The sequence below is a fragment of the Myodes glareolus genome, chromosome 6, assembly GCF_982192425.1.
Source record: "Myodes glareolus chromosome 6, mMyoGla1.1, whole genome shotgun sequence".
NCBI lineage: Eukaryota > Metazoa > Chordata > Mammalia > Rodentia > Cricetidae > Myodes > Myodes glareolus.
Window position 1 is genome coordinate 111,704,190 of NC_142031.1, and position 137,283 is coordinate 111,841,472.

At 42.3% G+C, this 137,283-nt stretch overlaps 4 protein-coding genes, 2 long non-coding RNA genes and 1 other non-coding gene across 10 annotated transcripts in view; 2 read left to right on the plus strand and 5 right to left on the minus strand.

Moving 5' to 3' along the window:
• The window catches only part of Stk31 (serine/threonine kinase 31), a 65,119-nt gene extending 49,516 nt beyond the window's left edge, over positions 1 to 15,603 (minus strand). Inside the window, 5 exon segments of the mRNA XM_048440313.3 lie at positions 1,450 to 1,524; positions 7,577 to 7,675; positions 13,089 to 13,141; positions 13,232 to 13,278; positions 15,497 to 15,603. Coding sequence (XP_048296270.2) covers positions 1,450 to 1,524; positions 7,577 to 7,675; positions 13,089 to 13,141; positions 13,232 to 13,278; positions 15,497 to 15,555 — 333 coding nt within the window. The 5' untranslated portion in view covers positions 15,556 to 15,603.
• Positions 15,604 to 22,594: 6,991 nt separating this feature from the next.
• Positions 22,595 to 50,485, minus strand: Fam221a (family with sequence similarity 221 member A). 3 transcript variants are annotated; one of them, XM_048440310.3, is made up of 7 exons: positions 50,313 to 50,485; positions 42,556 to 42,729; positions 38,385 to 38,575; positions 36,367 to 36,573; positions 32,358 to 32,474; positions 30,765 to 30,844; positions 22,595 to 23,195 (listed from the first exon to the last, which is right to left on the minus strand). In XM_048440310.3, the coding sequence occupies exons 1-7, from the start codon at positions 50,375 to 50,377 to the stop codon at positions 23,127 to 23,129; spliced, it is 903 nt and encodes a 300-aa protein (XP_048296267.3). In that variant the 5' UTR covers positions 50,378 to 50,485; the 3' UTR covers positions 22,595 to 23,126. The 3 variants fall into 3 exon arrangements, with proteins under 3 accessions (XP_048296267.3, XP_048296266.3, XP_048296268.3); XM_048440309.3 differs by having other exon boundaries at positions 30,765 to 30,847; positions 50,313 to 50,483; XM_048440311.3 differs by lacking the exon at positions 30,765 to 30,844 and having other exon boundaries at positions 50,313 to 50,484.
• LOC125404424 (ras-related protein Rab-9A) lies at positions 25,645 to 26,562 on the plus strand. Its single transcript, XM_085691178.2, has one exon. It carries the CDS (start codon positions 25,843 to 25,845, stop codon positions 26,446 to 26,448), a length of 606 nt encoding a protein of 201 aa, XP_085547304.2. The 5' UTR covers positions 25,645 to 25,842; the 3' UTR covers positions 26,449 to 26,562.
• Positions 50,486 to 67,589: 17,104 nt separating the features above from the next.
• LOC125404308 (uncharacterized) lies at positions 67,590 to 69,063 on the minus strand. The gene is made up of 3 exons (XR_015002484.2): positions 68,931 to 69,063; positions 68,265 to 68,391; positions 67,590 to 68,073 (listed from the first exon to the last, which is right to left on the minus strand). It is a non-coding gene; the product is annotated as an uncharacterized LOC125404308 (long non-coding RNA).
• Positions 69,064 to 79,892: 10,829 nt separating this feature from the next.
• Trnat-agu (transfer RNA threonine (anticodon AGU)) lies at positions 79,893 to 79,966 on the minus strand. The gene has a single exon. It is a non-coding gene; the product is annotated as a tRNA-Thr (tRNA).
• Positions 79,967 to 80,851: 885 nt separating this feature from the next.
• Positions 80,852 to 106,740, minus strand: Ccdc126 (coiled-coil domain containing 126). 2 transcript variants are annotated; one of them, XM_048440308.3, is made up of 3 exons: positions 106,569 to 106,740; positions 92,803 to 93,161; positions 80,852 to 82,693 (listed from the first exon to the last, which is right to left on the minus strand). In XM_048440308.3, the coding sequence occupies exons 2-3, from the start codon at positions 93,038 to 93,040 to the stop codon at positions 82,509 to 82,511; spliced, it is 423 nt and encodes a 140-aa protein (XP_048296265.1). In that variant the 5' UTR covers positions 93,041 to 93,161; positions 106,569 to 106,740; the 3' UTR covers positions 80,852 to 82,508. The 2 variants fall into 2 exon arrangements, with proteins under 2 accessions (XP_048296265.1, XP_085547303.1); XM_085691177.2 differs by lacking the exon at positions 106,569 to 106,740 and adding an exon at positions 99,509 to 99,533.
• A 158-nt stretch (positions 106,741 to 106,898) lies between these two features.
• Positions 106,899 to 119,122, plus strand: LOC146894421 (uncharacterized). Its single transcript, XR_015002483.2, has 3 exons — positions 106,899 to 107,068; positions 116,537 to 116,645; positions 117,743 to 119,122. It is a non-coding gene; the product is annotated as an uncharacterized LOC146894421 (long non-coding RNA).
• The last annotated feature ends 18,161 nt before the right edge of the window (positions 119,123 to 137,283 follow it).

Below are 137,283 nucleotides of genomic sequence, written 5' to 3' on the forward strand. Positions count from 1 at the left end.
GGATGAGTATTATCAAAGTAGAATTTTAAATATGCAAGAAATTGTGAAATAAAAAATATACAAATAAATCTTCCACAAGCTTTCAATGTAAGAAATAAAACAGCTTGACACAGAAGAATTTATCACATTTAGCTTAAGGATTACAAGTGGAAAACCAATCTTTATTGTTAATAATATTTGACACCAAATACAAAATACATCTAACTTCAAGATCAAATAAATGGTTTTTTTCTATTCATCAATGTTAATAGGATGAACTTTAAAAGTTATTTACTGGTGTAGGAGGGTCTTCTTTCTATGTGTTGCTTTCATTGGTTAAATAAAAGAAACTGCCTTGGCCTTTTGATAGGACAGCAGCTTAGATAGGTGGAGTAGACAGAACAGAATGCTGGGAGAAAGGAGGCAGAGACAGAGAGTCGCCCGCCATGAAGCTGTCAGGTCAGACATGCTGAATCTTTCCCGGTAAGCCACGAGCTCGTGGTGACACAGAGATTATTAGAAATGGGTTGAATCAAGATGTGAGAGTTAGCCAATAAGAGGCTAGAACTAATGGGCCAGGAAGTGTTTAAATGAATACAATTTGTGGTTGTTATTTCGGGTGTAAAGCTAGCCAGGAGCCGGGCAGCGGGAATGCAGCCCACCGCACCGATTACAACAGACCAATTACAACAATTTACAATTAACCATTAAGAGCAGGACTTAAAGAGCCAACTAATCTGCAAAAATAACCCACAAACTTTAACTTCTATTTTTTAATTTTCTTATTTTATTACTATTTATATATATGGGTATTTTGTTGGCATGTATTTATGTGTACCATGTGTGTACATGTTACCTAAGGGGGCCAGACAAGGGCACTGTCCTAGAACTGAGTTTACAGATGGTTGTAAGTCCATCATGTGAGTGCTATAAATTGAACCCAGATCTTCAGGACAATCAGCCAGTGCCTTTAACCACTGTACCGTCTCTCCAGCCCTATATTACCTGTTTTTAGACAATCTGATGGTTGTATAGAAACTTAAATTCAGAAGAATAATCCTGAATCTTATCTAATTTAAGAAATTAATTTTTCATATTAGCAGGAAATTTTTTCATAAATTTTAAGTTTACTAAACTAGACATTATCACTATGAATAAGCAATAATAGACTCAATAAGCAGCAAGTTTCAGAATCAAGGGCCAGCAAGATGGCTTAGTAGGTGAGGATGCTTGCTGTTAAAGCTGATGACCTGAGCTCAATCTCAGGACCCAAATGGTGGTAGGAGAGAACCAACTCCTCATGTTGCCCTCAGGCCACACAAATGCTGTTCACTGTGACACTCTTGTGCCCACATACATATGTGTGTGCATACAAAAATAAATAATTTTAAAACTACATATTTTAAAAAGTTTGGGAACCAAAATAAACTTAAAACCTTAAGCCCAAAAACATAAATACATATTTCCTGCCTTATCATCACTGATGGTTTTTAGCACTTTGCATCTGTACCAACACTTATCTTCAGAAAACAATCCACCATAAATCTGTAGAAGAAAAAGAAACATTTGTCATTTTAATTAAAAGTACACTAAGTAGGTCAGGATATAAATTAGCACTGTGCACTGCTGTGTGTAATAAACACAGTAACCTGTCTAATCCTCTTGTGAAGCAGGTACTTTGTTTATACCACTATGTATCCAAAGTCATAGCATCCTGTTTAGCAGAACCAAGAGTCAAACTTCTGATTCTCGAGTCCATTATACTAGTCTACCTCTTAGAAAGTGAATTTTAAAAAAGACCAAGACCACCTTCTGGTCTTCTGGGAGAGGACAAAACTCAGCTATCACAATCATGTACTTGCACAACCACACACGGATCCATCAACAGCCAGGCATACATTAAGGAGAGGCCCAGGGAAGCCTATACCATTACTCTGGCTCTATCAAGGAATAGTCACTGACTTTCAGTTGTGTACCTACTAGTGATCCCACTGGGCTCCAATGCTCACACATACTTCCCTGGTTAAACTAACTGGGTCATAAACAATACCAAAAATCATAAATGTGGAAAGGACCAGGTGAGGAATAGGATGGTATAGGGCTGGTATGGAGAGAAAGTAACCAGAATGCATTATATATGAATGAATGAAATTATCAAAGAACTAAATTAAATTTTAGGGCAACCTTCAGGACAAGAAAAATGCTATCCGATTACTCAGAAAGTTAGGAACCTTCCTCAAGACCCAGTAATACCACTTTTGGGTATATATCCAAATGATGCTCAATCATGCCACAGAACATGTGCTCAACTACATTCACAGCAGCTTTGTTTGTCATAGCCAGAACCTGGAAACAACCTAAATGCCCCTCAACCGAAGAACGGACAAGAAAAATGTGGGACATTTACACAATGAAGTACCACACAGCAGAAAAAAAAAAAAAACAAACAAAAAACGACAGCTTGAGATTTGCAGGAAAATGAATAGAACTAGAAAACATTATTTTGAGTGAGGTAACCCAGACCCAAAAAGACAATTATCACGTGTACTCACTCATAGGTGGTTTTTAAACATAAAGCAAAGAAAGCCAGCCTACAAACTACAATCCCAGAGAACTTAGACAACAATGCGAAAACTAAGAGTGACTTACATAGATCTAATCCACATGGGAAGTAGAAAGTAAGCATGAAGACAGAAAATCTAGTTCTAAAGGCACAGAAAACAGTTTTAAGAAACCTAACAGGAACTTTTCCAGAATTAAGAAAAGAAGTGTCAATCCAGATACAATAGGCATTTACACTAAAACCAGAAAAGAACTTCACGTTGTCAAATTAATTAAAACTCCAAATATACAGGGCAAAAAAAGTATACTAAAAGCTGTAAGAGAGAAACACCACACCATAAATAAAGGCAGGCCCATCAAAGTAACAACAGATTATTCAATGGAACCTTAAAAGCCAGGAGGACCTGAACAGGTTTATTTCAAATTCTGAAAAACTGCCAACTCATACTACTATACCCAACAAAGCTACCTATGATAATTCAAGGAAAATATAATCTTCCCATAATAAAAACAGGCTAAAGGAATTTATGACCACCATGCTAGCTCTATAGAAAATATTTTGAGAAATTCTTTGAACTGCAGAGAAAAAAAATTCATGAAGCCACAGGAAAAGCTAAATTATGTTATGAAATAACACACTGTTGAAAAACAACTGGGTCTTTGAAGAAATAAAGACGTGAAAAAAAAATAAATTACTGGAATCAAATGAAAATGAAAACACAACATGCCAAAACCTGGAATATAATGAAAGCAATCCTAAGAGGGAACTGCATAGCTCTAAGTGCCTACATAAGAAACCAGAGAAATCTCAAATAAGTCAATTATTCACCTTAGAACCTGGACAAAGAACAACACATCAAATCACAATTCAATAGGTGAAAAGAAATCTTTAGGGCAGAAAATAGTGAAATGAGGAAAAAATAAAAAAATAATTTGTTCTTTAAAAAGATAATAAAACTGACAAACCCTTAGCCAAACTAACCAAAAGAAAAAGAAAGATGCCAATTGATAAAGTAAGTGACCAAATAGAAGTCATTACAGCAGCTACCAATGAGAACGGAAAATCATTAGGTCTTACCTTGAAAATATACATTCACAAAATTAGAAATACTAAAAGAAACTCATAAGTTCCTAGATGCAAATAACATAACAAACTAAGCCAAAGTGAGATGAACAATGTAAACAGATCTGTAACAGGGAGTCTGAAGCAGTAATTTGAATTTTCCTAACTAAAACAATTTCAGGCCCAGATTCACTGGTGAATTTTCCCAAACCTTCAAGGAAGAACCACCACTACTTCTTCACAGACCTTACCATAAAGAAAGAAGTAACATCACCCATTTCTTTTTACTAAGCTACTGGTACCCTGATACCAAAAGCAAATAAAGACACAATAACAAGAAAAAGAAAATCAGAGATGCCTGTGATGAAATTACACACACACACACACACACACACACAAAATTCTCAACAAAATATTTGCACATTGAATTTAAGAACACATCCAAAAGATCACCCACCATGACCAAGTTGTCTTTACTCCAGAGATGAAGGGTTAGCTTAATATACATAAATCAACTCCCTATGACTAATTGGTCAAGGAAGTCCCAAAAAAGCAGAGGCTCATCATTGTAACTAGATGGTAAAACTCTATTGCCACAGACCCAACATACTTTGGTTGTAGGACACAGAGAAACCACAACTTCTCTGAAAACTTGTCCCTGCTTGGTATCTTTCATAGTGCCATAGTGTGCTATACAGGCCACTGGGGAAGAAAAGTCATTCAAGGTACTACCCAGAAATAAATCCTGAACACTATAATATGGCTCGACCAGGCAACATGCAACAGTGGTAATAACCAACCACTTTCTGATTGAATTTGAGGCCTGCTCCATAGGAGGGAACTCATGCCTGGTACCATTAACCTGGTCAAAAACCCATAGCTTGGAAGGCCATAGGGGAGAACCTATTACTGCTGTTTTGTTAAATAGACATGTTGTCAAACTGCCTCTAAATATGTATCAAGTTTTTGTCAACCTGATACAAGCCAGAGTCATTCTGGAAGAGGGAACCTCAATTAAGAAAATGTCCCCACAAGATTGGCCTGTGGACAAACCTGTGGGACATTTTCTTGACTGATGGTTGATGTGGGAGGGCCCAGCTCACTGTAGGTGGTGTCACCCCTCTGCAGGTGGTCCTGAGATGTGTAAGTAGGTTGAGCAAGCCAGAAAGCAGTGCTCCTTCAAGGTCTCTGCTTCTAGGTTCCTGCCTTGAGTTTCTGTCCTGACTTTACTTGATGTGATGGACTACAATTTGCCAGATGACCTAAACTTTCCTTCTCAAGATGCTTTTGGTCATGGTATTTGACACAGCAATGGAAAGAAAACTAAGACAACTTACGTTTATAAAGACAGATTAGTGCTGCTTTCAACCTTGGCTAGAGAAGCTGTTTTCTGTAATGGGCAGCATTTGATGCAGCAACTCTATTAGTCCAAGTGCTAAGAATACGTGATTACTGAGTACTCTGCTCTAGATGGAAAATCTCCATCAACCTCTAGGCAGAGAACATCATGGAAGAGAGGGGAGAAAGACTCTAGGAGCTAGAGAATGGAGACAAGAGCTTGGAAATGATTCTCCTGGATATAACATGGCCCGTACACTCACAAACTCACTCCAGCAGTTACCCACATCAGACTTAGCCATGATCAGTCAACATTCTAGAAGGGGGCACTAACTGGGCTCAGTGGGTTGCAAAAAGAAAGACTTAAAGGGGGAAAGTATAAAAATGAAAGGGGAACACACCACAGGGTGTCTGGGAGGAGTGGGTAAAGGAATTTGGGGCTAGATAGGATCAAGAGGTATTATACACATATATGTAATTGTCAAAGAATAAACAGATATTTCAAAAGGGAAATAAAAAAATAAGTTAAAAAATAATTTTTAAAAAGAAAAAAGGAATAAAAATATAAAAAACAATGTTTTAAAAGCATCTTACTGTTTTAAAAGCATCTTACTGCTTTAATATCTGAAAGAAAACAGGTAAAATATTTTTATACTTAAACATGCCAAGATTATTCTATTTAAGTCTAATATTGAACCTGGTGGAATCCATAATTCCTGTGAGTAAAGAATGATTTTTATGCCTTTTACTTTACATAAGGACATTAAAAGTATTTTTGCCAAGAAAACAAAATAAAACTCTCTCGTTTCTGTGTTCTTAACTAACTTCAAAGACACTAACAATTTTGGAAGTCAATGCACTATCAGTTTGTTGTACATTTGCCTCTGTTGTGTGAGTATAAAAAGCAGTCACTTGTCACAGAGTTGAAGGTAACTTTTGATGAAAGCACTGATTCCCCATTGGGCCTACAGATGTCTAATTTGTGACTAGAACCAGAATGAAAGGCTTGGCATTTCTGTCTGTGTTCTTTAAGACTTTAACCTTTTGGTTATATGTGAAAATACCAGACCACAAAAGACACAGAAAAACATAGCACCCAAGTTCTTCAAAGATGTGTGCCTATTCACAGAAAAGACGCATACTTCTTCCTGGTTTCCCGTCCTCATTCTTCCTATACTGTAACTCCTTAGCTCCCTGGAGTGGAAAGGCTGAACTGTAAGCACATACTCCACTTCTCCATTTTTTGGCCAATAAAGTTCTCTTTTCATTACTGTCTCTTGAATCATTGTTTAATCAAGCAACAATAAAATCAAATGCTTTCTGCTGCAAGGTTAACTGAATAAAATTAGACAATACTATTAATACTAAATTTAGACTTTAGTTTAATGATGTTTAATAAAACAAAAAATTATAGTATGAATTTTGATCCAGCCTCAGCTCTACTGACATTTGTGACTGGATGGTTCTTTATTTGGAGGTGAAGAGCAGTACGGGATGCTTGCCATCACTCCCTTTGGCATCACCCAATAGATATCAGTAGCACCACTTCCAGTTGAGACAACCAAAAGCAATCTTCCATTATCAAATGTCTCCTACAAGTGGAAGTGGAAGATACAAAACTCATTCCAGGATGATAACCACTTAAAAACATACATTCTCAGCTGAGATAATATTGTCTCCATGGAAACAAAAAGTAGATTCGGAAAAAATACAGTACAAGAAAAATCTTAGTTATTACAATTGTTCACGACCCTCCTAAATTCCACCCTACATGACAACATATACAATTTATCAATAGTATGATATTATAATGTATTGTTGGAGAAATCCCACTAAGAAAAGATTAGTCAAAGATGTTTCTTAGGAGGAAATAATGAAAAAAGTCAGAAAGCTTAGCTAAAACAATTGAGCCCCAGCTTCAGTGACAGACCCTGTCTCAAAAAAAGTAAAATGGAGAGCAATAGAAAAAGACACCCAATCTCTGGTCTCTAAACAAGCACAGGCGCTCGCTCGTGCTCTCTCTCTCTTCTCTCTTCTTTCTTCTCTCCTCTCTCCTCTTCCCCTCTCTCCCCCCTCTCCCCCTCTCTCCCCCTCCCTCTCTCTCCCCCCCTCTCCTCTCTGTATCCCCCTTGCCTTTCCCTCTCACTTTGATCCCCTTCTCCTCCCTCTCCTCTTCTCCCCCATCCTTCCTCCCCCATCTTTCTGTAAGTGAAGAGTTGAAGTAGGAAAGAGAAATCATATAATAAAAAAGAAAATCCTAATATAGATCAGATTTCAAGTGATATCCAGAAGGTAATCAAGTTAGGCACAGATTAGGAGCAAGTATTAGCCACACACATCTAAGACAAGAGTCTCACATCAACAGAGAGGGCTGAAGACGCAGCTCTGGTGGGAGAGGGCTCACCTGACATGCACTAGACCCCACACTTGATCAAGAGTCATCCAGGTTGTAGCTTATATCAGAATTCTTGACCATAGTTATTTTTAATTAAATAAATTTACTATTATTGTAGTTTTTGGAAATTCTTAAAAATTCTAAAAAATCTGTCTTTTCAAATTCCAAAATCTGTAATTCTAGAATGTAGAAAAGCAGACATATAAGATGAAATTGCTATATGCAGGAATAAAGCTTACCTTCTTAGGATCAAGATTCCCAAAAACTGAATTAGCATGAGGACAAACTTCAGATAGTGAGCAACCAATCTTCATAATATCCTTATTTTTACTAACATTCTAAGAAGAAAACAGACAAAGTATTAGATTCAATAAATTTTGTTGGTATTATATATAAATGAGGATTCGACTAAGCATAACACTTAAAGGACTTTAGAGCACTGGGAATTCTTGTGCTATCATTTTATAATTCAAATGAATTCTTAGAAGAAATGATATTAAGTTACATGAAGTTTAATACCAAGAAGCTCAGGTCACATAGATAAAATTCAAATAAAGTTTTGTAGAGACACAAGAATAAAATATTCAATGAAATCGGGCAGTGGTGGTACACACTTTTAATCCCGACACTTTGGAGACAGAGACAGGCAGATCTCTGTGAGTTTGAGGCCAGCCTGGTCTACAAAACCTACTTCCAGGACAGGCTCCAAAGCTACAGAGAAACCCTATCTCAAAAAAACAACAACAACAACAAAAAAAAAAACCCATTCAATGAGCTCATAATATCTGGTGATCAAAAACCTCTCAAAGAGTAGTTCGAAATCATCATGATGAATGTCGCTGTCATCATTCAAAAAAAATGGAAACTAGGAGCTTTGGTAATAGAACAGGTGGTAGAACATCTGCCTAGTATGCATGAGGTCCTGGGTTCGGTCCCAGCACAAAAAAAAAAAAAAAAAAGAAAAGAAAGAAACTAAATTTAACTGACCCCAGGAAGCATTAGAATCAGTTCTTGGAATCTGTAAATAAAGTTCGGAGTATATCAAAATATTCCTGTCATTCACTATCAATACACAGACTACATAAATGGAAGGTCCTTTCAAAGAAAGAAACAAATAGATGTGGGGAATGAATTAACACACCGTTAATCCCAGTACTCAGAGGCAGAGAGTCAGACAATCTACACAGTGAGTTCCAGGCCAGCCAGCACTATACAGTGAGACTCATCTCAACAATACACACACACATTCACACATTTGGGGGGCGGGGACAAAAAAACTAAGAAAGAAAGGAAGGAAGGAAGGAGGGGACGGGAGACGGGAGGGGAGGGGAGGGGAGGGAGGAAGGAGTTGTCATTCATCTGACTAAGAACACCAACAATCCTTAAGTATTCTCTTTCAAGTGATTTATCTGGCAGAAATCAGGCAGGGGAAGCAAACAACAACAGATCTTCACCCTGGCTTACCTCTGTTTCCAAATCTCTTTATGTCTCTGATCTCATCTCACCCCTAACATCAAAAAGGTTTATGATTTGCATTTTGGGAGTCTCAAGTTGATGGTTGGAATAAGAAGTAGGTAAATTATACCAACCTGTTTTGATGAACAAAGTTTATTGAGTGACAACTACATACCTTCTTTCAATATGCTGTCTATGGCAACTTTTATACACAATGGTAGGGCTAACAGAGATGAATAGCTACAACAGAGAATGTATGACCCATTAATCGTGTAATATTTACTAGCTGGTCATTTACAGAAGTTCTGACTCCCAGTTTAGATCATAGCTCTATTTTTAATTTTTTTAATTTATTTTATTCATGTGTATGTGTCTCTGTGTCTGTCAGTGTTAGCAAGAGCCTGATTTGATCTCCTAAAGCTGGAGTTACAGGCAATTGTGAGCTGCCTGACATGGTGCTAGGATTTGAACTAGCATCCTCTAGAAAAGCAGTAAGAGTAATAATTTTAAACACCAGTCATCTCTCCAGCCCAAATTTATTTTCATTTTATGGGTGTGAGTGTTTTGCCTTCATGTATCTATGTGCAAAACATGTGTTTGGTGCCAAGGAGGGCAAAATTTGATAGTCAAAAGAAGGCACCAAATCCCCGGAACTGGAATTACAGAGGGTGTGAGTTGTCACTTAGGTGCTGGGAACAGACCATGGGTTCTTTGGAAGAACAACAAGTGCTCTTAGCCTCTAAGCCATCTCTCTAGTCCCCATAACCTGAAATTTAAACAACTAATGACAAAGATAAATGGAAATCAAAGTCTGGAAATACACTAACAAATACAAATAAAAAAGATGCAATATAAGAAGAGGAAGACAAATATCTTGCTCATATTTTATTATATTTGTCAATTGTGTAAGTGCACTTTCTTTTAGCATTGGAAAATGGAAGCCATAGCCTCCCTCACACATACTAGGCACATACTGTACAACTAAACCACATCCCCAGTCTTATTTTATTGAACAGGGTATGATTAAATATTTCAAGATAGCCGCAAACTCAAGGTCCTCTTGGTTCAACCCCACAAGTACCTGAGATTACCATGTCCAGTTTGCTGATTAGATTTTGAAACAATATTTTGGATATATTATGTTAAATAAAAATATGTATTAAAATGAATTTATCTATTCATTTTACTTACTCCAATATGGCTACAAAACCTAGGTTTAATTACTCACAGGACTCACATTGTATTTCTAAAGTGATAGCACTAATCTAGGAAGAATTATTTTAGTACATATATATAGTTACTATATAATGAACTTAAATGTATAATTTGTCTATCAGCATAGGGCACCATTAAGGGGCACATTTGCTATTAATACACAACACAGACCCAGACCCACAACATGTGAGCACCATTTTTAAAGTATGTGCACAGCTGGAAAGATGGCTCAGCTGTTAAGAACTCTTGTTGCTTTTCCAAAGGGATCAATTCAATTCCTAGCATCTACAGGGCAACTCACAATTGTCTATAACTCCAGTTTCAGGGGATCCAATGTTCTCTTCTGACTCCATGAATACCAGACACACAAGTTGTGGACAGACATAAAGAGTCAAAACACACATACACAACTTAAAAAATAATAAAAATAAGTGCCGGGTGGTGGTGGTGCACACCTTTAATCCCAGAACACAGGAGGCAAAAAGAGGCAGGCAGATCTCTGAGAGTTTGAGGCCATGGCCTTCAAGAGGTAGTTCCAAGACAGCTAGAACTATTACACAGAGAAACCTTGTCTTTAAAAATCAAAAATAAGGCCGGGCAGTGGTGGCGCATGCCTTTAATCCCAGCACTAGGGAGACAGAGGTAGGTGGATCTCTGTGAGTTCGAGGCCAGCCTGGTCTACAAGAGTTAGTTCTAGGACAGCCTCTAAACCTACAGAGAAACCCTGTCTTGAAGAACAAACAAACAAAAAACAAAAAAAAATCAAAAATAAGGGCTGGAGAGATGGCTCAGTGGTTAAGAGCACTGTTTGTTCTTCCAAAGGTCCTGAGTTCAATTCCCAGCAACCACACGGTGGCTCACAACCATCTGTAATGAGATCTGGTGCCCTCTACTGGCCTGTAGGCATACATGCAGAATACTAAGAATACTATATACATAATAAATAACTCTTTAAAAAAAATCAAAAATAAAAATTATAGTACTTAAGTATAACTTACCACAAATTCTAAATATTCTTAGGCTTTTAAGAACTTTTTGATGTTGTTAAAGATTTATTTATATATACAGTGGTCTATCTGCATGTATGCCTGCACATCAGAAGAGGGCACCAGATCTCATTATAGATAGTTGTGAGCCACCCTGTGGTTGCTGGGAGTTGAACTTAGGACCTCTGGAAAGACAGTCACTGCTCTTAGCCTCTGAGTCATCTCCCCAGCCCAGTTTTTAAGAACTTTTAATCATATTCTTCTGTAGCTCCTATAACTTCTATTTACACACTGTACACTTAGTCCCATCAAAAAGGAGTTCCCAAGCCATGGCAAGTGTAGATAAATGCAACTTTCTTCCCTCCCTTACCATGTACAGTTTGCAAAACCAAAAATCCATTGGTGGGGTATATTAGAAAGACTCGCCTCTTAAAATCTGAAACCCAAGAACTTTGGTGCTTAATTTTGCTTTGTTGTTGTTTTCTTGTTTTGTTGAGAAAAAATCTATGTCAGTCTTGCTGTCCATGACTCAGAAATCTACCTGCCTCTGCCTCTCAAATGCTGGGATAAAAGGGATGTACTACCACACACATTTAACTTTGTATTTAAAACTGAATATACTTATCTGATTTTCAATCTGTCATTGACATCAGAAATATTTTATTAATTCTCCAAATTTCATAATTACATAAATATTTATCCTACATTAAAATTTATGCCATTAGAAGAAATGAACAGGGTTTTCTTTTTCATTTCCCAGTGTCTTGAGTATGGAGCTTTTTCTCTCCCTATCTTTATTCCTTTTACAATCTACCACCTTCTGATATGCTAGAAACTTTCAAGAAATGTCTTTGAAATGGCACAGGAGTATTCAGAATGGTTCCATGTTTGACATATTATCTGATCTCCCCCACAATATAACTTCTAACAAAACTGTGCTATCCCAAATCCCAGGATGGAAGAGGGAAAGTGAAAATGAAAACCCCACACCTAGCAAAGAAGCTACTCAAAACTGATAGCTTCTGGGAAAATCAGCATTTTTAATGGAATGATACTGGATATATTAATCACATTCCTGAGCAGGAGTAGTCAACCAACACAAATTGAATACCATGGGTTTTGCTCTGTTTTTAAGGGAGAAAGAGCATGAAGGTGTGTGGGTAGGGAGGTGGGTGAGGATCTACGAGTTAGGGAATAACAATATCAAAATATAATGTACGAAATTCTCAAAAAATAAAAAAATTTAAAAATTAAACAGGAAAAGTATGTTAAAATGTTATTTTATAGAGATATAAATGGTACATGTAACCAAATTCAGACATTAAATATAATTAATGTTATTTTTAAAACTAGGCTGTCCAACCCTCCAGCAATGGAACTCTTCACCAAGAAATACCAAAAAAATTGGGAAAACACAAAATTTCTGAGTGTGCCTTACACCTAGGCCAACTGGGAAAGTGCTGTTGTGTGCCTTCTGAGGCCACCTGCTGATGCATCTACAACTCCTGCAATGTCAGCTGATCTGCTAGTCCCTGTGTATCAAACTGGTCCATGACAGGATCAAGAACGAAACTTTATTTTGAATAGAGGTGTGGGTATGATGACAACATGTTTAATAAAATTCTCAAAGATTAAAAATGAGAAAAATATTGTCAATGTGTTAAAGGCACAAAAAAAAACCCACACACAGGTCAGAAAGCTAAAATCTTTTTAATCAACTTTTCTTTAATAATAAAAAAAGTTTGTTTTCAGGAAACAGTCTTACAAAAGACCGCTAGATGGGGCTATAACTTCATAAATACAACAGTATGTGGTTTCCTGACCCTGCTGACTATAATTTTGAAGTCCCAATCGTGATAATTTTCTTATTTAATTCAGCTGTATTACAAGCATATTACTCATCTTAGGAAAACTGCAAGTTGGGGTCATTTTGTCTTCTAAGTATGTCTTGTGCTATATGAGTTCATCAAGAGTGGTACTGATAATGAAAACAAAAAATACATTTAGTCTTAACTTTTTACTATGTTTTTGTTGGGAAAGGCATGGGCTAGAAACGGGAAGGTAGAAAAGAGAAATCAACCACACTTCTATTTACCTGGGCCCAAAACGTCACTGCATCTTCTACATGACTTCCAACAACATCTTCAACTAAAATAAAATCACAATGCAAAACAAATCAGAACTTCATCATATCATCTAGCTCTTCCCCCACACCCAAATAATATTTAATGCCAGTACCTTTATTGTAATGTGTATCTTCATCCATTTGGACAAGTTCTGAAAAACTAACAATTCAATACTTTGAATTAGATTTTAGTATCTACTAATAATGAAAAACTCTAAACCACCTATATTCAAATTCTTAAAAGTGTTTGTCCCTTATGGGGTCATCAAAACTCAAGCTCTATACTAAAAATTGCCTTACACATATTTTCTCATGATTCTTATATTTGTTATGAATATATTGCAGTTTTTAATGTAAAAAATGTATCATTTTTATCCCTATCATTATCGTTAACCAAATTTTTATAGATTTACATGTAAGATAATTCACTCCCAGTTTTATCACTTATTTAAATCAACGAACAACATGGATACTCTTATGTGTGTGTGCGTTCAAGTGTTGGGGGGGGGGATGTTTTGTCTGCCTGTATGTCTGTGGATCCCGTGCCAGCAGTACATGCTGAGGCCAGAAGCAGGCTTCAGATTCACTGGAACTGGAGTTCAGTCGGTTGTAAACTGCCATGTTAGTGACTCTGGAGGACTAAGGGCCAACTTCTAACAAACCATACTGGCCCAAGTCTCAGCCTGGAGGAGGGGAAGTGAACCCCAGGCCTCTGGAAAAGCAAAAAACCTCTCAAATAATTCCACAACAAAACAAAGAGAAATGCTACAACTGTCTATGAGACAGGCTATTTGGTTTGTTTTTTTTTTAAATACCCTGGAATTAAAAACTGAAATACATCAAATTTTGTCTATTAAAAAATCATTTCATTACAATATTTTAACTGAAAAACATTTCAAAAGAAGTGTTTACTACTTTACAATTTTATTCTAAACACACCAGAAATCACATTTTCTACTCATGAATCTTAAAATGATACAAATACGTAATGCATTTCACTATTCAATTCCAACTGATTTTATTTCGTTCTCAAAAAAGGCACAGAAGGTATATGTCACCAGTGTCCACCCTTCCAAGCTGAGGGGTTTCGGGGACCAGGGAGGTAAGAGGATTAGTTTGTCATCCAGCTTTAAGGTAAATATTCTACACACTACAATACACGGGAAAAAATAATTTTTTGCAAAATTGCGTTTAAAGCATAGAGTACATGTCATGTTTTAAAACACATTTTTGTGAGCGTTTAAATTATTCAAGAACATCTACATCAAAGTTTCAAATGCTCTCAACTATGAAAAGAAAAATTAACTCATGAAAGAAAATAACAGGGCTTATCTATAAAGATTTAAAACTTTCGATTTTTGTTTAGCTTAAGTATTTTTGTTTTGTTTTGTTTTCCAAATAGTATCACAGAAACATCTTCAAATCAGGATCCTTTACTACAGATCAAAAGGCAGTTTTAAAATTCAACTGTCTAAGAAGCTGTAAAACAAAGTTAGAATCTGTTTAGAGGAATAATTTCTCTGGAAAATACTCCTGCGTTTTGTTTTGCTTGTTTTTTGAGACAGGGGCTCTCCGTGTAGCCCTCACTGTCCTGGAACTCCCTCTGTAGACCAGGCTGGCTGCGAACTCAGAGATCCACCTGCCTCTGCCTCCCAAGCGCTGGGATTAAAGACACGCAACACCCCTAGCTGGCCACTGCCAGGTTCTTAGTTTTTTGTTGTTGTTGTTTGTTTGTTTTTTTAAAAAAAAAAGAAAAGAAAAGGTTGACTTTGGAAAGAAATCATGCCACTTGTTTACAATGTTTTCTAGAATTACTTTAAGTCATTTTTAAAAGACTTGCCACGGTAGTTTTTAGAAGCCGGAATGGCTGTAAGCAGACGTGGACGACCCGAATAGTGGGTCTAAATCTCACCCTGAAACAGACTAGGGAAAAAGCAGAAGGAAGCCCCTCCACACTTGCTTTCTGGGTGCTCCTCCCCAGCCCCCCGCCCTCCGGTCCTGGAAGGTGAAACCACCGAGTTTGCCAGAAGGGGAAGAAATTGTCCACACACTGGGTCTACTGGCACTCCACAGGAAAGCTGGGGTGCCATCGAGCTCCAGCGGCAGGCGGCCCAAGGGCAGCGGGAGGCCCGGTGGGGGGGGTGGAGTGGGGGCGGGGATAGGCCTCATCCTCGACCGCGAACCCTAAAACTGCGACAGCGTGGACAACACCGCCCTGGAAATGGCCCCCATCACCCTCACCACCAGGACTACGACTAACCTCACACTTTCCGCCTCGGCCGGCCCAGCAAAGAGCCGCTGGCCCCACATGCCAGGCGCTCCACCCGCCTGCCCGCCCGCCTCGCAGGCCAGCCCTCGGCGCGCTTGCAGACGCTTACCGCTCGAGCTTCCGCGCCTTGGGGTCCGCACTGCGCTTGCGCACCTGGTGCTGTGCCATGGCCGCTAGAGCACGGCGGCAGTCACGTGGACGGGCCTCCGCTAGGCCTCGAGCGCGGCGAAGCTGGCCAGGCTGCATACGGCCACGCACGCGGGTCCGAAAGCCGCCTGCGCCTGTGCGCTGGGAATTTATAGGGCGGCGCCCCCGCACCTACCGGCCAATGGCCGCTTCCTCTCACCAGGCGTCAGTGACGTAAGACCATGGCGTGGGTTTGCGTGGATTTTCCCATTTTTGTTCGTGGGGATTTAAACTACAAAAAGAAAAAAAAAGAAGAAGAAGAGAAAAAAAGAAAAATGAAAGAGGGGAGGGAGGGGGAGAAAAGGAAGGAGGAAGGAAGGAACCAAAATTGGGAGAAAGGAGATATTCTTCTCCGAAGGTGGAAAAGAGAATAACTTACTAATTGACAGTGTCTTTTCGTCGTCGATCAATAAATTTACACACATTTGTCCCTGAACCTTTGCAGCCACGGCTAAGGTTGAAGGGGGGGGGGGTGTCTTTTTTTCAAAGGCCTTTAAGAGGGGAAGGGAACTAATGTGACTGAGCTATCGGGTTACGGGCAAGTAGTACACGTGGCCCAAATATTGCACAGCTGAAAACCGTCTTTAGTTGATTTATTTTGCAAAGCTGGGAAGGAAACCCAAATCCTCCTGCAAGGGCAAACCACTGAGCTACACCCAGCCCTCCAGTTAATTTCTAAAGCTTGAAGTATAATTTGCATACATTGCAGATAACAATATTTAATATGTTAATATTTTTGTGTGCCATGGAAGTCATCCTCCCAATAAAAATTACCGTTAACTTCAAAAGTTTTCTCATGTCCATTTACAACATGGCTCTCCTTTCTTTTTCTTAATACTGAACATCAATTTTCACTTTCTGAAAGTGTTAACCGGGTATAAGGAATCCTTTAAACTCATGTTTCTCTGTAATTTACCCAACATTATTGGAATTCTTCTTAAAGATTCCACATGGAGGACTCATTTCCCTGTTCCACTATTAATAAAAACCCAGAGACAGAAGCTAGGGTTCAACCTGAAGGTCAGAAAAGCAAAAGAGCCAACCACCTCTACCTCAGTCAGAAATGGCTATCCTGCCCCCAGGAATCTCAGAATGAGACTATGTGAGAGCAGTCTCCTCCCATTTTATATTCCTCTCTAGGTCTGGGATTAAGGGCATGCACCACTACTGCCCAGTTTCTATGGCAAACTAGTGTGGCTCCTGGGATTAAAGGTGTGTGTCACCACAGCCTGGTCTGTAAGGCTGGTCATTGTGACTGTTTTACTCTGAACTTCAGGCAAGCTTTCTTTATTAAAATACAAATGAAATATCACTACATTCCCCCCCTCAGTGTTTTCCAAAGGATTTGTCTGTTTGCATTAGCAAAATAAAGGGAGGTGAGTCATGGAATTACTTACGTTTTTAGTAAGTATAGACTCTATGGCAATGACAAAAGTTATAGTCCTAAAATTCATAATTTGGGTCATCATCCCCGATCCCAGTCACACCCACTGATCAGTCACGGCACGAGTTTACTGGCCTCAAAGGAAAAAATTCATCTGTATTGACTTCCTCTCATGTCTTCCTGCTTGTTTCAATTTATGATCTAATCTTTATCGTTTCCTCTTTACTATTTATTTTTACTCATTGTTATTTAACGCCATAGAATAATGGGTCTCATTGCAACATTTCCATGCATGCACATAATTGCCTTGATCCGGTTAACTCCGCATTGCCCTTGCTTACTTCATCCATCCCTGATCCTCTTCCTCTTCCCTGACAGTCCTACTTTCATGTCTTTCTCTAGATTGTACACAAGAAACCTGTGTTTGTCTCTGTGAGTCCACCTTCTTTCACTTAAAATGGTGATTTCCTGTTCTATTCATCTTTCTACAAATGACAATTCTCAAACTGAATAGTACTTCACGGCATAAAATGAGGCATAATTCTTCACCCATCCCCTCACTTATGGACATCTAGACTGAGTCCGTACCATCCATTGTGAAGAGCGTCATGGCATACGTTGGTATGCAGGTATCTTCTACAATACAGTAACTGATTCTTTGGGGGTATCAAAGAATACCCCCAATATACTCAGTGGAATAGCTGAGTCAAACGGTAGTTCTATTTTTAGCTTTTGAAACACCTCCAAACAGATTTCCAAAATGACTGTATCAGTTTGCATTCCCGCCAACAGTGTATCCCATCACATTCTCACCAACGTTTGTTGTCCTTTGCTTTCTTGATGATGCCCATTCGACGAGAACTATTGCAATTGTGTTTCTCTCGAGACTGAAAGTGTTGGACGTCTGTCATGTGTTCTTCTTTGCCGGTTGGCATCCCCTCACTCATTTTCCACGTACTGACTGGATTGCTTATCTTTCTATATTTTTCTACTTTCATAACATAATGTCTGGACCTGCTCATTTGAGAGTGTCCTTCTTTGCTGATTTAAATATTTGGTGTCCTAAGTTTTCCTATAAATGTTACTTTAGCTACAACCCAGGAGTACTGTTTTCATGGTCAGTTATTTTTAAGCACCCTTTTTTGAATGACTAAACTTGAGACAAAGTATTGAATTCAAGTAATGAACACAGTTATGAAAGGATATAAAGCTAATTCTTTGTCCAGTTCTAACTCAACTATGTTTTTTTTCATTTTTTATTGGTAGGCAAGTGCATAAAGATATACTTGAGAGTGAATGTATAATATCAGATATGATGTGTCACAGCTACAGCTTGAGTGGCTACTATAACCATATAGAAGTTCATCGAGTTCTGTAGTCTTTGAATCTAGTTAATTTTGGTAATAATTTTTTATTTGTAGTTTTTTATAACTAAGTGTAGAACATTTTTAAATGCCCCATTTATTTATGTATATATTTATATAAATGTATGCTGAGAAACCCAACGGTGGCCTTCAGCATGCTTGAGAACCTGCCAGCTACTCGGCCCACAAAGCTAGATGCCTCAGCAGTCCCAGGCAAGGTGCAAAAGGCCTGGAAGATTCCTGGACAGATGCTGATGTCCAGGCCACATTAATAGGCCAGAGAAGCTTGTGTATGGTATCAGTCAAGGATGGAAGCAGAGCAACACACGCACTCAGCAGCAAGGAAGGAAAGCAAGTAGGCTACACTTTTCCCTTAGGTCTCTTGACCATTGCAAGGTACTGCCCACTTTGAGGAAGGGTCCTCTTCCCTCAGTTAATCCCTTCTGGAAATGCCCTCATAGACTCGTCCAGAGGCAAGTCTCTCAGCTGATCCCAAATACCACCAAGATGACGATCAAGAGCAACCATTGCACCTGGCCACCAAAACAAACTCCCCAGCTTTAAAAACAAAAATTTTAAAAAAGAAAGGAAGGAAGAAATAGGAGTTGGGAAGGACCTACTGAGGAGGTAGCTCACTCAATCAAATAGGAGAGCGTGAATTTGATCTCCAGCACCCCCCAAAACAAACAAAAGAAGCCAGGCACAACAGGACATGCTGGAATCCCAGTGCTAGAGGGGCAGAGCCTGGAGGATCACTGGGGCTGTGACCCTATCTCTAAGACCAAGGCTGCTGAGGAATGACACCCTCAGGTGACCTCTGTCCTCCATGCACATGGGTTGGCATTCCTACATATGCATTCCTGCATATACAAAACTTTTTATTAAAAAAAACTCTTAACCAGTGGGCCAGAATATTTTTGGTCCTTTTGAATCTATTAATGCACATCCTGTGCCTTTGTGTCCTTGATTGAAAATGTATTAACCTTTATCCACTGAATAGTTGCTCTAGTAAATATCTTCTCCAGAAAGATTTTCAGAGGATAGTAAGGATCCTTCCTGCATTGGTTGATTCTGTGTGGGTGTCAGCTTGACACAAGCTAGAGTCATCGGAGGAAGGAGCCTCAGCTGAGGAAATGCCGCCATGAGATCCAGCTGGAAGGCATTTTCTCATCTAGTGATTGATGAGGGAGGGTCCAGCCCATGGCGGGTGGTACCATCCCTGGGCAGGTGGTCCTGAGTTCTATAAGAAAGCAGGCTGAGATAAAATGAAAAATGGGTCAAGACCATGATGGGGAAACTCACAGAAACAGCTGACCTGAGCCAATGGGAGCTCACTGACTCTGGACTGACAGTAGGGGGACCTGCATAGGACCAAACTAGGCCCTCTGAATGTGGGTGACTGTTGTGTAGCTTGAGCAGTTTGTGGGGTCACTGGCAGTGGGACCAGGATTTATCCCCAGTGCATGAACTGGCTTTTTGGAGCCCATTCCCTTTGGAAGGATACCTTGCTCAGCCTAGATACAGGGGTAAGGGCCTTGGTCTTGCCTCAACGTGATGTGACAGACTTTGTTGACTCCCCATGGGAGACCTCACCCTCTCTAAGGAGTAAATGGGTGGTGGGATGGAGGGAAGGTAGGGTGTGTAGGAAGAGGGGAGGGAGGGGGAACTGGGATTGGTATATAAAATATTGTTTAAAAAAATGAAATAAAACAGCCTGAGCAAACCAGGGAAGCGAGCCAGTAAGCAGCAACCCCCATGTGCTCTGCATCAGCTCCTGCCTCCAGGTTCCTCCCGTTTGAGTTCCTGTCCTGACTTCCTTCATTATGAACAGCAATGCTGAAGAGTAAGCCTAATAAACTCTTTCCTCCCCAACTTGCTGTATGGTCCTGGTGTTTTGTCGCAGCAATAAAAACCCTACCTAAGACACTTCCTAAAGGGATCTAGAATCTCCCTTCCTCCTAGAACCAGGACTGAACTGCTTTGGAACTGGTAAGTAGGTAAGAAATTGTGGAGTTTGGTTGGTTTTGTTTTTTCTGTATTCATTACCAGAACTTACATGAGCCTTCTGCTTGCCAGTTACCAGTCTGGGATTTTGGTTTGTTGTATTTGAGAGATGAAGCAGGAGTAGCTATACACTGCAAATATCTTAACCTCTTTCCCTTTGTATCGTGAACTTATTTAATCAAACTCATGCCTTATTACCCATTTAGTTACATTAAGCCTCTGACAGTCAGATTCCCCAACTTGATATTCCATTATCGATCTGCTCTGACAGAGTCCAGGATAACGGCAGTATCTTCCACTAATTCTAAATTGTATTGGTTAGCCCTGCTGAGTTGTTTCCAGGACATTCTCAGCTATTGCATAAGACCATAGTGGTAAGTATCATCCAGGCCTTCCTAGAGAAGATTCAGACTATAGCTTCTCCAGGTTACTTTTCCAACATAATATTTTTGATTTTGGAATTTCACATAATACACCATAATAACACTCTTTTCCCAGCCCCCCCCCAGGTCCACCCTCTCACCATTGGACCCTCCCCAATAAAAGAAAAAATACACCAAGTCCAATCTGTGTAGCCCATATATTCATTGAAGCACGGTCAAACTCCCAGTAGGCAGCCCCTTACTGAGTCCACTGGGTGGTGATGGCACAAGCCTTTAATTAATCTCAGCACTTGGGAAGCAGAGGCAGGCAGATCTCTGAGTTGAGACAAAGTGAGTTTCAGGACAGCCTGGAAACTCTATACATACACACAACTGAGTCCTTCCCCAGCCCTACCCCACCCCTACAGAAGTCATCAAGTGTAATTTCAGAATCCCTTTGACAATTTTTAAGGACTCTCTTCAATGACTTCCTGTCTAGACTGGGTTTGTTGTTATTGTTTTTGGTGGGTGGGTTATCACAGGAGCCTTCAATGTCTCACTCTCAGTCATTCTGCAGTCAATCAGCCACTGCAAAAGAAGCTTTCTTGCACATAGCAGCCAGCAGCAGCACAGATCATGGACTGCCACATGGTTTCCAGCAGCAGCAAGGATCATGGGCATCAACATGGCCTGAGACAACAACATGGACCACAGACAACTCGGTCCCTGGCAGCAGCACAGACCACGGAGGTCTTTCGAGGAGGCCCAATCCAGAAATGAATCATTCTCCATCTCGGACATCCTGCCATTGCTCAGAGCCAAGGAAATGGTGCAACTGGGCAGCGCTTGCCCGAGCTCCAAACTGTTGCACACCACCCTGCCAGCAACAAGACACCACGTTCCCACACTTGTCACCACTGCTGTGTCTGTAGTTCTGCCTATTCCCGCCTGGCATGTGACTCCATTCTGCCATCTTTCCCGTCTCTCCATCGCACATGTATTCATTGACGTGTAATTGCAAACTTCAGAGTAATTGCAAACTTCAGTGTGTCACTGTGTGTGTGTGTGTGTGTGTTTGCCCAAACAGCTTTACATGCAAATTCTTATGACGAGTCATTGGTCTAGTACAAGGTTCCTGGTTTCTGAAGCACCATAAATACTGAACTGCCACTGAGACTCATCTCAGATACCCTGTTCTTGCCCAGAACCAGGGTGACCTTGAGGCCCGTTGGTCCTTGCCTCCTGGCAGGCAGAGCACCAGCCCTACTTGGCAGTGACAAGTTCTTTATCCACTACAGCCACGCTGCTTCTCTGTTTTCAACACTCTCACACCCTTGCATTTCTGACCCCTTTATCCAGAATTATGTCAAACAACTTCTGAATTCCATATGGACATTCCATATCTTCTGTGCACCGTCCCTACAGTCTCTTAGGGCCAACTGCAGACCTTTGTCAAAGTCCAAATGGCATATCATTATGAGTGCTTCCGCATCATCCTTTCCTACCTTACTTCACATTCTCTTTTCATCCCGCTCTTTATCCAGCATATTCTCAAGATCTGCTCTCAGACATGTTTCCGGGGTTCCAGCCAACACCCTTAGACCAGAATCTGCAGTCCCATTCAGGACATACCATTCTCCTCAAGGAAAGACTACTCCCCAACGGGGTGCAGTAAGACCTGACCCTGATTATTAATCTGGAGTCAGTAAAAGGTAGCAGGAGTGCGTTGTGAGAAGACAAGTGTCATTTGTCATACAACTGCCTTAGGATATTTTTTAATTAAATTTTTACTACATACAGGGGTGTGTGTGTGTGTGTGTGCGTGCGTGCGCACGTGCGCGCACATGCGTGCTATACTGCAGGTGTACAATACACTTATACCCAATGGACAAATTTGTAAGACAATGTAAAAAATCAAGTGATTTTATTAGAAAGAGGCTTGTAATTTTAAAATATTTTTAACTAAAAACATAAGTTAACATTCCAAAGCTTAACAAGTAAAAAACCTAATGGTTCTAACTTTCCATTTTGAATGAAAAACTGACCCATATTTATTTGTTTAAAACCTTTAATAATATCCTTAATTTTCTAGATAGCCTACAAAAGTTAAATATAATAAGCTAAAAATATTTACCTACTTTCAGGGTTCTAATAATTTGAAAATAACATATATAACTCACTGAGAGAGAGAAAGCATACGTGTGCTGAGGCAGGAGTACCGTGACTTCAGCACCAGCCTGGGCTACACAGTAAACCATATTTAAAAAGCATAGAAAGTGCTAAGTCATGAATTCTGACAAAAATAATTTCATTTCACTTGTTTCAATAAGATAAACAAAATTCAAAAGGACATTTATACAATAAGAACATACACAGATAGAGAGGTAATAAACTTGAATAAATAGAGATGCGTCCGGAAGGCGGCTTGTCCGACAGACTTCAAGAAGGTTTTGCACCTGGTGACAGCAGAGCTTTTCCTTTCTTCTTAGCAGACTTTTCCATTTTTATCTGTAAATTTAAAACATTTATTGATAAAATCTTTAAATTATCCTAAATAAAGGCTATACATATCATATCTTGTTAGTCATACCTTATTTAGCATAGTCATGCCAGAGTTATTAACTGTTGAACACTAACACCAAAATCTGATCATTAAAGGGGCATCACGGCATTCTTTAAATGACTGGCTTTAGCTTTTCAGAAATTTGATAAGAAGAATATATAAACTAATATTGCCTTAGATAAAAATAAATCTGAAATGTTCCTGGAGTATTTCTAAATGCTTAAAATCCTGACAGTGCACCTGGCCTGTCTGTTTGCTGCAGTTACAGAATAAACCTAATTCAGCAGGATCATCTGTGATGCGCCGGCACCGTTCAGGGTGAGTTCCTAGGACCCCAGAGTGGGGACCATAAGTGGCAGCTGCCTAACTGAGAAACATGAACCTTCCCATGACAGCGGGAACTCCCTATAACACAGGCACATCTGCTTCTTCGTCATCACCACTCAGGACAACTCCCAGGCACACCATCACTGCCTCAAACTTCAAGGGGACTAACAAAAATAAAGGGCCCAAAAGTGGAAACAGGACCTTTGAGCTTACGTGACAGCATAATACCAAGAAACCAAGGGGAAATGGAACAGGGATTGAATATGACCCAAATAAATTATATACATGTATGAAATTCTCAAAAAAAATAAAAAATGTATTTTTAAAAAGAAACCAAAAAAAAAAAAAAAAGTCAGGAGGACAGTATAGCTCAGTGGCAGAACACTTGCCTAGCAAGTACCAAAATTTAGGTCTGATTTCCAGCAGAAAGGGAATGAGAAAGGACAGGACAGAACAGGAGGAAACAGAAGAGGAGAGACCAGAAGAGACTAAAGGAGCAAGGGAGAACCAGAACCTGGTAAAAACCAGTTTATCCTATCTGTCAAATTACAAGTGACAAATTTCCAGTAATAAAATCCAAGTAATCTATCTATCTTCCCCATTTTCCCTTTCCTCCTCTTTGGTTGGCACCTCCCTCAGTCACCATGCCTCCTATCACTCACACACTGCCAGTCAGGCCATGTGAGGGGCTCTAAAGGACACCCCATTCAAAGGCAGCATTGTAGGACCTTTTCATTAGTCTTTTTATGGGGTATGGGGGGATTGATTTGGTTTTCATTTTTCAAGACAGGGTTTCTCTGTGTAACCCTGGCTGTCCTGTCCTAGAACTCACTCTGTAGACCAGGCTTGCTGAGAACTCAGAGCACCTACCTCTGCCTCCCAAATGCTGGAATTAAAGGCTAGTTTTTGTTTGTTTGTTTTTAATTATCATGTAAAGACATAGGTTTCATAATGGTATTTGCATATTTATTTTGTTTATCCTTCTCCCCATCCCCACCTCCCCTCCTGCTGGTCCTGTCTAGGACATTTAGAAATGTGGTAATACAAGTTAGAATACAAAACAAATTCAGTACAACGTTTTGGAATCACCAAAATAGGATAGATAATGGAGTATTTTCTCTGAATTTGTCAAATGCTAATGGACTAGACATTGTTAATGTAATTATTGCCGTATATATTATATATAGTTATTGTACTTATTGTATGTAGTTTTTATATTAGTTATAACTTTCTTTTTTATTTTAGACAAAAAGGAGGAAATGTGATATTTTCTTTGTGATCTAACAAATAAAGCTTGCCTGAAGATCAGAGTGCTGAGCTAGCCACACTAGTCAGCCATAGAAGCCAAGCAGTGGTGGCACACACCTTTAATCCCAGCACTCGGGAGACAGAGGCAGATGAATTTCTGGGACTTGAAGGCTACCCTGAGCTACTCATGATTGATCCAGTCTAAAGAGAAACAGAGCCAAGCAGTGGTGGCTCTCACCTTTAATCAATCCCAGTACTTAGGAGTCACACACCTTTAATCCCAGCATTAGGGAAGTAGAGACAGAAAAGGATATGGCTGGTCAGAGAGAGGAATATAAGGCAGAAGGAGACAGGAGCTCACCGTATTCAGTCTGAGGACTTGTAGACACAGGATACCCCAGTTGGCCTGAGGATTTTGTAGATGTAAGAACTGGCTGCTCTGCTTTTCTAATCTTTCGGATTTTACCCCCTAATATCTGACTCTGGGCTTTTATTATTAAGACCAATTAGAAATCACACTATAAGAACTGTAAGCCCAATTACTTTCTTTTAAAATGCCTTGGTCATGATGTTTTATCACAGAAATAAAAAATTAATTAATACATTAGGCATGTGGCCTATGTATTGCAATTTCAGCATTTGGGAAATGGAGGCAGGAGGATCAGAAGTTCAAAGTCAGTCTCTCGAACATATTGAGTGATGACACACTGAGCTACCTAATACCCTGTTCCCCCAACCCTCCCCGAAAATCAATCTCTAGATGAGTGCTCAACAAATCCTACTCCTTTTTTCATCTCATTTAAGACTAAGTGGCCTTCTGCCCAAGTCGCTAGCTGTTGGAGCTCGGGCTGATTAGCGCTCTCTACCCTTCCGTGTCTCTGACTCTCTTTCTTCTCTGGTTGCACCCAGGCGGGCTGGCCAACAGCTCCCGGGGCGTCTTGTGTGTGGCTGGAAGATAATAATGATGCTTGAACTGAACTACTAAGGATTCTGAAGTCAAAATTCATACTATTAATAATGGCAGGAAAATCGTCCCTTTTTAAAGTAATTCTTCTTGGAGATGGTGGAGTTGGCAAGAGTTCTCTTATGAACAGATATGTAACCAATAAATTTGATGCCCAGCTCTTTCACACAATAGGTGTGGAATTTTTAAATAAAGATTTGGAGGTGGATGGCCATTTTGTTACCATGCAGATTTGGGACACGGCTGGTCAAGAGCGATTCCGAAGCCTGAGGACACCATTTTACAGAGGTTCTGACTGTTGCCTGCTTACTTTTAGCGTTGATGATTCACAAAGCTTCCAGAATTTGAGCAACTGGAAGAAAGAATTCATATATTATGCAGATGTGAAAGAGCCTGAAAGCTTTCCTTTTGTGATTTTGGGCAACAAGATTGATATAAATGAACGGCAAGTGTCTATGGAAGAAGCCCAAGCCAGGTGCAGGGACAACGGCGACTATCCTTACTTTGAAACGAGTGCAAAAGATTCCACCAATGTTGCAGCTGCCTTTGAGGAGGCAGTTCGAAGAGTTCTGGCTACAGAAGATAGGTCAGATCACCTGATTCAGACAGACACAGTCAATCTGCACCGAAAGCCCAAGCCAAACTCATCTTGCTGTTGATGGCATTAAAGAGATGGTCGTTGCATTCTCACACACACACACACACACACACACACACACACACACACACACACGAGAGGAGGGTTCATCTACTAATAAAATTCAACTAACGAATATTGATTGCTGCCTCATTAGTTGGTGGGAAAAGGGACACATTCACTCTGGAGGAAATCTATTTACTCGGTAATGGCACCTTACCTTTATAAATTGTAATGGTTGTCTGTTTGGTTTAAAATTAGTGCTAATAAGATGACTAAGAATTGAACTGTAATTCAAACAAAAGCCTTGAATATTCTAGAAGTTACACTTAGGTTGTTTTCCCCACAAGAAAATGGAAAATTACTTTTATATGTGTATATTTTTATGTAATTAGCATTCTATTCTTGGTCCAGGGAAGTAAATTCCTATAACAATACTATTAAAGATCAAAATCTAATGCAAAAAAAAAGACTAAGTGTTAGTTCTTAGTAATATGAGAAGGAGGGGAAAATGCAAAAGGTATGCCAAACAAAAGCAAAAGGCCAAAGTAGCCACTGCTCATTTGAAATAGTATTTCGCAAAGCCAGGCAAAGTGGCACACACTGAACCACCAACATGCTAGAGGCTGAGGCCAAATGATGGTAAATTCAAGGTATTCGCATATAACAAGACCCTGCTCAAGAAAAAAAAGAAAGACAATTATTAAAAGACAAACAGTACTTATCAAATATCCATTCAGCAAGCTAAAAGGCAAGCTGTCTCTTTCCCAGACCCTGTCCTGCTTTTATAAATGTCCCAACACAAACAACACATCTTGCCCTAGTGAGTGCTTGATACTAGTTTCATAAATAAAATTCTGCATTCTTGGGTAAAGAAGACCAAGTCTTATCATAGCAGAAGGAAACAACTTAACTTGACACATAAAGTAAAAACCTTACCAATAATCTCTGAACGCAGAGAGTAAACCAAGTTAGCACAAAAGCTCCACCTGTCAATGCCAACTCCCACTAACCATTAAGAGGCCCCATACCAGTGTTTCAAATAATTAGCAAAGGACAGAGGCAACACATAGGGCTCTTGAACAAAGCCCTGAAACATCCAACACAGCTTCCTACTCATCCCTTTGCTCAGTGGTTTTAGAGTAAGCGCCAGCTCAAGAAAAAGCACTTCAGTGTGGACTTCTTACTTTAACATTCCATTAACTACACGACAAGGAGTATGAAAACCATCTCAGGGAACAACTCATCACCCGGGCTGGAAAGTTTTAAACTGCATCTCATACATTCACTAATGCAGGTTTACTTATAAGTAAGAAAACATTCATAAATACGAGTTCCACTCTACCTGCCGGCAAACAAATGCCACTGCCATGCTTTCAACACAGCCAACACTATCCAGGCCCATTCAGGGAGAGACGGGAGTTTTGAACCCCCCAAAAAAACTATAATTAACCTGTAAGTATGTGTCCCAAGAATGAAGATTGATTGGATTATAAATCCTGCCCCTAGTAGTGCTATAAAAACAGCCTTTTAACTCCAACTCGCCTTGCAGGCTTTCAGTGATGTGTTTCCCTTAGCTATGCCCCCAGTGTTTGTACCCCTGCCAAACTCTTATGTTGACAGATGACAGTAGGAGGTGTGAACTTTCAGTAGTAGGTCTGCTATGAAGGCAAGCACTCAGGAGTGCAGCCGGTGTCAATGAAAAAGATGCCAGATCAACATGTAGAAGAATGAAAATAGACCCATATCTATCACCATGCACAAAACTCAAGTCCAAATGGATCAAAGACCTCAACAAAAGGCCAGCCACACTGAACCCCATAGAAGAGAAAGTGGGAAGTACACTTGAACGCATTGGCACAGGAGACCACTTCCTAAATATAACACCAGTAGCACAGACACTGAGAGAAACAATTAATAAATAGAGCCTCCTGAAACTGGAAAGTTTCTGTAAAGCAAAGGACATGGTCAACAAGATAAAACAATAGCCTACAGAATGGGAAAAGATCTTTACCAACCCCACATCAAACAGAGGTCTGATCTCTAAAATATACAAAGAACTCAGGGAATTGGCCATCAAAAGAACAAATAATCCAATTAAAAAAATGGAGTACAGACCTAAACAGAGAACTCTCAACAGAGGAATCTAAAATGGTTGAAAGACACTTAAGGAAATGCTCAACATCCTTAGTCATCAGAGAAACACAAATCAAAACAACTCTGAGATTCCATCTTACACCTGTAAGAATGGCCAAGATCAAAAACACTGATGACAACTTATGCTGGAGAGGATGTGGGGTAAAGGGAACACTTCTACATTGCTGGTGGGAATGCAAGCTGGTACAACCCCTTTGATGTCAGTGTAGCGATTTCTCAGAAAATTAGGAAACAACCTTCCTCAAGACCCAGCAATATCACTTTTGGGTATATATCCAAAGGATGCTCAATTGTGCCACAAGGACATGTGCTCAACTATGTTCATAGCAGCTTTGTTTGTCATAGCCAGAACCTGGAAACAACCTAAATGCCCTTCGACTGAAGAATGGATAAGGAAAATGTTGTACATTTACACAATGGAGTACTACACAGCAGAAAAAAAATAACGACATCTTAAATTTTGCAGGCAAATGGATGAAGTTAGAAAACATCATTTTGAGTGAGATAACCCAGACACAGAAAGACAATTATCACATGTTCTCACTCATAAGTGACTTTTAAACATAAAGCAAAGAAAACCAGCCTATAAATCACAATCCCAGAGAACCTAGACAACAATGAGGACCCTATAAGAGAAATACATAAATTTAATCCACATGGGAAGCAGAAAAAGACAAGATCTCCTGAGTAAATTGGGAGCATGGGGACCTTAAGGGGAGGGGAAAAGCAGGGAAGGGAGCAGAGAAAAATGTAGAGATCAATAAAAATCAATTTAAAAAAAAAAAGAAAAAAGATGGGGGTTGGAGAGATGGCTCAGAGGTTAAGAATACTGACTGCTTTTCCAGAGGTCCTGAGTTCAATTCCCGGCAACCACATGGTGGCTCACAACCATCTGTAATGAGATCTGGTGCCCTCTTCTGGTGTGCAGGAAAACATGTTGTATATAACCAATAAATAAATCTTAAAAAAAAAAGATGCCAGAGAGCTAGCATAGCCTTACCTCGTTCACAATCACACACCAAGAAGGTACCAAATATGGACCGGAAGACAACCCTCACAGGACACCAAATCTGCAAATATCTTTACTTAAGACTTCCTGGCCTCAAAAATTTGGTAAGCTTCTATTGTTTATAAGCTACTTAGCTTTGCTATTTTGTTAAAGTAATCCCGACAGAGCTCCAAAAGAACTCTGCAGTGGTGGAAAGGAGGTGTATCTTTGCTGTCTCCGTGGGAGCTGCTAGACACTGTGGCTATGAAGAACTTAAGCCATGGCTAGCGTAGCTAAGGAAAATTGGTTCATTTTTAATTTTATTTAAATTTAGACTTAAACAGTCACAAATGATAAGTGATTATAGCAGATAGATAGTTTCTCTATGCAAAATGGTCTGCCATTTATCTCTGGCCTAAATTGTGTCCAGGATGCCCCTTCCCAAATTCAGAACCTGCCCGCAACTTCAGGATTCCTCATGGAGGCAGGTGAGATAACCTTGTTTTCTTTTCACCTTCTGTGCTCTTGCATGGAATTTATTTAATATTCTACTTCTAGATCCTCCATTTCATGGTGAGCTCAGCTAGGTATCATGTGGGGGACAACATAAAGTAAAAGGAGAGTCTTATCTATGTGCAGTTTTTAGTTAATTATGTATACTGATGAGGTACAATGCGGTTCAATATCAGCATAAAACGTCTAATTCCACTAAGGTAGTTGGCATATCTATTACCTCGAACATATACCACTTCTTTGTTTTAAGCCATTCAAATCCTCTCTGCTAGCCACTCTGAAGTACAGTCATTGCACCCTGGTATGCTACAGAACATTAGAATGTGTTCCTCCTACCCAGCCTCTCCCCTGACAATTACTTATTTTAAAAAAATTTAAATCATGTATAAAAAAATTCAACACACATAATTTACAAATATGCAGTTAGTTGATGTTTATTTTATTTCTGTACTTAATCACTATATTTATGAGTTTCATAAATCAGCTGGTAGAAGAGTCCATTTACTCACTGGTGCTATTTCTATCTGAATTGTTCTAAGGAAGCTTTAAAGCCCAATACCAGCTGTGAGTTAACCCTTTACAAACCATTTTCAGTGATGCTGTACATACTCGACTGAATCTTCAGTGGTGTCTGTGTTTCAAGTAAAACCTTATGCAAGTAGATTTCCACAAACGCTTACCCTTTCCTGGTATTGCCTTTCAAAGTAAGCCATATCATCCTCTTCAGGTTTCCTTAAGGAAGAAATCTGAGTGCTTGGACCTACTAACGTGAGAGAAAAATCCAGGTTGTGTATTTATAACATTACGTGCCCCCCCCAAAAGAAGATGGAGAGGACGTAGAACTCCTTTATACCAAGGAATAATAGTTTAATATTCAAACTGGAAATTGCCTAGTGGTCCTCATATTAAATTCTTTCTCAGCAAGAATTCCATCACAAGGGGCTGGAGAGATGGCTCAGTGGTTAAGAGCACTGGCTGCTCTTCCAGAGGTCCCGAGTTCAATTCCCAGCAACCACATGGTGGCTCGCAACCATCTGTAATGAGATCTGGCGCCCTCTTCTGGCGTGCCAGAATGGAGGCAGAATGTTGTATACATAATAAATAAATAAATCTTTAAAAAAAAAAAAAGAGTTCCATCACAAAAGTGATTTTCCATGGCAAACATTCTCTAAATATTCAATTGGTTCCTATTAAACAACATCATATGGCTATTCCATTTGAGTGACCTAGAACTAGGCACAGAGCTTATACCTAAATCCCAGTCACTGAGGGAGGCAGGAAGAGTTCAAATGGGCGCCAGCCTGGGCTACCGACATAGCAATCCAAGCTAGTGTAGGCTACAACACTGGATCAGAAAGTAAAAGAGAGAAACAACAGATGGTTTGATGGGTAAAAGTACTTGTCACCAACGTAAGCTGAGCTCACAGGACACATGTGTTGGAAGGAAATCACAACTTCAGCAAGTTGTCCTCAGAACTCCACACCCACACCAACCCACCTACACACAGCGAGTAGTCCTTGACCTTCACATGCACACTCACCACACACACACACACACACACACACACACACACTTATTTTCCAACTATTTTTAGGATGTAACTAGAATCCACATTATACCTTATGAGATAATATAAAATATTGTACACTATTGAGGCTGTCTATAGGCAACCATAGAAATGATACTAACTGCTTTGACAGTTCCAGAACTAAAATAGTTTAACCATCTTTCATAGTGTTCATTTTGTAAAAATTAACCAATAGTTGGTTTAGTGTTCTGAAAGGAATTTAAAATCGTTTTTCATGTGTGTCTGTGTGAGTGCGGTTGGACTCAATGCATAGACCCAGGTTCCTGGGAATTGCAACATTCATTCCAAATTGAAACATTGCCTGCAGGAGCAGGGAGGAGGCTTTTCCTTTACAGCCTCACAGGGAAATAGGAGGTAAACAAAAGGTCACCACTGGAGAAAAAAGGAGAATTCCCAAGATTCTCCCAGCTGTGAAAAACAGGAGTAAACAGCTGCTCTGGGCAGAGAGAGCCAAACAGTGGAAGAGATCCCCAACTGTGGGTTGTCCTGAGCTGGGGTCTTTCCTGTAAAGCAGTTGCTTTTGAGCTATCCCTGCTCCTCACCAGGCTCCTGTTAGTAACCCCAGGAAAAACTCACTGGCTCACTAAATTAGACACTGGTGCAGTCCTTACCCTGGTCTGTCGCCTGGGAAGCAAATCAAAGCTCTATATTGTTATATTGTACACCCAAAAGTACTTCTCTTACCTTCATTACCACCTGTTAGTGTCTGTGCAGCAGAAGTAGATGGCATTTGCAAGGCTCTTAGGAATGGGTGGTCCACGGCTGAAACTGGGGAGTCCAAAACTGCAACCGAGGGTGCACCTGGAAACAAGATACAGAGGATGGAAATCAATCTCTATCCTTAAAGATAGACGCAATTCATCATTTCTATAGATCAGAACATCAGCAGAACTGCTAGGAAGAAGTCCTGTGAATGGTAGCTGCCGAAGTAGTCCATGTCTATAATCCCATACTTAGGAAGTGAGACGTTAGGCCAGTTTAAAGAGTACAGTGAGACCCCAACTCAAAAGAATAAACACAAAATCAAAAAACAACGACAAGCACAAGTAAACAAACAGGAATTTTTATTTTAAATTATTTTTATTTTCTGTGTATGAGTGTGTTGCCTGCATGTATGTCTGTGTAATGTGTATGCCTGGTGCCCAGGTGTTAAATCCCCTAGAAACGGAGTTACAGACAGTTGAGAACTGCCATGTTAATTCTGGGAATCAAACCCAGGTCCTCTGCAAGAGCAGCAAGTGCTTGTAACCACTCAGCCATCTCTCCAGCCCAAGGAATTTTTATTTTAAATTCTTATCTACCACACAAAGAAAAAATCGCTTTAAAAGAGTATTTTGCATTTCTCATAAACGTTTTCACCAAAGGAAAAAATATTATATATGTATGTCCAGAAATAGGTATCAGATCTAATATAGTTATAAAACACTAAAACAGCATTCAGTATGAGGCAAACTGAACTTCTAATCCACTCCTTACTAGGAAACTAGTGATCTGCAGTGTTCGTCAACTAGACACAAACTAGAGTCATCTGAGAAGAGGAGCATCTTCTGAGGAATACCTCTATCAGATTGTCCTGACAGCATGTCTCTGCACTTCCTAATTAGAAATGACTGATGGGGCTAGAGGGATGGCTCAGTAAGAGCATCACTCTTCCAGAGGATGTGAGTTCAATCCCCAGAATCCACATTAGGTAGTTCATAAACACCTGTATCGCCAGCGCCAGGGAATCCAACGCCCTCCCCTGGCCTCCAAAGGCACCTGTATACATGCAGCTTACACACACACACACACACACACACACACACACACACACACCCCCCAAAATAAAAATAAATACATTAAAAAAAAAGAAATAATTGGCTGGGTGGTGGTGTCATTCACCTTTAATTTCTGCACTTGGGAAGGAGAGACAGGCGGATCTCTGAGTTCAAGACGAGCTTGGTCTACAGAGCAAGTTTCAGGGATACACAGAGAAACCCTAATTTAAAAAAAAAAAAAGATTGGTGTAGGAGAGCCCAGTCCACTGTGGGTGGTGTCATCCTTGGGCAAGTGATCCTGGGCTGGTTATATATTTAGAGTTTTTGTTTTGTTTTGTTTTGTTTTGTTTTGTTAGATGGGGTCTATGTAGAACAGGCTAGCCTCAAACTCACAGAGTTCCCCTGCATCTACCTCCTTAGTTCTGGGATTAAAGGCATGCATCCTACCCTAAGATCTTAGGTTATATAAAGTAGAGCAAGCCATGGGAAGCAAGCCATGGGAAGCAAGCCAGTAAGAAGCATTCTTCCATAGTCTGTTTCATGTTTCACTTCCTGCCTCCAGGTTCCTGTATGGTCTCACTCAATGACAGATTATCACTTGTAACCCTTTCCTCTCCGAGTTGTTTGGAGGCAGTTTTATAACAGTCAACAGAAAAGCAAACTAGAACAACCAAGTATGAAAAATGAAGGAAGTTCTTTCTTCAGTGAACAAGAAACATACACTGCCCCAAACTACAAAAACCAACTGCTAAAGGCATTAACTCTCTTGAACCAAAAAGAAGGAAGCTACAGAGAAACAGATCAAACCATCCTTCCTCACAAAACCACCTCCTTGGAAATGAACTTTCAGTCTAACTGGCTGACAAGCTAGTCTTAGCTCCTAAAGTACACAGCTCAGAAAAACCACTCATTCTTCCAATCCCTAACCCTGCCCACCTCCACCATGCCCTCCTGTGACGGTAGGGACATGGGAGGCTCAGTCCAAGTGTGCCTGTACAGCCTCACTTGCTGCATGAGTTCCTGGTCTCCAGTGGTAAGAGCTGGCATAAGACAGGGCGTCATGGGCTCCCATTTGCTCTCACTGCAAGTGCAGACTCTACCAGGCTCCAATGCCTGTCATTCCCATATCAAATCTTCCAGTGATGGGGACCCACCTTCAGCTATGCTCTGGGGTCACCTTAGCCCCACTACAGTAGACTACATGGCAGACCCATCATCTCACAGCTCAGCTGTCTGTCAAACTCTCCTGAAAGCTGAGAATTATGGACTGCTTCTACATGGCTGCGAGCAGAAGCCTCACCAGCCCTGGGTGGTCCTTCAACAGGACAGAAACTTCTGGATCTCCTCTCCTCACCCACTTTCCCTTACCACCCCTCCCTCATGGGTTTTGGTGGTTGAATAAGAATGGCCAATAGGCTCATGTTTGAATGTGTTCCCAATTGATGAAACTGCCTAAGAAATATTGAGAGGTATGACCTTGTTGGAAGAGCTGTGTCACTGGGGTTGGGCTTTGAGGTTTCAAATGACCATGCCATCTCCCGTTAGCTCTCTGCCTCCTAGTTGTGGCTCAAGATGTAAGCTCTCAGCTATTCCTATCGTCAGGCCTTCATTCCCCCACCATGGACTCTAACCCTCTGGAACCATAAGCCCAAATTAAACACTTTCTTTTCTAAGTTGCCTAGGAAATGGTGTCTTATCACAGAAACAGAAAAGGAATACGAGGGCCAAGACGAAAGGTTTTCTTTCTTTACACTGCAGTGACTTGAGAGACAAATATTAGATAAATATTAAATAATTAGATAATTAAATAAATATTAGACAAATATTCACCACCACTATTCAGGACAGCTGTAAAACTATTAATAAAAGGATTTGGAAGCACCTGGGGAGAAGCAATAATATCATTATTTGCAAACTGCACTGAAAATCTATCTAAAACTCCCAAGATTGAGGTTCCACATGATAGAAGAACTCCAAAAAGTTGTTGTCTGGGCTCCATATGTGTTCTCATGCAGGTACATGTGTGCCTACACCTACATACACACAAACGTAATTTTTAAAATTTTTAAAGATTAAATATAAATAAGAATTGTGTGAGCTTTCTAGAAAAATAATTTCAGAATTCTACTTGTCTGCACAGAAGAGCACAAATCAATGAAGATAAAGCATTATAAACTATCAGTTCTTTCTATATTAATCTGCATATTCAATGTGCTTTTAATTAACATATTGTGATGTTTTTATAAAAAAATTAGGCCAAATTTCTGAAAAATTTTAAAAATAGGTCAAGAATATTCTGAAGTAGTAAAATTAAATCGTAAGTTAATTCATTTATTTACTGTGAGCCCACAGTAATGAAAATAATATGGTGCCTATACAGAAACAGACAAGATTTCTTGAACACAAACAGGAAGAATAGGTCAATAAGAAAAGATGAAAAAGAAAGAAAAGGAAAACTGAGGAGGGAGGAGAACGAGCAGGAACATAACAATAGCCCTAGCATATCAACGAAAGTGTCATCCAGCTTCTTCAATAAACAGAAACATGGATGGACTCAGGTTTGGGTTAAGTACTGCAGACGGAATAATCTTTTGTGTTTTGTATGTTTTCTATAACAATACATTGTATAGTACAGCAATTTTTATAAAATACAAATCAAATAAGGAAAATTTTCTGGAAAAAAAATATGACAATAAAATGCTAAATAAGGCCAAGTGGTGATGACGCACGCCTTTAATCCCAGCACTAGGGAGGTGGAGGCAGGTGATGGATCTCTGTGAGTTCAAGGCCAGCCTGGTCTACAATGTGAGTTAGCTCCAGGACAGCCAGGGAGGGCTACACAGAGAAACCCCTGTCTCAGGAAAGAAAAAAAAAGTAAGGATTCATTACTGTTAGTGCACCTGTGCCAAGCTCACACTTCAGATGCTTTCACTTACCAATGCCACTGTCATCTAAGCGCATGTAGCCTTCTGCCAATGAGCTGAAACCAGTCAAACCTCCCATGGCCGCATAAGGAACATCCCGTCCTACGGGTTTGCCCTGAGCCAACCTTTCTTGCTGTGTTTCCACCACTGTGTCGTGGGCGTATGCCGGCTGGCCACAGGCACAAGTGAAGCAGCTGTGGAAGCCGGAACACCTGGAGCCTGAATGAAGACACAAAGGGTAAACCGTTAGGGATAAATGCTAAGCTGCCCACCCTGAGACATGCATCAGCTACGGTAGGTCCTTTAAGCCTGCATCTCTTATCTCCAGTCACTACCACTCTCCAGATGCTGGAGTGGCTAAGGGGTACACACTGACGGGGGAAATGTTTCAAACACCAACTGGGCCCAAAGGACCCTGAGTTAAAAACGTGAGTGCAGAAAATGCAGACCCTCTTCCTCAAAAGCTACCCTAAAGCTGAGCACTGTGGTGAACTCTGGAAGCTCAGCACTTGGAAGGCTGAGACAGGAGGATCACAACTCTCGGGTCAGACTAGTTTACACAGCAAAACCCTATCTCTAAAAAATGAAATAAATAAAGGCTGGAGATGGTTCAGTGGGTTAAAAGCAGGCACTGTTCTTCAGTTCTCAGCACCTACATGGTGGCTCACTACTGTCTCTAACTCCAGCCCCGGGGGTCTAATGCTCTCTTCTGGCTTTTGCTAGCACCAGATGCATGCATGCAAACACAAACACACACACACACACACATACCCTTTTAAAGTAGTCATAGTGGAATGGAGACCAGAACATATAATGTAAAATCTTTACCTGCTCACACCACTTATACCTGTGTATGGGAACCAAAGCTCCTAAATTTTATGCAACTAATTCCATTCTTAGCATATGAAACACATTTACTGCTGCTATTGTCAGTAAAAATGTGTCTTCGGTTGAGTATCCTTTATCCAGAATATTGGAAGTCAGAAATGCTTCAGATCTGTTCTGGATTTGGAACTGTTTGCTACATGTAGAATTTACTGGCTGAGCACCCGTAATCAGAAAATATAAAATGTCTGTCAGGTTGTTGCATCTTCTTTACCCATAAAATTCCACTTTTAAAAGTCTATAAAGAATTAATTTAGCTCAGTGGTAGAGGGCTTGCCTAGCATTCATGAGATCTTGGGATCAATCCCCAACACCAACCCCCACAGCAAAAAGGAACCAGGTTGACTAAACTCTCATTATTAAAAACATTTTTTGTTATGTTTTAGGTTTATTTACACTAATGTATATGAGTGTTTTTCCTGTATGTATGAATGTTCACAATGTTCTGTAAGCCACCCTTGGTGCTGGAACTGAACCTGGGTCCTCTACAAAAAAGTGTTTTCTACTGCAGTGCCATCTCTCCTGTTACTGACAACTTTTAATCAGAACTGGAAAGATTCTTCTAGAGGACCCGGGTTTAATTCCCAGCACCCACACGGCAGCTCGCAACCATCTATATGTCCAGGGATATGACACCCTTTTCTGGCCTCCACATACACCAAGTACACATGTGGTGCAGACATGCATGTAGACAAAGCACCCAAACACATTAAATTTAATTTAAAAAACTTTTAATAAAGTGGTATCTAGTAATTCTTTAAAATCTATTCCTATTACTTAAATCATTTAAATTGTATAACACTGAAGTTTATTATTATAAATCATACTAGGAACTGAGTATCTATCCATTGAATTTTGCTTTGTAACCAAATAAATTGTTACAAAAATTCATCATCGGGTGGTGGTGGCACACACCTTTAATCCCAGCACTAGGGAAGCAGAGACAGGCAGATAGATCTCTGAGTTCGAGGCCAGTCTGGTCTACAAAAGCTAGTTCCAGGACAGGCTCCAAAGCTACAGAGAAACCCTGTCTCTAAAAACAAATAACAAAAAAACAAAAGAGAGGGGAGGGGAGGGGAAGGGAGGGGAGGGAAGGGAAAAAGAAACTAAAAACAGTCTGCAAATGTGCATAAAATGGAACTTACAGGAATTGCATGGGAAGCCAAGTGCAGCACTGTGCTGGTCAGCAAAGTGTTTGCACCTGCAGCGAACAGGCTGGGTACCATTCAGAGGAACATAGTGGTAAGCCTTGCACTGGCACCCAGTCACTCGGCAAGGCAGCTCAATGGGGCGCTGCTGTGGAACTGTTTCAAAGTCAGTTTTATGCTGTTTATACCTTTTAAAAATAGAAACACAAACACAATTTGGATATTGTCAAACATTACAATTTACTGTCTATTAAATGCATATATAATTATCTTGATTCTGTTTTTATCTTTTGTTGTTCATATTAATAATGTAAAAGCAACCACGCCCACATTCAGTATTTCTATCAGCTTTGGTCAGTCAGTAGTCTTCACTTTTTCAGATTTTAATCTTTGGTTACTTAAGTAGTCTTACAATTGTATAAAGAAATATAATTCCCTTACAATACTCGTCATTGCAGTTCTTCAGTATGGATGCATATCCTCAAGGGATGAAAAGGCTCCTCTTATAGGGACTATACTGGAAATCAAACCCAAGCATTAAGTATACTCAGCCAATGGACCATGACTAAAATATAACCAGCCATACAAAATAGCGCCTTACAAAAAAATATGCTTTCTATCAAGACAGGTGCAGTGGTATTCAGAAAGTGGAGGCAGGAGGATCATGAGTTTAAGGCCAGCCTGAGCTATACAAGACCCCATCAAAAACCTAAGGTGCGAGGGAAGTGGTGAGATGGCTCAGAGGGGAAAGGCGTTTGCTGCCGCGACTATGACTTTTGATATCTAAAAGCTCCATGGTGGGAGGAGGGAGCCGCTCCCCTCAGGCTGTCCTCTACACATCCACACTGTGCCGTAGTATGTCTGTATCTCACACACACACACACACACACTCTCTCTCTCTCTCTCTCTCTCTCTATCTCTCTCTCTCACTCTCTCGCCTCTCTCTCTCTCCCCCCACACACACACTCTCTCTCACACACACACATTCTCTCTCCCCCACACACACACACACTCTCTCTCTCTCTCTCACACACACACACACACTCTCTCTCTCTCTCACTCTCTCTCTCTCTCTCTCACACACACACACTCTCTCTCACACACACACACTCTGATCACACACACACACACACTCTCTCACACACACACTCTCACTCTCTCTCCTCTCTCTCTCCCACACACACACACACACACACTTTCTCTCTCTCACACACACATACTCTCTCTCACACACACACACACTCTCACACACACACTCTCTCTCACACACACACACTCTCTCACACACACTCTCTCTCACACTCTCTTTCTCTCTCTCTGTCTCTCTCTCTCTCACACACACACACTCTCATACACTCTCACACACACATACACACACACACACTCTCACACACACACTCTCTCTCACACACACACACTCTCTCACACACACACTCTCTCTCTCACACTCTCTCTCTCTTTCTCTCTCTCTGTCTCTCTCTCTCTCACACACACACACACACACTCTCATACTCTCTCTCTCTCTCTCTCTCTCTCTCTCTCTCTCTCTCACACACACACACACATATACAGAGTAAAATTATATGAAATTTGTAAGGTTAGGTAGGTAGAGCACTTGTGTGCTATGTACAAGACAATGAGTGTCCTAGCACACCAAGAAACTAAGAGGGCCTGAGAGATGCCTCAGTGGGTAAAGGGACTTGTTGCAAAGCCTACTGTCCTGAGTTTGTTCTTCTGGACCCACTGACCTCACGCATGTACACACATACACACATACACACATACACAATGAATGAATTAATATAAATGTAAGGTTTTTAAAAAAGAATTGTTTTCATCAAAGTGCATCACTTAAATTTATTTTTATGCTTTGCTATCTAAACCTAAAACAAATTTAATAAAATATTAATGATATTTACTTAATTATAATTTAATTTTTAACTTTCAACATCAAAATGAAGTAATGGTATTGATAAAGTATTTTAAGTTGTGTGGTTTTGGTTTTGCATACACATAAAACAATAAAAAAATAAATTTTTCAAGTTTTTGAAAAGAGATTATTATAAAACAACCAGTTCTATTTGATGTTTCAAGAAATTTTAAAAATTCCAACCTTTTACCCTGGAAATTAATTTTGGAAAACACACCTCAAGTAAATAATTTCGTATATAGATAAGGGTTTCACATAAAGGCAATGTTGGCAATAGTACACATACTAGTAGATATTTATGTATAATTGGCAAAAAGGGAATGAAAAAATCCATTACTAGAAAGCAGTTTTTTTTTAATCTAAAGAGAGTGAAACCCTCTCTTTAGACAAAAGAAAACCAGAGACTCACAATACTATAAATAAAATATTTAGAATTTAGATTGGTAAAAGCCAAGGGAAGAACAGCAATTGGAGTCCCCACTCCTGTAACCTGCTCTTTCTGCCTGGTACCCCCGGAGTCTCACAGTTTGGAGAACAACAGTGAACTAGCTGAGACATGGACTAATTATTAGAGACCTGCCTTGAGATTGCTAATAGCCGCATGCATGAACATTTCCTGTGATTCGATCGTGAAAAGACAGTGTTGTTTTATAAATGCACAAAATACAACTAAGTGAACACTGCAAAGAGAAATTATACAGGCAAAATGGGAAGTGCTGACAGCAGCAGGCTTCTGGTGGTGAGTGTTCTACTTTCTATATATGCTGTTTCTCTTAATAACCATGTTTCACTTTTATAAACAGAAAAACATGTGTGAGATAGGAATTTCATTAAGTGAGGAATACCACAGAGAAATTTCTTCGTCGCCGTTGGGTTGGATTTTGAGGGTCATTTCCAGACTGCACAAATTCCACACGGAAACTGGCACTAGACACTCACAAGCATAAATCATAAGACTACCACACATTTGCCCAAGCCCTTCAGTTTTGACAGATATCAACATGTACCCATCATCCTCCATCCCTCCACAGTGCTTTTGGTTATGGTTTCTAGGTAAGCCAATCTACACACATTACTCATCCTAGCAACTGCCTAACAACTTCTGGCAAACTACAACTCTGTAAATAGCAACTAGACAAAGAGTCTCTCAGAAAGAGCCTCGCAAGTTGCTGTTGAAGCAGGGCGGTTCCCCTTCGATGGATTCCTTAGAACAAAAAGTTAAACCTGGTCCCTAAGAAAAAGTACTAGGTTCGGTGGATTTTTAATTTTGTACTTTTTACAACACACTTTGGTTATTTTGCTATGTACAATTGTGATATGATAGAAAAATCTGAAGGAATGTATTGCACAACAATCCAAACAACACACATTATGACTGACCCCTCACGTCTCTTCTCTCAGTGATGTTCTTGAACACAACCATTTGAAGTCAAAAGAATTTGTATTTTTTGTCTGTTCAAGGTGGGGGCCAGGTATGGTGGCTGCACTGTCATCCCAGCAGCCTGCAGACGGGAGACGCATGAGTTTGAGGCCACCTGGAATTATTGCACAGCAAGTTCCAGGCCAGCCTGGACTGCATACTGGGACCCTCTCACAAAGAACTGAGCCAACAAATAGAGTGGAAAACACCAACCCAGCTCCCCGCGGATGTAAAGAGTGATTCGTAATCCTGAGAAGTGGGTCTATTGGTGGATGTGTAGTCTGACCCACATCCTATCTTTCTAACAATGGAACCAGTAGGTGCTACCTTCACACCGAAAGACCTCTGGATAAACACCATCCTCTGGTTTTGCCAATGGCAAGACAAGAGTTGCTCATGGTGACAGACCCTATGATGAGTTTTAACACAGTACATGAGTTTATTATACGTTTAAAAACCTTTACATAATCCTAGTGTATTATGGAAATGCTGGTATCAAATGTTTCTCAATCATCGCACTGTTATTTATAGGAGGAAGACATGTTTTTGCTGTAACTTTCGTTTTCCAGCCATCAGAAAACGAGCTAAAGTGGGCGGAGAGACGGCTCATCAGTCGTGTGCCCACTGTTCCTGCAGAATCCTGTAGTTCCTGCACCTCTCTCAGGTGGCTCACAACCATCTGGAACCCCAGCCCCAGGCAGATCTGATGCCTCTGGCATCAAAGGCACCTGCACTCATGTGCACATATCCACCAGAGACACACACATATACATAAGTAAAAATAAAATTTTTAAAAAATAAATGGTGCAATATCTTACCTATGTGTACAAAAGCACAGTGTCTCTGGGCCAATCAGTTTACAGTCCACTCCTGTTGGTGACCGCCAGCTCACAAACAACCTGTGCTGTAAGCGCACGGGTAAGACTTTTTTCTTGTACTCTTCATATTCTTCAGGAGTAAACAGTTTCCCTCCATCGTCCTCACCAACAATTCTACAACAACAAGTATTGTTTTTAACCCTGAGAATTTTCCAGGCCCAAAATATTAAACTCTAAAATTAAATTATTCTTGTATATGTAAATGAAAAGTAGCTTTGACTTTGGATTTTTCCTTTCAACACAAATACATAGTCAGACTGCTAACAGTAACAATAAAACTTCTGCTTCTGATGGAGTTCAGGATGTACCACACCTCTCCCCACACTTGGCAAGCACCTTCTTGAGCAAATAGCCAAAGCAGGACTGCTACTCCCCCCTTCCCAAATATTCTTCCCTGAAATGGGTCCTACCCTTGTTCCAGGAGGAGCCCCCTTCTACCTACATACTTACAGATGAATCTAGACAAACGGGCCTTGCTAAGTTCCCCAGTTCACTGCCATTAGGTCATACCCTGCTGTCCTTGGGTCATGTTTCTCTCTGGCTGGTCCCCATTCCACAAACCTAAGCATAAAGGTACAGTATTTCCTGTGTGTTTACTTTTTTTCACTCCTATGCCACATAAACTTGACTCTGTAAGCATTTCCCTTGTCAAGCTTCCTTTTATTTTAGGTACTTTAGCCATGAACCCAGGGATGTCTGAAGAAAGAAATCTTTTCTCCATTCTCTTCCCATATAAAAGATTGTAGGTAACAATTTTTAAACATGAATTCACTGATGTGGTGGTCTGAGAAATGTCCCCATAGGTTCTTGTATCTGAACACTTGGTCCCCAGTTGGTGGGGACTGTTTGATGAGGACATGGAACCTTTAGGGGTGCAGTCATGCTGGAGGAAGTGCATTGCTCAAAGCCAGCATTGAGAGACTATAGCTTTTCTCCACTTCCTGTTCTGTCTGTCTCTGCTTCCTGTGGGCAGACAAAAAAATGATCAGCCACCTTCCTTTTCTTGTCACCATGCCATGATTCCCGCCATAATGGACTCTAGCCCCTCTGGAACCATAAGCCCAAACAAATCCTTCCTTCTTTAACTTCTCTTGCTCATGGCATGCATCACAGCAACAGAAAGGTGACTATACACTGATCAAGGTCTATCAGTGGTTATCACTACTCATCTCAGTCTCTCCTTAATTCTGAAACATTCATTCATTGAAAGCTAGATCCAAAACCAGATGTGGTGTCCTCCCGAAATCCCATCTAAAATGGCTAAGGCAGGAAGATGAATCAGAGGCCAGCCTGAAATACACAGCAAGGCCTTGTCTCGAGAAAATAAAAATCTTGAGCTTAAACCGCTAAAAGTTATGTTTTCACCATTTTAAAACAGTACCTTAATTCACACCTTTAATCCCAGCACTCGGGAGGCAGAGGCAGGCAGATCTCTGTGAGTTCAAGGATACCCTGGTCTACAGAGCAAGTTCCAGGATAGCCAGGGCTACATAGAGAAACCCTGTCTCAAAAAATCAAAGCAAACAAACGAAATAGTACCTAAAATTAAAGCTCTGTCAGTGCAGAAGTCAACACAACATTTTGGCCTACCTGACCTCTGGACAGAAGCTGAAAGTCATGTGAGCTCTGAAAACCTTGAAATGCTTTGATTTACACAAGCTCAAAGTCATGGTGTATAATGGGTGATCAGATGTTTTGAAGTTTCATAAGATTCCAAAAATCTTATGAAAAAGAAAACTATTTCTACAGGGGAAAGTTGCTTTGCTAGAAGAAAGAAAAAAATACAATTAAAAAAATTTTTCAGTTGTTCAAAGTGGAAGAAATTTCTCTTTGAAAATCTCTCCCTTTGATTTCTTTATTAAATAAATTTATTTATTTACTTATTTCACATTTTGGCTGAAGTGTTATTTATAGAACGTTTATGTGATTTTTTTTGGTAAATTACATACTTCTCCATGCTTTGAAATAACTGGTTGCAGTAGAAAATTGAAACCCAAATGCTCTTAAACACAGCAGTCAAGAGGCAGAGGCAGGTGGCAGAATCGGAGTTCAAAGCCAGCCTGATCTACAAAGCAAGTTCCAGTACAGCCTGAGCTACACTGAAAAACCCTGTCTTGAAAAACAAAAAACAAAAAAAGGAAAGAAGAAGAGAAAACAGAAACCCAATTTATAAGCTGTACAATCAACACAATCTTCTTTTTTTAATAAACTTGCAAATAAAATTTCACACACTGAAATTAACCAGCTCCAAAGCTACAATGTTAGAATGCCCTTTCGGAAGCTGTGAGCTTCACATTAGATTTTATCCTTACAGCATGGAATATATCTCTATACACTTTATCTGCCAAGAAAACAGAAAGTCTATCACAGAGTTTGGACTAGAAAAGCAGTTTTGTGCAATCATCCTCTTTCACTGCTGAGTCCACTGCCTGTGCTCAGTCCCTCCTCTTCTCAAATGCTCACCCTTCTGGCTCTCTCCTTTATTCTCTTTGATTTTTCTCTTCTTTGCTTAAACGTTCTAGACACACACAATAGTTTTAAAAAATGAACTTGTGAGATAAGGTTTTACTATAGCCATTGAAGAATATCAACAGTACCAGAAAGATCTTAAGTCAAATGCAGACCTTTAAAGAGAATGCTGGCGTTCACATTTCCAACCTGAGCACTCAGACTTTACTGTGCATCCATCGTCTCCAGCGCGTCTTGTTCACTGCTGAACTCAGTCACTGGGTCTGAGTAAGCCCCGGGTGAGGCGGGATGCCAGTGGATCCACCTTCTGACATTTTGAGTAGAAAGACTGTATACTACCTCCAGACGCCTCCCACTCAAGATAAGTCAAAGTTAAAGAAAACTGCGAAGAAGCCTTCGTTTGGTATTTTTTCTGTGTTTGCAGAACCCAGGCCTCCCAAGTGCTAGGCGATGGTTCTACCACTGAGCTACATTTCAGTCCTTAGTTTTTCAGCAGATTCTCCAAACACGGTTTAGACTGTCCTTGAACTCACAGCCCTCCTACAAATTTCCTCAGGGATGAATTGCAGGCCTGGGCCACTGACCATTGGAAAGTTTATTTCTGATGGAGATCATTTTCGGGAGCCGCCCCCATACAGCCCTTTTATACCTAGGAGCCCAAGTTCTCATGTTTCTCAAAGTTTGTTGATGGCTAAAAAACAAGATAACCTCTCTTAAAGGGACATGCCCCATGATACTTACACTTGCACAAATCAGTCTCCATGAGCCTGTCTCTAGCATTTTCTGGACAAGAGACAAGTGAAAGTCCAATCCATATTTGTAAATATGTAAATCTTCATTCAGTCAGCCTCAGGATCAAGTGACTTTGATGGAGGAGGGTTATCTGTCTATTGTGTTATTTTCATTGGTCAATAAAGAGACTGCCTTGGCCCCTTGATAGGACAGAAAATTAGGTAGGCGGAGTAAACAGAACAAAATGCTGGGAAGAGGGCTATGAGCCAGAAGCCATGGAGCCAGCCACCAGGTCAGACATACTGAATCTTTCCCGGTAAGCCACACCTCATGGTGTGATACAGATTATTAGAAATGGGTTAATATCAAGATATGAGAGTTAGTCAGTAACTAACTCTCTAGAGATAATGGGCCAGGCAGTGCTTAAATGAATACAATTTGTGTGTTGTTATTTCTGGGACTAAGCTAGCCATGCAGGAGCCGGGCGGGATGAAAAGCAGGCCTGCCCGTAGCTCCTTTCTACAGATGGCGCCAACGTGGATAACTGAATCCACAGAAAGCTTGAGAAAGCTTGGGAACGAATAGAGTAAAGCATGGTTTCTTGGTAGCAGCAATTTCTCAGGTCTGCTCTGCTTGCTAGAGCAAGCAAGCACTCTTATCTAAGGGAGGCTTCCTGACTCAGCTTTAGCTGCAAAACTTTGTAGCTCATTAAGAGGTCCTGCCACGAAACACTTAAACGGTGTTGGTGAAAAACTGAACGCATGCTTTTTGGTTTTCAGCCGTAGCAGGAAAAAAAGCTGCGCTGTTTTAAAATGCTGGCTTTCTGGGCCGTCCTGCCAGGGCAATCTGTGACTCTTTCAGGCAGGCAGTCCGACTGAGTGTGGTCTGTGAGCAGAATGCTTCAGCTTGCTTGCTAGCAAGGACCTTGAAACGCCATAGAGTTGTGGCAGTGAACACAGCTCTGGCTGGTATCTCAGCCGTGAGGCTGGAAAGCTAAAAAATGAGCTGGATCTAGCCGTCAAAGCCACGGCTCTCCATATTGCTCAGTAAATTAAAGGCTTATGAAGTCAGAAAAAGAGAGATACAGTAAAGAGAGATTCAAAGATAAAAAAACCTCTAAATGGTTTACTATGTGTTAAAAATATATGCAGGCTAAAGGTTAAAGGCATTAAAAATAAAAAATAAAGAAAGGGAGAAATAGGGTGTGGTGGTACACACCTTTAATCCCAATGCCTGGGAGGCAGAGGCATATTGACCTCTGTGACTTCAAGGGACAGAGGTAGAGATTGACCTCTGTGACTTCAAGGTGTGGTAGTACACGCCTTTAATCCCAATACCTGGGAGGCAGAGACAGACAGATCTCTGTGAGTTCAAGGTGTGGTAGCACACACCTTTAATCCCAGCACTGGGGAGGTAGAGACAGGCAGACCTCTGTGAGTTCAAGGACAGCCTGGTCTACAGAGTTATTCCAGGACAAAGATATACAGAGAACCTGTCTCAAAAAGTAAAAGTAAAAATAAAAGAAATAGAGGTTAAAATAAAGATGGAAAATAAACAGAGAATTTTGATACTGTATGCTATTATGCTCTCTTTGAATTGTTTAAATGCTGAGGAAGGAGCAACAGCTGCTAAAAGACTTTTGTTTATAAATGCTGCTGAACTAATCCAAGATAGATATTTTAAAAATACCTTGATTTCAGAATTTGGGTCTAAGAATATGATGCTTTGGAAAGGAGGTTCTTCTTTTGTTTTCACAGAGGATGAGACCCTGTGGATTGCTTCTATCCCAATATGGTATGATAGACCACGCCCTCCTGAAAGGTTTCTGTGAACACCCTCAAAAAATTTCTTCACTCAACTGCTGACTGAGATGAACTTGGCAGACAGGTTATACCATGAAAGACCTGATTAACAGCGCCCCTATACAGCAGGAAGAAGTTTGGAGAGAAATAACTACGTCCATATTCCCAAATATTGTTTATAAATGTTCTTTTACATTTAAAGGGGGATATGATATAGATATGAATAATTTTATTTGTTATGGATTTTAAGGTCAATTTTGTTATATGTATATATGTTTCTGATCTTGATTGAGGTATTGTGATTGTGTAGTTTATTTAAAAATGCAATGTATAATTAAAAATATAGGTTGTTAATGGTAATACTAGCTTGTAGTAATGTTAGTCTGATTTTCTAGAAGTGCATAGATATATTTCAGATAGACATTCATATCTTTCAAAGACTACAGAACATGGCATTTAATGTTTTAATAACGTAGGACTTTTCATGACAATGAGGCACGTCTGCTCCTGGCAGCACCAATCTACTTCAAGAGGAAGAAGGGCATCGAAGAGGCTCCTTATGGAGTTGGTTAGCCATTTGGGCAAGAAACTGTTCTTGCCTGGACTGTTGTATAAACTGGACACAGAGAACCCACAGAGAGAGGACTGCTGAACTTGCCTAAAGGTGAGATGATCTTTCGGGGTTCCTGATTCATGAAGGAGTCTGCGAGACATTCTGCAGGACACAGCAGATAGTGACTGAACTGTCTTTAAAAGTTCCTGCTTCATGGAAATGTCTGCTGGATATTATGGGCCTGAAGGCCGAAAATGGATGCCCCAACGATACAGAGGAACTTTGGTCACTGTCCAGGCAGCGAGATGTCTCTGTCATTTCTAGAGTTTTGGAAGTTGCTTACTTCTTGTTTACTTAGGTAATATTATATCCTTCTGGAGTCTTTGATGGAGTTAAAGAATGGATAGTCATAGTTATAGTTTTCCATTATTATGATAAAGATAGTTATAAATATTGTGACTGTAATTCTTGCTTGATAACTGTTTTGTTATGTGTAATTTTACTATGTTAAAATGAAAGCCTTTCTTTTTTGTTTAAACAGAAAAAGGGGAAATGATGGAGGAGGGTTATCTGTCTATTGTGTTATTTTCATTGGTCAATAAAGAGACTGCCTTGGCCCCTTGATAGGACAGAAAATTAGGTAGGCGGAGTAAACAGAACAAAATGCTGGGAAGAGGGCTATGAGCCAGAAGCCATGGAGCCAGCCACCAGGTCAGACATACTGAATCTTTCCCGGTAAGCCACACCTCATGGTGTGATACAGATTATTAGAAATGGGTTAATATCAAGATATGAGAGTTAGTCAGTAACTAACTCTCTAGAGATAATGGGCCAGGCAGTGCTTAAATGAATACAATTTGTGTGTTGTTATTTCTGGGACTAAGCTAGCCATGCAGGAGCCGGGCGGGATGAAAAGCAGGCCTGCCCATAGCTCCTTTCTACATGACTTCCTCCAGGGGAAGCCAGAGGGCCAAAAGGAATGATGCCAGCCCTGCTACTGGTAAGAGGGTACATATGTGATGGGTAAACCTGCCATGAAGACTGTGTGCTTGCTAGTTTTATGCCAACTTGAGAGTCATATAGAAATAAAAAATCTCAATTGGGAAAATAGCCCCAACTAGATTGGCCTGTGAGCAAGCCTGTAGTTTGATTGCTGATTGATGTAAAAAAGGCCAAGTTCACTGTGCGCAGTACCACTCCTAGGCGGTGTCTAGGGTACCATAAAATAAAATAGGATGAAAAATTTTTAAAAAGCAGGCTGAGCAAGCCCTGAGCTGCAAAGCAAGCATCACCCCTTCATGGGCACTGCATTAGCTCCTGCCTTGAATTCCCCAGATGAGGGACTTCAAGCTGGAAATGGAATCAACCCCTTCCTCCTCAAGATGCTTTCGATTGTGTTTTATCATAGCATTAGAAACCTGACAAACAGAATGACCAAACTATTACATCTCAAATTTCCTGTTGAAAATCTTCAGAAAGTTCTAAACGTTACCCAAAACCCAACTGCCTAGATGCCCCCAAATGACTTAGGGGAAGCTCCACACTTCTGGCCTTTCCTTGTTCGCACACATATTCCTGACAAGTTGTCTGTAACCCCCATTTTTCCAGTTTCCCAACTGCCAAAATGAAACTTAGGAGATAGGAACTTGGAGGCTGATGTATCAGCCTTAGTGCAACCTTGAGCCAAAGGAGCTGTGCCCCCTGCTTCGGAGAGAAATCTCCGAAATCAAGTCCTAAAACCATCTCCCTAGTGTTGGAAGTGCATTCATCAGTTCACGCCTTACCCATCACTGAGTTAAATGTGCAAACTGATGTCTACTAACTTTTATAGGTCCCGACTGCTTCAACTGTCACTAAGAGAAACAAAAAAGGACCCACTATAAAAGTAGTTAATCATCCCTCTTGTCAAGTGAGACTCAAGAGATCTCAGAAGAGACTCATTACAGAATAGAACCGTCTGTCTGAATATTTAATTACAGAAGAGAAAATGTGAAATTAATTCAGGTCTCCTGAACAGCCTAGGAACGGACTCCCGGAGCCCTAAAGCTCTTGTCGGATCCCCGTTCGCCCTACTGTGCTCCAACGACGAGAGACCCAGCCGGGAATGGAGTCCGCCCCGGGAAACAGAGTTAAGGCCTCACCTCCGGTACTCCAGGTACTCGTCTACCGCCGCAGCGCCGCCGGGAGGCAACGTCAGCCGCTCCATGGCCCCGGGAAGCGAAAGAAGCCCTGGCCTCGAGCCCTGCGGCCGCCCTGCAGTTGCCAAGCAAGATTCGCCCGACCTGCGCGCGAATACCAGCCTTTCCGCCCTAAAAGATTGGGCCCCGCCCCGCTGAGCTCCGCCCTCGCCCGACCCCGCCCCTACCCCCGCGTGCTAAGCTCCGTCCCTTAGCCCCGCCCTCATCCCCGCAGCTCCTCCCACTTAGCCCCGCGCTCTCCCTCACAGCCCCTCCCCTATTAGCCTCGCCCTCGCCCCGGGCTCCGCCCCACTTAGCTCCGCCCTCACCTTCCCCAGAGATATATCCCTCCCTAGCGCCACGCCCGCCCATGCACCCCGCACGTCCTAGCGCCACGCCCCTTCCTTATACCACGCCCTTCATAGCCACGCCCACTCTGACCCATCTCTGGATTGATCAAGCCAAACCTCTCCACCAGCCCTCTGGATTGCGTGGTCCACTTCACTACCTGGAGGACCTCTTTGGTCCTTGAGCCTAACTTAGCTTGAGCATCACCGCCCTACCTGAGCCCTACAAGCTGGCTTCTCCTGCATAGGCGCAGGCTGCAAAAGAGATGGGGTTTGCCCCCTTCCTCAAACATTATGGTTGTCATTGCTCCATTCTCAGAGACTCCTCAAGAACAAGGAAGTTCAATGCCTGGATACAATGGGTTCACAAAAAAGGGCTTTGTGCACCTCTCTTCATTTCATCCATCTCTTGAAATATAAGTGGTCTTGGAGAGATGGCCACTTGGAGCAGTTAGAGTACTTGTTGAGCAATCCTAAGCAGTGCAGTTCAGAACCCAGCACCCACATAACAAACCAGGCATCTCACAGATGTCTTATACTCCAGTTTCGAGGTGGGCGGGGACAAGAAAATCAAGGAGGCTTGCCTGCTTTCAACCTCGCCAAGAAAACTCCAACCCTGGGCTCGGGAAGTGACTACCTAAAAGGACTAGATGGAAAGTGCGGAGGAAAACACCAAACACCCTCCTCTCTGTCCTCAGTACAGGTGAAGAGAAAAAAAAAATTGTCTGAAGAAAGTAAATCACAGGTCTAAGGAAGAACAAATAGAAGGAATTCAGCCAAGTTCTTGCCAACTGGGTCGGAACCCAGAGTCTCTGAGGTGCAACGGAAGCCCTGTACCGCCAAACTATACACCTGGCTCCAAGCTAAGTCTGTTCAACATTTTAAAAGAATCTCCACACGTTTTATATAAAGACGGAATTATCATCCACTAGTAATTTAGCCATAAGTTGTTTTGGCAAGCTGGAAATGGGTAAGAAATCCGCCGTTACTCAGGACAAGAGAATGCTTGAATAGTGAAGCTCTCTGGCGACCAGGTTTAAGCATCCTTTGTTAATCATCTTCCTTAAGAGATAATTGCATTTTTACAGATTCAAGATTCACAGCAACACGCACGTACCAGGTCGATTGTGGCTGTCTCCCAACAGGGTGTCTCCACTTCAGAGTATATCAGCTGACCTGTGTCCCCTGGTCAAGATGATGAGAATTTGGAGAGGTCGCACTATGATATCCCAGATGACTTGAAACTCCATATGCTGTCTGGGTTGGTTCACACTTATGATCCTCCTGCCTCTGCTTCCCAGGTGCTAGGAATGAATGGAGATGTTCTTAGTATTAAACTTCTTAATGTTGCTAGCCTTTCATTCAAAACCCTTTTTAAAATTATTTTTTAATTAATATGCGACATATTGGATTTCCATAAGGCTTTTACATACATCACTAGTTTTATTAACTCACCCTTCCCCTTCCCTACCCTCAACCCTACTGAAGCCTTTAAATCCCTGTATTCTCCCTCTGCTTTCAAATCACATGGTCTACCATCCCCTCCCCATACTGAGGCCTCTTTCCCTCCCCCTCCTACAAGAACTTTCTGGTCACTGACATCTACAGATACTCCATATAAGTACATATATATAAATTTGAAACTCACATCCATGTGGCACGTGTCCTTCTGGGCCTGGGTTACCTCACTTAGCACAATATTTCAGTGTTCATTTTCCTGCAAATTTTATTTTTCTTTCCAGATGAATAAAATCCCGTTGTGTACATAGACTACATTTTCATTGCCCATGCAACAATTGGTGGATGTCATCTATGGCCTCTGATTCCATGTCCTAGCTGCTTTACATTGAACCACAGTAAATGTGGGTGAGCAAGTGTGTCTCTAGCAGGATATGAACCCTTAGGAAATATGCCGGGAAGTCGTATGACTGGGTCATACAGTAGTTCCATTTCCAGCTTTAGAGAAACTTCCACACAACTTCCATAGTGCCTGCGCCAGTTTACACTCCCTTCAACAGCGGGGAAAGGGTTCCTCCTTTCCCACACCCTTGCCAGTATTTGTATTTTGTTTTCTTGATAAACAGCAATTCTGAATGGGGTGAAATGGAATCTCAAAGTGGTTTTAATGTTCATTTCCCTGGTGTCTAAGGACATTTGTGGGGTTTGTTGTTGTTGTTGTCATTGTTTGATTTTTTTGTTTACTTATTTGTTTTTATTTGGTTTGGTTTTTCAAGACAGGATTTCTCTGCGTAGCCCTCACCGTCCAGGAACTTGCTCTGTAGACCAGACCTGACCTCGAATTCAAAGATTCACCTGCCTCTGCTTTCAGAGATTCACCTGCCTCTGCTTCCGGAGTGCTGGGATTAAAGTTAGTCTGACTCCATTTGTGTTTCTTGAGAATTCTCTGTAGTCCATGTAGATTGAACTGTGTGTTTTCTTTATGTTTAGTTTATTGAGTTCTTTGTATATTCCAGATATTAATCCTCTGTCAAATCTATAGCTTACAAAGATTTTCTCCCAATCTATATGCAGTATTTTAATTTGATTGTCAATTTCCTCTGCTCCTGCTTTTAATCTCATGATATTGCATGTTTCCTAGTTGGCCTTCCTGGGCCATCAGAGTCCTGTTCAGGAAGTTCTTCCCTGTGCCTCTATCCTGAAAGGTGCTCCCTGCTTTCCCAGCTATGTGGGTCAGCGTTTCAGGAAGGAGTTCGAGGTCCTTGATCCATATTAGTTGTTTTATGCAGAAAGAAAATAAAGACCTAGTTCTATTCTTTTGCATGTAGACATCCATTTTTCTAAGCACCATTGTTGAAGAGGCTGTCTTTTCTCCAATGTAAATTTTTCTTGCATCTTTGTGAGAAATCAGGTAGCTCTTAGTCACATGGCCTTGTTTCTGGGCTCTCGATAGGGCAAGAGTTCTGGGCCCACCTCTGGGTGTGGGCATGAAATCCCACCAATCCCTGGGCTTGGCTTGAAATCTCACTAATCACTATCCTGAAAACTTCTACCCTGGAAAACTCTTCCCCCGAAAAACCTTATATAAGCCTGCCTCCTGTTAAGTTCTTTGCTGCTTCTCTCCCAAGCAGAGGCAGCCACTCTCGTGTCTTTCCCAATAAATGCCCTGTGTGAGGTTTGTTGTGTGGTGTGACTTTGTGGTATTCCTTGGTCCCTGACTGCCAAGATACCTTTTCAGAGCTGTAACACACAAGAGAGACCTCTCCTCTCAGAGTTGTGACACTTCCATTGGGGAAGTCTTTCCCCTCAGAGCTGCAACGTGTGCATTGGGGATTTCCCCTCAGAGCTGCAATACTTGTATTGAGGAAAACATTGCCCTCAGAGCTTTAACACCGACATTTTCTATTTTATTCCTTTTTTTTTTTTTTTGGTCACTTTAGATATCCAATATTTTTTTGGTCACTTTAGACATAGCTGAAGGAGGGAAGTATTTATGAGAAGGTCCCGAACTACAGCTGTCCCAAGTTCCCTGTGATTACAGAGCAGTCCGGATGACTGTGGAGAGGGTTACAAAGAGTGCCTGCACTGCTCCTGCAGAGGATCCAGGTTTGTTTCCCAGAACCCAAGCCAGCTCATAATCACTGGTAACTCCAGCTCCAGGGGCTCTGACACCCTTTCTGGCATCTGTGGGTGCCTGCATTCATGTGCATGTGTGTATGCGTGTGTGTGTGCGTGTGTGTGTGCGTGTGTGTGCGCGTGTGTGTGCGCGTGTGTGTGCGCGTGTGTGCGCGTGTGTGTGCGCGTGTGTGTGCGTGTGTGTGCGCGCGTGTGTGTGTGTGCGTGTGTGTGTGCGCACACACACACACACAAATCTTTACAAAATAAATTAAACTTCACAAGCCTATACTCATCTGGAACTGTAACAAAATATCACTAGTGAATATATCTTAACCAGGTGTTAGGGTACTATTTCTTTTGGATCCCCATCTCCAACACTCTTGTTAGACAATGGTCTGTCATAGATTTGGATCCATGGAGGAACAAATAGGAATTTATGTAACACACAAGTATTCCAGGCTCTGTGTATGCATGTGTAATTCCAGAAGGAGGCTCCAGAGAAGCTAAGTACCATCATCTACTATACAAACCGAATGCAATGGAAACCCCAAACCCAAACACCTTTATTCATGTTGGAACATCAAATCCGGAACATGGAAAATTAAACTGTAAACAAACAAATGCATCCAGTCCCTGATGCAGTGAACTCCAACTCCTATTGGAATCAGCTTTGGCAACCTTTAAGACAATGTAACAGCTTGAAGGAGGAATTAGGACAGTATCCACATTGTTTCTCTGTTTAAAAATTACATAAACCATATAAAATACAACTACAGGAACCAGGGGCCTCTTACAACATGCCTCTTGTGTTTTCTCTAGTAGTATCCTTCCCCCTCCAGAATGTTTTGAATATTTGAAGTACTAATCTGGTATAGAATCATCTAGGTAGAGAAGGGCAGGGTATGCAGCCCCATGGATGATGGAAGAAGTCTGCTTGGGCAGTTCTTGTTGAGAGGAGATATTCCGTTATTCTACATGTCTGTTTTGTGCCAGTAGCATGATGCCTTTATTACTACGTCTATACAGTATAACTTGAAATCAGGCATAGTATAGGGGTACTTCTAATGGCATTCTTTTAGCTCAGAATTTCTTTGGCAATCTAGTGCTTTATTCCCATATAAATTTTAATATTTTTTTTCTATTTCTGTCAAGACCATCACTGGAATTTTGAATGGTATCACATTAAATCTGTAGATTGCTTTTTATAGAAAGCCATTTTTACAATGTTAATCCTACTAATTCATGAGCATAAGAGGTCTTTCTAGTGTCTTCCTCAATTTCCTTAATACAATTTCTGTGTATTAAGGCTTGCATTCTAGATAAAGTTATTCCAAAGCGGTTGGTTTGGTTTAGTTTGAGACTCTTGTGAATGGGGTTGCTTCCCTGACTTCTTTCTCAGTATATTCGTCTTTGGTATATAAAAAGGATAATGATTTTTACAGCATTAAATTTGTATCCCATCACTCTGCTGTAAGTATTTATCAGTCCTGTTTCCTGGCAAAGTCTTTAAGGGTCCTTGTGTATGAGATCATGATGTGCACATGGAGATGCTTTGACTTCTTCCTTCCAGATTTATATCACTTCTATTTGCATCTCATGTCTTACTATGCTAGCTAAGCCTTCTAGCACTATATTGAAAAAGAGTGGAGATAGTGTACATCTTTGTCTACTTCCTGGTGTTAGTAGTAATGCTTTGAGGTTTTCTTCCATCATAATGTTGACTATGAATTTGTCATATATAGTCTTTATCGTTCTGAGTAATTTCTTTCTATTCTGAATTTCTTCAGGACTTTTTAACATGAAAGGATGTTGAATTTTGTCAAAATCCTTTTATACATCGATAGAGGTGACCATGTGATTTCTGTCCTTGAATCTATTGTTTAATTTATAACATTTATCGATTTTTATCTATTGAACATCACAAACTTGCTCAGTCAGGCTATCAACATCAAGGCAAAACTTCCACCAGCAAAAATATCGTCACCTTTTGAAGTCAGAAATGATAGTTAACAAGTTCTTGGTAATAGATTATTTTAACTGAGACATGTGCACTATTATTTAAGACACAATGCTGTTGTTCATACAACACAAAGCGTAACTTGTTTATGTACCGGAAACCAAAACAAGTTGTGACTTGCTTTGCTTCAGTATACACGTCTCAACAGAATGGTCTGGAACTGAGCCTGAAGTATCTCTGAGGTATGCTTTTTCATGGTATCTGGGAGAGACCATAGGCGCACAGTAAGAAAAGAATCCACTAAATTTCAATATTTAGTTGAAAGTACTTTCTAGGCTGAGGAGACAGCTTGGGTGGTAAAGAGCTTGCCACACAATCATGAGAACCCTAATTTGATGCCCAGAATCCCATGTTAAAAGCTGGAGTGAGGGAGAACATGCTTTCAATCCCCATGCTGAGGCGGCAAAGACAGATGGCCAGCCAAACTAGCCTATCTGGAAAACCCCAGGTCTGATGTGGGAGGTCCTTCTGTCTATGTGTTGCTTTTCTAGGTTAATGAATAAAGAAACTGGCTTGGCCTGATAGGACAGAATAAAACTAGGTGGGGAAAACTAAATGGATTGCTGGAAGAAAGAAGGCAGAGTCAGAGAGAAGCCATGTAGCCCCACCAGAGATAGATGCCGGAACTTTGCCGGGTAAGTCACAGTCTCGTGGCAATACACAGATTAATAGAAATGGGTTGAATTAAGATGTAAGAGTTAACCAATAAGAGGCTAGAGCTAATGGGCCAAGCAGTGATTTAATTGATACAGTTTCTGTGTGATTATTTTGGGAGTCTGGGTGGCCAGGAAACAAACAACTGGCCTTCCTTACAACTCAGGTCCCACTGAGGCCCTATCTTGGAAAAAAAGATGGATAATATCTAAGGAATGGCACACAAACACATCCACCCACAATACACACATAACCACATACACAAACTCATACATGCATTATGTGGATATATGCATATATAAAATAAAAGTGCTTTCTACATATTTTAAGTCCAAAAAAATATTATATGGACAAAGTGAATCCCCACCCCTTGCTGTAGAGGCAGATTCAAGTCCCATTTAACTTCTTCTCTTTTTATTAACTACTTTCTACTACATTGTCATAACTCAGCCATATATTAGCTAGCTTAGAAGCCTGTCAGGCACACAGGCATTTTTATAGAGACCATTTAAGACCAAAAATAATTCAACTATCAGATAAATGGGCGATTCTAGGATCAAGTTCACATGTAGGGGAAGGGTCTCCACGTGGGTCTCTTCAGTCATACCTGTTTGCTGATGCCAGTCTTACACTTTGTGAGCACCCAGCTCTGCTTTAGGCAGCAGCTAAATTAACAAAGACAAATAGCAGAAAAAGCCAGGTTCTGTGAGCTGGTAGAACCCTGGCAGGGGAGTGTCTGGGTAGGCAAAAAGTGTTTAATGAATCCAGAGGGAGATAATTAAACAGGCTCAGCACAGTTATGCACGCTCCAGGAAGATGTCGGAGCAGTGACTTTTCTACAGAAAGACAGCCACAAACTAGGCAGCATGGCAAACTGGCGTTTGAGGCCAACCAGAAAATGTAACACTGACTCTGTCATGTAAAATTAACACTTTGCTAATCAGAACACTTCATTTGGCTGTGGCCAGTCAGACAAGATCCAACTACAGTTTCCTCCTAAAACATAGCTAATTTGATCCAGTAGGTAGGGTGGACAGAGAGCTATGAAAATTGCCTATACAAGTAACTGTTAGATGTTTTGTGCACTTTGAAACATTATGAAGTGAAAACCATCTGTAATTTCCAAGGACAAATACATTAGGAATGCTCTCTCTCTCTGAAAAGAACGGAAACATCCAACTAGCAGCCTCTTAAGCATAAATTTTGACAAAAGTGTTTTTCTTATTACTCTGCAGAAGTAGTAGCAACTGCTGGCATTGGTTAAGGCATTTCTCCATGGTTGCAAGAAGAGTCAATGGCTCCAGAAATTATTCCCACATTCGAAAACGAGAAAAGGAGAGTCACTAACATCAACTACCGCCGTTTTGCCAAGTTAGGGGTTCCTAGAAACCTCCCTGGAAAGGGGTTTGCTACAGAGTTTGGGAACCCTGGGAAAAGAGCAAAGACTTAAAAGATGTATTGATTAGCTGCTAGCGGGATGAACAATCTCTAAGCCAAATTTGAGATTGCCTTGAGAAGGGGGTTGAGGGAAGGACTTTTAAAGAGAAAAATCACAAGAGGACCTTCAGTAGCTACACAAGCAAGCAAAAAATAGCCTGTTCTGCCAAGCTAGGTGGTTAAAGCCGCTCAAAACAACCTTTGGGTATCTGGATAAGCAAGTCACAGAAGTAAAAAAACATAGCCATATCATAACAAGTAGATAGTTACAGCCGTACATTTTGGGTGGGGGTCAGTGACTCAAGATTCCTAGGAATTTACCCTCCAGGAACTGGAGTCAGAGACGAATGGCTGGAGAGTACCAAGATGGATGCCTAGCATAAAACAGAGCTTCTTGGCCATAACAGTTCTCACTGTGTCACTCACTAGAACAGTGTCCTGTTTCCTCCTCTAAACACAAAGAAGGCTGAGCAAGCACTTAGGTTTCCAGGAGATGCTCACAAATGCGTGTTAGTTTAAAGCCAAGAGGTCCAATCCACAGGGCCTGTCACGGTTCACCACTGAACTGTGTATACTCGAGCACACGAAGTCTCCCCATGTAGCTTCTCACACGGAAAGGATTCACAGACCACCGAGGCAGCAGCTCTAAGCCTCGGCCGGGCACTGCACCCTGCTCAGTCTAGCGTCTGCGATCTGCTCTACAACTCATTCCCTTTGCTCCTTCTGCTTCTCCTTTTTCTCCTTTTCAGTGCTGGGGATCAACCTGGGGACTCACACCTGGGGACTGCCTTGGCAGTAACCTATCACTGAGTCACAGCCCTGCACAGAATCTGTTAAACCACAATGCTGTTGATCACAGGACCTGTCCTTGAAGCTGCTGCAAAGGCACGCTAGGACACGGAGCTCTAATCACTGTACGGGCGGGAATGAGCCCCGGTAGTACTGCAGTGTCCTCTGCCGTGCCTCAACCCCATCACTGCTTGCCTGAGCCTTTACGTGAGAAAATACAAAACGTGCGCCACATGATAAATGACCTAGGAGCTTATAGGAAAGTTTTCACTCACACTCCGGCCATCTCAGATTTCAGCGTCTTCGTGCATCCTGGCAATATTTACCACCCTCAGCTAGGTGTGGTGCTGCACACCTTTAATGCCAGCACATGGAAGGATCTCTGTGAGTTCAAGACCAACCTGGTCAACATAGTTCCAGGTGAGTTCAGCCGGGGCTACAGAGTGAGATCCTGTTTAATATATAGAAATAAAGATAGAGATAGATAGAGATATAAATTCCACCCTGAATATTCTCTCCCTCTGAAATCTGGGCAAGCATCCTGTTTTCCTAAACCCTTTTCCTAACTGCCACACTGTGAACAGCTCCAGGCTCTTCTGGAGCCCTTGGCCTGTGATGTGTACTGTTGCTCTCATTCCTGTAGGTGGCGAACTTCTTGGAAGAATTCTTTGGGAGCTTCTGTCTCCCTACTTGCACAGCAAAGCACTTGCCTGCCTCCTGAGCTCTCAAAGAAGGACGGCTACTGGATAAGTTTGCTTCCACAATCCTGGGTGGTGACTAGAGTTGACACACAACTTATATCTATAAAAATGTGATAAATGAGTATAAGTTGAAATTTTTTAAAAAGTCCCATTGGAAATATACTTTAAATGCCTGACATTAGGCCTCGAATATAGTGTTAGCCCTAATTTGTCAATATTACCTACTGACATTTTGAAATCTGAATTGTCACAGGTATTCATGTTGTCTTTGTTTTGAAGGTAATGTTATGTTCAAGACTACATAAAATTTACACAGAAAGAGTGAATATATTGCAAGAAGAAAGAGTTCTTGTTTTTAACTTCTTTCATACATGTAAACATCTTACATTATTAAATTTACAAATTAAATTAAAATCAAAAGCTAAAAATAGCTATTTTCCCTTTTCTTTCTCTGGTTCTTTTTCTTGCTTCATAGTCTTGGGGCTGAATGGGAAGATGGGAAAGAGTTAGGAGGTAGGGCACTAGGAAGGTAGCTCCATCAATAAAGTTGGATCTGAGTCCAATCGCGGGCACTCAATATAAAAATCTGGGCACTGTGGAGTGTGCCTGCAATCCCAGTGTAACGGGGGCAGAGACGGGAGGACTCCGAAGTTTACTGGACTGCCAGTCCAGCCCCAACAGTGAGGCCCAGGCCAATGAGAAACAAATGAGGTTTAGAGCAGGGAGTGGGATTAAGAGTAGCACAGGCATTCATCCCGCCTCGGGAGAGGAAAGGGCAGGTGTGTCTCTGAATTCAAGGCCAGCCAGGGCTACACTGTAAGACCCTGTTTTTAAATTTAAAAAAAAAAATCCATCTGGGTTTGGAGAGATGGCTCAGAGGTCAGATGCTCACACTGCTCTTGCAGAGAACCCAAGTTTGGTTTCCCGGACCCAACATGTGGCAGCTCCCAACTGCCTGTAACTTCAGCTCCAGGGGATCCAACACCCTCTTCTAACCTCAAAGGACATTGCACAAATATGCCCAAACATACACACATAATAAAAATAAAAATAAAAATCATTTTAATTTGTTTTAAAAAAAAAATAAGCTGGACCTAGTAACACAGGTCTTTAACACCAGAGCTAGAGAGACAGAGACATGCATATCTCTGTGGGGTTTAGGACCTGTCTAGTTTGTATAATGAATTCTAGGCCAATCAGAGATACATAAGACATAAGACACACAGTCTAGTCACACAAAAAAAATCTTAATAACTAAAACAAGGGGGAACTCAGCTGCACAAGCTTAAGGACCTGAGTTCAAATCTCCAGAACACATGTAAAAAGCCTGGTGTGGTCACCAGTGCTGCTAACTCCAGCACTATCAAGGAGCAGAGTAGGCAAGCAGTGGGGCTTGTGCTCTGTGTCACGGCAAAAAGGCAGATTGTGATAGAGGACACTCAGTATCCTCCTCCGGCCTCCACACACCAGTGCCCCTGAGCACTTACACATACACACCACACACATCACCACACTGCCACACATGCACACACACACACTGAAGGAAGGCAATAGCCACCACGGTGGATGGCTACTGAACAAAGACACCCGACGTTGACCTATAGTCCCCGTACACAAACCATGCACTCTCAAATGTGACACACCAAAAGACTTGAGGGCACATACTAAAGGAAGGAGCCCCTCATCTCATCGCTGGGACCTGACATAATCGCTCACAGCCCGATGGCAGAGGCACCTGGTACGTGTCTCTCCTCTCACCTGCAGCCGATCCTCTCCAAGTGCATCTTCCCTGTTGTGAATCAGGCTTTACTCTGATTGCCCCTGGCATTCTTTCTTCCAGTCCCAAGCTGTGCTCCCAGTTACAACACACACAGAGGTTCCAAGCCATGAACCTAGCCGCACACGCACAGAGGCCTGAGGCTCTGCAGCTCTGGATTCCTCCTGGTTTCCCAGCTGCCTAGCGATCAACCTTCCCTGTTTCCCATGACCTGTGAATGACAAACAATCGCCTTCAAAGATTAGTTCATAGCAGATCAAGTTTTGTTATAATTATCAGCATCACAAAAGTTTCAGTGTGTCAAAAAAGAAAAAAACTTCTCAGCTCAATAACATGCCCCAATCAACTGAGTTTCTATGACTACAGTGTTTTTAAAAAATGCTAAGACAAGAGAATTTGGAAATTTCAAATTTTCAAATTTCCTTTGAGAAATAAGATTTTATTTGTGATATAAAAGACATTACCAATTCTCAAGTTAAACATAATCCAAGGGGTCAGGAATGGGTCATGTCTAGTGGAATCGTTGGCCAAAGGAGCCCCATGGAAACCCCCAACAACCCAGGCTATTCCCAAGGATATTGGTCTCTCCTGGCAAACTGACAGTGAGGCCCTGCTGCTGAAGACAGCACTTAGATACCTCATCGAACACAGAGAAGTAAAGCCGGTGCCCAGCCAGAGCCTTCCCACTAGTGTCCAATGTACTACATGGCACCCTGCATGCTACCAGAGGAGAAAGGTAACCAGCGCAGTGGCAAACCCTGTGGTCTACAAAGGTGATCTGCCTGTGTGATATGATGGTACAATAGTGGGAACAGCCAACTGCCAACTGCTTGGGACTAAGGCCCACTCCACAGATGAAATCCTTCACGACACTGCTAGGGTGCAAGAAGCTGAGACTGGGCACGACAGGGGCCTAGGGGAAACCGATTACTATTGTTCTGCTAAAGCAACATAGCAATAAAATGGCTCCTAAGGATAGTCTGCTACACCATAGATCAGTGCACCGCTCAGCCATGCAATAGATGGCAACTAACACAGAGACCTACAACTGGAATTTTCAGAACACTCAGTTCTAAGCGGGATCTCTTCATCACACCCCTCCCATCAGGGCTCAGGGATGTATGCAGAAAAGTAGGCAGAACGGTTGTAAGAGCCAGAGGGTGACTCCACGGAAACAGTGTCTTCCAGACACAACAGGACCGATGCACTTATGAACTCACAGAGACTGTGACAGCATGCACGGGGCCTGCACAGGCCCAAGCTAGACGGGGTCCCAGTGCTGAGAGGGGAAGTGGACAGAAGCCCCCATCCCTAACCAAGGAGCTATCTCCAATTGACTCGCATTTGCAAAGAAGTAGTAGTTCTCTCCAATGGCGTCTCATTGGGAATATTAACCATTCCCAGCACAAAACAAATTCAAAGGCATGTTTGTAGACTTTTTATCTCGTATTGCTTTGTTTGGGTATTTTTTTTCTTACTGGACTTTTGTTTGTATATTATGGTTTCTGATTTTGTATTTTTTATGAATTTTGTGTGTATGTGTGTGTGTCTTGTGTTTTTCCTTCATTTTATTTTTATTATGTTTTTGGGGTTTTTGTTTTTGTTGTTGCTGTTTACCTGTTTCCTAAAAAGAGAGAGAAAGAAAGGGTATGTGGAGCAGATCCGGGAGGGGTTGGGGGACAGAAAACTGTGATCAGAATGTATTGTCTAAAAATTTTTCTTCAATAGCAAAAAGAACCTTAATCTGTATTTTATCAACTTTCTTCAACTCTTGTTTTTTTATTTATTTATTTACTTTGTGGGTTTGGGTATTTTGTCCATATGTATGTCTATGAACCGTGTATATCTATGATGCAGGAGGAGGCCAGAAGAGAGTGTTGGGTTCCCTGGAACTGAAGTTATGGGTGGTTGTGAACCACCATGTGGGTGCTAGGAACTGAACCTGCGTCATCTGAAAGAGCAGCCAGCGCTCCTAACTGCTGAACCGTCTTCTCCAGTTCCATTTTCTTTAACTCTTTGCATCTCTAAAATCCTATCTTATTAATTATACAAACATAGCAAAATTGAATAATGTCATTTATTTTACTTTAATTTCTTTTAAAGGAATAAAACCTATATGTATAACATATTAGAGTGCACCTATTTTCTTGTGAAAAGTATTTTATGTATTGTAATTTTTCTTGTTTTAGCAATCTTTTCTTATTATAGGTTTAGGGAAACTGAATAATCAGTATTGAATTTGAAATCATTATTTCTCCATCCAACAAATGTCACCATATACCTGTTTTGGATCCTCAACTATCGTCTCCCCTGGACTGTCCCCCCATGCTCAGACAATAAGATGTCTGTGCTGTTACACAAAGGAGCAAGCCAAACACATCCCCACTCCAGCTTCCTGTCTTGCTCTAAGCGCTTCCTGTCACATAAGCTCCTCCCACGAAACCATACGTCATGGCGTGGTACAAGTCAAAGGAGCCCTCACCAGAGATTGTAGATGTCAGCCCTTGAACCTCCAAACTAAATCTCTCTCTCTCTCTCTCTCTCTCTCTCTCTCTCTCTCTCTCTCTCTCTCTCTCTCTCTCTCTCTCTCTCTCTCTCTCTCTCTCTCTCCTCCAAGACAGGGTTTCTCTGTAGCTTTGGAGCCTGTCCTGGAACTAGCTCTTGTAGCCCAGGCTGGCCTCGAACTCACAGAGATTCACCTGCCTCTGCCTCCCGAGTGCTGGGATTAAAGGCGTGCGCCACCACCACCCGGCTAAATAAATGTTTCTTTATGAAGTGCCAGCCTCAAGTATTCCACTACAGCAACAGAAACTGGACTGCTACAGTAGAGATACGTACTACAGCTAGGGAAGCCGGCGCAGGGGAATAAGAGGGACGTGATCGAGTGTCAAGGTCACGTAAGTACCGCTAATGAGGCAGAAGCTTGAGTAGACCCCTGGAAGAAGGAAGAGGAGGAGCCTCCCAATCACCTAATCGATAGGGCTTCCTCTGGGAGACTGGCAGGTGCCAGTGCCCTGAGGCAGATCTTTGGCCTATTCTAAACAATGAGGTCATTGTTTTTGGAATGGGTGTGAACAAAGAGACCTCTAGACAATGACATCAGTGGGAAAGCAGAGCAGATCACAGGGCCTGGCCGGGCCAGCAGAAACATAGCATAAATTGCAGATGTCATTTTAAAATTTCAAGCAGCCATACTTGAAGACTAAAAAGAAACAAGTGCAACTTTAATGACATATTTTGTTCCAGCCAAGATATTATCATATTAACAAGGAACAACTGTATTACACTACAAAACAAGTTACAAATGTGATGGTTTACATTCTTGGCTTTCTTACTAAGTCTTAAAGTTTAGTATAGATTTTAAACTCACAGCACAGCTAAATTCAGTCTTGCAACGTTTCTGAGAGGGCCAGCCATGATAATCTAAGTCTGGGCAGAAAGTTCTTTACTGTCTCCAACCATTATCACCTGGGACTCTGGCCATTGATAAATTTAAATGGAGTCTAGTTTACCCTGAGACAATGCCTGACAGGCTGAGATTACCTGATCCCCACCCAAGAGCAGACCATTCAAAGGAAATTTTTGGCATTCCAAGCACTGTAAATAGAAACACCTGCCAGGACACCCCTAGACAAATGTCAGCCAATCAGGGATCCTGAACCTCAGAAACCCATCACCCCCACCTTTACTACTATAAAAATCCAATTCTAATTGAGCTCGGGGCTCTCCAGTTATTCCAATACGTTGGACATGCGGAGAGACTGAGTTTGCAAACTTGATTAAAATAAAGGCTCTTTGCTTTTACATATGGGACTCAGTCTCCTTTGTTGGCTTTTGTGGGGACCCACAGATTTGGGCATAACAATTTCCAGGTACACATTACTCACAAATGGCTACTAGCTACCCTAACTGATCAGGCAGTTAAACAAAAATTGTGAAGCTTTTAAAGGGTTTTGGTTTTGTTTTCTTTTTATATACCTATAACATTATTAATTATTCATTTTATTATTTAATATTTGATATTTTTATTACTAATTTATATTATATATAATTTAAGTGATAAAACCTAGCAATATGAGAAAAAATGAACTATTATGAATTCATGTTTCCATCACACACTTTAAACAGCAGTGTCTGGTCAAGCTCCTCTCTCTCTCTGTCTCTCTCTCTCTGTGTGTGTGTGTGTGTGTGTGTGCGCATGCACACGCCTCTGTGTGACTGTGTCTGTGTGTGACTGTGACTCTGTGTGTGTAATGTGTCAGATCATCAGGGTCATTCTACAAGGACTTTCTCTCTAGCCAGTGTGGTCAGTGTTGATTCATCTATATTAGCCAAAATCCAAGCTATTCTAAAGAAATATACTGGCAAGTTTGGAACAGAGGAGAACCTTATCAAAGCCCATTCCACTGCCTAGTGGGAAGAAATTCTGAAGGGCAAACATGGAGGGAATTGTTATAATCTGCTGGTCTGGTCTATCACCTGTGTACACTAGCCTTTAAGAGACAAGCCCCGCCCTCTCCCAACCCCTCCTCCTTCTGCCTAGGGAAGCTGAATTTCCTTCAGCCTACACTCTCTCTTTCCCTCTCTCTCCTGAAGAGGTAACTTCTGCTCCCTCTCTCTCTCCTCTCTCCTGCTCTTTCTCTCTCCCTCTTCCCCTTCCCCTTCCCTTCCATAACCCACTAAATAAACTATACCCACTTTCTCTGCATGGTGCGTATATCAGCTTCTCACGCACCGAGGGCCACCCGCAGTGGCTCCTCATGGGACCAGCCGGTGATCAGTGGCCTAGGACTCTCACCTGCCTCCTCCCACCTACCTGGGACCCACAGAGGCCTCGGTGGTGGTACCAGCTTTCCCCTTGTGGCCTGCCACTGGCCCTTGGGAAACTGCGCCATTTTATTTAAAGCATTGTGCCTAACCTCCCATCTTTTTAATATAAAAAAGAGATGGGAATGTAATGGTCTATCCAGTCCCTTTAAGAAGTAAGCCCTGCCCGCTCCTTCCCCTTCCAGCTTGAGCTTCTTCTTTTCTTTCTCTCTCCCAAAGAGGTAGTTTCTTCTCCCCCATTTTTCTTTCCCTCTCTCTCTCTCTGCCTCTCTCTACTCTAGCCCTTTCTCCTCTTCCCCCTTTCCCTCCATAACCACAAAGTAAATAAATACTTCCTTTGCATAAGCCTGTCTCCCACCTATCTGCTCCTCCTTGTGGGACCTGCTGACCCGCCAAGGTCTCTCTCATCTGCTGCTTAGTTCCCTGCTTGGGATCTGCTGCCCCTCGTGGCCCACTGCCTACTGCATTAAAGGAATAGCCAGACAAACTGGCAGCTGTGTATCTGGGGTGGTGGCTGTTTGTCAGGGTGGTGACTGTCGGGGTGGTGGCTGTTGGTTGGGTGGTGGCTGTCAGGTGAGACTAGACTGGGCTGACTGGATCCCTGACAGCAGAAGCTGACCGCAGATACTGATGGATTTATTAAACATGGGAGAGAACCGGCAACTGCTGAACAACAGAGAGTTTGTTTAAATTTAACACATTAAATTCAAGCCACCCATCCACTACCAAAGTGGGGACAGTAAATTAAAAAGTTGGATATGTAGGGCTGCAGCTCGGAAAAGAAGTGGCAGCAGGAGATACAAATTTGGGAATACAGGCAGCAGAGGAAACCCTGGCCACCTGTTATCTATTGCGTAAGAGAGAGGAAGATTTTAAGTTCTAGACCAGTTTAGGATATATTCTTATGTCAAATGGCAGGGGAGGGCGGGGAAGGCAGGCAGGTGTGTTTAGGGGGAAATTTATGGAATTGAGAGGAACAGAGAGAGGGTTGGTGACCCCCCTCCATGTTCATGGCGGGAAGAGGAAACACAGAAGCCCCAAGTGAAGAAAAATATAAGTAAGAAAAGAAGCCCCAAGTAAGAAAAATATAAAAATAAAACACAAAGGAAAGCAATGTCACTAAAGATAAGAAAAAGAAATATTTCAGGAAGGGGAAAAATTAATTCACAAAATTAGAAAATAAACTGAAACAAACCAGCAATCAACATTTGTTTGGTGACAAAATCCAGACAAAGGGTTATTATTCTACCAGACCTGGAAGCAAAATTTTGTCGCTCCACATCTCTGCACAGTACTTTCTTGGATGGAAAAAAGAAAAAAAAAAAAAAAACAAGCAGGGGAACAGGCTTCAGGCTTCAGAATTCTTCTTTCTTCTGCAGTCTCATTGTTAACAGTATCACAGGTATTTTGAAGCAGGGTATTTTATTATATTGCTACAAATAAACACTGTTAAAGACAGCAAGCCAGAACATTCACCATAAAAAGATTTGCAAACATTTGAGATCTCATACTGGCATCTGGGTGAGGGATTTCACACCTATAATCCCAGCGAAGGAGACTGAAACAGGAAGACAGTGACTATATAGCAGGAATCTGTATCCTAAAAAAGAGAGAGGAGAACAAAAATATAAAAATCTCCTGTTGTAGATATGTATTGTAGATAGAATCCTAATGTAAAAAAATTTTAATTTTAAAAGTTACATATTTTATCTGTCTATGCCAACAATGCTTCCACGGGGAATGCTCCTAAAATTCATGGGACTTTCTGGGAGAAATATGGCAGTCACCTACCCTCCAAAGTCACACAGCACAAGGATCGGCTGCGGGGCCCGGGAAAGCAGCATCGTGGCAGGAGCCTGCGAAGACGGACGCGCTGAGGCTGGAGTGAATGGAGCTCAGACACAGGCTAAGAAGACCTCTGCAGGACATAAGAGAAAAGGCCAATGGTCCGGTTCTCAGCTAGGCAATAGTGGCACATACCTTTAATTCCAGCAATTGGGAGGCAGAGGCAAGTGAGTCTCTGTTAGTTAGAGGCTAACTTGGTCTACAAGAGTTAGTTCCAGGACAGCCAGAGCTGTTACTCAGAGAAACCTTGTCTCAAAAAACAAAAACAAAAAAAAAGAGAGAAGAATATAAATTTGCACAGCCACTATAAGAATCAATATATAGTTTCCAAAAACATTAATAATAGAAATTACCATGCAATTCTACTCCTGGGTTTATATCCCAAGGAAGTAAAATCAACATATTACATATCTGTGTTCGCATGTTCATTGTCACAACAGCCTAAGACAAAGAATTAATCTTAAGTGCCTATCAGTGGATAAACTGATAAAGAAATTATGGTATAAATATAAAATGGAGTAATATTCAGCCCCTGAAAAAAAGAAAAACCCTGTAATATGCAATAATATAGGCAAACCTAGAGAGGAAAACATGTAATTGGGACTGGCTTACAGGTTCAGAGGTTTAGTCCATTGTCATCATGGCATGAAGTAGGGCAGCATGCAGACAGACGTGGTGCTGGAGAAGAAGCAGAGATGGCTGGCAGCAAGAAGAGAGAGAGAGAGAGAGAGAGAGAGAGAGAGAGAGAGAGGGCCTGGCTTGAGTATCTGAAACCTCAAAGCCCTCCCCCAGTGACACATTCCTCCAACAAGACCACACCTACTCCAAGAAGGCCACACCTACTCCAACAAGGCAAGTCTCCTAATAGCGCCATTCTCTATGTGCCCCTGCAGGCCATTTCCATTCAAACCACCACAAAAGGTAAGGAAACCAAACAGGCAAAACAAAGTTTCAACACAAATTCACTAACAAGTACAGCCTAAAAAAAAAAAAAAAAAAAAAAAAAAAAAAAAAAAATCAAGCCTGTAGAAGAAAAGAACATGGTAAGACGGGGGTGTAGACTGGGTAGGGACTAGCTAGAGAAACGTTGCTGAAAGGGTGCCACCTCCATCCACGAGAACTTCCTTCCTGCTTTTCATTCAGCTGCTTTGGTCAAGGTGGCCAGAGGCTTCATGCTGCCAAACCCAGCAGCCAATTGTCTGCCACTGGCAACCTTGACCAAAGCAGTGAATGGGCTCAGGGATGGAAAGAAGGGAGGGAGGGAGTGTTCATGGATAGAGGGAGGATGTGGCTGCGCAGGCCCTTAGGCCATCTGTAAGTCTTCCCTTCCACTGTGCTCCGACTTCCTGTGTCCACAGCCTTGAAGAATTATTCTCTTACAGGCCAAGAGCATGGTGACATTTAGATGTCACTTTCAGGATCAGACTGTAAAAGACTGACCTCTGCCCAGGCAATGGTGGAACACACCTTTAATTCCAGTACAGGCAGACAGATCTCTTTGAGTCTAAGGTCAGCCTGGTCTACAGAACGAATTCCGGGGCAGCTAGGGCTACACAGAAAGACCTTGTCTCCAAAGAAAGACTTACTTCTGCCTGTCGGTCTGCCTGTTAGCAGATTTCTCAATTTGATGAAGCAGCAAGCTGCCGTGTCAGGAGACCTGCATGCATGAAGCAGCCTAGGAACCAAAGTCCTCCCAGTCCAAGAGGCCAGAGTGTACAGCCTGCTCTGGAGAAGAGCTGCCAGTCCTGGCAAGCACCTTGATGCCACTTTGTTTGGATGGTAAAATGTCGCGTACCAGCCTCGACAAAAATACCTTTCTCCAGGGTAGAGGCATGGTAATTTAGAAACACAGTAAAGAATATGAAGACGTAAATGAAAATAATAAAATGCAGAGACATAGGATAGTATCGGGAGGGAATTTCTTAATTCCCAATTGCTTAAAATACCCCTGACCCCAAAAGGTAGGAGTCAGACAAAAGACTGTATTAACATGATACAAGGAAATCAACACACGAATTGAAGGTCGTGAACTATGTCCACAGTTAAACATTTTGTTGCTAGAACTCTAAAAGCAAGTCACGCACATACCTTGGACCAAAACATTCTGTAGGCAAACCACTCCCTGGGTGGAATCCCAAGTTCTCTCCATAAAGGAAGATCATAGATCCTTAGACTCTTGTTTGCAGTAGAAACATCTACTTCTTTATTCCTGGAGTACAGGGCTGGCTATTAGCCACACCTGCTGGCAATAACTCTCTGAGCTACTTCTAGGTGGGACCTTTGTTTGAGGTTGAAGCACAATTACACAATAACCTTGAAGGAAGGTAAGTTCCAACTCTCTGACCTTTGGTCAACAATGGAAATAGGCTCCTATTTTCAGGCTCATATTTCATATATTTCCACATTAAGAGGAGGCCCAGCTAACTGGTGCCTGTACACCCGATCAAACACAGACTAGGAGAACAAGTAACTTTAAAGTGGTCAATTCTTTGGTGAAAACGGTTACAGGTAACGAATATAGGGCTGCAGTCAAAGTGGGTGGGGAGGCTGTTTGTTTTGTTGTTGTTTGGTTTTTCTCAACACAGGGTTTCTCAGGTTTCAAGACAGAGCCATGGCTGTCCTGGAACTCACTCTGTAGACCAGCTCATCTGTCTGCCTCTGCCTCCCAAGTGCTGGGAGTGCAGGCGCCGCCCCCCCCCCCACTCCCCCATCCCCTCCACCCCCCATCCCCACCCCACCCCCCACCCCCGGCTCTATTCTGGCTTTTTTGAATGAGGTAACCCAGGCTGGTATTGATTCCCAGTTGTCCTGACTCAATTTAATGTGAGTGGACTGGGATGGAATGGGAGGTTACACCAATCGGAAAGCAAGCACTGCTTATAAGGTCACATAAGACCAGAGACTGAAGCTGATGATACCCTTTCAAGAACAGGGCAGGGGATGTCTCTAAGAGCAGATGACAGAAAAAAAGCCAGTTTGCCTCAAACCAAAACTCTGGGGAAAGAAAGGATATCTTTATTTTTGTTTATTTTTGTACATAAGATTTGTGTGTGTGTGTGTGTGTGTGTGTGTGTGTGTGTGTGTGTGTGTGTGCAGGTCGGAAAAGGTATCAGATCCCCTGGAGCTAGAGTCACCTTTTTGCTGCCATGATAAAACACCATGGCCAAGGCAAGTATAAAAGAAAAGCATTTAATTAGATTTATGGTTCCTGAGGGTTAGAGTCCATGAAGGCAGGATTGGCTGAGAGCTCACTTCTCAGAGGGCAGAGAGCACACGGCATGGTGGAAGGATTGTAAAACCTCAAGCCCACTCCTAGTGACACACCTCCTATAACAGGACCACATCTCCTAGTCCTTCCCAAACAGCCAACAACTGGGGGGCCAAGTATTCAAATATATGAACCTGGAGTGGGGGAGGGGCATTCTCATTCAAACCACTACAGTTGGAGATACATACAGGTAGTTAGGAGCGGCTGTTGTAAATGCTGGGAGCCAAACTCAGCTTTCACAAAAGCAGCAATGCTTTTAACCACTGAGCTTCTTTCCAGATCCTGCCCTGACTACTGTAAGCACAACTCTGCCCTCACGGGGTTTCATGGTAACTGCTTGGTCCTTTCAGTCCTAAAGCAAAAGACAGGTCTGTCTCAGGTTATCTGCAGTGTTCCAGAGATTCCCAGCAGAAAGCAAACACAAAATCAATGTCAGGAGAGTATTATCTCAGTTCAGGCCAGACAGGATTTCCACCACAAAACCACACTGATCATGAGACAATTCAACATTACATGACAAAAACAATCTGTCATGGATGACAATCAGTATTGACTAGAAACTATCAAATTAGACCCACAAAGAACTTGATTTCACATAATAGAATTTGATTATCCATGCCTGGAGCCACAGGCCTATAACTTCAGCTACTCTGGAGATTAGAACAGGATAATCGTATGTTCCAGATTTGCCTGGGCAATGTAGTGAAACGCTCTTTCAAAATTTGAGAAAAGTATTGAGAAGGTTGGTATATTGGTTACTTTCCTGTTGCTGTGATAAACACCACAGTCAAGACAATTTACAAAAAAGGTTTACTTTGGGCTTACAGCTCCAGAGGGCTAAGAGTCCATCACCATCAGATCAGGGAAGGGTGGCAGCAAGCACCAGGCTTGGTGATAGGGGCTAGGGTTGAGAGCTCACATCTCTAACAACAAACAGGAAGCGCAGAGAGGGCAAATCATGACGGTGGGAGTCTCCAAGCAGCAATCTTTGTCCAGCAAGGCCACACCTCCTATTCCTTTCCAAACACCACCAATAGTGGACCAAGTGTTCAGATGCTAGAGAATGGCAACATTTATCATCCAAATACTGCAAGAGCCAGAGTTACATTTTAAGTCTTAATTATTGTACCTAAGAGATCCGTGAAACAACAGTGTCTCTAACCTCTGAGCCCCTTGCCAAGGACAGACAGTTCTCGAGGTTGTTTGTGGAAGATGGATAACAAGCCACAAGTGTTCCAGCCCCGGAACGGGCTTGTCTGAGCCTTTGGCACCAGATGTGCTTGATAACCTGTAGGTGGGAGAGGTGCAGGGCAGGAAGTGTGTCAAGATGCATACTTGCCCTAACTGAACCTAATAGGAAATAGAGTGGCCTATGGGTGTGTCTTTATAAGTCTCAGCAAATGTGAGTCGTCACCATTTCTCAGGAACCCTGAATGGACCTCGCCAAAGTCCACCAACCTGGCCAGTATTTAAATAAAACTTGCTTCAAATTTGGCTTTATATTGTGGTAGTAGTCATCTTATTCTCAACCGGTGGGATTAACACCAATACAATTGGAAAAAGACCTCAGAGGTAAAAGCAGAAAGAAGGGAGGTAGGGAGGAAAGAGGAAGAATGGGGTTTTATCAAAGACCATTTGTTTTTAATGTTTAAAAAGAGAGGGTTTGTTTGGTGGTGGGGATGAAACCCAGGGCCTTGTGTACACACACTCCTACTGATATACATCACCCAAATTCTCACATTAAAATAATAATAATAATTAAACCAGGTGGTGGTGGTGAGGTACGCCTTTAATCCCAGCACTCGAGAGGTGGAGGTAGGTGGATTTCTGTGAGTCTGGCGCCAGCCTGGTCTACAGCGTGAGTTCCTGGACAGCTAAGGCTACACAGAAATCCTGTCTCAAGCAAAACAAAACAACAACAACAACAAAAAGTGTGTATTTGAAAAGAAGATGCCCATTCTCAGCCAAGATGACAGAACAGAAACTGCATTTGCTCCTGTGGTTGGAAATCAACAAGCCCCAAATCACTGGAATCTGTGGGGCAAAAGAGACGCTGCAGACTAGGGATCCTGAGATGGGGAGACTGTCCCCGATACCCGAGGGCACTGACACTGAGTGTCACTAACAGTGTCTGTGCAGGAAGGAGGCAGAGGGCGACTGACGCACTGCACTGCTAGCTCGGGAATGGAAAGGAGGGCTGCACGCCAGAAAGGAAGGAAGCCCTAGGAGTCCTACGAGGCAGGGAATGCATTTTTCTGCCAGGAGCCTCTGGAGGGAGCACGTCCTGCCAACACCTTGATCTCAGCCAGGATAACCAAGATCTCAGCCAGATTTCTGAACTCCAGAACCATAATGGAATAACTGTTTTCACCCACCAAATTTGTGATTATTTTTATGACATCATAGAAAAATAACATACTACTCCCCCTTAAAACAAAATCAAAGGGCCAAATATATAGAACAGGTTTTCAGGCATGGCACAACAGGAAGCACAAAATGCTGGTGCCCAGGAGAAGGAAGGAAATGAGCACATGCATGTACACAGCACATACATGTACACACACACACACACAGCATTGCTCTCAGCTTACACTATTAATTTCAAAGCTTTAGCACAGGGAACATGAACCCACATCAGCCAGGTGTTCTCCTTTTTAAGATAAAAAGTTGAGAATTTAGAAAGGCTGATGCAGCTAGCATTGAAAAAGCAGAGACAGTATTGCCCGAGACAGAGCCACACCGACAACGTGCCACAAGGCACGAGACGTACAGAACTGTCCCACGTACACCTGAGTTTAGGTGTGCTGCTCCGTGATTAATTAGAATCTCAGTGGCTGCTCCTCTGGAGGCTGCATTTCCTCCTTTGCCAAGCATTTTAAATTCTAAGGAGCTGCACTTTAGTGACTAAATTAAGCTGCAGATAACATCGGAATGTGTAGCGCCCTTATTCTTTAGTTCCACAGAAGGCTTATAAATTATCAAGAGGTCAAATTTCCTGAAAAAATACAGGGATGTTCATGCCTGACTGTAATTTGAACACTGAGGAAGGACAGGAGGATTGCCGTAAGTTCAAGACTAGCCAAGGCTACACAGTCAAATTCTAGTTCACTATACAAATTGAAAGGGAGAATGTGGGGTTTTTTTTGGGGGGGGGGTCCTTTTTTCATTAAAATAAACTGCAGGAGCAGACCGAGGAGGTAGAGTTCAATTATAATGTCCCATTCCAGAGAAGGAGAGAAAAGCATTACCTGAATGACGAGTCCCCTAGGCAGAATCTTTTCCCCTGAGACTACTTTCCCTCTTCAGAAACACCTTTGCAGCCAGGCCGTGGTGGTGCAAGCCTTTAATCCCAGCACTTGGGAAGCAGAGGCAGGAGGATATCTGAGTTCAAGGTCAGCCTGGTCTACAGAGAGTTCCAGGACAGCCAGAGCTGTTACACAAGGAAACTCTATCTCAGGGGGAAAAAAAAAATACCTTTGCACACCCAAGTGCTTTAAGATGGAGCTTTGAGAAAAACAATTTATCATTTTCTCAGAACAATGACCCTTGAATAAATTTGATTTTTGTTCTTCCTTCTCCCATTTCCCAAGTATTGGCTCTGAGAATTGACCAACTAGACCTGGGCATGGGAACAATAAGCAGAGTCACATCTTTGTACAGGACATGTCCATCAGCACTGGTGCTCTTCACACATTATTGTTGGAAATGTGAAATGGTACGGCCACTCTGGAAAACCTTTATTGAACTAGAAACAGCACGGACACCTATTAACTAAGGAATGGACTAGTAAATGTTATAGCTACAATGAAATCTCAGCAATGAGAAACTCCTGGTCCACGCTGTAACACGGACACAGCTTGAGAGCCTTATTCAAACCACAGAAAGCTAAACACATAGAAACTTACATGAGGGGTTTGGAAGGTAACTCAGCTGGTAGTGCTTGCAAAGCAAACACAAGAACATGAGTTTCATCATCAGAACTCATATTTTTAAAAACGGGTATGATGATGCCTATTTGTGATTGCTGCACTGAGAAGATTGAAGACAGGAGGATCCATGGGTCTCATTGGCCAGCCAGCATCACCTACTTGGAGAGAGGTCCAGGCTCGTAAGATACCCTGTCTCAAAAAAGTGAGGGGGATGATGTCTTTGGCCTGACTGGGGAGGCCAGGGAATGAAGAAATAACAGGTACATAGACAAGCTGGGCTTAGCTGGACCAGGCTCACTGATGGGCAAATCTCTGCACCCCAGAAGCTCAGTGTATTTATTCCATACAGCTGAACAAGGGGGGGTTACAGACAAACAAGGAGGCAGGATTAGCTGATCTCAGTAGGAGTGGCTATCAGATTCTACTGCTGTGAAGAGGCACCATGATCACAGCAACTCTTACAGGGAAAGCATTTAATTGGGGTGGCTTACAATTTCAGAGGTTTAGGTGTGCAGGAAGATATAATACTAGAGAAGTAGCCCAGTATCCTATTTCGGCTAGCAGGCAACAGGAAGTGGTCTGTCTCACTGGGCGTGCCTTGAGCATATGAGACCTCAAAGCCTGCCTCCACAGTGACCCAATTCCTCTAATATGGCCATACCTACTCTAACAAGGCCACAACACTCCTGATGGTACCATTGCCTTTGGAGCCATTTTCTTTCAAACTACAAGGAGTAAAAATCTCTGTAAACAATGTCTTTAGGCTGTATACACCCAGGGAAAGAAGGACCAGGGGAAGGCTTTGTCATCCCTCTGAGTCTACCTGAGAGGAAGACTTTTGTCGTTTTCCCTTGGGCTGAGGATTGGAGTTCTTTGGTGTCGAAGGTCCTTCTGTGTATGTGTTGTTTTTATTGGTTAATGAATAAAGAAGCTGCTTGGGCCTATGGCAGGGCAGAATAGAGCTAGGCAGGAAAACTAAATTGAATGCTGGGAGAAAGAAGGCAGAGTCAGAGAGAAGACATGTAGCTGCCAAAGGAGACAGATGCCCAGGAACCTTACAGGTAAACCACGAGCCTCGTGGTAGATTATAAAATAATAGAAATGGGTTAATTTAAGGTGGAAGAGCTAACTAGAAATACACTTAAGCTATTGGTCAAACAGTATTGCAATTACTATAGTTTCAGTGTGATTTTTTTGATGTCTGTGTGAATGTTAGTTATTAGCACACATGCACATTCACTCCAGGTTTCTCCCACCCTCAATTTTCTCGGCACTAGAGTGGCCTTCACCAAGGCTTTATGCTAGGAACGTGAGAGCAATCTAACACTTCTGTAAAAACTAAAAGGTGGCCCATCAGGTAGTGCACACCTTTAAACCCAGCAGAGGCAGAGGCAAGTGGATCTCTGTGAGTTTAAGGCTAGCCTGGTCTATAGAGCAAGTTCCGGGACAGTCAGGGGTACACAGAAAAACTCTGCCTCAATAAACAAAAACAAACAAAGTACAAAACAAAAAAAAGGTATTAGTTATATCATGCATACTTGGCAAAACCCTGGCACAGTCATATATCGCAGAGACTACTGGCTTTTGGAATTAGTAGCTCTTATCATTTTTTCCTGTTGCTGTGATAAAATGCCACAATCAAGGCAGCTTCCAGAGAACGGAGTTGATTTTCGCTTCTGTTCCATGGTAGGAAGCAAGGCAGCAAGAGCAGAGAGAGTACATCTTTTACTGCGAGCACAAAGCCGGGGGAGTGGACTGGAAGTGGAGCAAGGCCATACAACCTCCAAGCCTCCCCAGTGATCTGCACCCTAAATCTCCAAGGCAGCACCACCAACTGGGACCAAGTGTTCAAATACCTGAGCCCATGGGGACACTTCCTGTGCAAACTAACATAGAGACATCGAGTTAAAAAGTACTCGATGGTATTTACTAATGCCATGCTGCTAACATATCAGAAATTAAAAATATACATTAAGCATTCTTTGAAGGAGTCTGATAATATTAATATTATTATCATTATTACTGGGACAAAACAGCTAGCAAACAAAAGTTAAGGAAGAATGGGTTTCTTTACAGAGTACAGAGTACAGAGTGCAGAGTACAGAGTACAGAGTACAGAGTACAGAGTACAGAGTACAGAGTACAGAGTGCAGCCCAACATGGTGGCGGCAGCGGGAGGCATCTGGTCACATAGTGTCTGCACTCGGGAAGTGGAGAGGTAGGAATGCGGGTGTTCAGCTCATTTCTCTTTTTTTATCCAGTCCACGACTGCCCAGGCCAAGGATTGGTGCCATACATTGAGTCGTCCACACCCCGTCAAAGAGAGGTATGTTCCCTTACTGATTTTAAAACCAGTCAAACTGACAACTGTGGCAGTTTGAATGAGATGTCCCCCATAAACCTCAGGCATTTGAATATTTGCTTCCCAGTTGGTGCCTGGGAAGAATTAGAAGGTGTGACCTTACTGGAGGAAGTGTGTCACTGGAGGTAAACTTTGATATTTCAAAAGTTACACCATTTGAAATTAGCCTTCTGTATTTCCTGATTGTGGATCAAGATGTGAGCTCTCAGCTGCTGCTCCAGCACCAAGCCTGCCATGCTCCTTGCCATGATGGACTCTTATCCCCCTGGAACCATAAGCTCAAACAAACTCTCCCTTGAGCTGCCTTGGTCATGGTATTTTACCGCAGCAATAGAAACATATAACTAAGAGGGCAGTGAAATCAGCTATCACACGGGGGAGGCAGCACTGGAGGGGCCACCATCTCACTTACCTGGTAAGCGCAACAGCAAATCTCACATGCAAATGAAGGTTTGCATTTACACCAGTAACAGAAAACCTTAGTGGCTTCTATTTGTACCAATCACAGCAGTCCCTCTGTGTGACTCCTCTGACCTGTGTGGAAATGGCTTCAGTCATCTAAAGTTCTGTGCGGTTTGTGACAACAAATTGTCTGGTACAATCTGAAACAGTCTTGGCTCATGTTGGACCATCTCACCCTGTCATTTTAGATGCTGGAGGGAACCCAGCAAAGCTTGTCAAATACACCTAAAGATGGCAATCACTGTGTAGTTTATCAGGTTATCAGTGGGGTGTTCAAAGGCTCATATTAGTAGACAGGCAATCCAGCTGATTGTGTGAGGGACAGTTCTTTTGCTCCCAGCAGCCAGAGCAGCAAGGGCGAGCTTTAGAGTCTCTAGGCAGCACCTACGGGATTGAGGTCATGCTGTGATGGACACACACATGAACATGTACATTCGCATACATACACACAATTATATAGGATGGAGACACAGTTCAGGAGTACAGTGTCTGCCTACCATTCAAGACCTTAGATTCAATCCTCGACACTACAGAACAAGTCTAGAATAGGGTACTGACCTGATATTTTAAATAGGCTATCAGATACCCGTTCAATGCCAAAGTGCTGTGGATGCCCATGTCATATTAGTGAACCAAATGAAGTCCTCACCTCTAAGATGCATCAGAGAAAATTAGACAATTAATACACTATTTAATGTCGGGTATATCAAACCCATGGAGAAAAATAGTACTAGAAGATCCCTTACAAACCAATATTGATTTAACACATCCATGATGTCTTCAAGGGAATTATGAAAATCTAGGTATCTAGGGCTGGAAATTGCAGAGGAATATCTAATCTGAGATTGCAAGGGCAACCCCATGCTTGGAATGCTCTCTCTAGCAAGGGAAAGATGCATCTGGAACAGGTAGAGAGCAGAATGGCGAGAGGGATCACGTCAGGAAGACTCAGGTGAGATACGCAGCCTGCACAAATCATAGGTCTGATTATTTTTAGTGTCTTGTGTATCCCACTCTAGCCTTAAACTTACTATGTAGCTGAGGAGATCTTAAATTTATAGTGCTAGTCTCTTAATTTATCCAGTGTGCTAGCTAATTTTATGTCAACTTGGCATAGCTAGATGAATCTGACAGGAGGTAACCCCAAACTGAGAACGCTTCCAAAAGATTGGGCTGTAAGCAAGCCTGTGGGGCATTTTCTTACTTAGTGATTGATGGGGGAGGGCCCAGTCCAGCCCATTGTGGATAGTGCCATCCCTGGGCTCGTGGTCCTCAGTTCTATAAGAAAGCAGGCTCAGCCATCCATGAGGTGTGTATCTCACGAGTACACAGCAGCCCTCGACAGCCTCTGCATCAGCTCCTCCTCCAGGTCACTGCCCTGTTAGAGTACCTGGCCTGATTTCCTTTTATGATGAACTATGATGTAGGAAAGCAAGACAAATCAACCCTTTCCTTCCGAGGTTGCTTTGGTCACAGTGTTTCATCACAGCACCAGTGGCCCTAAGTAGGACACCCACTGCTGGGATTAGAGGCATGTGCCCCATGCCTGGTTTATGTGGTGCTGGGAATTGAACCCAGGACTTCATGCGTACTAGGCAAGTACTCTACCAACTGAGCTACATCCCCAGCCCAAGTTAGGCATTTAAAAGTGACATAATAATGCTACATTTTAAGTGTAGTCCTGGAAATAGAACTTGAGGTTAAAGGACTCACCCACCATGCAGAAAGGCTGTGGATTTGATGCATGCCCAGCATTAGGGGGGAAAATTCTGGACTTGAAGGGTCTGAACTTAACCAGGGTCTCTATTGCTGCAAACACCATGGTCGAAAGCAAGCTGGGGAGGAAAGGGCTCATCTGGCTCACACTTCCACATCACTGTCCATCACTGAAGGAAGTCAGGGTGGAACTCAGACAGGGCAGAAACCTAGAAGCAGGACTGATGCGGAGACCATGGAGAGGAGAGCTGCTTACTGGTTGGCTCCCCATAACTTGATCAGTCTGCTTTCTTATAGAACGTATGACCCTGACCATCACCTAACCAATGTTCTTAAGACTCAGTCACTCATGGCTGAGATTACAGGCATGCACCAACACACTGGTCTGTGGGGATGGGGATGGAACCAGGACTTCAAGCAGACTAGGTAATCACACTACCAACTAGCCACATCTCCAGCCCCTTGAATTTTCCTGTTGCTTTATAATTTTTTGTAAAAGTTATTTGAAGTTAAAATAAAGCCCAAACTTATATTAAGATTATCTTTCATCAGCTGGGCGGTGGTGGTGCACAACTTTAATCCCAGCACTTAGGAGGCAGAGGCAGGTGGATCTCTGTGAGTTCAGGGCCAAGCCTGGTCTACAAAGCAAGTTCCAGGACAGATAGAGCTGTTACAAAGAGAAATCCTGTCACAAAAAAAAAAAAAAGAAAGAAAGAAAGAAAGATTATTTTTAGTCATTAAGGGCTGGGAGTGAAACGGCCGCTATTAAAAAAAAAAAAAAAAGCACATGGAACAATTGTAAATACAAACAATATATTTTATTTCATCCCTGAAAATAATGACAAAACCAGAAATGTTCACAACTCCTCGAGACTGAACAAGTGCTTCAGATTTCACCTAGTGGACAATAATTTCTTCACATAAAGGTACAGGGAAGACATTTCCGAAAGCTATCTGTCATGAAACAATATATTCTTAGACTTATTTTAACAAAATAATCACCGCTACTGTTCGTGGTGGCATATTATAACAATGAACAATATCGAAAACTAAGTTCAATTTAGTCTAAATCTAGAGGCTAGCTGCAGTTCAGCAGTCATAATATAGAATAAATACTACAAAATATAGAATACTATATAGCAATTGGATTTGCTACAAAAGATATTTAAATAAAGACATGTTTTGTTCTATATTAGAGTTAACCAAATTAAGATTTCTTGTGCTGTATACAGTAGCTGTTTTCCTAAAAAGATAATCAATCTTCATAATTTATACTTTAATGCTCTTAATTTTGCAAAGGGGTCATTTATATAAAATGAGTAGCTAATCTGGCATCTCCTAGCGCAGGATACTCTTACATAACATCAACTAACATTAACATTTCCAAGCAGCTTTGTGCAGCACAAATGTTTATTATATACATCTGACTAAAGTCCTCAATCTCTTCCTTCTCCCACCAGTATAACCAAAGCAACATTTCCCACCACATGGAAACAATGTACTTTCCTAAAAGCAGAAACAGTCAATGGACTAAATATTTCCCTTTCTTTATTTTAGACAGGGTCTGCTCTTGTCCAGGATGGCAGTGAGCTTGCCAGTCCCCTGCCTCAGCCACCTGAGTATCCATGACTACAAGCATATGACATTGGAATTTACTTTCAAATCAACAATCATGATTGTGAAAAATCATGCACATTTTATTTTCCATCATAAAAAATATGTATTATTATGCAGAATATATGTAAGAATTTTTTTAAGTATGAGATTAGAGATTACTCTCATCTCTATAAAACAGTCCCCAATGGTTACGCTATGGACAGTGGCTGCTACCCATTTCAAAATTATACTCTTACAAATGCTATTTTTAAAAATATACAATTAACCTTCAGTCATTTTGAAGGATAGTGCAAATGAAAACATTCTTTGGGTCTATTTTAAAACATGATTTTCAACGTGACACTTCCTTTTCCTGCTCATAATCTGAGTAACAAAATATACATTGGAACTAAGCATGTTTTCTACTCACAGGGACATCATGAGGGCAGATGACAGAATGAGTCAGTAACTTTATCGTCCGCTTATCTGAAAAACATGTTATATACTTAAATAAATATTTTATAGAAAGGATTCCATGTCTTTCTAGTGTTTTTGTTTCTTCCTGATCTCAAATACCAAAGATGTATACAAGGATGGCCTCCCTGCTTACCACATCAACTGTGTTACCAAACTCCCATTAAATATACAGAACAGCATCGAAGAGCTCTGCGGGAAAGCCAACTAATAGCGCCTGTGCATCTATATACAGAAGTAGCGTCCTATGAGCCCAGCGAGCTCCTTGGAAATGTGTGGAGCTTTTATGGTCAAGTATTACTCTGTCCTAGGCAGCAGTGGAAGAGGTGTCCTGCGATGGATGTATCCCACAGTGGTGTCAGCCCTGCAAGGTGGCTTCACTGCTATCTGACACTGCCGGATGCACTCGTCCTTTTGTTGGCGGTTACCGGCACCAAGTTCCCACTGGTGCCATTGGTAGTATTGGCTGCTGAGCCATTCACAACAATATAGTCAACCTTGTTCTCCAGCTTCACCAAGCGCTGCAAAATGTCATCTAAGAGGACTGCGATCGTTCTCTTCAGATCCGCTAAGGGGAAAAATGGGAATAAATCATATTAAATAGCAATAGAACACTTGATATCTGTGTCTTCACAGTTTAAGGGAAAGAGGTAAACAATTATCAGGACATCTGAAAGAAAATGTGCTCCAGAGAACACACGCAGACCCCAGACAGGGAAAGCCAGCAAGAGAGCTAAAACACACCAGAACTCACCTCTCTGAGAGCAGATTGAAAGTCAGGCTCAAGACATCAGGAACATTTAGACTGTCTCTCTTTTTTTCTGTGTATGCATGCTTTATTTGAATGTATGTCTATGCACCATGTGTTGGAATCCATGGACTGGGGTTAAAGATAGTTGTGCACCCCTATGTGGGTGCTTCCAGGACCTCTGGAAGAGAAGCCAGTGTTCTCATTGGCTGAGCCACCTCTTGACACACTATGCTGAGTTCCTTGAGCAGTGTATACAGAAGGCTTGGTCCAGGCAGGTAAAGTACTGGTAAAGGCAGATAAAGAGAGCTATGGAAGCAAATCAACCACATGCGAGCAAGACACCCGAACCCTCAGACTGGAAAAAGAATGGGGAACCAGGACACAGGGTAACCTGCTCTAAGGACTGTTCTGATCTAAGTTATTCTAGACTTTGATACAGTGACTTCCAGGTTCCCCTGGGTGACTCCAGGTCACCAAGCAGTCCTTGACTCCATCAAGAGAATCTTGTTTGTGTGTAGATACTACAACCTGGCCATCACTAACCAGAAGGCATTGACCATTAACTTCTCCATATGAGCAAAAAGGTACACACTAATCAAACAAGTGGAAGACTTGTATGATAAAAACTTCAAACTCTACTACCGAGCTACAGTACTGAAAACAGCCTGGTATTGGCATAAAAACAGACAAGAGGACCAATGGAACTGAATCAAAGACCTGGATATTAATCCACACCCTTTCGAACATCTGATCTTTGACAAAGAAGCAAAAAATATCAAATGGAAAAAAGAAACCATATTTAACAAATGGTGCTGGCATAACTGGATATCAACATGCAGAAGAATGAAAATAGACCCATATCTATTACCATGCACAAAACTCTAGTCCAAATGGATCAAAGACCTCAACATAAAGCCAGTCACACTGAACCTCATAGAAGAGAAAGTAGGATGTACACTTGAACATATTGGCACAGGAGACCACTTCCTGAATAGAACCCCAGCAGCACAGACTCTGAGAGAAACAATTAATAAATGGAACCTCCTGAAACTGAAAAGCTTCTGTAAAGCAAAGGTCAACAAGACAAAATGACAGCTTACAGAATGGGAAAAAGATCTTCACTAACCCCACATCAGACAGAGGTCTGATCTCTAAAATATACAAAGAACTCAAGAAATTGGTCATCAAAAGAACACATAATCCAATTAAAAAAAAAAATGGAGTACAGACCTAAACAGAGAACTCTCAACAGAGGAATCTAAAATGGCTGAAAGACACTTAAGGAAATGTTCAACATCCTTAGTCATCAGAGAAATCCAAATCAAAACAACTCTGAGATTCCATCTTACACCTGTAAGAACGGCCAAGATCAAAAACACTGATGACAACTTATGCTGGAGAGGATGTAGGATAAAGGGAACATTTCTGCATTGCTGGTGGGAATGGAAGCTGGTACAACCCCTTTGGATGTCAGTGTGGCGATTTCTCAGAAAATTAGGAAACAACTGCTCAAGACCCAGTAATAGCACTTTTGGGTATATATCCAAAGGATGCTCAATCATGCCACAAAGACATGTGCTCAACTATGTTCATAGCAGTTTTGTTTGTCATAGCCAGAACCTGGAAACAACCTAAATGTCCTTTGACCGAAGAATGGATAAGGAAAATGTGGTACATTTACACAATGGAGTACCACACAGCAGAAAAACATAACGACATCTTGAAATTTGCAGGCAAATGGATGAAGCTAAAAACATCATATTGAGTGAGGTAACCCAGACCCAGAAAGGCATGTACTCACTCATAAGTGGTTTTTAAACATAAAGCAAAGAAAGCCAGTCTACAAATTACAATCCCAGAGAACCTGGACAACAATGAGGACCATAAGAGAGACATACATGGATCTGATCTACATAGGAAGTAGAAAAAGACAAGATCTCCTGAGTAAACTGAGAGCATAGGGACCTTGGGAGAAGGTTGAAGCGGAGTGGAGAGAGAGGCAGGGAAGGGAACAGAGGAAAAATGCAGAGCTCAATAAAAATCAATAAAAAAAAAATATTGGCTGCTCTTCCACAGCATCGGGGTTCAATTCCCAGCACCCATATGGCAGCTCCCAACTGTCTATAACTCCAGTTCCAGAGGATCTGACACCCTCATACAGATAGACTTGCAGGTGAAACACCAACCACTGCTTATAAAATAAAAATTAAAAATTATTTTTAAAAAAGAGAGAGAGAGGGGCTGGAGAGATGGCTCAGAGGTTAAGAGCACTGCCTGCTCTTCCAGAGGTCCTGAGTTCAATTCCCAGCAACCACATGGTGGCTCACAACCATCTGTAATGAGATCTGGTGCCCTCTTCTGGCCAGCAAGCATACAGAGAGACAGAACACTGTATGCATAACAAATGAATAAATAAATAAATAAATAAATAAATAAAAGAGAGAGAGAAAGAAAGAAAAAGAGACATCTAACATTGAGATGATGATGAGGGGCCACCACCTGTCCTCCAACACCCACATATGCACCAAGACAAGACAAAGGACTCCAAACTGAACCCAGCAATTTAAGTCACAAGGTTCCCCACTGCTTGAGAAGGCCCAGTCAAACTGTTGTCCTGATCCATCTAGAACCATCTGCACTTGGACTGGATGGTCCCCGTCCTATGGGCTTAGCCTCAGGCTCTCGGCTCCTACTCCAGCTCTTCCTTGGCAAGTTTCTCTGCAGCTCCTCCTACTGAGATGCTGAGAACCCTGTGTACTTTCAGGGACTGATTTCTATTAGCTCTCACCTCAGCCTTAGTGAGGCCTCTCTGAACTCTGTGCCGCCAACCTTTTTCGGTTGTTCTGTGTGTGTGTGTGTGTGTGTGTGTATGTGTGTGTGAGCACGCGCGTGCCCGTGTGCACACACGCACAGCATACATATCTCAGAGTTATTAGCAATTAAGATTGGAATAAAAGATCTCACATCTTCACTGTAAGGACAACTAGAACCATCTGGAAAACTGCAGTCAATGACACCAACAAAGCTTGTGAATTTACTGTCACTGCATGAATTCTGACCTTGTGGAAAGGCACACTGTGTCCACTGCTGACACCGCACATTCAGGAGACCTAGCCAGGGTGGCAAGCCACATAGTTCTAACTTGAATTTTTGAAGTTGCTGGTGGCTGTGCTACTACCAGAAAAAGTATGAGACATAACAACAACAACAACAAAAAAAGTGTATGCTGGACTTTATAAAAACTAAAACCTTGGGGCTGGAGAGATAGCTCAGTGGTTAAGAACTCTGACTGTTCTTCCAGAGGACCCAGGTTCAATTCCCAGCAACTACATGGCAGCTTACAACTGTCTGAAAATCCAGTTCCAGGGAATCAGACACCTTCACACCAATTCACATAAAATAAAGTTATATAAGTCATTTAAAAAAAAAAACCCACATCATCTCATGGGGATTCACAGTTATTAAAAAAAAATTTTTTTAAAAAACTAAAACCTTGCCAAGCAGTGGTGGCACACACCTTTAATCCCAGTACTCAGGAGGCAGAGGCAGGCAGATTTCGGTGAGTTCGAGGCCAGCCTGGGCTACAAGAGCTAGTTCCTAGACAGGCTCCAAAGCTACAGAGAAACCCTGTCTCAAAAAATCAAAAAAAACAAACCAAACAAACAAACAAACAAAAAACTAAAACCTTTGGAGCACCAAAGGATGCAGGGTCAGCGAGATGGTTCAGCAGGTGAAGGCAGTTGCTACCAAACAATTCAAGCCTGACAACCTGAGGTTGATCCCTGGAATACACGCAAAGGCAGAACCAGTGAAATGACTCCACGGATTTGTCCTCTGACCTCCACATATGTGCCTGCTGTAGCACATACCATCCACCCCCTCAAAAAATAAAAAATAAAAAGCAAAAAGATGTAGGATCTCAGGTACTCCTCGAGCACCACTTCTGCCTGCATGCCGCCATGCTCCCCACCATGATAATGGACTAAACCTCTGAACTATAAGTCAGTCCCAATGAAATGTTTTACTCATAAGAGTTGCTATGGCCATGGTGTCTCTTCACAGTATTAAAAACCCTAAGACAGAAGTAGGAACCAGGGACTGAGGTATTATTGTGATACTCCTGACCATGTTTTTGTTTGGAGGAATTTGGACTTTGGTACTTTGGATTAGGAAAGCAGGGGATGTTTAAGCACTGCTTAATGGGACACACTAGTAGGAACATGGAAGACAGAGGTGCTAAGAGTTATTTGAAGTGATGGGGGCTCGCTCAAGAGGTTTCAGAGAAGAAGAATTTTAGTATGTTGCCTAGAGATCATTTTTGTGATATTTTAGTGAAGAAAGTGGCTTGTCTGAAGGGCTGCATGAGGCTAAAGTGAAGAGTTTTAGATTAATTCCATTGGCAGAGAAAAATCTCAAAACAACCTAGTATGGACTCATGTGGTTACTAGTGTTCCTGCTTATAAAGATTTATAATAAAAATACAAAATGTAAGCTTTGAAGAGAAAAAGAGCACAAAGAAGTGGAATAGAGCTAAGTCCTGTGTTCAAAGAGATAAAGTGAGTGCTAGCCTCAGGGTAAGATCCCACCCAGCCAAGTTTCCCACTTGTGGAAAGAAACAAAGAAAAACTTAAGAGTCAGGTGTGGTAGGACACACCTTGAAACTAAGCATTGTGAAGTCAGAGGCTACCAGATCTCTGAGTTTGAGGCCAACCTGGTCTACAGGGCAAATTTCAAGACAGCCAAGCTTAGGCAGTGAAAGACAGAAAGCTGGTGAAGATGTAACTGAATGAGGGGCCATGTTCTAGCCCCAGGAAGCAGAACTTGGCAGCTTCAACCATGTGGTTCTGGCTTTGGAGTTAAGGATAGAAGAAATGGCTTATGGAATGTCCCTCAGTGCCTAAAGAAAGTTGCTGACGCAGTGTCAGGGGTGTCTCTGAATGGAGGCCTAGTAGAGAGGCCATTGTGTGAAGCTGTGAAATTGAAGCCTGGATTGCCTTGGAGAACCCAAGATGAGAGAGAGGCCAGAGCTGTGGGATACCTGCCGAGGAGAGCTGCTAACAGGAAGTGGAATCAGCTCAGCCCAAGAGAAAGAAGTGTGTTGCAGTCAACAACACTGAATGCAGTTGGAGAACTAACGAGTGTTTCTACATCAGACATGGAGATGAAGAGTTTGGAGTTTTCCCAGCTCGTTTTTGGTCTTATTTTGGTCCAGTATTTCCTCACTATGCCCCCTTCCCTACGTTTTAAAAAGGCAATATATATACTGTGCCATTGTATGTTGGAAGTATATAATCTCTTTTTTTTATTTTGATTTTACAGGGGGTTGCAGTTAAGAGACTGCATGAATTTCAGAAGAGACTTTGAACTTTGAACTTTTAAACACTGTTAAGACTGTGATAGACTATGGGGACTTTTGAACCTGGACTTAAAGAAAAAATGCCTGAATACTACCAAAGGAGGGGTAAATACAAACCCAGATACAAACCCTTTGATCTACAATGGTGACCTGGCTGCAGGATGTGCTCGTGCAATGGTGGCACAAGCTTGTGGGAGTAACCAACTATTATCTGATCTGACTTAAGGCCCACTCCATGGAATAGAGTCCATCCCTGACGCTGCTTGGGTGACCAAGAACTTGAGACTAGACAGGCCAGAGACCTAGGGGAAAACCAAATACCAATTGTTCTACAAAAGGAATATACAAATAAAATTACTCTTAACAATATTCTGCTATACTCATAGATCAGTGCCTTGTTCAGCCATCATCAGAGAAGTTTCCTCCTGCAGCAGATGGGAACAAATACAAGACCCACAGCCAGACACTGCAGAGAGACCTCGGAACACTCAACCCTAAACAGTTTACTTCCATCAAATCCCTCCCGCCACAGCTCAGGGATCCCTGCAGAAGAGGAGGAGAAAGAGTTAAGAGCGAGAGGGGATGGATGAAATCAAGGAATCAAAACCCAAACACAGCAGGACCAATGCCCATAAGAACTCACAGAGACTGGGGTAGCATGCCCGGGGCCTGCATGGGTCTACACCAGTTGGGGTCCTAGAACACACACGCCCCCATCCCTTACCCAGAAGCCATCTCCAACTGAGAGCCACTTGCAAATTAATTTTTCTCCAAGGGAGCCTCACTGGGGAATACTACGTTTTACTTTTCTTTTCTTTTTTATTTTTCTAGACAGGATTTCTCTGTGTAGCCCTGGCTGTCCTGGAACTCACTTTGTAGACCAGAGTGGCCTCTAACTCACACCTGCCTCTGCCTTCCAAGCAAACTACTCTTAAAAGTAGGCCCCATGTCCAGCATAGATAGCCAACAGAAAGCAAACTCAACAGAGCCTTTGGAGGTTCCATGTCTTATAATGTTAAGTCAGGTCAGTTTTTAACTCACAAGTCCTTTGTAAACATATTATGGCTTCTGGTTTTGTTGGGGGATCAGGGTCACTATGTTTTGTTTTGTTCCAGACAGGGTCTCACTATGTAGCTGTCCTGGAACTCATTATGTAGACGAGGCCGGCTTTGAATTTACAAAGATCCATCTGCCTCTGTCTCCCAAGTTGCTGAGTTTAAAGGCGTGCGGCACTATGCTCAGTTTGTGTTGTTTCTATAGGATTCCTGTGTGTGCAGATGTGTATGTGTCTATATATATTTCTTGAGCTTTTTTCTTTTGCTCTTCTTCTTGTTTGGTTGTTTTGTCATATTCTGTTTTGTTTGTTCTTGATTTATCATATTTTATGAGAGAAAGCGTGTGGATCTGAATTGAGTGGAGAGTATGAAGGAACTGGGAGAAGCAGGGGGAGAGAAAACCATAGTAATATATTGCTTGAAAAAAAAATCTACGTTTGGATGGTCTGAGTAAGAATGGCCCCCACAGACTCATATTTGAACGCTTACGAAATGAAATGGTAATAGGAAGCAAGGCTTTGTTGGAGTGGCCAAGGCCTTGATGGAGGAGGCGCGGCCTTGATGGAGGAGGCATGGCCTTGTTGGAAGGAGTGTGTCACTGCAGGGTGGTGCTTTGGGTTTCAAACACCCAAGCCAGGCCCAGTAGCACTCTCTTCCTGCTGTCTGCAGATCCAGATATGGAACTTTTTTTTTAACTGATATTTATGGAGCTCTACATTTTTCTCTACTCCCCTCCTTGCCTCTCCCCTCTCTTCTTCAACTCTCCCTCAAGGTCCCCAAGCCCCCAATTTACTCAGGAGATCGTGTCTTTTTCTACTTCCCATGTAGATTAGATAGATCTATGTAAGTCTCTCTTAGTGTCCTCATTGTTGTCTAGGTTCTTTGGGATTGTGGTTTGTAGCCTGGCTTTCTTTGCTTTATGTTTAAAACCACCTATAAGTGAGTACAAGTGATAATTGTCTTTCTGGGTCTGGGTTATCTCACTCAAAATAATGTTTTCTAGCTCCATCCATTTGCCTGCAAATTTCAAGATGTCGTTATTTTTTTCTGCTGTGTAGTACTCCATTGTGTAAATGTACCACATTTTCCTTATCCATTCTTCGGTCGAGGAGCATTTAGGTTATTTCCAGGTTCTGGTTATGATAAACAAAGCTACTATGAACATAGTTGAGCACATGTCCTTGTGGCACGAATGAGCATCCTTTGCATACATACCCAAAAGTGGTATTACTGGGTCTTGAGGAAGGTTGTTTCCTAATTTTCTGAGAAATTGCCACACTGACACCCAAATGGGCTGTACCAGCTTGCACTCCCACCAGCAAGGCAGGAGTGTTCCCTTTACCCCACAACCTCTCCAGCATAAGTTGTCATCAGTGTTTTTGATCTTGGCCATTCTTACAGGTGTAAGATGGAATTTCAGAGTTGTTTTGATTTGCATTTCTCTGATGACTAAGGTTGTTGAACTTTTCCTTAAGTGTCTTTCAGCCATTTTAGATTCCTCTGTTAAGAGTTCTCTGTTTAGGTCTGTACTCCATTTTTTTTTATTGGATTTTATGTTCTTTTAGTGTCCAATTTCTTGAGTTCTTTGTGTATTTTAGAGATCAGACCTTTGTCTGATGTGGGGTTAGTGAAGATCTTTTCCCATTCTGTATCCAGATGTGGAACTCTTAGCTCTTCCTCCGGCACTGTGTGCCACCATGCTTCCTGCCATAATGACAATGGACTAAACCTTTGAAACTGTAAGCCAGCCCAAACTAAATGCTTTCCTTTTTCCTTTATATGGTGTCTCTTCACAGTAATAAAACTCTAAGACAATTTTCAAAAAAGGCAATCAATATTAGCTCCCCAGAAAAGAATATATATATATTTGTACAGGGATAAATAAAGCTGGACACTGGGATACATGCCTATAATCTCAGCACTTGGGAAGTTGAGGCAGAAGGATCTTGAGTTAAAGGCTAGCTTGAGCTACAAAGCAAAACCTTGTCTTAAAAGACCAAAGGAATAGGGGGCTAGAGATGCCCAATTCATGTCTGACCAATTCGACAGTCACTTATTCTCAACCTTTGCTTATTTTTGAGACAGAGTCTCACACCGTACCTAGAATCTGCCAATCCAGTTAGACTGACTGGCCAGCAGGCCCCAGGGATCCTCTTGATTCCACCTTCCTAATGCTGGGGTTACAGGTGTGCTCTGCCATTGTTGGCCTTTTGTTTTTCATGTGGGGACCATAAACAGGGTATCTACATATTCTTCAAGGCTCAGGAAATCCCACAGCAGGGCAGAGAGAACGTGAGAGTGGCCTGGGAATGACAAGCTATTGTACATAGCAGTTATGACCCTGATATGAGCAAGGCCTCTCCTCAAGACTGGAAATACTTGTGCTGGAGGAAGACAGGCGGCTTGCACAGAAAGCGACACACACACAACAAACTTACTACAGATGCCTAATCCCAAGGCACACAAGAGGCAGGAAAAGGTTCAAGGTCAGCCTAATTGACAAAGCAAGAACCTATCTCAAAAATAGAGTTGAGCACATAACTCAGGTAATAAAGTGCTCACCCAGCGAGCAAAACCTTAAGTCTGATAACACACACACCAAGAATTGTGGCACGGACCTGCAGTCCAGTACTAAGGGGACAGAGAAAGGAAGATCAGAAATCTAAGGCCATATTCAACTACATCATAAGTTCAAGATCAACCTGGGATACATGAGACCCTGCCTCAAAATAAATGATTAATTAAATAAAGCAGGCTAGGGCTATCGCTTGGTTTATAGTGCTTGACTAGCATTATTGAGGGCCCTGGGTTTGAGTCCTAGCACTGACTGAGCAGGCTTCATTCAGACTCATGACTCTCCCCGTCTCAGCCTTCTGGTAATTTCTCACTCCCCATCTCATCTAAAAGGAAGAACAAGCTGGGCTGTGGAAGCACACACCACTAATCCCAGCACAGGGGAGGTAGAGGCAGGTGAATCTCTGTAGTTCAAGAACAGCCACATAGAGAGGTCCTGCCTCAAAAAACAAAGCAAAGCAAAACTTAAATCAATCGGAACCTAGGCTCTGAAAGGGAGACTGCTTAATAAACAATGCTGGAACTACAGGAAATTCTGTTTCTTGAGACTTAATAAATATTGTCCACTTTGTCCACTGATGTTTTATATTGAGAAATCAAAAAGAAAAATCAAGAAAAAATATATATATATATAAAACAATTACACTGTATTACATATTCATTTTTAAATACACATAATACACTTTATACATATATATTTTAAAGAGGTGAATATAGTAGTGAAATGCCACAATTTCTATAACTTACTTAGAATATAAATAAATATGAAATATTAATAACAAATCTGGGTGAGGAATATGAGTACTATATGCCTACTTTACACTCAAAAATATACACCTGTAGTTTTTTTTAAAAAATCAATTTATAAAAAGCACACACAGATGCTGAGCTCACACGGAAGCGGGCTGGAAAGGAGAAGACGAAGACACCATGGTTCTTACCGTAGCCTGCCATGGAGGCTCCACTGTCCACATCCACCATGCTCTTGCTCTCCTCCGCCAGGGCTTTCACGTATCTTTTGCTTAAGTCTAGGATTTGCTCCCGTAACTTGACGCTGCTCTGATGTCGTGGCTGTTGAAAAGTGTAGTGAAGCAGCATCAGACCCCAGATGAGTCCGAACACCAGCAACAGGAAGCTCAGCTTCTGGGACATATTTTTTCTTGAGATTGTAAAAATCATTTCTGATGAAGCAAGCAGATTTGATTGAGAAGCAGTAACTGGAAACAATTTTGAGAATAAAGGGAAAGCTCCCTAGCGCTGTATATCCATCTTCAGCACGGCTGCCTCCGTGTTGACAGACCTGCAAATGAAGAATAAAGGGGCCATTGTCACCTGGATTGGGGAAGACAATGAAAGTTCTAGAGTTCTGATTTATTAAGCCATCTTCCCTGACAACTTTCTCTGACACATAACAAGCTTCCTGATTACCTATCAGTTCCATTTACATACATTTTTCAAAATTAAACTAGAAATAAATACAAATTCGTTGAGAATATCTGAAAATGTGCCACCTCACTCATAAACTTTGAACAACTTCTCATCTGTTACTAACGTCACTGATAAGGTTCACAGACAATACAAGGTTTTTACGGTCTGTCTGTTCAAACACAGCCACAAAGGTAATTCTTAAAGTAAACAAAAACATAGCTGTCAAAATAAAAGTTGGAAATGATGAAAAGCAAATACAGAAAATTGAAATGCCTCTCTAAAAACTGTCCATAACAAAGCATATGCTGACGTTCAGGTCCGCCACTAGAAGGTGGTCATAATGAAAATGCATTAAGCCTACAGAGCATCCGACAGAACACGGAAAGTAAGCAAGTGAAAGGAAAGGTAAAACCAACCATGAAGTTTGGAAAGACCTAAAATTTAAAAACAATGTTTACAGACCACTGAAGCACCCTGGGAAAAAAGCTCCTGTTTCAGTACCCGGAGGGAGAAAAATCAAAGTAAAAATCTATAGCGTGTTCTCCATGACTACTTCATGATTTACTGAAAATGATCCTTAGGTTTGCCTTTCTGCAATGAGAACAAATAACCTCAACTTTAACCCTTTTACTAGAAAATGACAAACTAAACATAATCTATATTGCAACCATGACTAAAGGTTCACACAATACAATAACGTAAAGGTAGCAAGCCAGCCACAGAGGCACACACCAGCAACTCAGAGCATGGAGGAAGACACAGCACGGCGAGCTCCAGGCCAGCCGAGGCTGCAGGAGACATCGAGTCTGTCTCAGCTACACAGCAAGACAAAAACAAAGCAAAAAACCAAGCCCATGGAGTGATAAATAGCACATACTGAGTTAGGCACGAGGAATACTCTAGAGTTCTACCCAATAATTTGCTTTCTAGCATAGATGCTTTCAGTTTTTTGTTTTACTTGAGACAAGCTCTCCTTGTGTAGCCCTGGATGTCCTGGAATTCACGATGTACAGGCTGACCTCAAATTCACACAGATCCATCTGCCTCACATATTTCTATCAATGTATACTGGCTCTTCTGTGTCTTCAAACACAAGCTGCAGAGTACTGAGTGTCTTGGCACCATGAAAAGAGCACCTGGACTCCCCTGAGTTGGTCAGGTAGGTCAAAAGTGGGCGTGGCTGCAAGAAAAGCGACAGCACTGGAGAGCGGAGACCGAAGCCAGTTCGGTATTTTTAGCAGATGAAGATTTAAATGACAGCTAAGAAAGAGGAAGGAAGGGGGAGAGAAAGCAATCCAGATGCAGACTAACTTGACACGCAGAAAAGCAGGAAAGCGGTAAGGGCTTTGTTTTCCGAAGTAAACCGTAGAGGCAGAAAAGCTGTGTGCAGAGTGGAAACGCTGCAGTTGATTGTGACATGCAATAGTCTTGAACTAGGAGCAGTGTGTTTAAAACAGCATGGGGCATGCACACCGCAGAGCGGCGTGCTGTGTGGTCAGAACCAAGGCTACACGACGCAGCATGGGCGAGCACTGCCACAAACACCTTGGGTTCACTGCACATTCGGTTTTGAATTCACTTCTGACTGCTGCACATTTAAGAATCTTTTACTGTTGCCCAATTAAAAAACAAATCTCAATGAATTACTCAATCCTAGATAAGATAATCACGCAGTGTGAAACACTGAACTCTGATCAACATAAGATCTGATTACACCACCAGTCAGAAAAGAGACCTTCACAAAGGCAAGAACTTCCAAACATGGATTCTATGGAGTGTGTCTCTGATACTGATATGGGGGGAATCTGGGTCTCCTCTTGGGGTCCTTTTGTTTGGTTTGGTTTTTTGTTTGTCTGTTTTTCAAGACAAGGTTTCTCTGTGTACCCCTGGCTGTCCTGGAACTCACTCTGTAAACCAGGTTGGTCTTGAACTCAAGAGATCCACCTGCCTCTGCCTCCCAAGAGCTGGGATTAAAGGTGTGTATCGCCACGTCCTGGCGGGGTTCTTAATCTTATTAATAAAAAGATTTTAAGAACGGGCCCAGAGCCAGGTGGTGGTGATGCACACCCTTAATCCCAGCACTCTGGAGGCAGAGGCAGGCAGATCTCTGTGAGGTCGAGGCCAGCCTGGTCTACAAGGGCTAGTTCCAGGACAGGCTCCAAAGCTACAGAGAAACCCTGTCTTGAAAAACTAAAAAAAAGGACAGGCCCAAAGGAAAGCCGGAAAAGCCCCAGGGCAGCAAATTGTAGCTCTCCACAGATTTGGATGAAGCGAGCTCGGAGGTGAGGGAGGTGAAATGTAACTGACAAGCAGCAACAGGGGAGCTTCAGAGAGAGCACAGAAGCACAGACTATCAGGGCAATTCAAGGCATCAAGGAAAGCATGTTTAGAAAAAGGAAACTAAAAAGAGAAGTGACACTTTCCTGACTAATTCCGAGCCACCAGCAGGCTCCTGACACGGCAGCCGGGTAAGCTACTGCTCCAGGGCAGGGCTGGGGAAGGAGTGGCACTGGAAGGCCAATTATTACACCAACCTAGTTAGCGTGCCTACTGGGGTAGTTCTTAGGTCAAGCCTGCCCATGCCCAGCTGGAATGCTAGGTTTCCACCAGGGCCAGATCCCCTTTTCTTGACTAGGAGTTTTTCTACTGTTAACAATACTCAGTCTTCCACAGAATAAAATGCCCACCTCACAAAATGCCCACCTCTTCAGGGAGTCAGGGTCTTGGACAAACATAAATAAGATAAGGAATCAATGATCTGCAATTTGGGAGTGTCTGCTTCACGACTGCTCACGGTAATAAGACATTTATTATGAAAAGGTTTTGGTCAATGTGGTATATATACACACAATAGGTTTTACTCAGCCATAATGAAAAACAAACTTACTCACAGGAAGATGAACGGAACTGGAAATCACCAGTAAGAGGAACAGACTAGTCTCACCAAGTGTTATGTTTTCTCTTATCAGTGCCGGCTAACTTTAAAAGAAAGAAATGGAAGGGGGTACAATTTGGAGTATAAAAGAAAAAAGAGGGAGGGCAAAGAGAGTGTATAGAGCGGAGCGAACACGATGAAAGGGCACTCTACACATGGACGAAAACGTCAGGGAAACCCCCTGCTTCAGACGGCTAACACACACGGAGAACTGTCAAATAAAAAGGGTTGTCGAGAATAACAAAGGTCTGAGGGGCTGGGAGCCCTGATCCCACTCTACACCAGAGGATTCTAAAAGGACATCAAATGGACAATTGATGGAAGAAAGAACTCTAGAACTTTCCCAAGTTAAAAAGATGTCCAGGAGCCAGTTCGTGCCTGACAAAGAGCTGAAAAGTCCCTAAGTCCAAGAGGATTCCCTGAAGCTCCCCAAAGCTGAGAACTAGTGTGAGAATCCCACAAGCAAGGCCAAGCAACACAGGCAGAAGGAACTAAGGTTTTTAAAGGTACGCATCTGCCTTAGGTCTTTCTCAGGTAATGCTTTACATAAAATCACCTGGCCAGATTTTTTATAAGCCCAGTACCAGATCACACCCCATACCAAATAAATGAGAATGCAGATAGAAACCAAGCCTTATCTTGGCTTTCATTTTGCTTTTTAATGACGAGCTGGTGAGCCTTCCTACGTGGTGGGAAAAATACAATCCCAGGCAGTATCAGTGTTTACAGCTGTCACTGCTTTGAGACAAAGGTTAAAATATGCACCTCAGGCTGGCTCTGTCTTCTCGCCTCAGCCTTTACAAGCGTTGGGATTACAGATGCGTGCTACAACGCCTGCTGCTAGCAATATCTTTTAAAGAACACTGGGGTTAGTGCTCAGTGTACAGCAAAGACAGAGAAGAACACGGCCCAAAATGCCAGAGCCTTCATAAAGCGGAGCAGCAGTGAGAGCGGCGGGAGGCTGTGTCCGTTACAACTTAGGAATCACTCCATTTGGTGTGACAACGGAACCCTCTCTTGGACCTGAGTGTGGGAGGTAGAAAACCAGTGACCTTTACCCCAGTAAACAACACAAGTTGTTACTACCAGGATGGCCAAGCCCCACTTTTTGACTGGGCAAGCATAAAGTGGAAAAGCCAACTCGGCTGAACCCCTCCAGTGTCAGGATAAACACATGTCCCCGTCTGCTGGGACTCACAGCTGTGCTTTTGGACAGGAAGCCGGACAGACAAGGAGCTGGGACTTTCAGCAGCTAATGGTAACTGACTTTTATACTTCCAGGGCTTAGAGAAGAAATAATTATTAGCTTCAACTAGGAAAGAAAAGAAGAGGATTCAATGTGGTTTTCTATATTAACAGCAGAGCCTGTACTTTAAACACCCCATCTTTCTTTAGATTTCAAATACTGGCCCAGCGCTTGGGAAGCCATGTAGATGAGAGAAGAGTCACTACCTAGAAATCTGGCAGGCCAACACGTCACTAAGGGGTTCCAGGCCACCCCCATAGTTTTTGTCTTTTTTCTTTTTTAAAAAAATATTAATCTGGGCAGTGGTGGCACATGCCTTTAGTCCCAGCACTCGAGAGGCAGAGGCAGGTGGATCTCTGTGAGTTCGAGGCCAGCCTGGTCTACAAGAGCTAGTTCCAGGACAGGCTCCAAAGCTACAGAGAAACCCTGTCTCGAAAAGCCAAAAAAATAATAATAATAAACAAAGTAAAAAAATACTATAAGGACATTTGGGAAATGACCCATAGGTTGACCAATTTCTTATTGGACTATTCATTAATTTATTATTGATCCATTATGTTCCAAATACATTTTACTTACATAAATCAAAGCATTACAAAGTTGCTATAAGAAGGATCTAAGGAAAAAAAAAAAGAAGGATCTAAGAATAAAGATCAAGACTGGTAAAACACTTGCCTTATAAGCATCAAGTCCTGGGTTTGATCCCCAGAAATTGCCTGAAAAGGCTGACCACATGGTGTGGGAGAACTATCTGTATTTTGTCAATCATGTATTTTAATAAAACGCTGATTGGCCAGGCAGGAAGTATAGGCGGGGTGATGAGAACAGGAGAAGGCTAGGAAGGAGGAAGTCCATTCCTCCACTCCTGTGCAGACCACCGAAGAGGCAGGATGTAACCTGCCCAGCTGAGAAAGGTACTGAGCCGTGTGGCTAACATAGATAAGGATAATGGGGTAACAAAAGTTATAAGAGCTAATAAGTAGACTGACCTAATGGGCCAATCAGTTTATAACCTAATGTAGACTCAATGTGATTTTCTTTGGGACTTGCTGGCTGTGGGGTACTGGGCAAGACAGGAACCCACAAACAAGCCAGCCCCCATGCTACAACCACACATACACCATACTCACACACCACACACACACAAATACACCACACACAAACACAAACAGACCACACATACACCACATACACGTACACACAACACACATACACCACACACACCATACTCACACACACCATACACACACACATACACCACACACACACAAATACACCACACATATACCACATACACACACACACAACACACATACACCACATACACCATACTCACACACACACATACCATATGCTCACACACACACACACACACAATCTTACACTTTAAATAAATAAATACAGGTTATATCCACACCTTGGATGTGGGAGCTAAATGTGATTGTGGCATGTTTGTAATCCCAGTACCAGGGAGACAAAGACAAGCAGATGCTTGCAGGCCAGCAAGTCGAGCACAGGTGTAGCGTTCCAGACTAGAGAGAGAACCTGTCTCCAAACCAAGATAGATGGCACCTGAGGAGTGATACCAAAGGTAGTCCTCTGGCCTCCATACCCAAGTGTACCTGCACATACATGAATACACACATGCACACACAAAGAAAAACTTAATTTTATATCCTAATTTCTAACACAGGTTTTTAAAACACACACACACACACACACCTAGAACAGAGGCTAGAGAAATGGCTCAGCAAAAACAGTGCTCTACAAGCCTGAGGACCCAAGTTCAAATCTCCATTATCTGTGTAAAAAATCCAGGCATTGCTTTGCAAGTGGTACAGCATGAGTGGGGGTCAGTGGCAGGCCAATCCTGAGAGCTTGCTAGCCACCCAGCATAACCACCAATGGCAAGCTTCCAGTTCAGTGAAAAAGTCCGTCACAAGAGAACAAGGCAGACAGCTACATAGGTAGAAATCTGACACACCTTCTCCCATCCGCACAGAGTAAAAGAAAGCATGAAGTGAAACAAAGATACAACCTTCAAGAGTAGATCCCCAGGGGCTGGAGAGATGGATCAGTGGTTAAGAGCATTGCCTGCTCTTCCAAAGGTCCTGAGTTCAATTCCCAGCAACCACATGGTGGCTCACAACCATCTGAAATGAGATCTGATGCCCTCTTCTGGCCTGCAGGCAGACACACAGACAGAATATTGCATACATAATAAATAAATATTAAAAAAAAGAGTAGATCCCTTCATCAAGATTAGCAAACATATCAACTATTTCCAGAAAAAAATGGAAGGATTTATTATTATTATTACATGCAGTCTCATTTAATGTACAAATAAGCTTGACTTATTCATCCATTCATTCACATTTATCTACTAAAGTGCCCACTATGTGTCGTGAGTTGGCAAAGTGAAAGGTGAAAACAGGATCCCTGCTTTCCTGATAAATATGCCTTAGAACAGCAGTTCTCAACTTGTGGGCCACGACCCATTTGGGGGTGTTAAATGACTCTTTCACAGGGATTGCCTAGGACCATTGGAAAATACTGATATTCACATCACAATTCACAACAGTAGCAAAATCACAGTTATGAAGAGGCAATGAAAATAATTTTATGATTGGGGGCCACCACCACATGAAGAACTGTAGAAAAGGGTCGCAGCATTAAGAAGGTTGAGAGCTGGGGCTGAAGAAATGCTCTTCCAAAGGTCCTCAGTTCAATTCCCAGCAACCACATGGTGGTTTACAACCACTTGTAATGAGATCTGGCACCCTCCTCTGGCCTGCAAGCATGCATGCAGGCAGACCACTGTATACTTAATAAATAAATCTTTAAAAAAAAAAAAAGTTGAGAGCCACTGCCTTAGCAGAAGTGGCACCATTAATGAGTAACTCAGAAACAAGTTAATTTCATATTCTGAGGTTCTACACTGAATAAATGGAAGCAGGCTGCATCTGCCGAAGTCCATATGAGGTACGGGTTAAGGTGATCTCTCTCAGGAGGTAGCAACTAATCTGCCAAAGCACAAAGCCTGGTTCCAATTTCCTGCCAACTAAAACCATTAACATTTAATCCTGACCGGAATTTTGGAGGCAGAAGAAAACTGCTTCTTCTTACTCTCAACACAAGCAAATAGCAGGGCTGGAGATGGCACTTGCTGCTTTCTGAGGACAGGAGTTTAGTTCAGGAGTTTAGTTTAGGAGTTTAGCTCACTACCTATAATTCTAGCTCCAGGGACTCTGAAGTCCTTTCCGGCCACCATGAGCACAGGCGGATGGATACGTGGGGACACACGGACACACATACGCGTGTGTGCGCACACACACACACAAATCTCTTTAAAAAAAAAAAAGCCAGACAGCGGTAATGCGTGCCTTTAATCCCAGCACTCAAGAGGCAGAGGCAGGCGGATCTCTGTGAGTTCAAGGCCAGCCTGGTCTACAAGAGCTAGTTCCAGGACAGGTTCCAAAGCTACTGAGAAACCCTGTCTCGAAAAACCAAAAGCAAACAAACAAACAAAGGTAAGCAAATAAGCAGAAGAGGGACCACAGCCCTAGTGAGAAGTCCAGAAAAGCCTGGCCTGGTCTGGAGAAACCAAGGAAGTGAGCTAGAAACAAAGACTATCCGTACCCCACAAGCCATTCCCTCCTGCAAAAAGACCCCAAACCAGGCCAGCAAGCACATTTTTATTCCAGCACTGGTAGTGACAGCATCTCTTCCAGATTGGCTGGGGTCTGAACTCACTGTCATTCCCAACTGACGAGTTTTAAAAAGAACCCTGCAAAGAAAATGAGGGAAAGGAGGAGTGTGCCACTCCGTTTTCTGGAGGGAGGAAGGCAGGCTGGCTTTTTATAAACAAATATGGCGAAAGGAAAAGATTTGCATAGAAGTTTTGCAGGGTGGAAGAGAGACAAGTGTGGGAGACGTGTGGAATTCGGGCATCAGTAGGCTGTCTACCTTGATAGAAAAAAGACATTTTCCCCTAACAAATAGCAAGAAACCTCAGACAAAGTTCCTGATGACGTTTTCTTAAGAACTTGTCAGGCAATCTGGTAACATACAGGGTCAGTAATTGTAAGGAACCTCAGAGTTGGCTCGGGACACCCCAAAACCAAGTCCTCAGCACAAAGGAGATTTATTTACCCCAGAGGATAGGGATAAGGGACAAAGACGGGAAATAAGGAAGAGGGAGAAGGTGAGGGAACACAACCAGTCCGTGAATAGGGAAGAGACAGATGCGGCCCATAGGAAAATGGTAGTTTATAAAGGTAAAATGGGAAACCCACGTTAGGATGAGAAGTTTAATTTTAATTGGACATGTTAGTTACCCAAAAGGGGCTTTTGATTGCTGGACTTCAATACTTTGATAGGTGGGCCTTGGCAGTCAGCCTCAGAAGGAGGAAGTGGCCAAATAAGGGACTAGGCCTTGGTGGCCAGCTGTAGAAAAGCAATCTAATGGGCGAGGCCTCATAGAGCCACCTGCTCCAGTGAGCTAGTGTCCTTCAGTAAGGATCTCACAGGAGGTCTTTACAAACAAAAACTACTCGACTTTGTGTCTTCTAACAGAGAGGGTAAACAGAGCAGCCAGATGCAGACTAAGTCTATAGCAATTCCAGAAAGTTAACAGGAAACTGTTACTAAATATTTTAAGCACAATGTGTCAAATTATAAATCATTACCTAAGGAGTATTAGAGTTAAACAGCAAATACTGGCACAAGTGTTTTCTAAATTTCTGTATTTGTTACAGGTTTTAATATCGCCACAACAACTTATAAAATCTTAACAGGAAGCAGGGTGTAGTGGTGCATGCCTATATAGTTCAGCGTGCAGGACACAAACAAAAAGGTCTGAGTTCAAGGCCCAGGGCTACACAGTGTGAGGCTATCTTTAAAAAAAAAAAAAAAAAGCAAAAGTTTTCAACTTTCCCAATGTTGGGACTCTTCCTCAGGTTGTAGTGATCCCAACCATAAAGTATTACGTCATAAGTTCTATTTTGTTGCTGTATGCATTCTAATGTAAATATCTGATATTTGAACCCTGTTGGGGTCACAACCCACACGTTGAGAACCACTGTTTTAAATGAAACTACTGCTCACCTTTAATCCCAGCACTCGGGAGGCAGAGGCAGGTGGATCTCTGTGAGTTTGAAGTCAGCCTGGTCTATAAGAGCTAGTTTTAGGACAGCTACAACTGTTAAACAGAGAAACCCTGTCTTGAAAAAGCAAAAAAAAAAAAAAAAAAAAAAGGAAGTGCTGTTCAGAGCTCTCCTGCAGCTCTCACCGTCTCACCAAACAGTACACAGCATGCAGAAAGCCAAGGAGTTAAGCAACATTTTAGTAGTTTCTACATAGTCCAAAATCAAAAGATAAACACGTTAGGCCAGCATTATTACTAGAAAAAAAAAAAGAGAAAGACAACGAATCACGAAATATTTAAACTAGAATATAAAAAGGAAGGAAGGAGAGCAGCAAGGGAGCAAAAACCATCCAACGACATCAAAGGAACAGTGAAAACCGAGACAGCCAAACTCTCGACTCAGGGCCCCACTGCTTTTCAAAAGCAGGGAACATAACAGATTATTTGCAACTAGCAATGTTTTGGAAAACAAAACAGAAATCATCAGAGCAAACTATATACACTACAGACTTTCTCGGGATATTTGTTTTTACATACAGACATGCATGCAGTTATAAATCTATGAAATCTAAAGATTTCTTGCTGAGTCGTGGTCTTAAAAGCTATCTTTAAAAAAAAAAAAACAGAACATTTCAAACTGTCTTCCGTGAAGTATTTCCATGTATTATTATGCAAACACTTTAATAGTAACACTAAAAACATTAACAGATGGCTAATCCTACCTTAAATCTCCCATTCGAATCTCATCTTGCCTCGCTCCAGTGTTCCGGTTTGTGCTGTTACGAATATTACCCAGAGCAGCGGCCCTCACTCAGCCTCAGGTGCTCTAAGAATCGCCCCTGCCCATTAGTCTCCAAGGGACTCCACAACCATAGAGGCACACGTGTGTTATAAAAGGACATGGTGTGCTCACCAGCGCTCAGAGGTGCACACAGCACTCTCCGAGACAGTGAGACAGCGTACAGAACTAAGCCACACACAGACACACCCACCGAACTTGGCCCTGGAAGAGAGTTTCTGAGGACAGGGTCCTAAAATATTTCCTAGACACAATACTGCCTGAAGCAAATATCTGCTGGGAAAAATTAACATAGGTGACAGCTACCCACTCTGTAATTCGCTCTAAACTTGAAGATATCTTAGGCCTGGGGGTATGTAGCTATTGGGTTCAATCCATACTGCCAAGAAATAAAGATTAAAAAAAAAAAATGTACCGCCTTGAAGAAAGCTACACAGAGTTCCTGCTGAGGGAACACATAGATATCATTTTTGGATGGCATTTTTGGGAAGGGAGGAAAAACAGAAACAGTAAAAGTTACAAAAATAGGTCAGCCGGTGGTGGCTTTAATCCCAGCACTCAGGAGACAGAGGTAGGAGGATCTCTGTGAGTTCGAGGCCAGCCTGGTCTACAGCGTGAATTCTAATACAGCCAAGGCTACACAGAGAAACCCTTCCTCACAAGAAAAACAAATGGAATTTTTAAAAAAGGAATAAAGTACCTTAAAGTACTCCACATGATTGCTCACGCCTTTAATCGCAGCACTAGGGAGGCAGAGGCAGGTGGATCTCTGTACATTGGAGACCAGTTTGGTCTACACAGTGAGTTCCAGCCGGCCAAAGCTACACGGTGAGACGACAGATAGGTAGGTAGGTAGGTAGGTAGATAGATAGATAGATAGACAGACAGATAGATATAGATAAACTAAAAAAGGGGTGGGGGTAAAGTGAGGCAGAGATAAAAACCAGCAGCACTATAGCAGAAAGACAGCACTTCATGACTGTCCTGCAGTGAGTGCTTAATCTAAAATACATTATGCATTATCAGACACTTCACTCACAGCCTGAGCCAGTCATAACTTGTACGACATGGCGGCCCTACACCCCTTGCCACAGGCCTTCTACAACAAGAGGCCAGAGAGAAAAGAACAGCTGGAGTCGATGGATTCACGAAGAGTAAAACTGAAAACGGGTTAGAAAAGTGAGACTTAAAGTTATGCACAAGAGCAGGTACCCAGGGCCACCAGCAAAAGTGGGGACGATGGGACGTCAGCAGAAAGAGCTTGGGACACTGGTCGGCAGGGATCGTGGTTCCTGCAGCCGCACAGCTCCTTCATGAGTCCCTTTCTATCACGATGGACGGAGAGAACTATATAACCTGGAGGGCAGGGAACGAGGACGCAAATAAAGGATTGAAGATGTTTCTATCTTCTTCCCCTACATTAAAATGGATGTCTCAAAATCCTTAGCATTGAAAGTCTAAGAAGAAGAGTCTCCGGGATTAACCAAGTCACTGCTTTAGGTAAGCAAAGGGAACTGCAGTGAGGGCAGAGCTAAGGTCATAGAGACGGGCGCAGCGCAGGACAGGAACCAAGGACTCCTTTCTCTGTAGTCATTACTGTCTCTTCTGCTACACTTAGCAACACACAGAAACGTTTTCTTCAAAATCAGTGTTTCTGCCACACACTTTAAGGCTATCAGAAATGTTTACGTGCCTAAGCCTTCTTCCACAATTCCCCATCATTAACTATGTCACTCTTCGAATAGCCATTAGAAGTCTTCCTTTTACCTAAAGACATTACGCAGTCAATCCATCTGGCCCACCAACGCCACTGCCCCACTACAACTGTCCATCCAAAACAATACTCAGTTATTTCACATACTGCACAAGAGTGTCTCCACTCAAAATAGTCCACACAGAGCAAACATCTTAAATGAAAAGGAAATCCAGTTAAAGATCTGTAAAGATTTCCTTGAAAAACCATCACCAATGTCAGCAAGACTGAGAAAGCAGCGCAAAACCAGCTGACATCACGGGGACGAATGCGAGCATGTGGACGTGGTTCCCCATCAGATTTACTGCAGTCATTCAGTGTGGACATTCTTGAGGACAAAAACTTGGAAGCAGAAATCCTAAGTGGGGTAAAGACTGTGAACCAGCGAGAAACAGTACAGAAAGTTGCCACAGGGGAAAGCTGCAAAGGGCTTGGAAGCTGACTGACAAAAGCCTTTAATCCCCTCGTTAGGGTTTCCCACAGGAGAAGGCTGGGGCAGTGGGGGAAGGTGAGTGAGTCCTTGTACTGTATCTCCAGAGCTGATCCCGAGGAAAGCAGAGTCATCAATTTCCTTAGACCATTCTCAGCCATCTTAAAAGGGCAGAAATTAAGAAGCCAGCATTTTTTAACACAGTGGTTCTTAACCTTCCTAATGATGTGACCCTGACCCTTTAATACAGTCCCTCATGTTGTAGCGAACCTCAACCATAAAATTATTTTCATTGCTACTTCATAACTGTAATTTTGCTACTGATATGAATCATACTGTAAATATCTGATATGAAGATGATCCTGGGCAACCCCTGTGAAGGGTCCTTCGACCCCCTGATTGAGAGCCGCTGTCTTAAGGAATTGCTTGCATGGAAGGTGAGTAAAACATAAAGTCAACACACAACTTAGAGTAATAATGATTGAACAAAAGAACACATACACAAGTGCACACTACTTTGTATCTCATTCAAAACATCTTTTCATAAAATGAAGAGCTCATGGTGTTATAGTTTATTATTCATAAATCTAACAACTTAAAACTATGTGTTATCTCCATCTGCTGGATGAAACAAATCGGGCTTAGAGCCTTTGATTAGTCTGATGAACGCAGCAGCAAAGGTTCGAATCCCAGAAGCCCGACCACTCAACCACCACCGCCCGCACCAGACAGCAAATGAAGTTCGCCCCCACCAGCCTCCAGGAGAAGAGTTTGGCAGATTTAAAGGGCATTTCATGATCCTTCTCCCAATGAGAGAACTGAGCTGTCAAGAACGGAGCAGTAGTGAGCGCGGCCGCGGCGGCTGCACATCCCCGCGGAGAGCCACCGAGCCCGGCCCGGGAGTCTCGGCTGTCACGGCGGCAAAGCCCGGGCCGCGAGGACACCGCCTCCCGCCTCCCCTCCGCGTTACCTGGCCCGCGGGCTTCCTGTCAATCACGCGGGCCGCCCTCCGCGGGGCTCGCGAACAGGAGCTGCAGTCACAGCCCGCCGCGGGTGTTAGCGGCGCCGCAACAGCCTCCGGGCCGGGACGGAGGTAGGACGGAGAGCGCTCGGCGCCCGGAGACTCTGCTCCCCGTTTCCGCTCCGCCTCCCGGCCGCCCTTCCCCCCCAACTCCGCGGGCAGGGCCCGCTACGCATGGCATTGTGGGAGATGTAGTCGGGGCTTTCGGAGAGGCGACACGCGCTCTTAGCCCAGGGGCTGCGGGTGACGCCGTTGCTTGGCAACCAAGAGGCGCCGCAGACTAGAAAAGACGCAGCGTCCTGACCTGGAACTGGAGTCTCCGCGTCCTACTACCGACCTTCCACCAGAAAAATAACCCTCCAGATGCTGTTGGCTGACGCTGGACATCCTACTGGTACAGAGTGCAAGTGTGCCCCTTGTTCCTGAAGGCCCTTACACAATGCAGAAGGGTAAGAAAAATAAAAGGACTAAAGATTAGTAGAAACAAAGTATTCTTTCCTGAAGGTTTCTTAAGACCTGGCTCAGCAGTTCAGTTTGCTGAGAACCAGAATGCCAGAGTTCGATTCCCAGCTCCCACATCAAGAGGTTTCTAACCTCCCGGAACTCCAGTTCCAGGGGATTCCACCCTGTTCTGGCCTCTGCAGAGCAGCACATTCACACACAATTTCATAAATACAAATAAAGTATTTTTAAGATATTCTTTTCACATATGGTATAATTATGTATGCACACTGCAAATACAAGACAATTTGTACACAGACTATTATAATTAAGAAGAGTTCAACAAAGTTAATACTTTTTTATCAAAGATTTTCAGGTTTGGGAATGCAGCTCAGTGGTAGAACACTTGCTTAGCAAGCATATGACCCTAGATTAAATGCCCAACACACATAAAAAGCACACATTAAGAAATCAAATATAGGGCTAGAAAGATGGCTTAGTGGTTAAGAGCACTTGTTCTTGCAAACCACTCAGGTTCAGCCCCCATGGCCCACGTGGTGGCTCACAGCCATCTGTAACCCTAGTTCCAGATATCAGACTATTCTCTTCCGGCCTCACAAGGAATGCAGGCGGTACAATGATGTCCAGGCCGGCAAAAATCCCACGTTCATAAAATCTCTCTCTCTCTCTCTCTCTCTCTCTCTCTCTCTCTCTCTCTCTCTCTCTGACAGATACACACACACACCCCACAAAAAAATAATAAGAATAATCCAGAGGGTCTGGATATCAAAGCCAGCCTGGGAAAGACACAGTTTCAACAGCAGCAGACAAAAGGCAAGCCTTAGAGTGGAGTAGACCGCTGCAATATGCATAACCAAGAAAGGCCTTGCATTCAGACTATATAAAGAATTTTAAATTTTAATCACAAGAAAAAGATTTGAGGGGGGGAAAAAAGAGTTCAGTGGTACAATGCTAGCATGTGTGAGAATTAAATAGTCTGATCATCAACACCGCAGGAGCAGAGGAAGAGGGGAGGAGAAGGAAAGAGGGATTCAGATTGGCCCCTAACTAAGGAAAAAATCCAAATAACTGGTGTTCACTGTCATGAAAGGGGGTCAACCACATGTGAAAATGAGAAAAGTCAAATCATGGTGAGAAAACCCTACAACAGCTAAAACAAAACGGCTGACAATTTTAAGTGCTGACAAGTTCATAAGGGGTTTCTTGTATTTCATTGCAAGGAACTAAAATGCAGTGAGTTGGGGAAAGGAATGAACTGCAAGCAATAATACAGATGAACCTAAATGCATTGTGTTAGAAAAACGAGCCATCTGGGATTAAACAGATGGCTCAAGGTAAAAAGGTACTCACCTCCAAGCCTACAAGCCTGCCAGTCTCAGATAAGTCCCTCACGGTGTAAAGAGAGAATCAACCCTCACAAGTTGTCCTCCTCTGGCCTTCACACACCTGCTGCAGCTCATCCAAAACCACATCCTCACACACACCCACATCCCTACTAAATAAGTAAATGTTTAGAAAAAACTGTGAAGAAAAATAGAGGAAAACACACATGTAAGAGATAAAACAAAAGGAAACTCAAAGGCCAGGGCATGTGCCAGCCAGAAGAAAATGCACAGGCCTGCTGAGGGGACTTCAGTCCTCAGAGCCCACTGCAGAAGGAGAGGCCCTCTGCCCTCCAGTCATGCGCTGTGACACTCATGCTTACATTCACACACACACACACACACCATACTCACACAATAATAAATTGAATAAATCTGAATTTTTTAAAGTTTTTTTTTTAACAAAAACTCAGGAACTGGTTTCCATAGAGTGTGACAAACACAACCTGCAAAATCCCTATACAAGGGGAGCTAAGATTGGTAAGAGGCAGGCTAGAATTCTACACACCATCTATGTCTTGGTGTGGATACTGTAGGCTTTATAATTTGACAGACAATTATGTATTCATTTTTCCACATATATACTGTGCTTATCAAGTCGAAAATCAAAGATCATGGATCTTGAATCAGAGTCTTCACTGAACTGCAGGCCTAAAACTGTATGACTTTAAGCAAACTCCACAACCATGTAAACCTCAGCTTCCCATTTATAAAATATCAGCAATGGGACTGGAGAGATGGCTCAGAGGTTAAGAGAATTGGCTGCTCTTCTAAATTCAATTCCCAATCACCACATGGTGCTCACAACCATCTGGTGCCCTCTTCTGGAATGCAGGCATACATACCCACAGGACACTGTATACATAACAAATAAATAAACCTTGGAAAAAAATTTAAAAAAAATCAGTCATAAAAGCAAATCATAAGGATCCTGTGAATTAACTTGAGATCACGAGCTGATATGTATAAAGCATCTTCATAGCGCTCCTTGGAAATGTTGGCTACGTAGCATCCCGTCCACAAAGACACTATTGAAAGTAAGCCTGCAATGACTCCTTACTGTAGAAAGGGTGGAGGTGAAGGCGAACAGTCTCTGTAGCTGTCTGTATAGAAACAATCAACCTGGTAGGCAGGCATAGAGGAAAAGAAACAGCATCATTCATGTGTACATAATGGAGTAATCTGAATGTAGATTTTCTGTGTAGACTTCTCTAATGCTGCCAGCCACGTGTGACCCTTGAAGACTTGCAAGGTAGTTAGTCTAAAACAGAATGTGCTGTAACAGCAAGCTACCAAATACTGAAAATTTGCTATAGAAGAAAGAATGTAAACTATCACCTGGTGTTTCCAACTTTTGACTATAAATGTTAAATTGTGTGTGTGTGTGTGTGTGTGTGTGTGTTTAACTAAGTAGATATATTGATAAGATTCTGTTTGTTTTTTAAGAAAGGATTTTTCTGTGTAGCCCTGGATGTTCTGGAACTCACTCTGTAGATCAGGCTGGCTTTGAACTCAGAGATTTGACTGCCTCTGCCTCCTGAGTGCTGGAATTAAAGGCATGCACCACAACTACCTGACTAATTTATCTTTTTCTTTTTTGTGTTCACTATGCAATAAAACCTTTATCAACTTTTTTAAGGTTTATTTATTATAGTGTTCTGCCTGCGTGTATGCCTGCACACCAGAAGAAAGCACCAGATCTCATTATGAATGGTTGTAAACCACCATTTGTTTGCTGGGAATTGAACTCAGAACCTCTGGAAGAGCAGTCAATGCTCTTACCCTCTAAGTCATCTCTCCAATCCTTTTCTCAACATTTTTAACAAAGGTTCAGCTATTACTGAAATAAATAATTTCTAAACTTAAGTCAGGACAATTGACTATATTGTAGAGTAGATGCCACAGGGAATGCAGACTGATGAATTACTAGCCATCCCTCAGGGGGAGGACAAGTTGGAGTCAGCTTCGTAGATGTTGTAGCCAGAAAGAATATGACTATCTTCCAGCTGCTTGCCTGTAGAGATGAGCCTCTGCTGGTCCAGGGGGATGCTTTCTTTCTCCTGGCTCTTGGATCTTTGCCTTCAGATTGTTTTCAAACTCTCCCTGTTTAGCACTGGCTGGCATGGAACTCAAATAGACTCCTGAGAGATGTGATTGAGGCACATGCCACCACACCCAACAAGCCATCATGGTCTTGATAGTATCAAAGGGCTGCTTCCAAAACGATGACGGTCTTACCAGACAGACTCTAGAGTTGTACTTTCACCTTGCAACAGATGTGATGAAACTGCAAATCACCAATAGCATCAAAACACCAAGACACCAGCAACATAGCACCTGACAAAGCCATTGCAATTTACCAGCTTTTTTTTTTAAGGTTAAACTGCAGCTAAATGGCATATACCTAAAATCCCAGCATTTGGGAGGAGGATCAGGAGCTCAATGTCATTCTCAGTTACATATTGAGTTCAAAGCAATCTTAGGTACAGGAGATCCTGTCTCAAATATGTGTGTGATATCATATATATGATATACATACTATCATATATGTGTGCAGTATATATTTGTTATATACGGTATAGATATATAGTATTTAGCATATATAGTATATATAAACTAATACAAATTCTACAAGCAAAAGTAAAAATCAAAATGCAGTTTGCATTACATTTCTGTTGGACAATGTTGCTATAAAGATACGTGAAAAAACTAAAAATGTAGGTAATAACAAACTTTGTAGGACCTTATAATAATGTATAACCAAACCAAGCCTGTATATAGAATAAATAAGAACTATGTCAAGGGCTGGAGAGACGGCTCAGTGACCAGGAGAACTTCCTGCTCTTGCAGAAGATCCAGTTTCAATTGCAAGCACCCACATGGTGACTCACAGCCATCCACAACTCCGGCTCAACTCCAAGATGATGAGATCCAACATCTTCTGAACTCCATGGGCCCCAGGCACATACACATACTCAGACAAAACATTCAAACACATAAAATAAAATAAATCTTAAAAAAAAAGAACTACAATCATAAGTAACATATTCAAGGAAAAAATATTCAAGCATGTACCACACTAAGAAGAAAAATAGCTGTTGTGCACTGGTTATGAAAAATGTCAACTTAGCAAATTTCTATTCAATTTGAAGACTATTAAAAAGTATTAAAACGTTGGTTCTTACTTATCTGAAACTCTACTTTATTACCTAATATTTATGTACGTTAATTTCCTATATTTGTAAACTATGCCCCTTTGAATGAGAATGGCCCCTATAGGCTCATATGTTTGAATACTTGGTCCCCAGCTGGTACAACTGCTTGGTAAGGACTAAGAGGTATGACCCTGTTGGAGGAGATGGGGGTGGGCTGTAAGGTTTCAAAAGACTCACACCATCCTCAAGGTGTGTTCTTTGCCTCCTATTTGTAGTTCCAGATATGGGTTCTCAGCTGCCACTCCTTCACTCTACTCCCCCGCCCACCCCACCCCATAGTGGATACAAGCCCCTGGAACCACAAACCAAATTAAATATTTACCTTTAAAAGTTGCCTTGGTAATTGTGGTGTTTTGAGAATAGTCCCCATAAGTTCATGTGGTTGAGTATCTGGTCCTTAGCTGATGAAACTGATTGAGGAGGAGCTGGAAGTGAGGCCTTGTTAGAAGAGGCGTGTCACTGTAGACAGACTTTGAGGGTTTCCTGTTGGCTATCTCTCTGCTTCATGGTTGTTTCAGGATGCAAGTTCTCAGCTATTGCTCTAGCACCTTGTCTGCCTGCCTCCTGCCCTGCCCACTACCATGATGGTCATAGACTCACCTCTGAAACTATAAGCCCCAATAAACACTTCTTTCTGTAAGCTGTCTTGGTCATGGTGTCTCTTCACAGCAATATGAAAGTAACTAAGCCAGTCTTTAGTATTTAATGACAACAGTCAGAAACCCTGATTAAAGCTCAGCATGGTGGCACATGCCTTTAATTCCAGCACTCAGAGACCTAGGCAGAGCAGGCGGATCTCTGAGTTCAAGGCCAGCCTGGTCTGTTGAGTGAATTCCAGGATAGCCAGAGTTATGCAGAGAAATTCTGTCTGAAAAAACAAACAAACAAAAGAAACCCTGATTAAAACATAAGCAGTTCTGTTTTCAGGCAATAGTAGGAATTTTCAGTGACCACATGGGAAATGTATAAATTTTTCTCCAGACCCCAGTTCACTGATCTCTGGACACTGCATATACTTAATAAGTTCTGTTTGTCTCTGGAGGCTCCCTGGATTCTGTGTAAGGATTCACTGTGTGCTATTTTCTTTCTCTCTTTTTTCTCTGTGTATATCTCTGTGTAGGTATGTACACAGATCCCCCTGGAGCTGCAGTTACAGGTGTTTGCAAGTCACCCACATGAGTTCTGGAAATCAAACTGGGGTCTCTTGGAAGAGCAGTATGTGCTCTTAACTGCTGAACCATTTCTTCAGCCCTTACTACATGCAATTTTCTTTTTCTTTTCTTTCTTTTTTTCTTTCTTTCTTGTTTTTTTTTTTTTAAGACAGAGTTTCTCTGTGGCTTTGGAGCCTGTCCTAGAACTAGCTCTTGTAGACCAGGATTGTTAGCCTCCGCACTTTTCTGTGAATGCCCAGACCTCGAAACAGGCTTTCCTGACTTGAGTCCACAAGAATGGAGGACTGTCCTAAGGGTTTAAACACACAGACACAAAGAGACCTGCTCATTCACCAAAGAGCAAATGGCAACTTTATTAAACTCAAGCCGGGTATTTATATTAGTGGGCAAAGGGGGCAAAAGGGCAAGGCCCCCTCCCATCAGGAGCAGTGGGAGAGGATGACAGGCGCCTCAGGCAGAATCAGCTGCTGGAGGCAGGCGTGGCAGGCGTATAGGGCCGCAGCTGGAACCTTGTTCACAGGTGGAATTACCATAACAAAAGAGAGCCAAGTTCTTTCTAAGCTATACCCTCAGGCCAGTGCAGAGCAGAGAGGCCAGGGAGCCAGAGGTCAAACAGCCCTACAAATCGCCACGAAGAAAAGGGAAAAAGACCTGGGTACCTACACAGGATGACCTCAAACTAACAGAGATCCACCTGACTGTGCCTCCCAAGTGCTGGGATTAAAGGCGTGTGCCACCACCGCCCGGCAACACGCAATTTTCAATAGCCCCTGTCACCTCCATTCAGTCCTACAGCCTGATAGACAAAAAATAAATTACTTTGGAAGGTTCAAGAAATTAAAAATAATAATTTTTATCTTTTATTGCATTTTCAATTTAGAAACCATTTTCTTAGAAGTTGTGGATGCAATGCCAAACTCATTCCGCTCATCTGTCAAAGAGACACTAAAATCAAAAGGAATGCAATTAGCTGCTCGGGTGAATTTCATCAGAGTAGAAGGCATGCCTTTCCAGAATCCAAGATGGAAATCACAGCCAATTAGAATCGGAGCCCTGTTAGGGAGTGCCATCTTCCTCAGCGAGATGGCAAGGCTATCAATATCTCATTAGTAAGAAAAACAGCCACTCGTTTGTTTAATCATGTGATCTAAGGAAAAGCGCTAGGAAGAGGACTGGGAAAGGAGGGCAAGCAGGAGTTCCGCTCCCATTCTCGTTTATTTGTCTGGAATTGGGACAGGCTCTTGTGTAGCCCAAGTTGACCTCGAATTTGCTATGTAGCTGATGCTGACCCAAGAGTTGGGATTACGGGTATATACCAGCAGATTTTTGTTTGGTTTGGTACCAGGGACTAAATTCAGGGTTTCATGCATGCTAGGCAAGCCCTCAACCAACTGAGCTACATCCTTAGCCACTACTCTTGCTCCTAAGCAAAGCATGATGCTCAGGTCCTAGCTCTCAGATTCACAGATACCAGGCAAAGGACTTGGGATGAAACATGTAAGGCATCTATGGCTCGGTCCTGAAGGTGGCAGTGGCTCTTTATTAAAAGTTCTTTATTAAAAGTGGAGAGCCATGTAGCTGGAGATGTACTGAGAAGCCAGTGGGAAGGTCGGGCTATGAATGGTTGCACAGACCTGTAATCCAAGGACTCAGATGTCTGAGACAGGAAAATCACAAGTTTGAAAACTACCAGTGTTACAGAATAATTTCAAGGCTGTGGTGGTTTAAAAGAAAATGGCACCCAAAGGGAGTGGCACTATTAAGTGACCTTACTGGAGAAGGTGTGTCACTGTGGGAGTGGGCTTTGAGGTCTCTCAAGCTTCATTGTGACAGTCACAGCAAGTCAACTTCCTGTTGCCTCTGAGTCAAGATGTAGGACTCTCAACTCCAGCACCACATCTGCCTGCAGCAGCTGTACTCCCCATCCTGATGATAGTGGACTGAACCTCTGAAACTGTAAGCCAGCCACCTCAATTAAATGTTTTTATTTATAAGAGTAGCCGTGGTCATAATGTCTCTTCACAGCAATAAAAAATCCTAAGACAAAGGCCAACCTGAGGGATTTGGTAAGACCCTATTTCACAAAGAAAATTAAAAAGGACTGGGGCAACCACTCAGTGGTAGAGTACTTGTCTAGCATCTGCAAGGTCCTAGCTTCAATCCCTAGCACACACACACACACACACACACACACGCACACACACACACACGCACACACACGCACGCACACACACGCACGCACGCACACACACGCACACACACACACGCACACACACGCACGTGCACACACACACACACACACACACACACACACACACCACAGAAATGAAGTAAGACTCCCTGGACAAGGCCACTATTGAGAAGGCTGAAACCTGGATCACTGGGATGCAGGTCCAGTAAATATGTTCTGTTTTTCCTGTAGCGATTTCATCACAGCGGTGTGACAGACCAGAATGGGAGGGGCCTGGCCATGCCCTTTTTGAGAGACTTGGATTCTGAGAAGTACCTGTTAGCTATGAAAAAAACTATTAAAATAGATGTAGCTTTTACTATATTTTATAAATCCCAAGGATAGTTTGCAATTTATAATACAACTTATAAGGGCTGGAGATGTAGCTCGGTGGTTGAGAGCACATATTGCTCTTCCGGATGACCAGAGTTCAAGTCCCAGCACCCACATCAAATGGCTTACAACTACCTGTAATTCCAGCTCTAGGAAAATCTGATGCCTCTGACCTGCAAGAGGTCACATGCACAAGTCCCATCACACTCACACACACACACAATTTAAAAATAAAAAAAAATCTTTTATTAAGAAATCCCATGTGAATTCCTCCATTCCAATGCACTCCCCACTGTACTAGACTCTGTTAATCCTGAAGCAGAGTAGATAGTATTTCAGTAGAACAGATAGAGGCGGCCTTGAAACTCAAGTCCCTAAAGGCTCCACCTATTCCACCCACACACCACGTCAGAGGCTCTCTTGGATTCCCTAAAAATGAGAGGGAAGGAGGAAGGAGGAGAAGGAAAAAGGCTGGCAGGCATTAACTACACCGTCTCTCTTCATTTGGCTGGGGATAAACCGGATTCCGACTCTCAGTTTTCATACAAATAACTTTCTCTGTTCAAACACTGGATCGAGTGTTTCCAGAGCACCAACTGCCCAGCTTCATGCTGGTGCCGCAAGAACACATGGCCACCACAAACCCGCCCACACGGCGTGACTTTTCCAAGGAGGCCAAAATAACGTGCCCAACAAGAAAAGCATGTGACAAAAATACAAGACATTCTTAAGTGATGTAGTATTGATAATACCATAAAAATTCAAGGTTATGGAATATTTAAAACATAGTAGCAAGTGTTAGATAAAGTTCAATTAGAGCAAGAACACTGCTAAATCTGGGACTTACTGCTAGTTAATACGATTGCTGGGAACTTGTATCAGTCAGGGTTCTCCAGAGAAACAGAATTAATTTTGTTTTGTTATTGAGACATTTCTCTGTGTACCCTGGCTGTCCTGGAACTTGATCTGTAGATGAGGCAGACCTTGAACTCATATTTGCCTGCCTCTGCCTCCCAAGTGCTGGGATTAGAGGGGTGTGTTACCACTACCCAGTTAAAAGGAGGATTTATTAGAGTGACTCACAGGTTATGGTCCAATTATTCTAACAATGGCTGTCTCCCAGTGGAAAATACAAGGCTGGATGACTCTGCTGATCTTCAGTATACATCAGAATCCTGAAGAAGGTTCTAATACCAGTGAAGGAATTAAACTGCCAGCAAGAACGAGAGCAAGTAAGAAAAAATCATGTTTCTGTCTTCCATGTCCTTTTATAGACTGGCAGAAAGTATGGCCCAGATTAATGTGGATCTTCCCACCTCACAAGATCCAGATTTCAGATGATGTGTCTTTGCACCTCCAAAACTCATTTCAGTTTTAGTTAATTCCAGGTGTAGTCAAATTGACAACAAAAAAAATAGCCATCACAGGGCTGGAGAGACGACTCAGTGTTTAAGAGCATTGGCTGTTCTTCCAGAGGTCCTGAGTTCAATTCCCAGCAACCACATAATGGCTCGCAGCCATCTATAATGAGATCTGGTGCCCTCTTCTGGCCTGCAGTCACACAGGGAAGGAATGTTGTATACATAATAAATAAATAAATCTTTAAAAAAAATTAGCCGGGCTGGAGAGATGGCTCAGCGGTTAAAAGCATTGTCTGCTCTTCCAAAGGTCCTGAGTTCAATTCCCAGCAACCACATGGTGGCTCACAACCATTTGTAATGAGGTCTGGTGCCCTCTTCTGGCCTGGGACAGAATATTGTATACTAAATAAATAAATAAATATTTTAAAAAAATAGCCAACACAGAACTCATAATCAAAATGTTTTATGCAGTCTTTAGAAACTATAGGATCTCTAGAAATACATAGTGGCCTCATTTGGGGTTTTGGGAGGTTTTGGGTTTTGGTTTTGCTGTTGTTGTTGTTGTTGTTGTTGTTATTGTTGTTTTTGGTTTTTTTTTTGAGACAGGGTTTCTCTATAGCTTTGGAGCCTGTCCTAGAACTAGTTCTTGTAGACCAGGCTGACTTCGAATTCACAGAGATCCACCTGCCTCTGCCTCCCAAGTACTGGGATTAAAGGCGTGCACCATCACTGCCTAGCTAAATGAATTTTATTTTACTTTAAGATTTATTTATTATGTATACAGTGTTCTGAGTGCATGTATGTCTGCAGGCCAGAAGAGGGCACCACGTCTCATTATAGGTGGCTGTGAGCCACCATGTGGTTGCTGGGAATTGAACTCAGGACCTTTGGAAGAGCAACCAGTACTCTTAACCTCTAAGTCATTTCTCCAGCCCCCATGGCCTCATTTGTATACTTTTTTTTTGCAGCAATGCAATATTCTGAAAATATGTCTTACATTCTAAGAGACTGGAACTTTTGATGGACCTCATAGCCAACAACACACATAGAAGTCACTGAAGACAAGAATGTTCTCCTACTATTTACTCAAACTGTTTGTTTAGACAGTCCTTTGTTTTGTTTGTTTTAGTTTTTTTGTTTTTCGAGACAGGGTTTCTCTGTGTAGCTTTGGAGCCTGTCCTGGAACTTGCTCTGTAGACCAGGCTGGCCTTGAACTCACAGACATCTGCCTGCCTCTAATCCACACGCCCCTACTCTGGGACAGAACCATAGGACTGTAACAGAAGTCACCCCAAAATGTGGTTTACGACAGTGGCGCACAGGTGTACATGTGCTACGGTGTGCAGGTGTTGGTCAGAGGACAGTCTCGAGTGTCCTTCATCTCCTCCTGCCTCGTTTGATACAGCCCCTCTTGGATCATTCCTCACTTGCACGCAGGAGGCTGGCTGGGCCTCTCCTGTCCCCACCTCCCGTTCGGACAGAGGCGCACGGAGACTACAGACGTGAGATACCACATCCAGGTTTCTGTGTGTTCCAGACATCTGAACTCAGGCTCTCATGCTTGTGTGGCAAGTGCCTTTCCCACTGAGCATCTACCAACCCAGAATGCACTTCTTGCACTACATAAGCTTCTGTCGGGAGTCCTTGGGTGTGCTCTCATTTTTCGTACAAGCCTTATTTCAGCTGTAGGTTCTTTGTTTATGGGCTGTTGCTGTTGCTGTTGTTTGAGACAGGTCTCACTCACTGTATAGCCTTGGCTAGCCTGGAACTCACAATTAAGCCTTAGTGACCTGCTTAAAATAAATAATTGCACAGAATGCTTATATCTGATAAGTTACTCTATGGTTGCGATGGATTAAGACAAAATATTACCATTCTTTAATCATGTGTGAACTAACAGAGAACATGAATGAGCAAACATCTCTCATCCTGGCACATGTGATTGATCACCACTTCTTTGCGGGCTCTAGCACTAGCCTTATCAATTGTATCAGAGTCTAGGTAAGGCTCATTCACGTAAAACCCTGAGGTCAGGTGTGGTGGCTCACGCCTTTGATCCCAGCACTCTGGAGTCAGAAGCAGGAGAACCTCAGTAAAATAAAGCCCTGTGCGATGGCCTCTGCGTCCTCACGTCATCTAGTCAGTGTTCCCGTCTCTGCGAGTTTCCGATGATCTGGAATAGTAACACTGGGAAGGCCTGGCACCTCCGTTCTCAGACCACTGATTTTATTACCTTTAAAAAGTCTTTTATTGAGGCTGGAGAGATGGTGCAGAGGTTAAGAATATTGACTGCTCTTCCAAAGGCCCTGAATTCAATTCGCAGCAAGGACATGGTGGCTCACAACCATCTGTAACGAGATCTGGCGCCCTCTTTTGGCCTACAGGCAGGCAGAGCACTGGATACATAGTAAATAAATAAACTTAAAAAAAGAAAAAAAAAAGCCCGCTCTTGGAGAAACTTGGTGCTAGGGAAATTCCCAGGAATCCACAAGGAAGACCCCAGCTAAGACTCCTAGTGAAAAGGAAAAAAAGAAAAGATACCACCCTGAATGTTGGAATGAAAGGCATTAGAATAAGGGGGAGGAGGCCTTTTGTCCTGTGAAGCTCCTGGACAACCCCCTCCTTGGTATTTAGGTGAAAGGTCAAGAATTTGCCACTGAGCGCGCACTCTTAGCCTTATTTGAATTGACCAATGGAATGAATCCCCATAACCACGCTTTTCGCTTCTGTTCCCGCGCTTTTGCTCTCCTATAAAAACCCCTCACCCCAGCCTGACGAGCGCGCAAGTCTTCCGAGAGACCTTGTCGCCCCAGGTACCTGTGTATTCGAATAAACCTCTTGCTGTTTGCATCCGTAAGTGTGGCTTCGTCTGGCTCGTGGGTTCGGGGCCTCTCTCGCAAGGAAGACATCCCTCGGGGGTCTTTCATTAGCAGGAAAGGAAAGGGTGCCTGAACTGACTCTGCCCTGTAATCTGGTTGGTGACTACCCTAGCTCTCATCATATAGAACCAACAGACTCTAGACTGATAGCTGTAAAGCCTGCATGGGACAGAGCTGGGCCCTCTGCATGTGGGCAACAATTGTGTGGCTTGGTTTATTTGGCAGTGGGACCAGGATCTATCCCTGCTGCATGAGCTGACCTTTTGGAGCCCGTTCTTTGTGGTGGGATGCCTTGCTTGGACTTGATGCAGTGGGGAGGGGCTTGGTCCTGCCTCAACTTAGGGTGGCAAGCTTTGTTGACTACCTATGGGAGGCCTTACCTTTTCCAAGGGGTGGATCGGGAATGGGTTGGGGGGGGTAAGTGGAGAGGAGCAGGAAGAGGGGTGAGAAGGGAAACTGTGGTTAGTATATAATATAAGAAACATACATATTTTTTTAAAAAATCCTCTATTAAGGGCTGGAGAGATGGTCCAGTGGTTAAAAGCACATACTGCTCTTGCAGAAGTCCAGAGTCTGGTTCCCTGTACCCACACTGGGTAGCTTGCAACTGCCTGTAACTCCAGCTCCAGGGCATCTGATGACCTCATCTGGCCTCAGTGGACACCTGCACACCCTTGACATACATAGTACACACATACACACATATGCATGCATACATATACACACAGAAAGAAAGGCTGCTTTTTAAAAGATCTATATTCTCAGGGGCTGAAGAAATGGCTCAGTGGTTAAGAGCACTGACTGCTCTTCCAGAGGGCCCAGGTTCAATTCCCAGCACCCACATGGCAGCTCACAACGGTCTGTAACTCCAGAATCCAACACCCTTGCACAGACATACATGCAGGAAAAACACTAATGTGTACAAAATAAAAATAAACCATTAAAAAAATCTATATTCTCAAACATAAATTACAAATCTGGATTATGTTTCTTTCCCAATAGGAAGATAAAACAACAATAATAAGAAATGGTTTTAGATTTGCCCGAAAGGACTGGCTCTTAGTTATAGATCTCTGCATCATTAAACTAACTAAATAAATAACTGATCAGTTTCTGTGTGTTGAGTACCATTTGAGCATTTTGAATGTATTGCTTCTTTACAATAATCCTAAAATATTTTTATTTTCATTTTACACATGGGAAAGTTCAAACACTCAGAGATTAATCAAGTATCTTGCCCTGTATCCTAAGTGGTTGAGTTAGGATTTGGGTCCCAGGCCCTCTATTTAAGGATATGTCCCCTAATAGTTACTTGAAAGGCGCTGACAACCGAGTTCAAACATCTTTGTTCACAAAAGCATCTAAACATCCCTTAGACCTCAGCTGCCTGTGCGGCTTCCCAAGGCACTGGTCCTGAAAATAACAACAATGTTAAGCAGCACCAATGACAGAGCCTGACAGGGTCAGAAGGAAAATGTTTCTTCTGTGCACAAAAGCCTGAAAATCCCCATGATCCCATTCTCTCACACAACTGCTTTTACCGGGGTGAGAACCGCTGACCTAGAGTACGACCATTAGTAAGATGGCAACTGTTTAGATTTATTTAATGTGTATGATTGTTTTGACTCTATGCCGATACATGTATGAATGCTTTGATGGTGTGCATGTGTGTGCATCACGTGCCTGCCTGGTGCCCAGAGAAGTAAGAAAAGAGTTTCAGATCTCCTGGAACTGGAGTTATGGATGGTTGCCAGCCACCAGATGGATGCTGGAAACAGAGCCTGTGGCCTATGCCAGAGTAACAAATGCTCTTAACCACTAAGCCATCTCTCTGACACCACGTCATTGAATTTTCAATCACACCTGGGATTACTTAATATTTAATATTTTATATCTCTCCTTGGAACATTTGTCAACTTAAAAAAAACAGGATCATTAATTCTGTAGTTATCTTTTACTTTTTGCAAAGCCAGCTTAGTCAGCTGCCTACATGTAATTTACCAGACTTGAATTATTTAGTACATTTGCCTATATTTACCAGAGCTTAAAGCTATAGAAACATTGTTAGTAACTGTTTAAACTTCAACTTTTAAAATAAAGGCTTATTTTATTTATTTTTTAAATTTTATGTGAATGTTGTTTTGCCTGCAAGCCATATGTGTATCTATTGCCCGAAGAGGCCAGAAGAGGGCATCAGATCCCCTGAAACTGGAGTTACAGAAGGTAGATGCTGGGTATCAAACCCTGGGTCTCTGCAAAAGCAGTACTCACTTGTAACTGCTGAGTCATCGCTCCACCCACCGAATTTTAAACTTTTTGACATTGCTAACAAGCATGTACATCTTGTCACTAAGTCCAAAAAATTGCTCAATGTATATTCCTACAGGCTATGTGTTGACCTGTTTTTAAATTTATTATTTGACAATTGCATACGTGTGTATAATGCATTCTGATCATGCTCACCCCATAAATCCCTGCCTCTCCCACCCCTGCCAATCCCTGCCTCTCCCACCCCTGCCAATCCCTGCCTCTCCCAACCCCGCCAATCCCTGCCTCTCCCACCCCTGCCAATCCCTGCCACTCCCAACCCCGCCAATCCCTGCCTCTCCCACCCACTGTCCTTCACATTTTCAGGGCTTTTTACCTTCAGTTTTTTGTGATCCACTTAGTTTAACCAGGGTTGCCCGCATGGCTATACTATGCCACTACCCACTGGAGATGGGGGACTCAGCAGTGGCTGTACCGCTGAAGACAGTGACTTCCCTCTCCTAGCAACCAGAGAAGGAGACAGAGAGCCTGCTAACCTCTTAATCCCAAAAGTTTACTACGGTCTACAATTTGTTTTTGTAGAAACTATCTTTAGACTTGTTTATTTCACGCATATGAGTGTTTTACCAGCATAGAGATGCGTGTACCACGTGCATGCCTGGTACCCACAGAGGTGAGAAGGCAGGATCAGATTTCCTGGTACTGCTATGCCCAGATCGCAGAGTCCCCCCAAAACCAACCAGGAGACCAAGTCCTGTATGTAGAAGCAGAGAGCCTTTATTCTTACACAGTTTGCAAACTCGGTCTCTCCGTGTGTCCAATGTATTGGCGTGATCAGAGAGCCACAAGCTCAGCTGGGGTTGGGTTTTGTAGTAGCAAAGATGGGGGTGAGGGATTTCTAAGGTTCAGGACCCCTGATTGGTTGACATTTGTCTAGGGGCGTCCAGGGGAGAAGTGATGGGTGTGTTCTGGCAGGTGATCCTATCTACAACGGCTGAAATGTTAGAAATTTCCTTTTGGATGGTCTGTTCCTGGGTGGTGCCTGGGTAGTCTCAGTTTAGAGTCTTTCTTGGAACCAGGGTAAACTACTGGGACTCAGGCCTCTATTGAGCTTGTCATGGCTGGGTCCTACAAGTACTAAAGTTACAGATTGTGTGACACGGTGCTGAGAAATGAACCAGGGTCCTCAAAAAGAGCAAAAAGTGTGTGGGACAGTAGTGGTGTACTCCTTTAATCCCAGCACTCAAGAAGCAGAGGCAGTCTGATCTGAGTTCAAGACCAGCCTGGAGTATGAAGCAAGTTCCAGGACAGTAAGAGCTACAAAGAGAAACCCTGTCTTGAAAAACAAAAAGTGGCCAGGCATGGTGGCTCATGCCTTTATTCCCAGCACTCGGGAGACAGAGGCAGGCGGATCTTTGTGAGTTCAAGGCCAGCCTGGTCTATAAAGTGAGTTCCAGAACAGCCAAAGATACACAGAGAAACCCTTTCTTGAAAAACCAAAAAGAAAAAAAAAAGCAAAACAAAATGAAACAAAAGAAAGTTCTTTAACTTAGAAAATCTAACTGAAATGAATCTAACTGAACTGAATTATTAAGTCTATTAATACAAAGGTACTTTGCGTATAAATACTCTAGTGTAGAATAACCCTTTGTGGTAGTTCATTGTTCTGATATTCATATTCTCTTTTGTTAAATTTCATTTCATTTGGGGTTTTGTCTGTTTGTTTGTAACCTCATCTGGCCTAAAATTTTCTATGTAGCTCAGGCTGACCTTGAACTCATGATCCCAGCTTGCTAAATGCTGGGATCACAACCACAAACCATCACAGCCACTTTGTGTTCTTTTCATTGGTTTAACTTTTATTTGATAGTTGATGAACTTGGTATTTGTTTAGTTATTCGAAGATTTTTAGACAAGGTCTCACTATGTAGCCTTGGCTGGCTGGGAACTCTAAACCAGGATGGCCTGGAACTCACAGAGATCTGCCTGCCTCTGCTGCCCACGTGCTGGGATTAAAGGTGTGCCAGTCAAACTTGCCCTTGTTTACCTACCTCATTCTCATGAAATAAAGTCATAGCTGAACCAGTAATAAGACTCAGTAGGTAAAGCATTTGTTCTGCAGTTCTATTCCTGGGATCCAGGGTGGGAGAAGAATCAACTTCTGAAAGTTGTCCTGTGACTGCCACATGTACCATGATATGCACATGTCTGCAATCACTGGTCATACATACACTATTAATGATAAAATAACTTAATAATAATTTATTTTCTTTTTTTTTTCCTTTTGGTTTCTCTGTAGCTTTGGGGCCTATCCTGGAACTTGCCCTTGTAGACCAGGCTGGCCTTGAACTCACAGAGGTCTGCCTGTCTCTGCCTCCAAGTGCTGGGATTAAAGGCACGCACTGCCTGGCTTATTTTTATATATTTATTTACAGATTAATCAAAAGAAAGAAAGCTGATTGGAAATTACTTTGCTGTGGGGTGTCCACCAGAGAAGTCTACTTGGACTTGGGTTTAAGAAGTTAGAAAGTCTTTATTAGCCAGCCAGCAACTACACTGAGTGTTCAGGATCCCAGTGCAGCACTAAGTCTTTCTCAGGGTGAGCTTTTAAATACAAAGACCATGTTCTGGGTTGACATACTTCAGTTAACAAGAACAGCTAGCAGAAGTGGAACTACAGATGCCAAAAATCAAGGTTTTGAGACTTTTCCAGAACTATGGACTATGATGGAGAAGGTCTTTGTTTTCATTTTGGCAGGGGGTGCTGTCTATGTGCTGAGTTTTATGGCATGAATGGTACTTCCATCATGGAGTCAGTGTGCTAAGATCTGGGGCCCTGTTACAACATAACAGAAAAAAAAAAACACTTGGCTCTCTGCAGTTTTTTATTGTGGTGGTTGGTTGGTTTGGTTTTGGGTTGTTGTTGTTGCTGTTGTTGGTTTGGTTGGTTGGTTGGTTGGTTGGTTGGTTGGTTGTTTGGTTTTCGAGACAGGGTTTCTCTGTGTAACAGTCCTGGCTGTCCTGGAACCAGCTCGAACTCACGGAGATCTGTCTGCCTCTGCCTCCCGAGTGCTGGAATTAAAGGAGTGTGCCACTATGCCCGGCCTCTGCACAGTTTTAGAGAGTCTTCCCTTCCCACACTTCTGGGGCCCCAGAGCCTCCCCACACACCTTTGTTTGACCATTTCCAATCTGAAGGTCATCTTTTTTACATAGAAGACAAACTCAGAGTCCAGCTTACCTATCACTAATCTACATGACTCAGTCAACCCCAAGCATCACACCTCCTATTCTCCTGCTCTAAATGTGACATAAAAGTCCTGTGCTTTTGGCATCTTTGCAGCCTCCACTCACTCGGGCTTTAACGTCCCTGGTGACATTCTTCAGATCTGCAGCATCCTCTCTGTCCCTCCTTAGTCCTGACTCCTTATCTAGTCTGTCTACATTGTCTATTGAAGCCAGACATAGTAAGAAAATGCCCCATTCTATCGCAGTGACTTCTTCAGGCACCTTCTTCTTCTACTCGGTCATTTCAAATCATGTAACCATAATTAAATTTTTGAAAGCTGTTCAACTTCTCTTGACCATGGAACGTATAGCACAGTACAAAGCAAAGAACTGGCACCTGGTGAAAACGTAATGAGTGATGATATGTGAACAGAAATCTCATTCTGTGCCTCTCTTTTCTTAGAAATTTAAAAGTCCTTTCATTTTGGAGGGGATGTTCTTTTCTCAGACAGAGTCTCTTGTAGCCCAGGCTACCCTTAAACTCCTGGTCCTACTGCCTTGCCACCCCTACATGCTGAAATTACAGGCATGTGCTACCATGCCAGCTAAATTTCTTTTAAAATAACCTTTGAGACATACCTGGCTACTCCTATTGTCATAAAAATTATAAAAAATTACAACTTTAGGTGCCCGTTTTCATCCTATGTTCCTGTCACCATCACTTCAAGTGAATTCCAATTTAAAAGCACATGTGTTCCTCTAAACCCGGAGCCTCTTTTTTTTGGTTTGTTTGTTTTTTTGTTTTTTTTTTTTTTTTTGCTAAGGGCAGCAGAGGAATTAAGAACCAGGAACAATCATTTTCAAGGAAGTAGCTCTTCTGCATTAGGAACAATTTGAAAGAGAGCCTACCCCCCCCCCCCGCCCCATTTGTATCCCCTTATGTTACGAATTCTACTTACTCTTCTTCTAGGTGTGGTCAGTCACGTCAAGAAGAAATATGGGCCAGGCAGTGGTGACACACACCTTTAATCCCAGCACTCAGAGGCATAGGAAGGCAGATCCCTGTGAGTTTGAGCCCCTCCCCCCAGGTTTAGAGTAAGTTCCAGGACAGGTTCCAAAGCTACAGAGAAATCCTGTCTTAAAAAACAAACAACCAAACAAAAAAACTAACAAAAAAAGAAAAACAAAAAGAAAAAAAGGAATTTGTTTCCTGTTGTAGGGGGCCATGTGTTTGTTCCTGGCCTCCCAGAATCCCAAAATAACTATACAGTGTTAGGAATTTTTCCTGCAGATGCAAAAATCCCAGTCAAGCCAAATCACAACAAGCCAAATTAAAAACATCCAGGTTTAATGGTATTCCAGTGCTCTCGGGTGCCCCCACCACCACCCCGCCAGGGGGATCTGGGATGCCTGGAATGCCTGAGATGCCTGCGAAAGCACCTCCAGGAGGAAGGAAAAGAAAACACGAGATCCTCTTTTGGGAGTTTCCTTAAATACCCTGTGGGAGTGGGTCAGGGGTCAGGACCTGGCATGCTGGGATTTGGAGTCCAGACCGATACAACTCTCAGGCCTGGGGGCTGGGAGCTACACTCCCAATTTAACACACAGAAACTGTATGAATTAAATCCCTACTTGGCCTGATAGCTCTAGCTTCTTATAGGCTATCTCTTACATCTTAATTTAACACATTTCTTTTAATCTGTGTATTGTCACATGGCTGTGGTTTACCGGCAAGGTTCTGTCCAGCATCTGTCTCTGGTGGGACTACATGGCTTCTCCTGACTCCGCCTTCTTTCTCCCAGCATTCGGTTTAGTTTCCCCTACCTACATCTATTCTACCCTGTGTAGACCAATGCAGATTCTTTATTTATTAATCAATAAAAGTAACACATGTACAGAAGGACTTCCTACACCAGTTTCCTGCTCTTTCCTACTAAGATAAACAAAGTTGCTATGAATTCATAACTGTTACCTCTGGGAAAGTTACAAAACAAAGACAATCCCCCTCCCTGCTTCCCCTAGCATTTGCTAAATAGCCCAGCTGTTCTCAGAAATATCTATGCTGTGGGCTGTCTAAACCCACCAAAAACACATGTGGCAGCTCTGGGTCCAGAGCCAACAAGACTATGAGAAAAATCCCCCCTTTGAAGAAGCTAGAGCACATTATGAGCCATATCTGGCTATTGTTTGGCTCTTTATGTTCTAGGGAATTAAGAAGCCCTGAAACCTGCCGATCTTTCTCAGGCACCTGCATCACTCTGCCCCTAACTTAACACAACTAAAAAACAAAAGCACAGGCATGCTGGTGCGTGTCTTTAATCCCAGCACTTGGGAGGCAGAGGCAGGGAATCTCTTGAGTTTGAGGACAGCCCGGTCTACAGAGTGAGTTCCAGGACAGCCAGGAATGTACAGAGAAACCCTGTCTCGATAAACCAAAAACACAACAAAACAAAAGAAAAGCAAAAAAAGGCCAAATAAACAAAAACACCACACTGGGAGGTGGTGGCATATGCCTTTAATCCCAGCACTCAGGAAGTAGAGGCAGACAGATCTCTGAGTCTGAGGCCAACCTGGATTACAGAGCTAGTTCCAGGGCAGCCAGGGATACACAGAGAAGCCTTGCCTCGAAAAACAAAAACAAACAAACAAAATCGAAAACAAACCCAAACCAAATAAACAAAGAACTAAACAAACAAAAAACAAAAACTGTTCCTATCTATCCAAGAGGGCAAACAAGTCCAATAGATAAGGTAAACAAACAAACAAAAAAATGTATTATGAGATATTAAACTAAATTAAGGTTACTGATAATTTCAAACTGTCTTTTTATTTGTACATTACTTTAGTGTTTTAGACAAAACTTAAAAACAAACAAAGCTTTATAATTAATGTCATAGATAAGTTTTAAGATTGCAAAAGTTTGGCTGACATACTGAATCCACAATATACGTTTCTGCAGAGACGTAAGGTAGATTAGTGGTTATGAGAAGACGCTGTGATGGGCGGTGGGGACTGACGACTTCATAAAGACAGTTTGCTCTTTTAGGGCGGTGCACACGTTCTGGGTTAGACAGTGATGGTGTCTGCAGGGCAGCATGAAAACACCAAACCCATCCACTCATGAATTTAGTGAATTACAACTCGCTAAAAACCCCAGAAGTGCATTTAAATGATGCTCTGTAAAAGATTATGCCACGTGACTTTTATCTCCGTGCTCTCTGTTCTGCTCTAGCATCTTAAATTAAGCATTATCAAACATAAGAGAAAATATAAAACACACATTTGTAGCCAGGCATGGAGGCATATGCCTTTAATCCCAGCACTCAGGCACCAGAGGAAGGCAGATCTCTGTAAATTCGAGTCAATCCTGATCTACATAGTGAGTTGTTTCAGGACAACCCGTAAGACCCTATCTCAAAAAGAAAGAGACAGGAAAGAAAGAAAGAAAAAGATAAATGGGGGTGGGGGATCTGTAGAAGGGAAGGCTAATAAAGATAAGTTGATCAGAATGAAAAGTAAGTGCAGTCAATGCTATGCCCAAACAGTCATTGTACTTGAAAACAGGGAGAGAAGTGTGGGATGAGAGAGAGCCATTGCAGCCTGGATTGCCTGGATTTCCTGCATTCTCCCACTGCCATCTGGTGGCCTTGGGTCTCCAAACCTGGCAGAGCCCTACACTGAGGACATTTCCTTTGCTGGCTATTCTCTCCCAGCTTGACCTTTTCTAGTTGGAAGGGAATTAAAATGAGATTTTCAGCAGGGTTTGACAAGCCAACAGGTTGATAGCTAGAAACGGAAGCCTTAACTCAGAGAAGAGGCAGCAGAGGCAGCCGCCAAGCCTCACATGTGGGTACTCACGCCGCCAGTATATGTCTGGAGTTTGCCTTGTGCTAGTCACTGTCTCAAGCTCCATCGACACTGCAGAGACTAAAACTTGTAGAAATCTGTGTTTTCACATTTGTGTTTATTCCAGCATTACTCATGTCAGTGAAAGTATGGAACCATCCAAGATATCCATCAACAGACGATTGGATAAAGAAAATGTGCTAGATATATACAATGGCGTTTTATCCCACCTAAAGAACACCAAAATCATATCTTTTGCAAGAAAATGTGTGGGATTGCAGATCATCCCATTAAGCAAAAATAGACTGGACAGGAAGACAAATAGCATGTCTTCTCTCATATGCAATATTTAGGATTTGAAAGTGTAAGGGGGGCTACGGTGGGTGAAGAAAGGGTCTTAGTAGAACAGGAAGGACAAGAGAGAAAATGAGGAAAGAAAGACCATATGTTTTCTTTCGTACGCATGTTGGTGACACAGGTACGCACTAGGGAAGCCAGGAATGTTAAACACGCTGGGTTGTCTCTTTAAGGAAAGGGGTATATACCTGTTTCCCACCCAGAAGGCTGGGATGGATGTGGCTAATAGTCTGGTGGCTTCTGTACTATCTGTAAGGCCAGACCACGCCTGGCTACCAGACTCCTGTGTCTATTTCAGCTACCTTCCCCAGACCCTTCTCTTGAGCACTGTTTCTCAGTCAGGCTAAAGAACCCATCCTATGGGAGATGCCACATGTACTTTACAAATGTGAGCAAAGGTGGTTTATACCCTGGTGACCTTAGTGTATGACCAAGACCACACTTCCTCCAGACCCTTAAAATGTCACATGTAGTCAATCTATAGACTCCACCTTTATGGAAGAGGTCATATGTACAACAAGTTTCAATGCATGTTTTAACATTTATTGTGGACACCAGACTAACCTAATTATCACCAGGAAACATTTTTCCAAATGGTGCAGTACTTAATTATGCCTGAAATAAACAGCCCGGTGTCAAGTTTAGACCAATACCGGCTATTGAATCGGTTTAAGCCAGACTGTCTTCTGGCTTCATATGGACTGACCCTCTGCTGGTCTCAGTGGCTGCAGAGAGCCCCAATATAAGTAGAACACAAACATAAACACACACTTGTGTGTATGTGTGACTTGACAGTGGAAAGGGGATTATCTGTGAGAAAGAAAGGATCCAGCAGGAGAGAAGAGGAGTAAGGGAAGGGTAGGGAGATGCAAACATGAGCAAGTATACTAATATGTGTATGAAAATGTCATAACGAAACTATTATTTTCTTTGTTAAATTGCTATTATTTTATTTTATGTGTATGAGTGTTTTGTCTGCATGTATGTCTTATGTCTGTGCACTCATGCATGCCTGTTGCCCTTAGAGATTACAAGGGGGTATCAGGTCTCCTGAAACTGGAGTTATTGATGGTTATAAACTACCAAGTGGTGTGGAGAATTGAACCCAGGTCCTTTGGAAGAGCAGTCAGTGACCTTAATTGCTGAGCCATCTCTCCAGCCATGAAACCTATTATTTTTTTCTTACATTAACTAAAAGTTTTAAATTGTTGCTGTTGTTCTGGGGCAGGATCTCAATATGGACCCTGAAATTTGTCATGAAGCCCAGGTTGAACTCAAATTTGTGGCAATTTTCTTGCATCACCCTTGAAAGTAAAGAAACTGCACATTCCCACTATCGTGCTAGACAGAAAAAAAGATACAGGCATTGCACGTGTGAGGCACACACTCTACCATGGAGTTACATTCCCAGCCCTAAAATTGTTTTCTTAAAGAAATTTTTATCTTTCTGGAGCTTACATCCTTGCAGGGTGAGGCAGGGTAGCAAAAACAAATAAATGAGAGGTGCGCATATCAACTTCAATGCATCTTATTATCCCAGTCCTATGAGTAAGAGAAAGGTGTTGTACATGCCTATAATTTTAGCTCATGAGAGGCTGACACAGGGTGACCATGTATTCAGTTCCTTCCTGGACTACAACAGGGAGACACCATCTCAAAACAAGAATAAAACCAACAATGTTGTTGAAGGTATATAAAAAACATACAACAGTAAATCCGTAATGAATAGTTTTTTTTAAAAAAAAAAATTTATTATGTATACAGTGCTCTGCTTGCACGTCTACTGAATTCCAGAAGAGGGCGCCAGACCGCATTAGAGATGGTTGTGAGCCACCCCGTGGTTGCCAGGGGAATTGAACTGAGGACCACAGGAAGAGCAGCCAGTGTTCTATGAGCTCTCTCAAGCCCCATAATATACAGATTTAGACATGCGTGCAAAATAACATTCTATGTTTTAACAGATATTACATTACTAGAAAGGGAAGTACTTTCTCTGAAAGAAAGAGGAAGGAATTTGATTTGTAAAATTTGCTGATATTCACAACATAAATCTGTTATGACTGAGTCCAAACCATTTAGTGTTTAATAACCAACCAGGTGGTGGTGGCACACGCCTTTAGTCCCAGCACTCGGGAGGGAGAGGCAGGTGGATCTCTGTGAATTCGAGGACAGCCTAGTCTACAAAGTGAGTTCCAGGACAGCCAGGGCTGTTATAGGTAGAAACCCCTTCTCGGAAAAACAAACAAACAAAAAGTTTTCCCAGGTTAGAGCTCCTGGCAGAAGTGGATGAGGTGGTGGCAGAAGGAAATCATCTTCCTTTATCCTTGTGAAAGGAGAAGCAGGATCAACAAATGAAGATACATTTAAGGAGGAAAAGTTTTAAAATGTAAAGAAAGAAAAGTCAAATAGTTACCTAGAGAAGAAGTAAGCTTCAGAAATACAGGTCTGGGGATCTAATGGCTCATAGTAGAGTGCGCACCTAATTAGGGTTTCTATTTCAGGGATGAAACACGACTAAAGAGCAAGCTGGGGAGGAAAGGGTTCATTTGACTTGCACATCGTAGCCCATCACTGAAGGAAGTCAGGACAGGAACTCAAACAGGGCAGGAACCTGGAGGCAGGAGCTGATGCAGAGGCCATGGATGGGTACTGATTACTGGCTTGCTTCCCATGGCTTGCTCAGCCTGCTTTCTTATGGAACCCAGGGCCACCAGCCCAACCCCACCCACAATGGACTGGGACCTCCCACATGGATCACTTATTAAGAAAAAGCCCTACAGCTGGATTTTATGGAGGAATTTTCTTTTCTATGTTCACTGATGTTTACCCTACATGTATGTCTGTATGAGGATGTCAGGTGCCCTGAAACTGGAGTTACAGACAGATATGAGCTGCTATGTGGGTGCTGGGAATAGAACCAAGATCCTCTGGAAGAGCAGCCAGAGCTCTTAACCACTGAGCCATCTCTGCAGCACCATGGAGGTATTTTTTTAATTAAGGATCCCTCCACCCAGATGACATTAGTTTCTGACGGGTTAACATAAAATTATCAAGCACACCTCGAATGTACAAGGCTGTAGGTTCAGTCCTCAACACTACAGAATATGTAATTAAATAAAAATAAATTAAGGAAATATATTGTTTGGCAACATATTAGTGTCTGCACTTCATGCCATCAAAAATAAGGATAGTTTCATGGATAATGAATTTATAGGGATATGAGATAGGTGCAGTTTGTTGGCTGTGGTGATGTGTGCCTGTCATCCCATCACTCTGGAATCTAAGACAGAAGGAATATTGGGAGTTCCAGGCCAGGCTGGAATATAAAAAGAGAATAATATGTCTTATAAAGTACAAACAGGCCAGGCGGTGGGGATGCACGCCTTTAATCCCTGCACTCTGGAGGCAGAGGCAGGAGGATCTCTGTGAGTTCAAGGTCAGCCTGGTCTACAGAGTGAGTTACAGGACAGGCTCCAAAGCTGAAAGGAGAAACCCCGTCTTGAGGAGGAAAAAAAAGAAAGAAAAAAGAAAATAAGACGAAAACTACAAGCCAACAATTAGGATGGTTTGATGCTGGCAAGGAAAGCAGTGGAGAGAGGAGTTAAAATCTCCCTGACGACTTCAAAAAAGCAAAGTAGTGCATGAAGACATCCGATATGAAATTGATAGCAAAGGTGGCCTTCCTTTGAAGCATAAATCTCATTAATCTTAATCAATAGAAAAACAAGAGTCAGATATCAGGGTAAAAAACGGGGAGGCCAGAGAAGCGGAAGCCACCAGTTGGTTCCTTCTTTGCACTATTCTTCCATCCCAAAGGGCTGAGATCCTGTCTCCACCTCATTTTATAAATTTCTGTCTCCACCTCACAAGTGCTGGAATGAAAGGCGCCAGTCACCACCTCCAGGCTTCTGTGGTTAACTCGTGGTTAGTTCCACCCTCTGATCTCCAGGTAAGCTTTATTTGTCAGAACACAAACAAAATAGCACACATTTCTTTTTGAAAGATTGAGAGTCACAAAATAAAGATAGTCACAAAATAAAGAGAGTCACAAAACAAGACGGAAGAGGGAAAAAAAAAGAAGCTGGGTAGTAAAGGCATCACATGTCATTAATGCCAGCACTTGAGAGGCAGAACCAGGCAGATCTCTGTGAGTTCGAGGTCAGCCTGGTCTACAGCATATCCAAGGTTACATAGAGAAACACTGCCTCTAAGAAACAAAAAAAAAAAAAAAAAGGGAAAAAGAAAAAAAGAATCAGAAGCTGGGCATCGTGGCACACACCTGCAATCTCCCTAAAAAGTGTTGGATTCTAGTGTCCAAACCAAGAAGGAGTCGCCCCCAGAGACCACCTCATACACCACAGCCGATGCAAAAGCATGAGGATTTTATTAATTCTGTCATGACAGGGTCCCTCAGCATTCGGGAAGCCGAGAGACCTCGAATAGCTGGTACAGTCTACTTTTAAAGGAGAAGGCCCAATAGAAACAACAGGGGTTGTTCCTTGACCATTATGATTGGCTTATTCGAAAAGGGCTAATATCAATAATTGACTGGAGACCTATTGTCAGATCAGATGAGGTAAGAGGTCATTTTGACCCCATTTCCCAGGGGACTGAGTCAAAACATACATGTATGGGTAATTGTTCAGGAACTGAGTACATGCATGTGTAGCTGTTAGGTCCTTGGTTCCCAGGGGAGGAGGGGAAGCACCAAGGCATGGAGGCTGACAGGGTTTGGAATTGTCAGAAATGGCTTCAGAATTGTCTTAAAGTCTTACAAAAGAAAGATGAGGAGGAAGAAAAAGAGGAGGAACAACTTAGGCCACAAGCTTTTTCTGTTGGTTAACCATGAAGCTTAGAAGGCAAAGTGGACCAGTTAGATATACAATTAAACTGAGAGATCTCTGCATGCTGCAAATAAGCATCACAGCTAAGTGATGAAAGTCAGTCCTACCCAGGTCTTTTAAGATGCTGTAAACTTTATTGTCTGCAAAACTATTAAGCTACTAAGATTGCTAATCTCCTTCCTTCCTTCCCTCCTTCTTTCCTCCCCTCCTTCCCTCCCTCCCTCCTTCCCTCCCTCCCTCCCTCCCTCCCTTCCTCCCTCCCTTCCTTCCTTTCTTCCTTCCTTCCAATTGCAGATATGAATGAAATCATGGAACACGTTTCCTTCTGACTTCTCTCACTCATGGTGGTGGTGTGTATCCACCTGAGAAGACTAACTGGACATGGGCCTCAGGCAATAGAAAGTCTTTAATAGCCAGCCAGAGACCACACTTGGTGTTTGGGTTCCACTGTAACCCTAAACCTGTCTCAGGCTTAGTTTTTAAGCACAAAACCACATCCTGGGGTGATACACCTCAGTTAACAAGATCAGTCAGCAGGAAGCGGAACTGCAGAAGCCGAACAGCAAGATCAGTAAATCCCAAAACTGTGGATTTGGATGGATTAAGTTTTGTTATTTCTTTAGCAGGTGGTGCTGTCTGCCACAGCTCCAGAGGCAGTAGGACCATGGATAATGGAGCTGATGAATGAGGCGGACTAAAGTCTCATACAAGAGCCAACGATATTAGAACATCAGACAATTTAGACGTTGAGGGTTAAGAAAGGTCGTAAGAGTAAAGTTCACATGAGCTCAGGTTGTAAACATTCTGAATAACACTAGCAAGTGCCTGGGCATGGTGGTTCATGCATAGGCAGAGGCAGGAGGAGCTCTGTGAGTTTGAGGCCAGCCTAGTCTAGAGAGTGAGTTCCAGGAGTTCCAGGACAGCCACGACTACACAGAGAAACCATGTCTCATAGGAAAAAAAAAAGCCAGGAGGTGTAACACCTGATTCTGTGTTACCCTCTCTGGTACAGTTCGCACACCACTGTACCATATGCGCGTCGAGCATGGGCCTGGAGATTGAAAGAACACACAAGAGACCTGGATCATTTGAAAGGAGATCAGTCAATGCTGTTTATTCAACTTTGGGGAAATTCTTAAATACCTAGCTGCTGCACAAGGATTTCCCCCCAGGCAGGTGGGAAATTACCATACCAAAGATGAAACAGAGCCCTATAGCTAATCACCAGGCCGGGCAGAGGGAGCACAGAAACAAACAGAATGTTTTAGTTGGCTGACAAATTGTCAACAAGATGCACCCCAGGAGCAGGGGCAGACCAGGGCCCTACAAGGAGGTGGTGGCACACACCCTTAATTCCAGCACTTGGGAGTCAGAGGCAGGCAGATCTCTGTGAGTTTGAGGCCAGCCTGGTGTACAAGAGCTAGGGCAGGCAACAAACCTACACAGAGAAATCCTCTCTCAAAAAACAAAACAAAACAAAACAAAAAAACAGAAAAGCAAAGAAACAAACAATAGCAAGTAGCAATGGGTAATCCGAAGCAAGCTCACTCCTATCTGCTGCACCTGGGAGGAGCATGAAACCACATTAAAAGAACAATCCCATGTTTTGAAGAAAGTGAAGTCATAAGTCTCTTGTCTTGTTTTCTTGGAGTTTGCTCACAAGCATTCCAAATTTTCCTCTCACAGCCCCATTCCTGGACTGTGTTCCAACAGCTATCTACATGTTCTTATGGCTATCATGGTTGCAGTTGTGAGAAGGTCTTGGAACCTGTTACAAGGTATTGGACTCCAAGTGCTATTCTCCCTGCAGCCCTAGGAATCAAGTCCGGGGCCTCACACTTGTTAAGATCACATTCTCTCACTCAGGTCAATATCTAGTCAAATATAACTTTTGTTTTGTTTTAAATCTTGACAGGAGGTGATGGCCTGGGCCTTTAGTCCCAGCACTCTGGAGACAGAAGCAAGCAGATTATCTGTAAATTCAAAGCCAACCTGGTGTACTGAGTGAGTTCCAGCACATCCAAGGCTACACAAATAATAAATCCTGTCTCAGAAAAACAAACAAACAAAGGGCTGGAGAGATGGCTCAGCAGTTAAGATAACTGGCTGCTCTTTCAGAGGTTCTGAGTTCAATTCCCAGCAACCACATGGTGGCTCAAAACCATCTGTAATGAGATCTGGTACCTTCTTCTGGCCTACAGGCATACACGCAGACAGAACACTGTATATATAATAGATATATAAATCTTAAACCGGGCAGTGGTGGTGCAAGCCTTTAATCCTGGTACTCAGGAGGCAGAGGCAGGCGGATCTCTGTGAGTTCAAGGTCAACCTAGTTTACAAGAGCTAGTTCCAGGACAGGCTCCAAAGCTACAGAGAAACCCTGTGTCATAAATAAATAAATAAATAAATAAATCTTAAACAAACAAACAACAAAAACCAAAAACAATAAATAAATCTTAAACAAACAACAAAAACCAAAAACATCCACATATAACATCATAACATTATCACTCCCTCCTGGGGTAATTTTTTCAGTTTTTCTTTTCTTTTTTTTCTTTTATTTGTTTCAAAATAGGGTAGACCTAGCTGTTTTGGAACTCTCTCTGTAGACCAGGCTGGCCAAGAACTCAAAGAGATCTGCCTGCCTCTGCCTCCACAGTGCTGTGATTAAAGGCATGCACCACCACTCCTGGCAATTTTTTCACTTTTTAAATTTTGTGTATATGGGTATTTTGCATGCATGTATGTCCATGTACCACAAGCAGGTCTGATGCTTACAGACGCTCAAAGATCCCCTGGAATTGTAATTGTAGACAGTTGTGAGCCACCATGTGGTACTGGGAATTGAACCCAGGTCTTCTGCAAGATTATCAAGTGATTTAACCACTGAACCATCTCTCCAACTCCATCCTGGGGCTATTTTGTCTGACTTTGTTTGGGAACTATTTAAAGATTATTATGCTGCATGTTGGAGTTTTTGTTATTTTTTCTGGAGTCTATTTTGGGTGTTTTTGTTGTTATTGCTTTAAGACTGGGTCCCTTAGTCCAGTTTGGTATGCAACTGTCTGACATTACTGCTTTGTGA

What these genes read in the sequence shown, in the direction of transcription:
- LOC125404424 (XM_085691178.2), top strand. Translation starts at nt 25,843, where the DNA reads ATGGCAGGAAAATCGTCCCTTTTTAAAGTAATTCTTCTTGGAGATGGT.
- Fam221a (XM_048440309.3), bottom strand. Translation starts at nt 50,377, where the DNA reads ATGGAGCGGCTGACGTTGCCTCCCGGCGGCGCTGCGGCGGTAGACGAG. An exon ending in ACTAACAGGTGGTAATGAAG is followed by an intron (nt 30,848 to 32,357) that starts GTAAGAGAAGTA and finishes CTCTCACGTTAG; the next exon opens with TAGGTCCAAGCACTCAGATT. An exon ending in AAAGGCAATACCAGGAAAGG is followed by an intron (nt 23,196 to 30,764) that starts GTAAGCGTTTGT and finishes TTAAATTTACAG; the next exon opens with ATAAAAATGGAAAAGTCTGC.
- Ccdc126 (XM_048440308.3), bottom strand. Translation starts at nt 93,040, where the DNA reads ATGATTTTTACAATCTCAAGAAAAAATATGTCCCAGAAGCTGAGCTTC. An exon ending in AGCCTCCATGGCAGGCTACG is followed by an intron (nt 82,694 to 92,802) that starts GTAAGAACCATG and finishes TTTTCCCCTTAG; the next exon opens with CGGATCTGAAGAGAACGATC.